The sequence below is a fragment of the Nipponia nippon genome, unplaced genomic scaffold (genome assembly GCF_047370975.1).
Source record: "Nipponia nippon isolate SJK-2023a ecotype South Korea unplaced genomic scaffold, ASM4737097v1 scaffold_6, whole genome shotgun sequence".
Classification (NCBI taxonomy): Eukaryota; Metazoa; Chordata; class Aves; order Pelecaniformes; family Threskiornithidae; genus Nipponia; species Nipponia nippon.
This window is the reverse complement of record NW_028262380.1, coordinates 75,028,435-75,172,613: the sequence shown is the minus strand read 5'-3', so window position 1 is coordinate 75,172,613 and position 144,179 is coordinate 75,028,435. Positions and strand designations below refer to the sequence as shown.

The window sequence follows — 144,179 nt, the reverse complement described above, 5'->3', positions numbered from 1 at the left end:
TACAGATTTTTCCCTTCATGATGGCAGCCAGTTTTCTTGGGGGCAGTGTTGGGGTTTTGGGCTTTTTTCGGGGGGAGAGGAAACAAATCAGATTGCTGATTTCAGGAATACTAAAAGGGAAATGTATCTGCATAAGAATGTCAACATTTTAATTGAGTCTCCCATTGCAAAATGTATATCTCTGTGATACCAAACTGATGAACAGACATATTTCAGTGTGGTAGAGCGGGGACTGCACTCAGTACAGCTGTAAATTTAAGCAGCACAACTGACATGAAGACATATACTCATTGGGTTTTAAAACACCAAAGGGCCATGCTTTTTAATATTTTGCAGAGCGGCAGAGAACGTACAACCTGAAGAGAAGGGTGCCTCCCTGTGGCAAATGAATACAGGAGAGACCAGGCAAACTTACTGACCCTTAGTTCCAGTTTCTTTTTCCAGCAGCCACAGCATTGGTTTATGAGCAAAGGGATTATGAAACATGAACACAAACTAAGACCCTCTGTTTCCAGAGCTGTTTGAGAACATAACTAAATATTTCTAGTACCATCATATGGGCTCAAGCAGCTATAGCATCAAACGTTCCTCTGAACAAGCTCTCCTTCTCTTTATGCTGTGGCAGGAAACTTCCAGAACAAAAACACAGACAAAAACAAACAAACAAACAAACAAAAAAAGAACCCTCAAAATTTTTCCTAACTCTGGGACTGTAAATTTTAAAGCTTACATTCCATTTAGCTTTTTATTTGGTTTAGTTAAATAGAATTATACCAAGCTTCACTCTTGGGGTCATCTTAACATAGATACAGGTGCATTTTTATAAAGTCAGAGATTTCACAACACAGAAAAAAAGCTATTTTGTGCTGAGCTCCAATTAACACCTAGTCTTTCTTGTTGCTCCCTTCCCATTCTCTGCTTCTTGTTCTTCCTAATCAGTTCCTCCTCTCCTGCCGAGTCTTACTCGTGTAAGGATTCCATAGTGCCTTTACTGTAAGTTCCATTTTCCTTCTTTTTCCACATCCCCTGAAGCACATTACTTTTAAAAGTAAGACTAAAGTTATCACGCAGTAATAGTTGCCCTTCTTTCATTATTTTCTTAAAATCTAATCTAGCCAGCCATATCTCTAGAAATAACTATATCGATTTTATCTGAATGAACACTGCAACAGCAACAGTAAAGTCAATTACATTACTCAAATGGAATTATCGCATACATGCTGTTCAAGTATTTTCAGATGTTTCTTCTTATTTCAAAAACAAATATACCTAAGAAAGACAATTAATTTTTTAAATTATATATATATATATATATTTTTTTTTTTTAGGCCTTGTTCACTTTAGCTTGTTCTTCAACCCCTTCCTTTCTTCAATGGTAGAGTGGAAAAATGATAGAAGGGAAAAAAATGGAAGAAAAAAATCAGACACCAGCTAAATCAAAAGTTTTGGGGCAATTACGATATTTTTTGACAAAACATACCCTTTGTGTTGGATTAATTATTACTCAGGTGGCTTATTTTTACAATTATTCACAAGCAACTCTATTTCAAGGTAACACCAAAACTGAATTTCTTTTTGGAATCTGTTTCTAGCTCAGCCTGTCAAATATTTTCAAATACAACACAAAAGACTCGGGCTTTGGAGGTGAACGACTGACCTAGAACCACCGCACTGCCTAACGCTTTATAAGCCACAGCTTCACCCACCAGAGATCACTGCAGCTGTTGCAACTGCTCCTCTAAGTGCCTTTTGCTATGGCAATACAGCACGCTTTGATCCAAAGATTGCACCTCTGCTGTCGGTCACTTAATGCTACACCATCTATTTGGATGGCCTAAGATTATACGCTCCCTTCCAGATTAATCCCCGTTTTCTAAAAATTCTGTTCATTCAACAATTAATACACACTCGTGTGCTCTTCTTCAGTGTGTGCAGGTCTTGCTCTCTTACCCTTTTCCTGAAATATTTAGCTACCACTTTTTCAACATGTTGAACAACCAAAAATTCAAAGACAAGGAATTGATCCTTTGTTTGACTGTGGACATATAAATGGACCAAGAGCAAATTTTTCATTTCTAGATGCATCTTTCCCCTCTCAAGCTCTGTCTAGTCTTATAACAACATCAGGGCATGCCCCAAACAAACTCTTTAATAGTGTTTTTTGGACCCCAGTTCTAGATAAATCATCTATTTACATGAAGCAGTAACATAAATAAGAAATAACAAAAAAAACCCCACACATCATTCTATCAAATCTAGAGGTCAACAACAGGGGGTTTCAAAATTTTTACACATTTTTACTCTTTTTACAGTGAGTTCTCATCTTCATGAATCCCTCATTTAGAAGAAAGTTGAGACTAAAATGCTTTAGCAAAACAGAATGAGAACAACGGAAGTTAAAGAAGGAAGAGATTTGCATTGAGTCATATAGTCTACCCCTGCAGATGTAGGATTGTTCCCTACAGAGCATTTTTAGTTAAAATGGAAAACTGCAACTTTCCATTTGAGTCCAAAAGGGAAATGTTCAAGGGTTCTTACAGAGGAGCTTGAGCTGCTTCGGCTTCCAACGGACATTACTTTATGTTCCAGGGAGGGTTATAAATAAAAACAAACTGCATTTCAAATGTTGGAGGAAAAAGTGCAGGCCCGTCAGGTGAAGCAGCTGCAGTTGGGTGAGAGGGAGAGGAATGCTGAGCCAGCAGGGTGTATTTTAAGCTGCTGATGGCTCAATAGGTAGCCCTCCACTGAAACCCCTTACTGCTACTTGTGTGATGGAAAGGAGGATCGGAACATGGCTCCAACTTGTCCAACCCAAGGCAGGTAGTGATGGCTGGGCAGGAGGGCATGTTTCTCCCTCGCAAGGGGGCTCGAGACTTCTTCCTTTTCCATTGGTAAAAGGCAAAATCTAGAAAATGATGATGAATGAAAACATCATTGTAAAGCGAGGCATTGGTTTAGGTTAACAAAAATTTCATCAGCTCATTTTGAAAACTGGTGCTTGCACTTTGAACTGGTATCTCCATTATTATCAGTTTGCGTATCCAAAGGCAAAAAAGTAATTTCAACCTTCCAATGTTGATTATTTTGATTCAGATACAAGTATACTTAAAAATACATGTTTTATCAGATGCTGTTTAAAACTAGCCTTTCTTTGTAAATGGTTTGGATTTCCGTGAACTGCGTTTCCCAGGGAGAAAAACAAACTTTCCTTTGGAAGTCCCCTGGGCAGTTCTAGGGCCCGTCTCTGTCAGCTCCCTGCTCTGGGCACAGGGGTGTAAGCCCGATGGGGGAAATACCCCAGTTCTCAGTTGGCATTATACCTATATTGCCAGCATAGGCAATACAGGAGCAAAGGCAGATACACGAGCTGTACACACACTGGGCCTAAGGACGGGCTCAGACACTCTCATTGCGAGCTCTCCAAAACATGCAGGGATGTGGCTGTTCTGAGAGTTATTTCTCTCAGGCATAGCCCCATAACCTTCATGAGGGAAGGCTGCTGGGAAGCGATCATAATGTTTACAGCAAGAGAGCAATACAGACATAGCCTTAGATGTTACCTCAATTGTGTTATGGTGGTGTACCCCCTAAGTTTCTTTAACTCCTGTTATTCTCAGGGCTTTAATTAGCCTTGAAGGAAGCAACAGCCAGTTCCTGAAAGACGACTTCTCTCTGTGTGCTGAGCACAAAGACAGGAAAAATCCACTCATGATGTTTAAATAGGATACGCATAACCTAAAAGAATAACAGAATACACAGAGTAAGATTAGAAATAATAATACCATTGTGTCAATGGAAGGAAGGTTTTTTATTATTTATTCTCACTGTGGTAATGCCCCAAATTCTTAATGAGAATCAGAGCTCTGCTCTATTAGGTGCTTTACAAACACAGAGAAGGACCTGGACCCAATTGTAAAATTTTAAAGTTCAGTGAAAGACATTCTCAAAGCCTGGCACTTCTCTGTCATGGTTGACATTTGTGTACTGTGTAATACTTCCACATCAGAAAAGAACGTATTCTTTTCCTTAAATTGAAATGGAAAGCATTAGAATTTTAATTAGCTGAGGGGCCAATGAGTTGATGTATACCCAAATAAAAGCTAAACTCATCAGAAATAATCCTAAATAGTACTGTTTCTTGAGCCACCTAAAACTATATTGCATGTACTTGACTTCGGATAAGTTTCTTCCCTATGTCAATCACTTGCTATTATTCTCTGATGCTTATCCTACATATTCCCTTTATCACTCTTAATTCTATCAGATAACAATGAATATTTTGTACACGATTGTACAATGTATTTGATGTATAAAATCACATATCACTGGAGCTAAATTATATAGCAGAAATGGTTTACACTTATCATTTCAGCATATATATACAAAACATCTCCCTCAGGACTTGTGTACATATCGCAATACCAGTTCTTCTCTTTGGGTAAAATGGGCATCTAAAATAGTAAGATAAAAGAAGAAAACAGCCATAGCTTAGGAAGGATAGCTTTACAACTGAAGTGCAAAATTTGGATTTAAGAGCTGTAGGATCACTGCCTGCTTGCAGAGAACCGCAGTGGGTTTTCCTGCATATTACCCTAACAGGAAATAAGACTGAAAGTTAAACAAACAATTCACTACAATAGTAAAATAAACCTTCAATATTTAATGAAAGCAATAAATAATAGATGGTAACTGTCAACCTAAAACCTCACCAATTTGAAAGGCGGAATAATACTTCTTCGAACACACTCAACTGTGCACACAGGCTAAGGGAGGGCTTTTTAGTCACAAAATACACCAAAAAAAAAAAAAAAAAATCAGATTTTTGTTCCTCTGTTCCAGAGTCCACTGTAGGCAGATGAAACCTATCATGGTTATCATTATGTTCTGAACTGGTCTAATTTGAAAATAATTTTGAAGTCAAGGTCTTATGATACTTTATGACCTCCTTTTCTCTTTCTCTGAAATATTCTTGGATTGACTTAAAAGAGTACTACACATATGGTCTACTGGATTAAACAGGGAGGTAGGAAGGCCAGATTATTACCAAAATAATTTATATTTCCTTTTGCATTGGCTGTATATTACATGAATTGTAAGCAAATGAGACTCTTCAAAATTTATAGTCAACTATACTTTGGATTAAAGAGCAGACTATGAAAAGAGATTTTAAATTAACCAGAGAATAGAAAGTATGACGAAAAACTGTAGATGAGGGGATGGAGATTAGAAAGATCCTGACGTGCAACTGCAATGCAATTCTTCCTACAGCATATACTTCACCTATTGTACTTCTTATTTAAGTTAGGATTTCAAACCCTATAAATTTGAAATTTGTAATCACACTATCAATAAAATAGATCTTTTTCTTTAGCTTCTCTCTTAAAATAGACAGTAGTGAAGATAACTACTCAGTGGTCATTATACTGTACTCCTGCACTTGAAGGCAACACTCTATTAAAGAGAAGTAGTGCTGTCCATTAGATGACATACTGATACCTCTTTAAAAAGTTTCTTGCTAAAATTTACTGGAAAGATCCTGTTACCTAGAATGGCCTATGATATATCCAGGAAGCAGAACCATTTTAAAATGTGCATGTTCTGCAATAATCCTAGCAAAGCTGAGCTTTCAAAAACAACCTATGGAGAATAAGGACATCTTTACATAGGATTCAAACAAACAAACAAACAAAAAACCCAGCAGGGACTACCTATTCTTCTGCATTCTTCAGTCATCTCTGAGAAATGAAGATTAAGAACTAGATCCTTATAGGCAAGTCATTCTGTAATTACCTACTAAAGGACTCCTTGCTCTTTCACCTTGTAATAGCCAGTTTTGTCTGGCTGGAGACAAGGTGTCAGTTTGATGCATTATTTCAGCTTCTGTGTTTTGAGGAATATTTAAAAGTTCATCCTAAGTAATCACCCTGATAAATGCAAAAAAAAAAAAAAAGCAACTGAAATTGATTCAGGAAAGGGTTTTCTTTCCTCAGTAGAAAGAAAACTTCAGGAAGTGCTTTTGTCAATCCCAGTAAGACTTTGACAGCAACACGTAACCTCCATCCTTGACCCAGCAAGTCTGAACTGCATTTAATTGGTCTGTCTGCAAAGCTATGAAAAATTTCTCTTTGTATACTGTAAAATAAAATGTATATATTTCATACAGCTGGGAAACAATACTGTTCAGAGGTGCTGGCAGCACAACAGAGGACTTTCCTTGTTAAACTCTCCGAAACCATCCCTTTTTTTCCAGCCCTGCTTTTAGGTGCACTGAAGAAGCCAAAAATATAAAAGTCAACAAGAGGAGAGCATAATCACTGGAAAACTCAAAGGATATAAATCATTCTTAGTAGAAGCAAAACATTTAGTGGAAATCCTGAGAACTTTTCAGATTTGTTGGGTTGGGTTGTGGAGCTGGAGAAGGACCGATCAGAAAAAACACTGACAAGCCTCACTGAAATGAAATCCTTGTGTATGTCCTGTCTGCTTTTTTTTCTTGACTTACAGGTCTTCCTCAGTATCGAGCTACTCCCCATAAATCCACATGACTAACAGCACATGGACTTTTATGAGGTACATCTCAGTACTACTAAGAACCTAGTTTATTTCTAAAAAACTAAGCTTTTTAATATATGATCAAATAAACACTCAAAGATGAGGAATTTACACAGGAAAAGACAGAAGCTTTCTAATCTGTAGTTCATATGCCTGTCAGTGCGAGTACTCATGACAGTTTTAACATGCTCTCAAAATGTGGCCATTTTTACTGTTGGAAAATAGAACAGGTTAAGGCATATCTACATTACAGAATAAGTCGGCCAACAAATCTATGCCAGGAGACTCCGTTGTTGAGAGACAACATGCTGGAATAGCTACACCAGTCACATAAAGATACAAACAAAGGTAACAACAGGACTTATTTCACCACTGAGATGTAGCTACCCAAGGCATTTTGCTGGCAACAAGATTTTAGTAACAGGGAGGGGGGAGGACATGATCTTCCCAGTTTCCAGTTAATATACCTAAAACTAACAAAATTTATAGCACAGGCTGAGCCCGAGCTGTGTAAAAACATAGTCACTGAAAATCTGGGAAAACTTTGTCTGGTTAAAAGGAGGAAAATAGTTATTTAAAGGATGTACATACTGATAATGAATGCAGACTTTTCATTGGTCCCATACTGATCCAACAATAAAATGTCTGATGTTGTAAACATCACCACCTTATAGGATTGAAAACAATAGCACTGACGTCTTGGCAGGTCTTTGCCAGTTGACATCTATAGCTATGGACCTACTCTCCCACAACCTCCCAATAAAACAAGCTTATGCCGCAGAACGTGTCAGGCAGCAGCAGCAGGGCTTGCCCACCGCCACTTCTGCGCGGCACGTGCAGCGCTACGACTTTCAGGGCTCCTACATTACTACGTCTACTAGCTGCATTCTGGTAAGGCAGCCCCTTTGGCCTTACCTTCCTCTTCAGCCTTTTCTGTTCTTCTCTTTATTAGGGATACTTAGAATAACACGAGTCATAAAATCAAAGATGACAGGAAGAGGACATCAAGAGAGCATTATTTGTTTCTGACTCTGTGTGTGTCACCTCTGAAGCATAAAAAACTATTCCTAAACTGACCTCAGAATTTCTTCATTCCTCAATTCCAACTTCTTCTAGGCCTCGATCTGAAACCAAATGACAAATAAACAGGCAGATTAGGGGTGTCCTGTGCAGAAAATACATTTAGAAGTGATGTACAGCACGTGTAAATGAAATCTGTTTTTATTCTTTCAAATACCTTTAGATGCAGTGATAACTAACTGGATAAAAGGGGAATTGAAAGGATGTGTATCTATGGTTGTAACACGCACTTTGTTTTTGTGTTTTATCTTCCTTTTTCTGCTTTCCTTATAAACTCTTTGAGGCAGTGGGTCTCCCACTATGTGCCTGGAACAATTCACACACATTTGGGGAGTTGGTCTTGTGGAGCTATTGTAATGCAGAAAAAATACAGAAATAATAATATTAATGTTTAAATGTATCATGAGAACTCTTCACCTGTACAACGGTGATATAAATAATTTACCAAACGCACCAGGAGCTTGTATGTGGTTTGCAGAACCTATTCTGAAAAACTCATGAAGGAAGGTAAGCGATTAGTCACTAAGACTAGTCCAGAGAGTAGTCCTGCATGCAAGTGCTGCCAAGATGCAAGACCATTTTGAATCTTTAAAATTGCTCACAATTTTAAAGACACTGGCGGTAGAAAGGCAGGAAAAAAAAAAAAAAAGTAAGAGTCTCTTACTGCTCAGTGACCTGGACAACCTTCTGACACAGGTTTCCTTATTGTCTTTAACTTAAATAAATAGAAATAAAATGGTAACAGTAATGACAAAACTACCAGGCTCATTTTTCTTTAATCCTGAGTAGAAAAAGAACATTCCCTTAAGTATTGTTTTGGTAGGCATTGAACAGGTGCTAAAATCATCCCCCCCGCATTTCTGACTGGACATTGTTTGGTGCTTCCCAGTGTTAAATGGTAAAGCACCAGTATTTATATCGTTTTATACCTGCAGATATTGGTGTGAATTGAAGTCTTTTCTTTCAGACATCTCTAACTGTATGATCGTTACAGGATGCAGAAATACACACTTCTGAACACTAATTAAAAGCAAATCCTTAAAGTACATGTTCCATTTTGCTTTGGAGCATCAATTATAAAACCAGATGTTAGAGCCAGATGTCAAAGAATTATTTTTCATAAGCCACAGCTTATAGCCATGTAGCCTCCATTTTTCATCTCAGATGGGAACACTTAATTTGACAGCAAACATTTTGGTTAATAGCCAGTTTCAACATTAGCACTTGTTTTTGAAATTTCAGGTAAAGAGATGTGCTAAAACTGTCTATAATGAAAATTCTGTTACTTCAGTTCTGTACCTCAGCATTTACAAATCATGTCTATCTGTGCATAAGCTGCAAATGTTTTATACACATGTCTGTAGGAGTATGTCTCACTTGCACAGGCATACATCTTTATACATGCAAGCGTATATGAAATATATCTACAGATAGACAGACAGATGTTGCTGCCTAGAAGCAGTGCTCCTCTTTCCAGATATTTATCTTAAGACAACTGAAAATAAAAGTTCTTTGGTCCTGTGGTTCTTGAACATTACAAATCTTTATTGATTTCAGTGGATAGCTTTGGTAAAAAAAAAAACCAAACCAACGTTGCATCCTGTTTACTTTTGCCACATGGCTTAAAGAGAAATTTAGACTTAGAACTCCCAGGACAGCCTATATTTAGCAACACAAATCCTTTCTTCATGTATGCTTCTTGCATCTCTAGGTAAAATCTACATCCAGATCTTCAGCTGCTGTTAAGCTGGCAGAGATCCATTGACCTCAACACTGTATTCAAGTTTCTTTTACGTTTATGACAGGGGAAAAAAAAAAAATATCTATCAATTCTGGACCCAGAAATAGTGAGGAAAGGGTTAATGCTGGCATACCTTACAAATCTCCCAACAGATATGAGTCTGCCCTAATTTTAGCCCTGAAGGTGGACAGTCCCACTGCAAGACTTCCTTTCAGAACTGGATAATCATATCAAATTACGTGACATATTTGTGAAAAGAGCAAATTCATTTTCATTTTGACTAAAGCCAGGATTTGATTCTCCAGATAGTGAGAAGAGACAAGTACGCTATTTCAACTATGACATTTCAGGTTTGAATTATTTTATCCAAACAGCAAAACACATTTTTTGGCTGTGGATCACACATTTTCAAATCCAGAGGTTAATTTTAGAATAAAATCCATAAGAGGAAAAATAAAGATGTTAATGTAGCCTATCACAAACACATATTATCTTGTGCTATCTATACTTGTGAAAAATTAGGGAATGGGCATTTTGAATGTTCCTATTCACAAATCAAAGAATGTAACAAACTAATACGTAAAGGGACTAAAGAGGAACGTACAGGATCATGTATCAAATAACTCCTACAAATGGGAAATGGAGATGAATCATAACACACCTGTAATTCTTCAGTGGGATGAGGCATGGCCAGATCACAGACTGTAACTGCTAATAAGAAAACCAGAGTCTCTTAACTGCAGATTAACATAGGAGTCATGGCCAACATCCTTCCTTTCATGCTGACACAGAAGAAATGTACATGCCTGCTGTACTTAGCTGCTGAAAAGGGCTTCAGAACATTTCTAAAAGAAAAGAAGTGCATCTGAAATTTTTCTTCCTAGCCTTACCTACAGGTAAGTATTCATAGTTTCATTATGAAAGAAGTTCTGAGTGGAAAAAATCACTTTTTCCCAAAAAAACTGAAATAATTAAAAAAAAAAAAGTGGGGAAATATCAGCAGCTTGCCTGGTTTCCTGCTAGTTTCCTTAGTAAGCCAGACCTCGGAATCCTTAAGCTTCTTTCAGGTTCATAACTCTAAGTCACCATCACCACTTAGAGGACCCTGGAATCATAGAGCCCAGGACTCTTGAGGTCTTCAACCTAGGAGAGCTTTGCCATACAGAATGCCTTGATGTTGGTGGCATTAGGTCATAAGAAGTCACAGATACTGTAGAGAGTCTGAAGGCCATAAGCATGCCGACTGGGGCGATGAACATTTGTGTTAGCTCTTCCACAAACTTCAGAGGCAGAAACACGGAAGCCCTGGAGGTAACCATGCTCAAAGAGCCTTTCAGATTCTGAGCTGATGAAGATGGGAGCATTAAGACTTCTGCTGGAAAATAAATGTTTTCGTTGTTTTTATGATGGTTTCAGGCTTCTTTCCCGTGACTTTTTTTCCTGTCTCGGAGACTGGAAACTCCACCTTTCAGAATTGGTGGAGCGTCAGCCTTACAAGTACTGGGCAGTATGCAAGCAAAACAAAATCGAACATATTATTTGAGAAAGTTACTAGATCAGAACTTACTCTTGGCTTTTCTTCCCAGTTCTGGAATAATACCAATATTGAAACATCAGAGTTATTCATACCCTGAAAATTCTGATTTTTCAATATCCTGTAGCAGTAAAGTCAGCACAAGGCTTTAAGGCAAGTCTCAGTTCCTTTCTTGATTTTGGATGCTTGTATCCCAATACAACGTAAAGAGACTGAATTTAGTACTGAATTTTCGATATGTACAAAATAAGGTTCTGACACAGGAAAATGCCTGTATACAGTAAATGTAACTTTTGGCTTCAGTTGTTATGGTTTGGCAAAAGGTTTTCAGTGCTCTTATATCTGCTAATGTTATAGGAGCAGTGCATTGCAATTTAATTAACATGTTAACAAATGCATACCGAACGTAGAGGCAATGAGAAAGTAATATTCTACCTTTTCACATATATTGTGCATGTTGAACAGCTCTAACATTCAGATCATTAGCCACAAGTAGTTGTTTTTCCAGTCACCAACATCCATGTTTTTACTTCAGCAGCCATAACACTCCTGATGTCTAAATGAGTTTGCTTTCCCAGAGTGTGTCTGGGAAACGGTTTTGCTAATCTCAGTCTACAAACTCATTACCAAACTGAATTCCAGCATCTTTTCTAGTGTCTAGCCAGAATATCAAGTTTCAGGCACCTTTCATTACTCCTTATTTATGTAATTCTTTATTAAACCTGCGTTTTACAGCCATTTTTTACAACTTGAGCATATTAAGTTACAAGGTTCTGGATAATTGGAAAAGATTCAGCAACAGCTCCAGAGGTACCAAAGATTTGGGATGGAAGCGTAAAATAAGTTACAGAGCAGCAATATACACAATGCTGGCAGCGGAACAATTTGATGTTGATGCAATTCACGTGGCTGCTGCTGTGCGCTTTCCATTTTACACAGGAAGGTACGTTACATTCCTTCCCATCTCATGTTAGTCTAGGAATTTATTTCTGAAAAATAGCTGTTTCAAGAGTAATATCGAATTACCACAGCAAGATGACCGACACAGCAGCTAAATAATCTGTATTTATGAAGTACTGCAGACGTTTGAAACACTGTGCAGACATTAACTCACTAAACTTTCCCCATCCTTTCCAACGCAGGCAGGCAGAAGGGAATAGAGTACAAATACAGCCATGTTGTGGCCGCCAAAGGAGCGCACCAGGGACAAGAAAACAGGGACAGACTCTTCTCAGAGACAAGAGGACAACTGACCCAAGTTGCAAGAGGGCAATGGGGAAATTACTATGAGGTACCAGGGGAAAAAAACCCACCACTTACAGAAAGGGTGATCACGCACTGGAACAAGTTGCCTTGCTATGAAATCTCCATCCTTGGAGCCATTCAAGATTCACCTGGAAGAGGCCCCAGGCAGCCTCAACTGACTTCTAACTTGCATTTAACTACAAAGTCGGCTCCGCTTTGACTGGGCTTGCACCAGACAACTTCCCGTGGTCCCTTCCAGCCTAAATTATTTGATAATTTGATCTCATTTTCCATCTGACATTCAGGATTCCACAATTTGGACACAGATAAGGGAACAGAACTAGGGCGTCAGGCTGAGCAAGGCAGAAGTAGTGCCAGCAGCACACCCAGAATTCTTTTTTTTTTTTAATGTTTGCTTTTCCTCTACTACCTTAAAGAAAGATAGCACGCAATAAAATCACAAATATTATTACTCTTATTTTGTCTCCTCAAACAATGTTTTTCTGGAAAATGCTACGACATGCTGAGCTTTTAATGGACTTCTGAAGGGCAGTCACCTCCCTGCAAACTGAAGGAAGTCTACAGCTGGAGGTATGGCTGATCCAGGAAGCCTGTCATATTCTACCCTAAGTTCATCGCAGTGGATATAGTATTAAAAAAAGTCGCTAGCTTTTGAAAATAGACTTTTGCCAATTAAATGTTTGTCCTGTGCAACAGCTTTAAGCTGAGGAGTTCTGCATTTTCTTTTTGCTCCTTCAAAATTTCTTTTTGCTATCAGTTTTTAAAGATTTCAAATTACCTACTGGAACACTAAAGAAGTGCAAGTATCCTAAAGAATACAATCTACAACAATGCAACTGATTTCAATTTTACTGTTGCAGTAAAATTAACAATTCCAATCAAGCATTCTCCCTACAGTTCACAAGAAAGCTAAAATGGCATTTAAACTGTAAAAAAGTTTTAATCTTATCAACTAATCTTACTTACTCAACTAATCTTACTAAACTAAGTACTCAAGGTGTCTATCACACCAATGTCTATTTAAGATTCACAAACAAAAAGAATTCCTAAGTATTTAAAAATGGAAATAAACACATCGCTTTTCCCTCATCCTTCTCGGCTTCTAGAAGAAACTGTACAATTAATTTCAAGATATTTTGGGTTGTTTCATTTTGGTTCTAACAGTGTTTCATGAGTTAGCCGTGCATTTGTTCAAGAGTAATTTACAGAAAGAAAATTAAATCAAATACAGTAACACAAACTGATAAGCTGTAGAGTTAAAAAAAATTTCCATAAATTCTCACTTACACACAGAGATGGAATTCCAAAAATTATTACCACTCCTAATTATCATAAGCAAACAGCTGGCACGTAAAGTTGTTAGTAAGTGACCAAATGTATACACAGATGTGTAATTTAAATTTATTTCAGCCTGGAAATGGGCTCTTGGAATGAAGCAAGCACATAACTAATTGGGCTATACACTCTAATTTGTTTATTTCAGTTAGAACATACACATTTCATACCCTGCTGAAAGACCTGGCAGTGAAACTAGCTGTGAAACGCTTGATGTTTCTTTCTTGAGTATTTTATCATTGTTCTTTTTATGATTGGCTTTTTTTCTAATGGATACATGAAATACGCAAAAATTCCTGTTGTTGTAGTACAGATATATAAACAGAGGAATTTAGCTTTTCCCTGACTCCATTGCGTAGAAAAATAAAATAAAATTTCACCTATCGTCAGAGTTATACGCGGCTGTATTTTTTCAAAACTACATTTACTACAGACTACGTATGTGAGAATTCAGGTCAAATAACATTCTGCTCATCCACTTTTCTTTCTGCCACACAGACTCCCTTTATTTTCTCCTGCCACTTCCCAAGCTTTCTTGACACTTGGAGCAGCATCACTAAGGATCTGGAGGGAATATCCCAACCTGAAACACGCTCTATCACAAAAATTGGCACCGATCTGAAAATCACTTCATGAATAATTTAAAAATATACAAGCTGCAATTTTAATCTGATTTCAAAAGCAAACAGACTGAGCAGACTACTTAACATCAGATACTGGATGAAATACTTACTCAAACCATTAGTATTTTAAAGACAAAACCTTAGTAGAGGTATATTTGTATACTGCACACATAATGTACAACAACCAGCTCTCCACATTGTGTCAAAAAACAAGCTCATTGGAAATTATTTCCTAACATTTTAGGTTGAATAGAAAAAACTTAAGAGCTTCACTTTCTTCACATTAGGAGGGCTCATTTTGCATTAATATCATTTTATTTAGTTATGTTTTATTTCATTTTTACCATGAAGATACTGTTTTAAAAACACAAAAATTGACAACAATTTGCACGTGCCATATTTTTCTTCCACTGTAAAGTAAAAAAATATATCTGAGAGACAACGTTTTCCAAAGCAAGAGGAAGCCATACCCATCCTACATAAAGCCAAGTGAAATCAGCAGAGCGATACGCAGAATGACCGCCTCTCAGTGAGTGAAGTTTTGCTATGGCATACGATCAGTATCAAACTATTCACTTCGACGGAGTTAATCCCAATTCACGTCAATGTAATTGAGAACAGATACTGGCTTGTCTGCATCTCCCTGACTTTATAAATCCATTGACCCTAATGGCATTACTTTGGCAGATTTTTTAGATTGAAACTATTTATGGATTCATCTACCACTAAAATTCTACCACTTTTATTTGCTGTTCATTAGATCACTGCTAACACATTACCTGAAGCATTACAGTTTTAAAGCCTTTTTGTATCTTTTATCTTCCTAAAACTAAGTTTTCAAAATTCCACAGATTTAGGAGCAAAACCATCAGATTTTTTCTTTCATTCTTACCTTTGTAGGCTTGGGTGAATAAAATCTGCTTTATTATATGTAATCCCAAATGTACTTCAGTCCCGCTTTCATTTTGCTAGCACTTGGAAAAACATGCCTACAGTTTGAAGCTTATACAACAAAACGTGATGGTATGCCAACATTGTTCACAATCTCACCCTGCCTCAAGGCTGGCCTCACTATCTGTCTAAAGACTAGAGAGCAAACAAACATTTCAAATTGCAATCCAACTGTAAATACAAGTCTGTCTTGGTGCAGTCTGCCAGAGCAGTTTTTGCCCTGCATGTGGGTATGTATGAACGTACATAAAACTCGAAAGGAAAAGCACTAGAAACAACACTGGGAAGTTTCAACGAGCCTAGAGAGAATCACACACATCTTTTTTTTAATGTCTTCTAAGTTCCGAAGTCCTACAAAACTATGAATTACCCCATTCAGTTTCTGCATGACCCTTGTTTCAGATTAATTTTAAAGTTAAGAGCCTAAATTAGAGTCTAATCATTAATCTGGACCTCTCAAGGAACAGTAAAGGCCCCCTCAGGTTAGAAGATGCAGACCCTGGGATGAACTGCTCCAGCAGGTTCCCGTACCCCTTTGTGGACTATTGTGACTGAACGCCAAAATCTAAGGTGGATTGCACCTATGCCACAGGCCAGAAGAGACAATCAAACCATCCAGTCTGGCCTCCTTACACCACAGATCCTGAATTTCACCCAGATACACAAACACTGAATTTAGCATCTTGTTACTAATAATAGGGAAGCTAGCGCGTTGTGTGCAATGCCGGATACTGCCAGCAAAAGAAGGAAGCTGATTAGCTAAATAGGGAATGAAAAGATTTATCTTTCAGGAAGAATACAATCCTGAATAAATACTTAAAATTAGTTCAGAAGCTTTGTTTGAGACTGTAGGTAATACTCTGATTTTCCTTTAAGGAGACTGACCCAAGCAATATACCTGATTTATCACGGTACAAGTCTTGATTTTTTTAAAAGAATAAATTAATCAATCAACTGAATTCTTAGAATTGCCTAAAGAATGTATTAGGACTGTAGTATGAGTTAACACTCAATTGCTTAATGATTTTAATAGAATGTATTAGAATGGTGCTTAAACTTTTAGATCTACAGGTTTTTATTTTTCACAAGGTACAGACAGAGCAAGTAAAATTCTGTCTTAACAAAATGCACATAAAACTCCCAAGCAGACCACAACCAAAGCAAATGTCCAGACCCAGCCTAGAGTGCCCCAGCTTTAAGAGATCGAAGGCAGAGCTCTCCCATCCTGAACCCTGCTGTTCCCACGACATTGACAGTTCAGATATCCCAAAGGAGCAAAACGAGGCACTTGAAGCTGCCAGTAACTGGTCCTCTCCCAGTCTCCAACAAAACCTTTTACAAATTGCAGCCTCGCATTATAACGGTTCTGAGCAGACATGTCATTAACCGTGACCTTTTCTGAAATTTCAGAGCAACCATAGAAAACGAGACTAATTTCTCCTTCAGTACTGGGCTTTCATCACATACCTGTGACCTGTTCTTGACATCCCTACACAGTTCGCTTATGCCTCCCTCTACATTAAGGGACCCACAGACTTTCTGCTGCGGTTGCATTTCAAACGCTGGCATGAAGAGCATGCCGGGAGCTGCTGGCTGAGAGGAGCTTGGAAGCAAACATGGAGGGAGCTGGAGGAAGCGAGTTGGGCTCACGCATGACTTTTCCACACACTTTCAAAAAAGTTTTAGGCCAGCCCAGACAGTATGGGAACTCCCAGATGACAGACGATCCATTTTCATTACCCTCACATTTCCATTGCGAATATAAATCACATTGGACTTGTTGAAAAAAAGCACCACACAAAACCAAAGACGACATAGCACATTTCAGAATACTCTTTTTTACAGCTCTAATGTTATTATAGAAGGAATTAATATAACAGGTAGCCAGCATGACATCTGCATTAATATATACATGCAGCACCTATGGATATACTCTTTAATTAAAGAACGAAACTTTGTGTCATTCATACAGAGTGAGGTAAAGGCCATTTTTCCTGCCTGTATAAGCTTTGGTACACCAGTTTCCTCCCTAAAGAGCACATAATAGCTACATTTAAGTAAATCAGGTCAACATGTCCTCCTTTATTTTATGTTAAGGTAAACTAGCTTTCCTGTCCCACTGCAGTCTAATTTTTCTTTATAGCTATTTAAAACCTATTATAGGTTAACATTAACATTCAGACTGCTTCCTGCACTGTCTGATTTTGCTAGATGATAAACTTAATAGCATTTAGTGACAGACAGCAACTGAGAAGCTGGGGGAAGGGGGAATTTCATCTCCAACAGCAGCCTACAACATTTATAGCAGTTTAATAACAACATCAATAAAAACGCAGATCTACTGTAAAATGCCTGTGGTGGCAATTACTCTAGTTTGTTTACTTTGGCTACAGCCGGCAGAGAGCAGGATCTATTCTGCTTACTAAGCACCACCTTTTCTTTTCCAGTCATTCATACCCCACATCTGGACAGGGAGAAGAATAACTTGGGGTGGAGATCAGGAAAGTACAGAGGACAGATACCATACTGCACCTGGCAGAGACCACGTTTCTTTAGCACACAGGCATTCATTCCACTGTTGTGGCAGGATGCATTAGCATTAGTATTCAATGATCTGCACGTAAAATACAACCTTGGAAAAGGCATTACCTCACAAGAAAAAAATCTTGCACTGTATTCATTTTTCAAGATTGAATTAAGCCTGTTTTGGTTAAATGTGAATATCAGTAGTTTTGAAACCCAAATCTGATGCATATGTCACTCTATATTTCCTCAGAGGCTCAACCAGTGGGTGTTTAAAATCTTTCTGCTGGTAGCAGGTAGCAAAAGTCACTAGAGAGACTTACAATGAGATTTATCAAGAGGTTTCTGATTCCCAAAGTTGGTCCATTTTGTTCTCAGGAGCAGTGTGGCTTCTAGAGACAGCAACGCTGCAGTTGTGCTCTGGGCTGCTTTGGAAACATCTTCGCTACCCAGAGGCAATATTTGTATTAAGAAAGACCATGTAAGATACTTTTACAACACTCAGTTTCTAAATACACTCACATTTAGCTGATACTTGACTCCTACATTTCAGGAAAAAAAAAAAAAAGACATGGAAAGGGAAACCTTTCTGTTAACCATGACAACTGAAAAAATGGCTGTCTTCAGCTCTTGGGCTTTCCCCTCTGTAAGATGTGCTCCTTCAATCACGCAAAAAGAACACTGGGCTATTTGGACACAGCCTAGAAGGCCCAAGCTGGGGCTATGCAACAAATCGTTTGTTATTAGGTGCAAAGGAACTTTAAACAATATTTCAGCAAACATCAGCCCAACCAAAAATCCCATTTAGACGGGCTTGATCTATACCCAGGCTTCCCATGGTTTCATGCTTTGGGCCTTAATAACAGCAACAACAAAGTCTTGTTTCGGCAAAAACTTGTCACATTTATGATTGTGTTTCATTACTATGCAAGCCCAACTACCTATGCCAGCATTTTTTCACCACATACGCCTACTACATGTGTAAATCCCATGTCCGTGCTCCTGTCTGATGCTATGCTGTATATGAACGTACGACATTATTTTGATTTCAATAGCACCTGCACAGGATAGATGCTATATTTAAGAAGGAATCCTTAAGACACCTGAAGATAGCAAGTTTAGAACTTTTCACGTAATTTGTTCCTTATTAAAAACATTTTTTAACAATGGCCAGATTGTTTTGCATTCATGAAGTTTTGGTAAAATGCAACTTGCATTCTACATTAGAAATTCACAGCTGGTTAGCCCTGTTTCTCTTGGAAGGCTAGAAGCAACTTGAGGATTACTTGATGGTGACAAGCAGTAAGTGAGCAAAACCTGATTATTTGAAAGAGGGATGAATTTTATTTTATGTTTCTTTAAGTTAGAGAGAGCTTTGGGAACATATGATATAATATGATACAATTGAAGAATATAAATGGTGCTAAGATGATTCTAAGCTAGCTGTGGGCCTTCCTGTCCTCAGGTCTATTTGGTACAGGCTCAAATGCATGGAATAAAGTGAAGAAGCTTCAACAGCGTAAGAAATTATGGACTTTGGGATTTGCTCTGGCTGACAGTTTCCATATGGACGGAAAAAAACAGGAGGATTTAATAAATGTCTACGTGCCTCCTCGGCCAGATTTAGCTACTTTGCTTGTGCATGTAGGGAGGTGTCACAGAAGATGCTGCTATCTCCTTGCCAAAGAAGCCAGCCAGGTATCAATCTGTAGTCACTAATGGAGCAGCACAAAGTAACCCAGTCCTTTCATATTTGATCATCTTCCTCCTGATTCAAACAGCTAACAAACAGCTAGGAGTATAAATTTTCCTATACTCCTCTCTGAAACAAAAACAAAAAAAAACCCAAAAACCAAAAAAAAAGAAGTCCTGTAGCTGTTTTAAAGTTGCCAAAAAGATCTCCAGCAAAATAAATGCCCATCACAATTCCAGGTATCTGTTTATCTTTGCAACATATCCTGAACATTTTTTCCATCCCAAAATATGAGACCTCAAGGTGGGCCTTGTGAGATGTGAAGGGAGGAAGCTGGGCAGCCCTGTGAAGGGAGATGCCAGGCTCTATGTCTAGCAGAGCTCCTCTGAGCGCACAGCTAGCTATACAGCTTGTCCAGCTACAACATATCTAGTTCATCTATGCCCCATGACATGAGAAAAGAATTAAAAGCACACATAACCACAGGAAAGGAGGCAGAAGTCAACTGTATGAGTTTCATTCTCAACATATGAGACTCAAAAGGTCTGAATAAAGGGTTTACAAAGGACATCAGGGAATACCAGCAGCCTAAGGGTCGTGAGAATCTATGTAATCAGCAAAGACAGGTACCACATATGCCCCTCCTGCTTCCCACCCTCAATACACACATCAGTTCCAGAATACAGCGGCATCCCAGAAGACTGCAGACACTCAGGAGTACGGCTGGGTCTCCTGCCTCTCTAATAACCCCTTGGGAAAAGGTATGGCTTATCATAAACTAGAGAAAATCTTGGAATCTAGGCTAAAGCAGGATCTAGATAAGTCCCCAGCCAATCCAAAAACATGGAGACACACAAATGTGCTGTAAAAGCACCTTTCCACTCCATCTCCCTTGAACTCAGCAAGCACTAAGTCCCAAACCTCCCAGCTGGAGGAAAACATGGTTGGTTAGAAAAGGAAGACTTAAAGTCACGTTGCAAGCCAACCCCCGAATGCTGAGCCACAGCCCAGTGCAATACCTAAAGCATGCATGCAGGTGGTACGTAGAGAAACTGTATAAAATGGCCACCGGGGCAGAAGCACGCTACCTGCCAGCTAATGCGAGGTGACTGAACGTTGGCTGAACACACAGCCACAGCTGGCTTCGCTGACTGCGACGTGCAGCCAGCATCAGCCGAGATAGTCCGGCAGGGGAAACCTGGATGGAGGACAAGGTAAAAAGGGGGCAAGTATTCTACTCCTTCCCAAAATAAGTTGCTGTTTTCTTTTCAAAGTTTCAGACTCTTGGACCTAATTAAATTTGAAGAAGGAAATGAGGAATAAGCAAAATTCTTGGACAAAGGGCTAGTTTTTTTCAGCTCTACTGGGACTGCAAGCAATGCATGAAAGGCAGTGTCAGGTGTTAAAGCAAAACAGTGTGTACTTCAACAGCCACGAGAAAAGTACAAACAAGAGAGAGGATACATCTATTTTAGGCATGTAATTGTTTTATAGAAAACACACCAACCCCAGTATTTTTCTAATCTTGTTCTTTAACACTCAGTGTTTGGCACCGTATAAATTCTTCCGATCAGGGAAATCAAAGATTTCATCTGATAGTATAAATTTTGTTCCACACAATTTTTTAGAGTTCTTAATGTTTATATAAATATCACTTACTCAACACTGGTCCTATGAAGAATCGGGGAGCTGTGCCCTTAACTACCCTGTGCAGGCCATCTGCAACAGAGCTCACAGCAGAGCAGAGGAGCTTCTGGAAGCCACGAGTTAATTACCACCTCCAATCCTTGGCAGCAGCCTTCCAGGAGCTCACCATGGAGAGACTGACCAACTGTTACTGGTCTTTAACTGAAGAGACCAACTCATCTGTAAAGTAAAATAAGCAGGCCATTTTACATTTGCAGAAATCATGCCCATCCAGGGAAAGACAGATATACAGCACCAGTTCCTCCAGGCAAACCTCTTCACTGACTCTTAGTCTGCAAGTTATTTAACAAATCACGAGAGTCAAAACAGCAGCTTCCTTCAGAAATAAACTTAAGATCTATAGTGCATGTCTTTCATATTCATGTTAAACAGAAATAAAAGGATATTTTACTACAGCCCTGTCATGGTTTCTGGCAAGAACTAATGCAAAATCATTAAAGACTTTTTCAAGTTTCCCCTCAAAACTTACTGGAATTAATTCTGCTTATCCATACATTCATTACACCACCCACTGCCCTGCTCAAGTGCCATGCACAGACTTCAGTAACTTTTTACTGGCAATAACAACAAAAAGATGCCAGTCTAGGTTCTTCCGTGAATGGTTCAAATGGCTTCCACCTATGTCATGCCAAGGACGAACTGACAAATTCACCTCCCAGGAGGAGAGCTGGGACCTGGAGCCTGTATTTTAACAACTGGAATGGAATGCAGAAAATGAGTAAAAGACGTTGTGACACCCTGAAGCAGAGGCATTGCATTTGGAAAAAGATGTTACGTGAAAGTTAAGACAGAGAGATGTACTAGGTAACCTGTAAGATTTGATGCACCACACACCCAGGACGTGGTAATGTTGAGAACTGAAACTATTTTTGATCCTCAGCAGTAGGTAAACTACGATGATGGGTCTGTCTTGTCAGAAACAACTCTCTATTTCTCAGTCTCACCACAACAAGCTCTGAGTTCCCTGAGGATCACAGCTTGGAAAGGCCTCTACACATGAAGAGTGGCATAACAGTTTTTCCTACAGTATTACCAAATACTGCTTGTGTATTCACTTGCTCAGGTACAAATGCTGAAACAATCAAACACAGAGGTCACAAATGAGCCAGATCTTCAGACATAACATATACCTTATTACTGAATATAATTACACATAATTTAGCAGTGTGTTTTCCAGGAACAGGTAAGATCTGCCGAAAAGAGTAAGTATTTATGGGCAACGACATAGTATTTTGCAAACTTTTCAAGAAGCCATTAAAAAAAAAAACAACCAACCACACAAAAAACCCAAATCCACCTCCCCCCCAAAAAAAAAACAAACAAAAAACCAAGCACAAATTAAAAAACCACCACCAAAACTAAAGCATAGCCTCACATAGCCTCATGCTCTTACCAATGAGAGTTTTATAAAAATTCTGGAGTATGCATTTCAAGAGGTTGATTGAAAAACGTTACATATGCAAAACATAAAGATACAATCTTTTCTTTGCCTCACGCTACCTTCTTCAAGAGTCCTTCATGACATTCAAGGGTCATAACTTGCCTGCTGAGATAGGCTGGTATAGGCCACCACTTAAAGTTGCTACTATACCAAGTCTGTAAAAATATCACTGCTATGTCATTTTTGCCATGGATTTTCATGTATCCACTGTCCATTGATGATAAAGCATTCACTGTCTTCTGGTACAAATGCCACTAGGCTTCCCCTAAAATCATAAACCACATTCGATCAATTATTCCTTTCATACTTTTGGTTTCAGCTCTCCATTGGGCAGAGTGCCCTGCATCAGTTCTTTCTTGTGTCAGATCTTGAGTAACACTACACTCTTACGAATACAGCATACTGTCTTGGTATCAACTCATACTAGACCGAGTATGCTGGCATTACAGAACAATAAACAACACAGATCTCTAATCGATACCCGTTAAAGCACAGCCTAAAAATGTGAAAGTCTCCTGTAACAAAGAATCCTCTTCTGAGTGCCCAAGCAAGAAATTCTTACACCTGATCCTACACTGCACTTATGAACTAGGTAGAACCAGTTCTGAAGTCTAGGCATTCAATATACAAGCACTGTCGGGAGAAAAAGAACACACACACAAATTAAAAGAGTAGAGGCCTGTGTTAAACAGCTCAAAAATACATAACTGTTAGCTGTGCCTTGATCATATATACAAGCTGATCACAATTCCAAGAAGTAGAAGAGGATTACTCACTGGAAGAAAATAGAAATTTCTTTGAAAGTAGTTTTAGAAAGCAACTACTTTGTTTATCCACAAGACCAACCATTATATTTATTCACTGACAGCTCAGAAGTAAAACTAGCGTGATATTTGACAGTATAAGAATAGCTGTATAATGTCAGATGGAAGTTCCCTCTCTAAACTCTCTGACAGTGGCCAACAGCAAACACATGGAGAAGAGAATGAGACAGAAGCAGAGTGGTACCTCCTTGATACCCTCCCAGCCCCAGCAATCCCCAATTCTCAGACTTCCTGAACTTCATGTAATTCTGTTTTTAATAGCTCCGAGTGAGATTTTCTTTCATGGTTGCTTTATTGAAGCCATGTAAACTTCTGGCATCCATATCATCTTCTAACCATAAGTTGCAGAGTTTGAATTTCTCACTGCGTGGAGAAATACCTAATTCAGTTTGTTTTAAATCTGCTGCCTGTTAACTTCATTTGATCTTGTAAAAGCCTGCCTGGGGAGAAGAACATCTATGGAATTTTTGTGGAACCTACATAAGGATCAGAGGAGATAACTGCACATTTGGATGTTACAGGGGCGCCTGCAAATAAAGCGCAACTTTCTCAGGTTATTTCACTGGTTCAGAATTCTGCCTCAGCTGATCATAGTTTAAGAATTTTATTTTCTAATGTCATTTAGTGGCCCATGTGAAAAAACCTTCTGTCCTTTGCCAAGTTTAAATTGTTAATCTGGAGATTAAAAAAATGACCAAAAGTGTAATTGTCACTTTCATTGATCACCTCAATAGAAAAACCTACAGCTGCGTGGATCTAGGGAATAAGTTATCCTTCAAAATTCTTCAATTAGAATCAATACACCACTCTGGAAAGTCACCGATAGTGACTTCAATAGTCCTCTGATAATAAAAGGGAAAATGTAACATCTCACAGGCTAAATGATTCAAACAGCTATTCTCCTTAGGTCAGCTTTAAGACAAAGGAAGCAGCATTCAAAATCAGAGTTCAGAAAGAGCCCTGAAATAAGACTAGATGTAATATGTTAATAAATCTCCTCTTTTTATTCAGCTGATTTTATTTACTAGCTTTCTATATCTCTAGCTGTTTGTATGATTTCTGTTACTGTAGTCACTTACAAATCTTAATAAAAGCCAGTTAGCTTTTTTTTTTTTTTTTTAAGGGGAACTCCTGTTTGTTTGCAAGTAAGGAATGTTTGCAAGTGAGCTGAACTTAATTGCTGGGGCAGGGGGTCTTTACTGACTAAGGAGGGAAAGATGCCACCTTCTCCATAAGCATGGGCTGCCAGAAAGGGGCCCTTGGGAGGCCATGTCTGGAGGCTGCCATGTCCCAGTGCTGCTCACTGACCCCTGGAGCCCCAGCTGCTGAGCAAAGCCCAACAGCTAGGACACACTGTGGACGTGATGACAGTTTCTGTATTTTGTTACAAAATTAGTCATTTCTCCATGTTCACTTTGTGGGAAATGGTAGGAAAAAAAAAAACAAAACACCAAACGTTTAGTCCCAGTTCAACCAGAAATGCACACTGAATAAATTCTGAATGTTGGCCAGCTCCAATTTTTATTTAATATGTTCCAATAGCCTCCTCCCCTTTCCTGGAGTGAGATGAGAGCCAATTAGTATCCGATGGCCTTTCAGGCACACAGTGATTTATCCAGGGACAAACCAGGAGATCTGAACACGCTCTCCCAAGTGCCAGAACAGTCCACTTACTATAGGACCATTTTCCCCTGTCTGCTATGAATCATTTAGGATACCACAGTTTAATATAGTATTACTGTTAAAGGAGAATAGAGTAGATTTCTAGAGCTGTCACTTTTCCTAGAAGAAGCAGGCTTTTAAGAGCCACCCACATCACAGGTGTGAAGCAGAATTAAGTGCCTTGCAGTTGTGAAAGTTCTCATCAGACTATACTCCCTTATTACTTGGACTTCATTCTCTGCTAGATCCTGGATAAGTGTTTAAAGAAGGGACATAAATGCTCCCTCCTCCTTCAATAGGCTTTTTTTTATCCCTGTCTCCCCTCAAAAATAGTTAAGAGATCCAGCAATATTCTGCTGTAAGTACCTGTAGACTTTCTAGCTCTTCTCACACACCACCTTTCAAATGTGATCTTGCAGTACAGGTATTTTAGTGCTGTTTTGCATATCCATCTGTTATAAATCACCTGAAAATGGAAAGGAATTTAAATGTGAAGTATGTCTACTTTTGGTGAAAATAAATTGGATTTGCGTGTGGTACAACAGGCACGGGTGACAGCTAACATCAGTGTATTACAGTATTTAGTAGTCAAGCAGTTTTTCAATAATTCCATTAAAAGTTGTTACTGACTAAGGCTTGGCATAGAACTGAGTAAAAGCAATAACATTTTACTTACAAAACTGATTTAAGGTTTGAAGAATTTAAATATTGTAAAGAACTAAACTAGTAAAAAAAGCTCAAAACACCAAATAAAACTCAGCATAAAGAACCTCAACAAAAGACAAATCAATCCCCATTCCCGTAAGAGCACAACGGAGATGTCTTCAGCTCTCCCATCATCCTGACTATTTCTAAAGAACAAAAGTGTAAAAATGAGATTATTACTGGATAATTTTCACACCACTGCTCAGTGGAAGCCTCATTGATCACTTCCCAAAAGCAGGCTACGACTCATCTCACATATTTGCACAAATCCTGACACAGCGTCCATAACAAAGAGCATACAAGAAGTGTTCACTTTGCAGTGAACTCAGTCTACATACAAATTCCTGGTTCTCTGGAAGCAGCGCTGTCTAAACAATCCCTTCAGAATAGGTGCAACATAGCAGCAACTTTGGTTATTGCTACATTTCTTCTCAAGCAATCGTCTCAGGACACAAATAATAATAGATAATAACAACTATGAAGACCTTGCTTGAAGACAACAAAAAGCAATATGCAACATCATATGTAACAGTGCCATCTGGTGACCACTAAAGAAGTGAACTTCCTCAGTTTCCAATTTAAAAAGTTCAAAAATTCTTCCCACACCACTTTTGGTTTCTGCAGTCCCAGTTGCCCAAGAAGTTTTATCTTTCAGAAGTTGCAAACCCATCTAGAAAGGACCCACCAGCAAAGCAGGACAAGACAAACTGCGGCAACGGCTGAGTCAGAAACTACAGTAATGGTTTCTCTTCCCAGCCTTAGATTTCCAGTGGGAAAAGGACACCCAAATGGCTCCAAGCAAAAGAGCACTCAGCTTAACTACAGCGCTCAGGCTCTGCTTAGAGGATCACATTAGGAAAGCAGCAAAACATCATTCCAGTTATAATTTGCTCTTTTGTCAAGAGATACTGCAGAAAACATGTAGACTACACTTCAAAGTGTTGCTTAGATGAAAAATTACCCCTTTTTGGAGCACGCTTTAGATACTATGATGATGAATTTCATACCGTATCATTTACTAGTCAAAACAAGAATTCATTATCAAGATTCCTGCACAATTACCTTAGCTTACAAAATTCAAGATGTTTTATGCTTTCATACACCATCACTGTCAACAGCCAGATAATAAAAACCATGTTCCAACTCCCCAGTGATGTTTTTTTCATGTGAACCATAAATAGAGAATATTAAATGGAAATAAAACAACTGAAGATATTATAAACTTAGAGAAACCTGCAGGGTAATGGGGGCAATATCTACTGTTTTGACTACAAAATCTACTAAACTACACATTGTGTAAAATCATGGAAACAGACATTAAATTAAAAAAAAAAAAAAAAAAACAACTATGAGGTTGGCGTTGGTTTTCTTTTTCCAAAGAAAGTTTCACCTCACAAAACTGAGAGAGATGTGTGATTTCTCATCCATTTCACAGGGCTTGCTTTGAGTTTTTCTATTAATTAGACAGTTTCTTTGCTTTCTGTAACTTTTCTATAACTTTCTCATCAAAAGAAGAGTTAGCTCCCTGAAACAATGATTTAAACAAGTTTGCAACCACTCAATACAGTCCACAGAAAGTACAGACATGGCTGTGTTGTCTAGGACTTCCATTTCTGCACAGCTCAGGCCCAGTTCAGAAAACAACATGCACTGAAGCCTGTCAAAGTTTAAACTGAGTGAAAGTACAATTGCAAAGTCATCAAATGTCTAAAGACATATTATAGTCACATAAGGTACACAGCTATTTAAAAATTTCTTTATTATGTGGAATATTTCTGATACATTCATTTGATCTTATTTTAAGTTGATGAATTTAAATGTAAGTTGCATCAAAATTTCAATGCACAGATTGTAGGCTATCAAGTTTATCATTGAAAGTATTTCTGAAAAACCTCTGAAATACTGAGAGTTTTATTTGATTTTAAAATAGTTTCACCAAAATGTACACTCCATCCAAACTGAACTACTTAGCTCACCACAAGAGGCAAAAGGCATAAAGCAACGGAGAACTTTAATATCACCTGTGGGCCCAAGAAACAGAAATGCAGGACAGCATCTGGAATGATGGCGATCTTGAAACTATTTGAACCTGGGGTTTGGATAAACCCCTTATCGCAAGTGAAGGCAGATGAAAACCATCGATCTAAAACCAGTTCAAATTCTGAACTTTTCTGAAACATTGTGACACTTAGAGCTGTTTTCCAGCCACATACACTTTTTAAGTTCAATAGTCTACAATAAAAAGATGATTTTACACTAAGAAAATCTACTCTTCATGACAAAAACACAAGTGTTTCATTGCTTAAATTATACACATGTATCACCATATCCTTTGGCTATGGCTGCCCATCCTTTACCTCTCCTAATGTTTGTCCTCAGCTGACTTCTACAAACTTCCCTCCCATCATCACCACCACACACACATACAGACAGCCCAGCTGTCCCCCAGTAAATATATATGTAATATATTTAAACAACACCACGAGAGAGGCCAGTCCACATGGACTGCCTCGACAGTACTGGGGCTCGTTTCCTGTTTTCTCACTTCCAGGTGAAGTTTAATATGATTATGGTTTCCATTTTTAGAGAGCAATTTTCTGAACTACTATTCAGATCTGAATCATCTGTAAATAAAGATGCCTTTAGCTTGGCATCAGCTATTTTCTCTGCAGCACTAGACTTTGTTCTTGCCCTAATGACTTCTCAGTCATAATTTTCCCCAGATTCTGATAATAGTAAATTTAGATCACAACAGATATTTTCTATTATATTCTCTGGCATCTTTGCACCAAAACCACCGCCTTATATAAGCTGCACTGAGTGCCATTCCTTTACTCCTGTAGCTGTTTTTCCAAGAGTGCTCTAACATCTAATTATGTGACCTAATACATAGTAAAAATTATTTTTTCAGATGCTCCTCTATTTATATATTCATATTGTTAAATAGATTTTATCTCCTTTCATTTACATTTTTTTTTAAAAAGTAACTGAAATCTGATCTTCTATTATTCATTTTCATACAAGGTTCATACATTTTCAAACAAATACAACAGATCTCTATTTTAGACTGGAAAATAAAAAAAAAAAAAACACAATTATTTACAAGACTTTAAGCCAAAAGTCTAGAAATCTTAGGAACTTTAATAATGCAGGATCTTTAAAAATAAATGTAAACAGGTATCAAGAAAACTTAGAACTCACCTGATATTCTCTCCTCACAGTGACTGCAGTGAGAACTTAAAACTAATTTGTCAGAGGTAGGTAGTCTCAGGAGATGAGCACCCAGCCCAAGCCTTGTCACCCTGAAGAGGTGAGAAATTCATTTAAAAGGGCCATCTTTTAAAAACAGGAGATAGGAAGGAACATTCATGTGCTGACCAGGGTAGGAAATCACCATAGAGCTGGTTAGATGGCTTCAATGAAATTAGGTAAACATAAAACATCTAAATGATTAGTAAAACAAAATTAACAAACATTTAGATTTTCCTCCAGCTGTTCTACTACAAGGTTTTTTTCTACTAGACTCCTCAACAGACACAAGGTGGACACAAGATCCATCCCACAGGTGCTGACACAAGGTTATGTGCCCTCTCCTGCTTCATACCCTGGATGGGTTTCTTTTGCATGGAACTGGCACTACGCACAGCACGCTCCCGTCCTGTCCCAAATTACATGAATGCAGAACCAATGGTCATGCACACACTACAGAAAGCACCTGCCTCACACATTAGATAAAGCTGAAATTGTACCAGCAGCATCTGGCCCTGTTTGCTTTTTAATGATTTATATATGTAATATTTTTGCAATGCTATTGCTAGATTTCCCACATGCTCTTTTATTAGCAACATCAAAGCTGATTTCCTATATGTTTCCTATAAATGCTTTGTACAGTTCATGTTCTTGGCTTTTTTCTTTATGTTTGTCTTGTGTGTTGTTCTCCTGACAGCAAGGCAAAGCAAAAACTATTTGAAGGGAGCAATAAAAACCTGGTTTTTTTTAAAGTCTGAGTATCTTGAAAATAATATGGAAATGAGAAAACTTCAGAAAACAAAAATAGTCCATATGCAAATGCAGTGACCCTCAAGAGTTTTGTCCCATGTTTTGCCCTGTATTAAATTGTTAACAAATTATCAAAAGCTTGACCAAAACATTATTTCTATCTTCTACAATTAAGTCAGATGCAAAGAGCACTGAAGTCAAGGGTTCTTTTCAATATAATTCAAAAGGCTCTGAATTAGACTATAAGTAATATCCTGCTTTGACTTGTTTTAGTTTTGTATTGCTTTGTACATTCAGGCTATTCAGCAGTAACAGTTCTTTGATAATGTCAGTTGTCCTTTTCCTCTCTTAGGAATGACTGATTTTCAGTCTTTCCTCGTAGCTTCTTTGTACTATGCCCCCAGCCAGTCTACTTGCCTTATCTCCTTACTGTCAGTAACGTCACCGATTTTACCAGCTAGCATGACCCCTGACACAGGTTTATTCTATGGTCTGTTGACCAACTTACTTTAGAAAACAGATGAAATAGTATCTTCAGATTATTCATGGATCAATAATCCTATTTGCTACGAGCTGATCCTTCACTTCTTAAAACCTCTCCTTTATATTACAACTATCATCTCATTAATGGAACAGCTCTTTAAAAATCATCAGCTGCAAGACAGTTAACTTAGCTGATCTCCCAAACCACTCATGAACATTAACTTTTAAACACCCTGTTTCTGTCAAATCTCTGAAAAAAACTGGTTTTAGCAACAATCTTAGTCTTTTTCAGTTCTAAAATAGGAAGAGTAGCACAAGGTAATAAAATAAACAACCCATCTGAGTGGGAGGAGAAGAAAAAAAGCCAGGGCCATCTCAAATTTCGCAATGATTACATTTTGTGAATTTTGTGACAGAGCTCATCTCCACTTATCTGCCCAAGATGTTGGCATCTAGAGTAAACTAGCTGTGTGGGCAGCCACTGCAGAGAGCAATGAAAGAACAGCACCTTCAGATACTGATTCGTTCCAACTCTGTACATACCTATGATGCTCTTGAAAGGTTATATTCAGGTAAGATGCATCCTCCTCTTTGTTGTGTTTTTGTAGCTGGCAGTCAATAATGGTGTGTCTGGCACTGTATAGTTATTCTTTGAAATCCAGCCTACAGTAGTAAAAGAAATCAATCATGTATCCCACTCCAATAACCCATCCTTGCCTGCACAACATTTCCTTTTCTCTACAAACGTGCCACAATCAGCATAATGGCTGCATGTTCACTCCATTTCTAAGTAAATGTTTTATTCCAGTAATTCTCAGCCCATGGAAACGCAAGTGTTTCAGAACACAACTCAATGCTTGATAGACACAATAAATCTTTCTGTCTTTTCTTTTGCCAGTATTCTCATCAGTGTGTTTTTGATCAGACCTAACTCACAGCACTTTTATGATTTTTTCCTGAACTGGTTTATTTCCGCTGTAATTAAGCTTTTTTCCTCTTTGAGGTTCTAAGACTCCCACCATTCAGTAAAATTGATGGTATCCACACTTCTTGAGACTGATACAGATCTCAAGGATTTCCATTTAATTTCCAGATGTTTTTTTATCAAATTGCTACCTAATCGGGCTATGTTTTTATATCCAACTAAATATTTTCTTTAAAGGGAGCCACTTCAACAAGAAGCATTGGCAGGTACTTTACAATTTCTATTTTTGTCTGTAATCTGTGCTGTGTTAGTCAAAATAATAAAACAATGACTCCCTTATAGCAGCAGACCTGAGGTGTCTACAAAGGCAAAAGTTTAGAAACATTCTCTTAAGAGTTTTCATTTCTTGGCAACCAGTCCATTTCACACGCTGGGCCTGACTTATATGAGATTTCAAGACTCTCAAAAAGCTGCAGGAGGACGTTATCATTTAATAGGTGTCCAAAGAACATCCTCAAGATTTGCACATAAAAAACATTACAAAATCTTCTATCTTGGCTCCTCCCCAAGGTCTATGGATCCATGCAGGGGCTAGAGTCATGGACAAGCACACAGAAGGAATATTTTAGGATACTGGTAAAGGGACCCGGTGATTTCCCTAAGTCTTATTCCATAAACTTCTACTGCAGAAGAGGATGATTAGTCTAAGGATCATATTCTCTAAACAGACTGATCGCTTTTAAAGGATAAATCAGCTGGGCCTGTGGCATAAATCTAAGAACAAAGGCAACCTCACAAAAGCAAAAGGTGTATCTTTCCCTCTTGATGAGTTCTGCTTTCCCCCTCACACCCCAAGAGCAATATTTACATCAAACAGTTTTCTTCAGACAACATTTTCAATAAACAATTTACCTATGATTGAAATGAATACTTAATCCATCATATCTTCCATCATTCCAGACTCCTTCTTTCGAAAGGCCTGGTAGAGACCTCACTAGATCTCTACAAAGAAACCTGATAAACAAACAACATGTCGTAAGGCCTTACTATGTGACTTGTAAGACTTCAGATGTCAGAGCACATTCTCTGATGTCTTCTAGCAGCTAAAGCTCTCAACTGGCGGCATTACAGCTAGCAAAACAATATTGAACAGAACAACCATTCCAGATAACCGGTCAAAATTACATTTATTTCTGTACCTTTGTCTTCTAATGTTTAAAATGTGCTGTGATCACCAGTTACCAGTTCCTGAAATCAGGCAGTTATCTGTTATCAGCAGCCCAGCATTGCTCATTCTGCACCTGTATCCCTTCCAAAAAATACTACAGTAAAAGGAATTACTTTTCAGCTTGGTCTAACCAGACAATTTATCTAAGATTTAGACTTCAAAAAATTATGTAACACTGAACCAATGTCAAATTCTGTTAAGATGGGAGGCTGAAGAACAAACAAAGACTTCAGACTCGCCAAGTCCTCCTGGGTCTTAGGGGGGGCGATCACCACTGATGACCTACAAGACACAAGCCTACTTCAACCACATCAACCCTTCATTTTATTGCTGTCTGTGGGGCTAAAACCTACTGGTAGGCCCAATGAAGTATTTGCCCCTCCAAGGATTGTTTAAGCTCAGCTTTGACTACAGGAAGGTGAAGGATTACAACTCATCATCTGCAATTGTGACATTTTCCAGTGTGGCACAAACCCCTGGGGCCAGGAGTTCTCCCTCAGATCCAATCTCTTCTCAAATTCCTGCCATGGCTGCCCACCCCAATCCTGATTCTTCCCCTGTCTCAGTGACCAGACATGCTATCTTGCCTAAATCCTGCCACGTTCCCATATCACTTTGCTTCTCATGCTCTCATTTTTTTCCCCTCAATACCTTTTGTCACGTTGCCTTTAGCCACACTGGTTTGGCCTTCAGGGAACCCTTCAGTCAGAACAGAATTTACCAGTTTTGTGAACATTAACAAGGAAAAATTTGACCCTGGAATATTTGCACACAAAAGGGCCTGCTCTACAGCATTAAGGTTTATGAGCTTTCTTCTGACTCCTGTATCAGTTCACATCAAAATGCACAATCTTATTTGTCATCAAACAACTATCTTTCTGGAATCCAGTATCTTAACCATGAACACACATAGGGAAAAACCTAAATTTCAGTGTTATCCCAATTACTTGCGATTATTAATCACAAATCAGCTTTTGAGCTTCAGCCTTGCTGAGAGCTACAGACAAGCCTTCATCTGAATCTGACTGAGCAGCTGAGAGAAGAGCTGGGTGAGAGGCAGCTAAAATGGCTGCCGCCTTGCTCATCGCTCAGCCTGAGAAAGCGGCACAGTCCTTTGATGCTTTCTGGCAAGTATCATGTTGGACAGCTTAAAAACTCTAGTTAAAAACTTTATTTAGTAGTACTTTTACTACCTTAAAACTGGCACAACCTGTTATTAACCTGGTGTGATGTTTACAAGACTGTTCTAGCAGATTAGTTAACAGTATGGAGGTACGTTACAGCAGTATTTTCCCAAGTATTTCTTATTTTATACCTTAGGCTATAATTCTAGTTTTATTATTAAGAGCTATTCCCCTTCAAAATAAAAAAAATCAAAATCTGTATATCAACGTTTAAGTTGTTCCGACACTTAAACCACAGAGCTGAACTGAAAGACAAATGTAATCGTAATAAAGCTGACTCCTTCACACAACGAAACATGATCTATGGGATAACAGGAATTAGAAGTGACCCATTGTGCAAGAAGAGATGATGTATTTTAAATGAGGACGGCCCTCACGTTTCTGCATCCAAAGCTGCTTTTAAATAGTGTGAACAGGAAGCTGTCATCTTGTTCAAACCACCTTCAGAGACTTGAAACAGTTTTCTAGTCACCAAACTGAACTCTTTCAGGTGTTACTGAAAGCAGGACTCTGTACTCTAATCAGACACGGGTCCTGAGAGCAACGGCAGAGGGGCTTAGACCCAAGCTCAACCCTCAGTCTCTCAGGTTATAACAGAGTTCCCTAACTTCAGGCCTATGGGCTTTTATAGCAGTTTCTTCTCCAGCTGCACTTCCACTTTTACATACCTGAGTAAATGATCAGGAACTGAAATTTGTGTCTACCAAACCCCCAAACTGGACTGTAGTGTCAGATTCTGGATTTGACCAGGAACTGCACCCTGGAGCCAAGAAACTTTTCCAGCTGTAAGTTTTGTTGAAATTGGTACACTTCCATCAAAAGTTTTAAGTTTCAACAAATTGGCAGTTTTTTGATACTAAAGTGACTTTGTCAGAAAAATCCCCAATAAGCTCGAGCTCTAATTCTGAATAATACAGCCAAGCTTTCTAAAAGACCACAAGGATTCTTCTGCTTAATCAACTGCTAATTGCTACTTAAAAGGAGCAATACGTGTTTAAAATCAAGAACTTGATGGAAATATCAGAACAGTGTAGATGATGCTAATATGCGTCAAAATTATGAGATCTTGAAAATTGTCTCAACACAGGGATAAGAAAGACTAGATTAAATCACTAGAGACTCAACTGGGACAAGAAAAAAACTGAAAGAAACTTTTTCAATGGCATGGACATCTGAATATTTTGAAAGTATGCTAATTCTCTGTGCCCACGAAAAATAAAATGACAAATGCATGATATACTGCTTTTAACTGTTTTCAGATACCTCAAGAGGAGAGAAAATGGCAAGGGTAATGTGACAAAGCTGCAGCCTAACATAAGTTTTCACGGCCTAGAGAGCCATGAAAGAGGGGCAAATACTAGATAATAATTTGGTTAACTGAAAGAGCTCATTATCTTTTCATTTTGCTAATCATAATCTCCCTGATCTCTAATAAATTATAAGGGAGGGCATATAAAATGCCTGTACTATACCATACATGACTACTGGTAGATTCTTAAAGCAATCTCTAGGCACCTCAAAGGGGCTCGATTTTTATGGGTACTGCACACCTCACATTAGTCACCCTGTGAGGTGTAGGTTCTCAGCTATAGTAAAGCCCTGTTCATTATTTTACCTACTGTGTTTCCCAGGATCAAAACCTCATCTATGCAGACCTCAATACTCTCCCCCTGGTATGTCATCAAGAATGTGTTGTATTTTCCTCTGAAACACCTCAGGTGCCAAGCACAACCTAAATGGCAGTTTGAGGAAACTCTCTCAGAGGGGATGTTGAATGTGTGCAAACATGTGCTCTGTTTTTGTAAGGGCACCAGCCAGATCCCTGCTGATGCATCAAGTGCAGGAGAATATTTGGCACCAGCCACTAGCCCGAGAATTTATCCCCTTGTAGGTAGTGGAAAAACATTCCAGTTTTAGCTATTCGATTATATTGGGCCTATACATAAATGAAGTATTCTGTCTGTCTTTCTGTGCAAAGACCAGCAAGTCTATCCACTTGGCTGATGCTTCTGGGTAGGCAAGGCCCAGAGGCCTGCACTTTTCCTACTTATATTTTAGCCCCTATTTAAACTGAGCAGTATTTGCCTATGAGAACAAATCTCAGGACAGGTGGGGGTCTCTGCATTTCAAGTGCAGGCCCTGATCGTTGCTCTGACAACAAACCCAGCCCGCTCTCTGCAGCTCCTCAGCAGTCTCCTACAGTTGCAGCGAGTTTCAACTATGGCGGTGTTGTTTTCAAGTGTCCATTCTGTAACTTAACACATCTCTCATTTTATCCTTAAAAATTTTTATTATTTGGGAATCACTCGGAAGCAAAGTACCCGACAAAAGTTTAGTTAACTAGTTTTATGCAACAGAGGCCTTACTACTAGAGAGTCATTTCCACTCGTTTAAGTACTTTCTGAAAGGTACAGTTTGTCTCAAGGAGACACTCAAACGCCTTAATCTTAGTCCTCAGACCAAACAGCATGGACAACTTACTGGACTGTGCAGTGGCTCCCACAATGGAAATGGAAACATAGTGGGGAAAGGACGGTGAATGACTGAATTTTGTCTTGACATGGAAGCAGAATAAAGTCATGGGAGCTGGGAAGCACACCAGGTTCATTAACATAAGAGATGAGTAGGAAGAAGTTTGTTCTAATGGGGGTGGGGTGGGGGGGGCAGTCGCTCAGAAATGTGTGAAACTGAAGGATGAAGGAAATAAAAACCCAGAATCAAAGACAGCAGAGAGTACCATGAGAGAAGTAATGAGGCCCTCAAGGCAGACAAAAGAAAGAAAAAGTACAGACTGAAAGAATGAGTTTCCTACAAAAGAGAGAGGCAAGAGCACAGTTCAGTCAAAGCTAACAGGAAAGACTAAGAGTGCTCAGACCGGATTAAGAGCCAGAGAGGTTAAAGGAAGAAATGTGCCATGCCCAGACCTCACCGTTCAATTCCAGCTTTAACACTCACGCTGGTATCTTTGGCAGCATTGGCAATTATATTTTAGTCGTGCCTAGAGGCTCCAACCATCCTGAAGCCCTTCTACACTCGTCTAATACATTTTAGGAAAATGTTTATACATATATTTGTACTTTAAAACTTGAATCTTATTAGACTAAACATGTTTTATTTAACTCATTTCCAGTAAAAACAAAATATATGTGTCTCAATACATTGGGGTTTTTCCTAAGTGCCAAGAATCTTCTAGCATTCAGACATCTCTATAATGAACTTTAATAAAAGATTAAAAGGCTACTTTGTAAATGCTTGGAATAAATATAAGCAGAGGGGAGACAATTTCCTTTTTCTTTTAAACAACGCAGCAAAGCATGAGGCCCTCCAAATAATAAAAGAATGTTTATGGCCTCCCTTCTTCTTCCCGTAACAATCTTGATGTTAAGTACAAAAACCTTTAGCTCATCACAGGCACATTTCTCTTCAGTATCTCATGCTGAAGAGCCACAGAAATATAGAAGTACTGACTTGTTAGGGGCCTTCTGACAAAAAGGTTGAAACAGCTGTTGTATTGGATAACACAGAGAAGCAAGATTTAGGATATCTGGAAATGTATTGTGATGTAAATAACAAAGTACATAAGAATTAGGAAACCAAAAAATTGACTTTGCTCAGCTCCCTCCAAGTCACGCTGAACTGAGGAAGAACATGTTTTCACTCGCACAGAATGAGCTACTCCAGCAGACGCAACCCCGAGCAGGTTTCCATTGAAAACAATGACTTAATAGAAGATGAAAAAACATGGAGAGTGGAAGCGTCCCCCCCTTTCCAGATATCATCTAGGTTTATAGTGCACAGAGTGGCCATCATGGGTTCGTAGCATCAGAACAGCAGAAAGCTTCTGATTAAAGAGGCAAACTGAAAGAGGTACCTTTCCTTCACTTACCCTCTATAGAGCAAAGAGGATCACATGCTCAAAATCTGGCTTTTGCCCATCTCCACAACATAATGCAGGTCATCTGTAGCATTCAAAGAAAACCAAATTAATTATGATGAATGAGGCCAGATGATAATTTAAAAAAAAAAAAAGAGCTGGAATTAAGTATCTCCTCTCTTCAATCTTAAATCTTCCTAAAAATTGAGACACATTAATGAGCAGATCATTATTTTGGCAAAATTATTCTAAATTATCATCCCATGCTTATTAAGGGTAACTCTGGGCATGCCTGAACTACAGATAACAATTTAAGGTTTGCAGTCAACTGAGTAGGCCTTACCACAAGCCTGCACTAGGAAGATTAGAATAACTTACCTCTTCTGCTTAAGCACCCTTAACCTTTTTAGTGTGAACTCTGCCCAAAAAGAGTAGAATACATAGTGGTAAAATTATCTGCGATTCATTACTACGCTATGGTTTTCAGTCCTGTTGCCCCACAGCATTACACTTTTGCTCACAGGATGTGATCTGCACGTTCATTTTCGCTGACAGAAATGAAGCTCTAACTGATGAAGAAATGAAGACAGTATGAGTGACCTTCTCATTAAGACACATTTTCAGGAGTAAATGCATGGATCTACGGAAAAACGCAGCCTTCCTTCACAGTGGATGTGGCTAGTCAGCTGTACTGCAATTTTTATCATCTTTCTCTTACTTCATCTAGTACCTCCCCCCCACCCCAGATTAAATTGCAAAGTTTAAAAAAATCAGTTGCCAAACCACCCCTTCTCTCACTTTCATTTCTGTGTACAAGGTCATATATCCATGTTCAAATGAAATTATTTGGTAGCAGTCTAACTGAGGAACAAACCATGGCAGTGTTTTCCCCTGTTTTCAGCTAGTGTAGCTAGCAGCTTTATTAAGCAGTTTCTAATGTATTTTATCAATTAAAAAAAAAAAAATCAAAAAATACAAATGACATCAAGGAATGGAAACAGAATATGGATAAGGTTCGGCCTCTGTGATGTATTTTAGATTAAAAATCACCATGCATATGTCATTTAAACGTGACTGGCACTCTTTAGGTTGGAAACAAGTTTCCCTAGGAATAGCCAATGGGAGAGGGGAAAAAATGAACTGTCGCCAACAAAAAATTGGCTTTCTTAAGAACTATTAATAAGAAATCTGATGAGAAGGGCATTTGTCTGCCCGACTGGGTAAATATGAAGTATTTCCACTGTTAATTTTTTTCATACAGTAAATCACTAAAACATAAAGCAGTATCAGAAAAATACTCCAGAGCCAACACCTCTCATCCAAAATCAGTTGGTAAAAATAACTTAATAATTATACTTCTTACAAATATGTTTATGTTCTAGTTCAGAACTATTTTTAAAATGCTCTAGAAAGGCAAACAGCCATACAAACAGTTTGTTGCATGAAGTGCCAACTGAAACAAGCATGTAACAACGTTGTGAAATTACACTATCTGACACATTCAAAAGCTTATTCAGGTGCTTATTTAAGCCTATAAAACCTGTAGGGAAATAAAGACAGGACGACATTTCAGTCAGCTTAGCATAACATTTTTCTAGTGAAATTGCACAGCAACATATTAATGCTGAAAAAAATGTCAGCAGTAAAAACAAATGCCAATAAGCTAAATGCTTCTGTGAAAAAAAAAAAAATGCAGCTACTAATAAGGTAACATCAGCATACTACAAAGGCATGACAGTCTTAAAAGCAGTTTACAGCATCAAATGTATGCAGTCAAAATATCATAAAGCGTCTTAACTGCACTCTAAAATGAGAAAACAAGGCAGTTTATACCACATGCTGTGTGAAATCTGTGTCTCAGATCATTCTGCCAACACATACAATTTGGAGGAAACCACTGAACTTTTCATTATTCTTTGAACAAGCAGACAACAAGAATATCTCAGTGTCAGAGCTTTTTCACAGACAATATAAATATTCCTCAACACATCTTAACTTCGTCATCAATTCACACACTGGAATGAGACACGCCATTCTGTCCAGCATGATTTCTGGTCTGAAAAACAAGGCAGAAAGCAAGAATTGGTTGCTAAAAAAGGTCTTGTTCATACCTACCTGAAATTCATTCACTGACAGAAATATCATGACAAAGTATCTCTTTCACCATGACCCAATTCATCTGCAAGTTAATTCAGATCAGACTACATGTGGAAAGGGATGCTTAAGGTGAGATCAGACAGGTGATCAGAGAGGGAGGCCTGTAGGAGTATGCTTGTGTGAATTTAAATGAAAAAAATGTGATGATTCTTAACATCACAAGGGGAACAGAAAAGACAATGCTATTCAAAATGCATAAAGTACCAAATCATGAAGTTTTAGTCATCTGTTTTCCATAGCTTAGTAACAGTCATCCATATATTCTTTTCACACCCAAAAGTGCCACTGAAGTTACACCAAGAGGATTGTCAGATCAAGATCTAGATGCTAAATGATCCACAGTTGGAAAAATACGACTACAATAAGCACTTAACCATCTGAAATTTTATTCTTCTATGCTCTTTCAAACACGCAACACACTTTTCCAAATCTACTTCCCAAACCATTCTTTACCCATTATACTATTTCCCAGGAGAAGCATTTGTTGCCTTGACTAAGAAAAAAAATAAGACTGCAAAGAAACCAACAAGAGATTAAAGTTAACCATCTTCGATGGTGACGTCTCTGGACACATATGAATAGCAACATGATCTCCTTGATGCAGTTGTTCTCTCCATGGTCTTTGTAGTCACCTTTAGTTCATTTTTATATCTCACTCGTATTATGTTTCAGCAGTGTCTGCTCCTTAAACTCAGCAAAAATGGATTAGCACCACTTATGTGGAGCTCACAGCACTACTGATGTCTTAGGTTGCAGGTTGCCTAGCTCTAAAGAAAACACTTTACCTGAAAAACTTAGCCCATTTCTGAATACACAATCGTAATGTTTTCATCTAAACTATCCCTTCAAGAGAGGCATGCGATACAACCATACTAGCAAAAATCATTTACATACATTCTTATAAACACCTGTTTGTTCTTAATCCAGAGTTTCAAATATTTCCCTTTTAGAGCAAAAGAGTATTTTACTCATTAACAACAAAGGGAACACAGTGTGTAGGAAGTATTTTATTTTCATTGCCCTAATCAATTATCACAAGCAATGGTGCATAAAGTACAAGACTAGAAGACGAATTTTGACTCTCACAAACTGAGTATATTTGGAGGAAACAGAAGAAACAAATTTTCCTCATTCACACACAGAAAAAGACAAACACGAGCTGCTCACTAGAGTTTAACCAGACGTCACAACAAAATCCGCTTCAGAAATTCCTGTCCACATCTGTTCACTCCCAGCCAGATATTGCAGGTAGTTACATCAACTGTGCCAGTTTAGACTGGTGAAATCTGTCCTGAAACTAACATTTTGAATAAAGCCACAGAAGGAATATTTCACCTGGTTAACAGGGCAGGCCCAGAGGGCAGCTGAAGAGGCACATCCAATGAGACAGCAAACTGCTACACAGGAATGTACATGTGGCTGAGGGTAAAGGCAGGGAAAAGAAACTCTTAAACCAGTGTCACAGATACAGTTATATGTATATATATGATATATATATACAAATACATACATATTTGCTTTCCGGCTTGTTATTTCACTAACAACCTATAAGAGCCACAATCTCCAAAAAAACACGTCCATAAAAAAAAAAAACAACACACTCCTTCTTGTAGTGGATGAATTACACAAGGAAATGCACACTCACCTCTGTCAAGGACTGTGTTATTGATTATTTAACAGTACAGTCACTCTGGACCTGCTGATTGAAGAAAGTCTATACATGACACTGTAAACCCTAAACAAACCAAAACACTAAAAACAGAAGCTGAAGTCCATCTTTGCATGATTGCATTAATACAAGTCATGTACTAAATCACTCTCTCCAAGTGGCATTTGTTGTGGGCTTGAAGGCCCACAAGTCAGTTTGAATCCTCTCTGGATCTAAACCTGTCCCCATGGAAGGCAGAGGGCAACAGACTGAACGGAGATAGCCTTCAGGTCAAAACACAGGAGTCGGTGAGTCCCCATCCAGCACCATTAGTCTTGCCTTGGCCGTGATACAGTAGAGATTACTTGAGACAGGAATGAGGAGAACAGAGGAAAGAGGATATTTGAACAAAGAATAAAGAAGAAAAAAAAAAAGAACAAAAGAACTTCCTGCTCTGGAGGGATACAGAGAAAAATTTGCCTTTGGATATGAACGGTGACAATGAAATAGGTAACTGTGGTAGTTATACTATTAGACAAAACCAGAAATGTCTCATACAGATAGCAGAGCTAAGTCCCAAACGTTCTGTTTATAATACTTCTAAGGACCTAAAGGTCTTAATTACAATACACCTGAAATGATATGCAACCCCTAGAGAAAAAGTCACACCTCTTAATGGAAAAAACCACTTTGCTTTCTGCCAGCCCTCATGACATCAGTGCTAAAGTGAACAAGTACCAGCCTGTGCCACCTCTCCTTGGCAGCCATTTATGTTCTCACACTCCCTCAGATAGAAGTGATGACATGACGACTAAATCTGAATTATGGGGCAATTCAACAAGGATACCGGGTTCTTTGAAAAAACACATGTAATGTGGCAAGTAGATCCTGATTTTTTTCAAGCCCCCATCTCAAGCTCACTAGCTTTGGTTAACCTTAATTCCAATGAATAAAAACTCTGAAAATGGAGAAATTCAGTATAGAGCTCCAAAGGATTTCCATTTCGTATTATTTTTCTAAAGTGAACATTCAACATGTCTGTCTTCGGAAGGAAAACAGAGGATTTAAATGCTATACAAAAATCATACCTTGTGAAAACATTTAATGCTCAATAGAGTGTTGCTTACTCTTGTATCTTTCAAAAGACATCAATAATGAATGAATGTGATGATTCACCATCTCAAAATCTGCTCTGACTACTAATAAATCTCTGAACGGCCATGACCATTCCCTATTCAAGGGAACTTTAGCAAACAGACTGTAGAATTCTATAAAAATTCAAATAAAATATTAATTGTAAATTTAAGAAGCTCTTTAGTTAAAAAGAGAACAGATGTATAGCTAAATGGAATTACAGATCTAGTAGTGGCAAAAATAGCTTATCTCTCATCCACTTCTCTACCCACATAAAAACGTATCATGTTTGCAGAGGAAAAAAATCACAGATATTATCAGACCTCTTTTTTTTGTTGTTTTGTTTTGGGGTTTTTTTGTTGGCTTTGGTTTTTTTGGGGGTTTTGGCGTTTTTTTTGTTTTTTTTTTTTTTTTTAAACTTGTAAAGAAGGAGTGCAAGCCTGCATCTGTGTTATTGATTTGGCTTGCACCAGTATCATGGTTTGCAAGTGAATCCCCTTATAATCAACACTTACATGCTTTGGTTCATTATTTTTTTTTTTAGAGTACTTTTGGTGAGCTTGAGCTAGCTTCCCTTCTAATGAAACCAAACTGGAAGCCCCACTCTGGAAGCAGTACCGCACACATGCCCGACAGAACTAGGGACACAAGGGTACAAACCGAAGACTTGTTCTTTGGGAAGCTTCAGACCACAAGAGGGCTAAGGAAGTGTTTTCTTGGGGACAAAGCCAAACCCTCAAAATCACACATCAGCTAAATGCAGAGGCCTCAGCATCCAGTCCTTCAATGAACTTAACCATTCCTCTTGCATCAAATTACTTGGCTAACGTAGACATGGCTGGACCCAGCCATACCTGCGGAAAGCCAGCTAGGGTATGAAGCTTCCTGACTTCTGACAGTAGACCCCACAAACAACAAAAGAGTTATCAGATCTGCTGCCTGTTTATCAGAGCTTTTAATGGAGGATAAGAGGGAGCTAGCAAAGGAAGGGAAGAAAAAAACAAAACCTAAAATGATTGTACCATTTGAACTGAATGCATGATTAGATGTTGCAAATTAATGTTCTACCTCTACCTCAGGAAAGTGTCCAGTTAGGACACAGGAAGCACTAGAAAAAGATTGATTTCTATACACTCACTGTTTCACACAGCTTCTTTGGGAAATTATTTAGCACAGTTTATAGATGGACTAAATCCCCGCTAGAGCAGTAAGGCTGTTTCAAGGTGCAAATAACGTTTCTTTCCTAGCAAAGTGAAAATAAAATATGTACATATGTATCGAACTTTCACGTTATTTGGCTGTCATATGGCTTCATGACAGTTGCAGACCACATGAACCATGTCAAGTCTCAGTTCTTTGCGGAATACATAGCAATGAAAGTGGAAACTTGTTTTCTTTTCTTCCGATCATACAGCCAACATTTGTCTTTTACAAAAGTAAACTTTTTTAATTGCTAAATACCATTTTCAAGAGTCATTTCAGTACTTGAGAGTTTATGCGATAGCACTAATGACTTCACTTAGAATTTCCCACGAGCGATTCAAACACAATTTACCCTCAGGAAACCAAAGGGGGAAAACAGTAATTAAATGTCAAGCACCAGAAATAAATATTTGCTGAAGTCAAGGAAAACCAATTCCATGGTAACAAAATTTCTTACATACAAGTTCAATGAAGGCTTTGGCGGTACCCTTATTTGAAGAAAACTTTTCTCCTAACAGAAAGCCACCAGATTGAGTAGAATTCTCTCAGAGTAATTCATTGCTCAAACTACACCAGGATCAAAATCTGATAAAAGTAACGCAGAGAATTACACTAAGTCTCAGTCCCACACTGGTGACACACAAAGCAGACAGCTAATCACATACCTTTTTCTCAGTGATTTCAGTTCTACTCTTTCCCCAGAAGGATCACAATTCCAGCCGGAAGCTGTGTCTGAATCTATAATCAAGATTACTGGACTGTAGCTAAAAGCTGGAAACACAAAACTCATGGAAGCAATCTCTCAGAGGTTTTCTAAGAGAACACACCCAGTATTTTAATTATAAGAAACAATAAAAGGCAAAAACTGACATGTCCGCTATCCTCTTATTCCCATAGCCTTGTCAAAGCATCTAACCAGAACATGCCTATGTAAAGCTTTAAGCTATGGTAAAACTCCCAGTAAAATTTCCATTATTCTCTAGAGTATATAAGTATCCCATTTATAGACTCCAATTTCTCATTTAACAAATTAATTTCCCTTCTACAGGTATGAAGACTACCTAGAACAAGCTTAGTTATAGCATTCCAGTGGTAGATATATTAAAACCTTCAAAACTTGTGCCAAAAGCCAACTGGCAGAGAAACGTCAGATGAAAACATTTACCCCACATCATAATCTGAAAAAAGTAACACCGTGCACTCTTTGAAGCATTATTTTAGATCAAATCTATGGTAAACTAGGACTTAAGGAGATTTGTTCATAGCACACTTATGCATAATGTCCTAATCTTATTTATTCCAGAACCTGGAACTTTCAGTAAAATACCAATTTTTTCCAGTTGTACTTTCTTTGGTTTTCTTCTGAAGATTCTTGCTGCTGCATATGTTTTTGCTGTTACTTTTCAGACATGAGGACATTTACCATGATTTAAGGGCGATTCCCCCTCTCATTTTTTTCTCCGCCTACAATTTCAGATTAAAGTTTTAGCTGTTTCACCCTCTTGCCACTGAGCGTACATTTACAGAGACCCAGATGCTTTAAAGACAACTGGACCGTTTGTGCATTAGCATAAAAACATACGAAACCAAGGCCAGCCTTCATTCTCTTTGAAACGTATATTCTAAAATCCAGTGTTTTTAACAACAAAATTTATCACTCATAAAAAAACATGGCATAATATCACAGACATTTAAATTCCAATGTTGCTATGTAGAGGAAATTTTCAGTGTTTTCCTATTATATTTCCAGTCATAGAAAACCTACATTTTAATTCCAAGCTGACTAAGAACCCAAAACAAACTCAGACTGGTAATAAGCCTTTTTCTCTTAGCCAACAATATCTTAACTAAACTTTCCATTTCCTTTGTTTACAAAGTTCCTTCTAACTCCCATGTTACGTTCAGCACAGATTCTGCGAGCACCATTCATCTGTAAAATTACGGCTAAATGGGATAGAAAAATGTTATGACGTGCAACAGCGTTGTCACTGACCACAGGTCCCCATGCATTCTTCTGTATTGTACGTACACAAGTGACAGAATTTATTTTGAAGAGATATGGGTCTGCAAACCCACCACATTTTGATCTTTTCTTTGTTGCTTTTCTCCACAAACACCTAAATTTTGTCCTCCTTCAGGCAAGCTAGAAAATAGTCTTAAAAAAAACCTAATGCAAAATAACGTGTGTTTGTGAGAAGTGCTAGAACAGTGAAAATGCCAAAAGACAACAAGAGTTTATCCCCAGAGAAGGTTCTGCAGTAAAGCCTCAACTGCCCATAAATCTCAGTCCTTATCTGAAGGAACTGCCTTGGAGGCACAAGTGGATAGTTGTCTCCATGCCCATTCATTCCTTATTAAAGCTGCCAATTTTGCGTCTTTACACAAAGGACCACAAGTCCAGTATTTGCTAGGTTTTTTTAGTTCAGCTATGCAGCTCAGCTATGCAAAACAGCAGAAAAATTCAGTACACATTCCAGATTAAAAGCGCAAAACCAAAACCTAAATTCAAACCAGTTTCTTTTTACAGAGTACAGAATACATATGGTCTATTTTTATTCTTACCACTCCAAACAATACACACTGCAAGATACCTACCAGTGATCACTGGATGTGCTGGGGAGCTTCCTGCTCTCTCCCAGTCTGCAGGACTGCTACCCAGGGAACACCATAACCACTATTAAAGCCGTCTGTATCAAGTCTTAGGACAATTATAGAGGTAAATCACGTAGCCTGGATCTGCTAGCCATGGCTTTTACACAGATGTCCAATCTGCCTATTTGTAACAAGCACAAACCATTAAAAAGTGAAACAAATTCCACAGAACTACTTGGCTTCTTGTGCACTGCAACAGACATACCAGATTTCAAGTATAAAACTTGTTGTTTGGAAGATTTTTTTAATTGCCAAAATGCTACCATCTGTTCTAGGTTTACTGAGAAAGATGGGAAGGGCTGTTGCAGCCAACAATTTCAGTTTATTTAAGAAATCAGTGGGAAAATTTTAATTGTACATCTGAGACCTTTCCAACCTGCCCTAGCTTTGGTCCCCTGGCCCGTATGTTTGAACATTGGTGCTGTGTCCAAAGATGACACTGCTTCTGAAACTCGGTCTCAAGTTTCTTCTCGGCGCAAGGAAGCATCACTTCTCACATTGTCTACGGGGCTTCTTGCAGGTTTGAAACCTACTGCAAGAAATTTTGTTTTTGTTAGAAATGATTAGAAATTGAAAGCTGGAAGGAAAAAAAATTGCCCTACATCCCTGGCCTGGTCACGTAACTAGAAGTCCTAAGAAAATCAAGGTCATGACTGTTATCCTTTTAGGAGAGACTAGCAGCACACCACCAGCCTGAACTTAAAATACTCCAGGCCAGCCCTACAGAAAATGGAAACGAAGTTAATCAGCTCCATGTGAAAGAGCAACAGGAAAAGCTGTGGGTGTCCCAGGGAGGCAATGCCTCCTCAAGCTTAGAAACACTTCTTGACACATTTTGACCCGCTGTATCCTATTTTGGAGCTATGGCACAAGGTACAATCTAACCTTGAGTGGGAGAAGGATAAATGTGGTTATAAAAATCAGACAGGGTGAGAGCTAAGTGAGGGGTCAGAGTATGCCACAGCTGAATATAACCAAATACTTGCACTTTGAATAGTTGAGGCCGGTAGTTGTCAAAAATGAGATACCGAAAGAGATGGAATTAGCTCACCATCATGGCAGTCCTGACTTTCTTATATTTCTAAAAGGAAAGGCATGTTGTATTTCTTTCTATAAATCCTAAATGCCATTTCAAATATTAGGCCTTTCCCTGTAGATAAGAGAGTAAGTGTTAAAAAGTGTAGCTGTCTCTAAATAAAAAGCTAAAAATTGAAGGAAATATCTTTGCCAAAATATAATAGCAGCCTCTGAACTCTTTCTTTAATTTCATATCTGGCTTCTGTTTAATCAAAACAATCTCTTCCCCCCATTAAAAGCCACTTTGGCTTAGATCTCTAGAAAACCCAAAGTGCAAGGTCAGAGCTAGAGCTGTTACTTGAAAAAAGTGCCATTTCACGAACATAGGGGCTACACTGTCACCACAGTATGGCATTCGTCATATTAAATGTCATTAATCTGTGAGGTAATAAAACTCTGTATGCTGCCTTTTGCTCAGGAATTAAGAGTCTTCATGCCAAACCATAGAGCTTTTTCTGCCTTTCAAGAAGTAGTAACCCAGCAGCATGATTATCTCTTTGCTATAAGCAACAAACTAATATGGTTTATGGCTCTAACTGCAACCTATTTTCAAAGTTTTTTCACAGAGGCACAGATTTTTGTAGAGGTATTGGTTAGCGATGATTTAGGGTGGGATTAACGAGTAATCACTCACTCACCAAAAGCAAGATGTAAGGTGGTGTTTTAATTCCTTCCACACAGGCAATACTCACACCCAGAGCAAGATTCTGTGGTTCTGTCAATGGGATCAGCTTGTTCCCATTTTTCACGAGTGTTTTGGTGGGCTGGAGGGGGAAACCTTTAAAGCGATCACAGGAAGAAAGAGGAAGGCATATACATAGTGCAGGGGTAGGCACTGCCAACATCCAGAAACACTTCAGATTTCATTAGCACTGCTTGGTGTTCCTATGGTGTCAGGGCTTCACGCCCGAGCGAAACAGACACATGGCGTTCTCTAATGCCTAGACAAAAGAAAAAGCATTACTATAGTATATAATTTTACCTACAGAGAAATGCCAGATTTTCATAACTTTTTCATACCAGATTTTCATGCTTTTGTTTAGGGTTACAGTGAATAAACATTTCTGACTTTGAAGGGATTTCACCCTGAACAAAGTTCCCCATATTTTTAAAGGATATCACTAAGAAACTTATCCTGGGATCTGCACTACGTAAGCAAGGAGCTTCAATTTAGCTTCACTAAAATTCAGAGGGTTTAGTGAAGTTCCCTGAAGCAGCTGCAGTCTGCCCCTGCTTTGTAAGCTGAAGGACCTATAATTTATAACTTGAAACATTTCACTTCTTATGGGTTCACTCACTCTAGAATGTCAAATGCATATTTTCCATGAACACTCCAATGGTGGAGCACTGAGCTGAGTTACACTGTGGTTTAAGGTTACAATAATCTTTTGCCTTGATAGGATCAGTAACCAAAACTAAATATTAAACACTGTGCATGAAAAATAAGTGTCCATTTCCGGAGTCATTTTTACAGCCCAAGGCAATATTTCAACGTATTTGTATTCTGCTCTAGAACTTCTTATTCTGTTTCAGTTTTTCTTTCTTTTGTTCCATTCATGGAGCAAAATTCCATGTGGATGTACTCTGCTCTTTCTTGAGGGAAGTAAATGTATTTTTAATTAATTTAGCAAATTATTCACATTGCTGAGGCAGAAATAACCTCTATACTAATACCAAGTTCAGTAGCCCTTTCACGGCAGCTGTTAACACCTCTTCTCACTGCCAGAAACTTCCGGATGGCAACTTGGAACAGAGTCTTTCCATTTCACAGCAAGATAAGCAGTTCTAATTCTTTCTCTGTTGGAGCAAGACAACAGTATTTTAGCCCAGGGAAAGGAAAAAAAAAAAAAAAAAAAAGAAAAAAGCAAATATCAAAATTATGAAGTGAAAAACTCTTAACTGAAAACCAATACATTCCTTTTCTAAAACCAAGGAAGAAAATTAGGTTGAATGAGAGCCCACAGAATAAAAGGAAACAGACAAAACCATGGGAGAAAAACAGGGTGGAGAAGAAGCAAGAGTGTGAGCAAGCACCAGGAGCTGAGGGAATCAATAAGAAGGTTATGATCTAGGGGGAGAGATATAAATCTATAACAAATCATATGCCATAATTCAGCTCCAGCTCCAGATGGACAGAAATGAAAGACAGGACAATATCATAGTGGAAAGAAGAAGGGGGAGAGAGAGAAAGAGAACCACAGATTATTTTACTTTAAACATCATATAGTTTATTAGAAAAACTAAATGCGAGTCTGCAGCTAAAGAACTGTCAGCTGCAAAGTTCATCTGCTATGGCTCACTTTGCCCTTGTGTATTTTAGCAATTTTAATTATAATCTTACATAATTCTAAGTAATTTTTGCTAATATGTTTCTGCTCCAATTTCAGGCAATGAAACATGGTCTTACTCAGACCTCTAAAACAATCAGTAAGTTCCATAAAGCGTGTACTGTCAAAAGGCCAAAGCCATAAAACTCACGATTCTCTTATACAATGTGAACAGAGCACTAGAAAATATACCATAGGGAATAATCCGGTGTTGGCGAAGAGATAGACAAGATGACTTAACGGGCCTTTTCTATCAATTTCTATGATGTTATCAGTGCAGTACTTGACCTTTTCTTATCAATCACGTCTGCTGTCACATGGGTAGTTTAAAGAGCTTTCAATGTTTTTAAATACCCAAGGAGGTAAAAGATGGCTGTATCATTAGACCATCTGACCTTAAGCCTTGCCGCAGGACAACAAGGTTCTCCTCCCATTCTTTCCACGCTTACAAAATTAAAAATAAAAATTAATTCCCAGATCATCTACATCTCCATGCTCAACCATATAGGACTTGACTCACCTCTACAAAGGGCTGCAAGAAGCTGGGTCAAATCATTCCCTTGTCCCAGTCAGCACTGGCTTCTTGAGCTGAGGAGCCACAGCAAACCTAGCTGGTTGTTCCTGCGCAAAGGAAAACAGGACATGTTGGTAGAATGTGGCACACGTAAGGCTTAGGGGATGCCTCTCCTCTCCAGTCCATTGAATTATTTCACACATTTATGCAAGCCAGAAGGATACTTTCTCAAGACTATTAGTCCTGTACAATTCTAACATCTACAAGCAATGACTTATTTATAGTATTTGCTACATTTAGACTTTTCTGTGCACGTGTACCTCTGCTGTTGCCCGAACATCTGCAGGAAGTGAAAGATGAACAGTTGTACAGATACTCATGGGACAGTTCTGATCAAAGGGGCTCCCGTGGATGTCTTGATTTCTCTCTTGCTTCTGTCACACTGAATCAGCAGAGAATGCGACTTCCAATTAACATGAACCACAAACCAGAAATACCAAACAGTGAACAGTTGAGCTTATTTATTGCTGATGGAATTTCTTCAGGTGGAAACATTTCACTGTTGAGATCATGTTCACCTGTCCGTAGCATATAGCTAGACTGAACCCAAGAGAATGAAACACACAAGTCTCTTCACTGGGATCGCACAAATGGAGCAAAGAAAATATGTCAAATTATCATCTTTGATAGTTCACCTAGAGCCATAACCACTCACTTCTCCATTCTGTTTGGAATTGTCTCCTTCCATTAAGACAAATTTTCCCTAATAGCCTCTATCATGGAATTCTTTTGCCCTCACACTCCATGATTCAACTCCCCCACATCCTGAAAGGAAAACAGCTGTCTACGCCCAAACTGCTTTACCAATCCAGCAGAACTACTGTAAGCAGGTCCGAAATTCTTGTTGTTTTATTTGGAGACTTAAGGAAGATTATGGAGTAAAGCATCCTCAACGTGAGTCTCCAGGGGCACGATATTGATTCCTTCTAACCACAGCAAGTTACAAAACATCTGACATGTGCAGATCTTGGTGGATCAGCTGCCTTGCCAAGTAAGCAAAGAGGAGATTAAATTAAATAATAGAACTCAAAATATGAAATATCGTCCACTGCTCCAGGATCTTTTTCCTCACTGGTTGCAAGTGAAGGCAGAAAGATGATCCCCACCACAGCATGCGCTTTGAGGGCTGGGTATGCAGCTGGCAGGTACTCAAGCCTATATTTAAAAGCATAGTGGGGGTGGGGGAGAACAGAGACGAGGGGGAAAGGGAGAGTTGCTGAGAAGAGTGGGCTATTTTGGGCCACAAAATGACTTTGTAATCTAGAAAGAGTGGGTTTTTTCCTGGGGAAATAGGAGGTGGGGGAGAGGGATGGAAGAAGGGAAAGGTTTTACAGTTCCTTCAAAGTAGTTAGAAAAATTTTAAAAAACCCAAACTTAAAATATGTGAAACCTAAAGACAAGAAATCTTTTAAAAACCTAAGTTCTGATAGTCTCTCCCTCAGCAGTGCATGGACAAGCTCTGTCATTGCAAACATAAACACTGTTGTGAACAGAAAGGACAGGAGTAAAATGGTTTTCCTCCTTGGAAAAACGTATCTGCTCAGTATGCATTTTGAACATGTCCACCACAGATTTATTGAGGGTCTGCAAGTGGTCTGACAAGTTAGCTAATTAGAACAAAAATAATTCTACATAAAAGAGCATCCTTATCAGTCTTCTAGGACCTGATAAGTCCCTAGCAAATATGTTAATTAAAAAGGACTAGGCCAGCTGAAAGTGAGGATGGTATTTCACTTCTCAATATATTGCTAGGGTAGGAATTTTTCTTCTTTGTAACTGAAGTTCATTGTAGATGCCTTCTTACTTATGTGATATATTAAAAAATGTACTTTATTTCCTGCCTTTATTAAAGATTATTCCTCTGACAATACCATTTTTTTCACTTGTTTAACCTCCTTTTTGGAAAGTTACTTAAAAGTGCATAAAGATTACTTAAAATATGGTTCAGGAGATATCTCTCTCATAACTGTTACTGTATTTCCCCAAGAGACAGATGAGGGGAATATTAAACTTAATGTAGTATATTGTATGATAAAATGAACACCATAATAATTAAGAAAGCCTTTACATTGTAAGAGAATCTTAAAATGGTCTCAAAAGGACTGGAAGAATGCCAGAAACCCTTCTAGTAAACAAGGTTGTCTTTAATAAAAAGTTGTCTAAAATTTGCCAAATTAGTCACAAGCCCATTCCTGCTTCTTTTAAACCAAATGAGAATTAAAAACTAGGAAAGAAAAATTACATTTAGGAGCAAAGATTCAGAACCACTTTTAAACATGAGAAATACGTTACAGTTACCTGCTTGCCAGGCAGATCTGCATATACCAGTGGCCTTTATTCCCAACTGTACCGTCTTTCTGAACCATTTGCTTCACTTTCCGTCCTTTCATTTCTCATCTGTAAATAACATCACTGAATTATTCTACCTCCTTGACAGGGTGTTGTTAAGATTAATTAGTTAATGTCTGGAAAGTGTTAGAAAGACAAAAAGCATTATAAAAGCACCGGCTTGCATTGGAGAGCTACAGAAAGGCAAGAGACCCTTATTATCATCGATCCAAGAGTAAGAACAGTAATATTATAAAAACCAACATGTTGGAATTTCAAGAAAAAGAATGAGCAAGAACAGAGGAGGGGAACCCTGCAAAGGATCCATTCTTAGTTTACAGAGACTCTGGACATTGGCTTGCATTCTCATTAAAGCTAGAAGAATCAGAAGTTCTGCCAGATACATAATGTAATATAAAAACTATTTTAAAATAGAAGTCTTGCTTTCCACAAAATGCATTTTCCAAACCTCTTATTGTGCTCTTCTCACTTACTCATTACAGCTCTCTGTTCTGCTTGCTTATAAAAACGTACTCTCACTGGTTTTCTTTTTACCTTTCTTCTTAGTCCGGCCTTCACAATTCACTCTCGTCTATCTCTTGTATTACTATGTCCCATATCAAGATTAAATCCAGATGAGATTTCCTGCCAAAACAGAAATAAATTCCTTCATGAATTGGACCCGTCTGCCCAGAGATGTAATGGGATTAAAAACAATAACCCTATAATTTCACTATTGCTCTAGAAAATACACTCCTTCCCTTCAAGATTTTTTTTTCATCTTCAAATTCCAAAACCACAGCACTTGAAGGGGAGAGAATCTCAAAGATAAAGACGACTGAAGGGCAGTTTCCATGCACAGTAAGTGGGAGGCTAAGTTTCAGTAGCAGGACAGGGGTGTGAAAAAGACTATAACAATGCAATAGTAGGACAGATGCTCCAGGGGCTCTCTCTTTCAGTGATCCAGTGGCAGACACACACACGCATACACAGACATGCGCACAGCATTGCAAATTTTGCAAGTTCCTGGCCAGTCTTGCTGCTTTAGATGTTTTCCTTAATCCTCCAAACTGCTGTTAAGTCACATGAGTTTTATATCAGACAGTGAAATTTCTCACTCATGCCAATATGGTCAACGATTTTGAAATGTGAATTCCAGCCAACCAAAAAGAGTAAAGGAACTAAGTTTAGCATCTTTAATGCAGTGTTTTTCCTGGTTATATATACACAGACACACATGCACAAACCTGCACATAAACAAATCAGTCTCACACAGGCAAAGGAGATTTTATTTTTCTTTCTTCCCCAAGTACATCAGGACAAAAGAACAGCCAAGAATCATCTGCCACTTTTTCACTGCAGCCTGAGTGTAATTTAATGAAACACAGAAACTTCCGATACTCTCAGACTGCATATCTTTTTAGTAATCAGTAGGCAGATGCATTTCAGGACAATGAAGAAAAGGAGAGCTAGAAATCAATCTCATAAAAATCAGCCAGTGTATTTGGATGCTTTGCCACTTCATCAAGGAAGAAGGGTTATGGGTATTTTATGTAAAGAAATGAAAAAGCAGTAGGAAAATTCTGGGAAAGTTGTCCCAGAAATACCCTAAACAAGGCATATTGTTTTGGTTTTCTCTTTTTACTAATGCCATAAGGAGAAAACAGCTGGCCTTCATGGCTATATAGTCAGATTTCAAACAGCAAATAGGCACCGGGAAATGAAAAGCATCTTTTGCACAACTTGATCATTAAAAACTTTTAAGGGGTATCCTTTGATTTTTCCCACTAGTGTAAGAGTACAAGCAAAAATAAAGTGAGTACTCCTGTCTACACATATATATGAATTTTACTCAAGCACACTTTAAATCCACATAAAATATACAGCGTTTATTGTATACTGGTGATGGATTAAACAAAATTTGGTGTATTACTAAACTCAGAACTTTATCAGCATCTAAATATATTATTATAATAGGATACTTTTGCCAGCAAAACGTCCAATCTGACAAAAACTAGACTTCTTTAAAAAGATTTAGTTGCCCTGAGCTCATTGGCATCAGTTATGCTCCTACTCCTCCCTTTTTTTCCTTTTCTAAAAACACCCCACAGTTCTTGTCAGCCTTTCCCTGACTTTACATGATGTGTATTTAACCAAGCTACGGTCAACCAAATCACCACGCCTGCTTCCATTATATATTGATAAATTCAATTTGTATAATTTCTGCAGACTTCTCTATGTTCCTAGATTTGTAACAAATATCCACATATCAAAGGCTGAAAGAATTCAAAATGTCTTGCTAAGACACGTGCCCGTGATCTGCCCTTGAAAAGGCTGGACAGTACTATGTAATGTTACCAGCTTCCGCACTGGCATCAAATACACGCCTGCATCGTGTTCTTGGTGGGAAGCGGCCCATTCAGGACTTCCCCAAATATAGAGCAGAAATTCACTGAATGTTTTTCTTTTTCATAACAGCTAATTCTATTTGTTGCGTTTAGTAGTCAGCCACTGCCATTTCTCCTTTAAATGAAAAAGGCCTCACTGGATGCGATCTTTAGCTTGGGTTAATCAGCACAGCTTCACTGAATTAAAACAGCGTACTTCAGAACATAGCTCGTCTCATTCAGAAAAGATGAGTTATTCCACCTCCTAAGCAAACCAGTAGTACTCACTAGGAGTCCTTTCAGCACAAGCTTTAAAGCAAATCAATATACTGACAGCGTAGCACAAAAGAATATATTCTGGGGAAAATGCGTGCTCACTTGTGCAGATAGATGTACTAGATGTAGCTACAGGGATGTTCTGTTGTTTTCCCACCAGTGTATCTGTGGTAGAAGTAAAGAAAGAGCTGTGATCTTCAAGGCGAAAGCAACAAACATGACCAAGTGACAGCCTTCCAGCATTAGGTCCAGAGGCACAATTATCCCAGAGGGGAAAAATCTGGAATTCATAAAAAGCATTAGCTACCAAATATGTGACCACAGAAATTGCCAACACCAACTATTTGACCACAGAATCCAGGATACTTTAACCACAGCCGTTCCCAATTTAAAGCCAGAAATATTAATGTAATATATCTCAAATAGTCCAATATATCACATGGCAAATCCCAGCAAGGAAAGGACTGCTGCGCTTGCCTTCCCCCACCTGGGAGCGGGTGCGCTGGGTAAGGCGCTGGCCGCCAGCGCATTCCTGGGGACTGGCAGCACGGGCTGTCTCGCTGGGACTGAGCTCCGGCCAGCTGGCAGGAACCGCAGCCCACTTTCCGCTTCCCTCTCTTCTGAGTTCCTTTAGCTTTTTAGGAAATTATTCCCAAGTCCTTCCCACCGCCCAGATTAGTCCCTGGCAGCCAGGAAAAAAAAAAAAAATACACCGGAAGGACTACTCTTATGACATGGCATTTTTAAACATTTACGGCAAGAGACTGAGAAATCTGCCTTCACGGAACAATCAGACATCAGCTGTCAAAATCTATTTCATCTTATATAATGGTTGAGGTAATGGGACAAACCTATTTCCTTTTAAATTCCATAGAGCAGCATATTAAGGCCAGTTATCTCATTGTTCTTAAACACATATGCATTTTTTAATAAAATGGAAAAGAACCACCTGCATCAGACCAGCCATCTTCAACCACAGGCAACCACGTAAGAGTCCAGAGAAGCCTGATCACCTACTCACTCCCCACCTCTGCCTCCCTCCCCTCAAGACATGCTAGAAGCCAGAGGCAGGAGCACACAGTGTGCACAACAGATGAAATATGTGAGACACCGACATCAAGTGCCATGGGAGGATGAAAAACAACGAGGAACAGTGAGCACTCTAGGGTTGGGCTAGTCTGGGGGCAAAATTCAGCTATGTCTGGCTTTCAAAGGGCACCTGCTAGAGTTGCTGATCCATCTTATTAATCAGGGAATAACCCAAGCCAAGGAATCGCCACCAGGCTGTCAGGACAGTCCCAGCATCCCTGTTCTCCCAAGGCCTTCGTGCTACCAGCTGGGGCATCGCACTCCCAAACTTTTCTACTAAGCTCCAGCATTAGCATGCATTGGAGGAAGCAGACGGAACTCGCAGTGAGCACTATCAGCATGGTCCAGCTTTAATCCCAGGTTAAAATTAATTAATTCTGGTATATGAATCTTTATACTTTAGTACAAACAGTTTTTTTTTTTTTTTTTAAGTAAAGCAAGTCTTTCTACATAGCAGCTGTAGATAAATTATTCCAGCTGAGAAAGTCCAAGAGGTAAGACAAGCTTTACTGATCACAGTTCAATACCTACAAATAATGCCAGCCTTGTCTCCATCACCTTGTGGCAATTTAATTTCCCGAAAATATCTATCTGCCCATGCAGTTTAACCGCATGTGTAAGAATATCTGCAAAAGCAGCACTCACTGACTCCCAATGCATTTGCAGGAGCTGTCTTTGACATTCTGCTATTTTCCAGCTATGCAGTGAATTAGTTGCTTTCATATTCCTGTCTTGACAGGCAAAACAGATTTCTTTTTAAGATGTGTTAGTTCAATTTAGTTAATATAAAATACCTGAAAAACGCCATTAGGATGCTGACACACGTGTATCTCCCTTTACTGGCTGCCACCATTGAAATGAATGAACAAGTACCTGTTTTTTAATGCAGTCCTGTTGAAAACTGAAAATACAGAATCACTTTTTCTGGTGTTTTTTATGTTGACTGCAGGGATGAGATACATACTGATTCTTTACCCCCGTATCAGTAGTGAATGAGTAGTTTATACACGTAACGTATGTTATCTTTTTTCTCTTCAACGGCCACTTGTCAGTGGCCTCATCTGAGAAGAGCATCACGGGAAACTGTCAGAAGGTGTCTGACAGTAGTGTACATTGAAGCACTTGAGACTTGGGGGAGGTTTTAGTTCATTCAGGCAGAGGAAGCTGACTGTGAAATGGCAACACAGGAATCCGACGAGAAATGCACTCCATGCAAAAAAATTAAATGTAAAAGACGTACATTTTTCAACAGAGTACAGTGAGAAGGCAATAATGCAGAACTGTGTGCTGCCAGTGTAAGTCTGCAGAGACAAGCACGTAACAACTGGCTCTGGTAACGGCCCAGGCATCACAGCTGGGATCACAACACTCCAGCAGACACTATTCAATGACCCAGAGCTAACCCTTGACAAGGCACGTGGAACTTGGCGTGCAAAATAAGCTGGTCTCTGGAAGAGGGATGGTCCTCTGCCATTACTAAAAATCTAAAATGCTCTAAAATCAAATGAGGTAAAAAGACATAGAGATTTCAACGTCAGAATTACAAAAAAATATGCTGTAGCCAACACCATCAACTGTGAAAGTGCTCAGAATTCAGGGAAAAAGATGCAAGAACTATAAAGAGTTTCACCACTTGGCTACAAAGTTAGCGAGGGCCAGCTTAACATCCACAGAGTTGACAAACGTGACAACACCCACCGCTATCTCAAAATAATTATTCAGAGAAGATAATTATTCAGAGAAGACAGGATCTCAGAGAAAGATTAATGAACTATCGGTTAGAAAACAATACAGGCAATTTTTCCTTTTTATATTGGAAACAATCGTAGAAGCTAACATGATGGTATAAAAAATGCTCTTCTTTCTCTAAGAAAAATTGCAAGCAGTACAAGATGAACGGGTAAAGACTCAGGACTCCCGTTAAGGAAGAGTATGGGTATCAGTCAACAAGAAATTGCAAAGATGTAACGTAGCCATCTCAAAGACAGAAGTAGCAACTGCTGCACTGAAACGGGTGCTACCTCTTATCAACAAGACAAACTTACTGGAAAAGAGAGACAGCAAAGCAATTCAGGAAAAAGCTGGCTACTTTTTTAAGGACTCAGGAAGTCCTTGGAATGCAAAATACAGTTCAGAAAGTCTTCCCTGTTCACCCCAGAGTGATCCTGATCTTAAGAAAAAGGTGGGCACATTATTCTGAGAATCCCATACAGAGCAGAGGTCTCAACAGAACGGGTATATTTGCAGGTGACTGTTGCAAAAAAACAGGCATTTTGTTTCGGGAAAAAACCCAGAAGTATCAAATAAAAATGTACATGAATTTACATTTCCTAACAGGGAAGCATCTTCAAGATAAGGCTGGTATAGAATTATTTTTATAAAATTAACACATCTGCAAGTTTTTATTGCAAAACTCAAAACTTGTCATCATCTCCTTAGGAGAACCTCTTTCCTGGACTGCCACTTGGGTTCTGTACAGCTTCCACATTGCTTCACCAGGAAATACAACAGCTGCAAAGGGAAATAATTTCTACACAGAACACAGTCACGATTTGAGAAAAAACGATGCAAAGGTACAAGTAAAAGTTGTATCAACACTCTGAGTCCCCGCTCCTTCCAGCGTCACCTTCCTTCGAGCTCCCCTACTTCTTCCTTACCACTGCAACTCTTCTCCCTTACAGTTACTAACAAGTTTGGGCTAAGTGAAAAATCCCCATCACCAGGATTGCTCAAAAGTGAGTAATGAAATTGAATGCAGCAAAGGGATACAGGCTGGCAATAGCAAACCTGAGGAGATTACCAGTATACCTGCTCCAGACAGTCAAGGAAAAGATATGTATGTTCCTTGAAGCAGCAAACTACAGGGGGATTTTTTTTTTTTCCTCCTAATCCAGATCCAAATCTAGCAAGAATTAGATTTGCAGTTTGGAGGAAAGGCCAGGTTCTGGTAGACTGTACTAGAACTAGTCACACAGTAAAATTTTCTGCAGTGCAAATAAAGGTATCACAGTTCGTCTTCAAATTCTGCTCTTTGTTAAATACTTGCAGCCAGAGAGCTGAGCATGCTTTCACTTACATACTAGAAGAAATATATAGCTCAGCTGTTCTAATAGAGGAGTTGGAGGAGGTGAAATTCTCTGGTACCTCTGAAACATAGCAGTTGTCCTAACTAACAAAGGTTAATAAAAGCAAATTGCTTTTAAATATAAAAGCTTTAGATTTATTGTCTTCGTGCCGTGTGCCAGCTAACTTTATCATGCAGTCATGTAAGTATAAAATAAGGATTTGCAGTTGCACCTTCTCAGATGATGAGGCAAAGGATCATGGCAAGGAACACAAGCAACTTTTGCAGAAAACAGAGACTCTACCTAATTGGCAAAGGATGAGCAAAACCTTTATAACGGAGTCGTCCAAACAAAAACTCTCAGCCTTTAAAACAATATGACAATGTAATAGCTTTTCCTCTCACAGCATTCCTATCAAAAAAATCCCAAAAACTTGATTACTGAATAATAATTAATCCCAGGATCCCACCCGATGAGAGCGCCAAAATCGCTTGAACTTTTCCTATCCAAAATTAACTGCAGAACAAGCAGTGCTGAAGTCCAGTTGTCCAGGATTTTTTATTGTTAAAACATACTGTAAGTATTGTTTAATTCTCCAACTTTCTGAATAGCTGGCTAAGGCAATGGAAATCCCCCGTCATGTTTATCTATTCCTGGATCCCTGTTATTAGTCCTTGTAAATGCAAACCAGCATTATCACATTCTAAACACCTAAGCAAACTAGCAGTGTCCCAGGAAAGCAACACATATGCTACAGTCTACTGTGAAAAAAAATGATCGTAATAGAAAAGGCATGAGCCATTTTTTTTTTTAATTAGTTTTTTTCCAACTATTCACTTTTAACAGAGTCCTATGGAAAAGGATTTTGGAATATCAATTAGAAAAAAAAAAGTAACTTTGCTGAGCTGACATTTGGTTTCTGCGCAGCTGGAGAGAGGAACACACTCACCTGTGCACAGTCAAAAAAATAAAGACCATATGTGTTTTAGTATTTTTATGTTTAGAAGGGGAGTTCAAGGAGAGGTGGGCTTAGAAAGAGAGTACATTTAAAGAACGAAAGCAAGGAAGAGCAGTGGGTCTGGAACAGGAAAATTTCTCTTTTCTTAGAAGAAAGAGACAATTCCCCATGACTGCATATTACACATATTCAGACTAAGTAGTGGATTCTGCAAGGTGTTAAGTGTTCTGGCTTGGGTCCAACAAACCACTTAATCACGTCCTTAACTTTAACTACATCCACAGTCCTGTAGGACATCAATTAAGCTGATCCTAAAAAGACTACTTGAAAATGCTTGAAGTCACATGCTTGGAACTCCTACTGGATTGGAGCAAATCAACAGCCTTTAAAGCCTCCTGTTATTTGACGGGTAAAAGCAAAAGCTGTTAGAGCTAGAGCTGAGGGAAACTTGATTTGAAAACGGTCTGCCTTCAAAACCTGGTTTCATGAAACTTTTGTACTTCTCATTAAGATTAAAAATTCCAAAAGCATTGGTCCATCCTGTTCTCCTGTTACAAAGCACAACAGGAAAAAATAATAGCTCCCACTCTCTCTTCCCCCCTCAATTCTCAATTTTCCTTTTCTTCTTTTTTCGTTCTATAATTTTGGCTTTTATTCCTCAGTTTTGAGGAATTACAAAGTGGCAAGAAGAAAAAGCAATGGGACAAAACTTTGTTAATTCTATGGTAGGAAAGAAGGAAAAAAAATGAGGAAGGCATTAAACTGTCTATGCATTATATACAAAGTCTGAAATAAAAAAATTTGTAGCCTAAATGAAATATTTTTGCTTTAGGAGTGAGCATGTGTGAGACTGTAATTTTCTGATTTTTTTGAGGCCATCTTTGTAATCAAAGTTGGCGCTAGTTTAAAATAAAATAGCACTCAGGTACCAAAGGTCCAAAATAAACATCAGTAGCACAAGAATTGCAAATGCACGTGCAACAAGGGAGCCAAGTTTATCTGACTCTCAGCCCAGAGAATCCTGCTTCCCGCTAACCAGTGCCCTTTTTCTCCTATAACTGTGCTTTATATTGCTGCAAGACAGCTGGCACAGAAACCACCCCCTAAAAGTCAATATGCTGGCTCTTCAACTTGTGTTGCTACATCTAGATGAAGCAGGGGGGCCTGCATAGCTGTGATCCCACCACACGGTGCACACGCCATGCCAGCCAATGCTCCGGGGGCAACAGAGTCCTCCATCTCCTGAACATGTTTCCCACGCCAGGCAAAAGGTCTGCTGGGTCTATGGGTGAATTTTGAACATTGTGCTATTAACAATTCAGAGTCTAACAAAAAGACAAAGAATGAGTAGAGCTGGAGGTCAGTTGGAGCTCAATCATTTAAAAGCTTTACCTATAGGAAGTAGAACAGGAGAAAAAAAAATTCTTTTCACTCCATTCTATTTCTCACAGTTTCCACTTCCAGGCATTTTTCTTCCTCACGAGTTGTGTGCTATCAGCTGTTTTAATATGGGGACACGCTATTTACCATGGACTACATCCTGGAGAACTCCGCGTGGCTTTTCCCCTTGTAAGCAGTGTCATGAATAAAACACCGCAACAACACAGAGAGTAACTGGACGCAGACCACAGATGACTTTCTCAATTACAACGAAAGGGGAAAACCTAACTCCAGTGCTTTCACAGTCACAAACTACGCTAGATGGAAAGGTCTAGCAGATGATGGTGTGTGACGTTACAATCCCAATGCAGAATTTAACTAACACAGCAACTATTTCTATCAATGCAGCTTCAACCTCCCTGAGAAGCCCGGTGTTAGCCCCAGACACTGCTTGCTCCTGATGTCGGATCAGGAAGACACAGGAGTCACTTCCCAGAACATGGAGCTGTCCTCCCCCAACCCCTCACAGTATTTTTGTCAGTGCCAACGTTTCTTTGGAAATTCAGGAAGCCTCTGCACATCTGTGGTAAAAGCACTGGATTCAGCTTTATGTATACAAAAAAAAAAAAAATCAGTCTAAATAATATTATGTGGCTCTGGAGCACAATGAATAGACAGTATTTAATCAGAAAGACATGAAAAAACAAGATATTGTTTTAATGCAAACAAGCATGATTAAGCTAAGCTAAAATAATTTGAGTACAATGCGAAATAGTGTAGCTTTATACATTGGGGAATAGTTGAATCTTTTTCACCTCAGCTTAGCTTCTTGGCATATACAACCAATATAACTTGGCATATACAACCGTATAAAAGTTGTATAAACTATCCTGAAGAAACAAAAACTTGTAGTTGCTTCTTCCTAAGCTGCTTCCCTGAGCCACCTATTTCCAGGAGAAATTCTGTGTCAGATGCAAAAGAAAATAGCTTTAGGGTCCTGTGTGAAGCAAAAGCATTTTATATCCACTCTCACCTTATTGTCTGCAAACGTTTTCCAGTTGAAGCATTCTGTCAAGAAACATTTTGGGTAGACAGACCCAGCCATGTAATATGACAGAAAATGTTTGCGTACTGAAGATATTTAAATTAAGTTTATGCACTTTCCACTACTTTGAAACAGTTTTTTTTTTGAAACCTATTCTTAATTACAGCTGTGCTGTTTCCTCATATTGGTACCAAGTTTCAAGATGACAACCTCAAAGTAATACAAACCTCTGCTTCATTTTTTTGCTTATCTTTTTAATATCAATCCCTGATGTTAAATTATTACCTGTTCTTACTATTTAAAAAAGTAATTAAAATCCAACCTTCCTAATTGCAGATGAAAACTTAAAAATATAATGTGATTGCCAACTAAAAGTGTTAAATCATACCAGGGAAGACAAGGGAGACAAACTAGTAACAAAAAAAAAATCTAATTTGAAGCCAGCCTTCCGACTCCTGGGACAAAACTTTTTTTTTTTTTAAAACTTTATAGGATTCACAATTCTGAGCTACATCAATAGATAAATTACAAAAGGATCTGTTCTAAAACTAGCATTACCTTTACTGTCTTGCCAGCTCTTTTTAAATCGGTGATTACATAAAACCATTTATATTGGTGCAGTGTATCAAAGCAGAAGAGAATGAAACAATCTTTCTTGTGTATTTTAAGTCTATGCTGATTTTTGATTTTCCATCAGCCAGCTACAAAGTTTGATTGTTTCCTCCAGTCCCATGTAACTTACTAAGCTTGTTCTTTGTTTTGTTTTTCTAAAATCTTCTCAATACTAATTTCAACACAGGCAGCTGATAAAGAACAAAGTTTCAGGGGCAAAAAAAGGAGGGTAAGAGCTAGCCTTGGCTATTTTCCACAACTACATTGGCACGTGAATTCCTGCATCTGCACTCTACCACCTTATTTTCTGACTCAATTATCAAAAAACATATTGCGTGCAATTCAAAGCAGCCGGATTTTTTCTGCCTAACAGAGGATGGTCACAGAGAAGCTGAAGGACCGTGCCTTGGACTTTCAGTATTTGTTGCTATCGCAGATCTAGCCATGATGCACATTCACTTCAGCCACAGCAGAAGTGCTGAAGCTTTTCAGGAGTACCTTTCATCCATCTGTAAAGCCCCCCACAGTATCATCTAAGTGACGAAACGTTTTGATTGCAAGGGTAAAAGCCAACAGTTTTATCTTATACTTCAGCCATTTCATAGTAGAAAGGTTAAATATCAGTGCAAAGATTTAGATCATCACACTGCTTTCTTTCTGACACCCATTTAGAAACGTCACCCCTTCTCCCACTGCTTGGTTGTTAATCAATGTTCAGAAATGCAAAAGCAAGGCTAGAATATTTTCTGGAATATTGCCCTTTTTTCGAATTAGCTTACATCATTTATATGTTTAATCTCTTCCTGGCCGGAAGATAGAGTTTATAGCTCTGTCTCAAACTATGAATATGCTACACCCCTGCCATGGTATCTGCTCATTAGCTCACTAAAACCAAGTTCCTCAACCTGGGGAACATTCCCAGCAACAGACCGGGGGTGTCTGGAAGGAGCAAGCCCCCTCGTTCCCCAGCCTGCGGGCTGATGGCAACGCAGCATCATGGCAGCCAGCACGGCAGTCCTGAGGGCCGCAGCACCCGCTGCTTCCCACTGTGAGGGTTGTGGAGTAGCCAGAAAACACACATCGTCAGGGGTCTGCTGGCACAATCCTGGCTCCTCCTTGACTGACACCTACGCTGGCCCCCTGGCTGTCTTGAACAATTTAATATAGGTAAACCCTGCAGAGAAATATATCGGTGCATGCAGAGGATTACTGAACCTGTGTACAGATCAGGGAGTAGCTCCTGCATAACACCGTATAAGACAGGCTGTAGTCAAAGTCTTTCAAGCCTGAGTAAGTACATTTATATGAATTCATACATGAAAAAAGTTTAAAAGGATGTATCCAGCAGCAAAATGGAAGCAACTACTGGACTTTCCCCTGTGCCTTCCTATCCATCTAGACTATAAACATGTATTGAACTATCCACTGTCTTCTTTCAAATACTTTATGTCTCCACAAGAAAGGTGAAGCTCGTACTCTTCTACAAAGCTCATGCATTATCTTTCTTGAATGATCCAGTTATGGCAACACTACCGTTTTTACGATTCATTCCTTGTGTTCATTTCTTGTTCTGTCAGATAGTTTTACCAGCTGACTACTTGACTTGGTTAAGTGATCCGTGCTTATTTAGGATGCAAAAGCCATTCCTCTATCATAAATTAAAATGGCTGCCAAGATTATTTCTGACACTATCAGTTCTTCATCAGAACGTACAAACGGCCCTATTTAATTTCCTCCACTATGACAGAACGACAGTTTTGATAACAGTGTGTTGACCAGTCAAATCCCCAGCCGTAAGAGCCGCACCGAACACATACCCATTCGCCTACACTTGCACAGGGAAGTCAGGCACAGCGCTTCCAGTAAGCTCATTATCTAGGCTCAGGAGGCAAACGTCAGCTCCAAATCCCAGACAATGTGCTAATAAAATACGACCTATACCACAACAGTTTTCCAAGGACTCTTAAACCCACCCTCCTCCCCATAGCGGTCTGAGAAAGGCTAGTGTGCAGCACAAATAAACATCACTCAGCTCTGGAATTACTGCCACAGAGCGCTCTGCATGGCTGGCATATTTTCTGTGTTGCTTGCAAAGCAGCAGGCATCTCCCTTTGTTGCCGATGCAGATTGTTTCCAATCTCTCAGCATGTCTTTCTCAGCCACTTGCTCCTGAAACTTAAAAGGAAAACAGTGCACACTTAATTTGAAAAATGTTTTGCAGATTTCGTAGCACAAGGGGTTGGGTAGGTTGGAGGGGGTAAAAGAAACTGTTTCACAGTGTTATTGAGGCCATGTGTGACGGGCTAAACGAAACCTTCAGGCAATTCTGTCACAAGTTATTTTCACTTCTTACAATTTGCACAACCAAGTGGGTGGCCATATGTCTATCCCTTCTCCTTGTTTTTCAACAAATGAAATGAGGAGGATTTTAATTTTTTTAATAGTTTAGCTCATAGCAGTTATGCCTTTATTGTTTTCAGATTGACTATGTGCAGCTGAACAAGTTTCCTCATTAAAATTAAACACAAAAGCAGATGATGATCGTGCTGATGAGGCTCCTTGTAGTAGTGGCTTACTTCTGTGTATCAGGCTATATTTATCTTTCATTCTGCTGAGAAAAAGGTCATGCACTGTCTTACACACATGATGGAACCAGAGTGTAAACGCAGAGCCAAAACACCAGCCTTTGTCTAGGATATTCAAGCAAAAATAAACAGAATCTGAACAAAGTTGACAGTAAAAATAATAAGCAAGTCTCATTCCTCTTTCCTTTTCACACTCAAGTAAAGGTCAATCTTGAGATAAACATAAATAGGGTTTTTTTGCCATACTTGAAGCATAGGACAGGGCAAGGCTAGGGCTGTCTTCGCAGTCTATGCAGACTAAGTGCAAAGGTTACCCAACAAACCTGTTGGTCTTGATGGCATACGCAGTGATGGGACTGTACTCCAAATAGGAGATTTGGGAAAAAGAGCCTCAGGGAGACATAAAAGAGCTTCACGTCTCCAGTCTGTCTCACAGCTCAGTCTGTTAAAATGGGTTTTTCCTTCTGCCTGCTGATTAACAGTATTATCTTTTTCGGTTTGAGCACATTAAAGGTGCAGAAACATGTGTTTAACTCAGCAATCAAGCTCTCCCTGAGAAGCAGGAGTGGACCTTTGTAATATTACGATTTCATTGCTTTACTCATCTTCTCTGATTTAAGCTACTCAGCATTTTTGAGTGACTAGAGGACACCATTTTTCCTCGTTCTGAAGCGTCTAGCCTACACAGAAAAGTAGTTGTTTGGGAGTAAAGCAATAAATTCCTATACATTTTTAATATCTGCTATAAAGAATTTCCAACAATGGAAAGCGGAAAGACAGTTCTTTCAAACTGTTCAGCATATCTACGAGATATTAAATTGGAGGTCTGGTAAAACAGTCACTTATCCTATTCCCCATTTAACTGAAAGCTAGTCAAGCTGTACTCTGGGATAAGTAGTGAGAATACCATTCTTCAGAAAGGGGTCAATTCATGCAACACAGTTCAGTGCCAGCATATTAGAAAGGTTTTAGATTGTAGTGTTACTCCCAGGGAGACTGCCTCCTGGAAATTGATATTCCAGCATGGCGATTGTTTTACCTCAGAAAATGCAAAGTCTTTACTGAGTGAGCAATAAATATATATACATGTCAGGGAACAAAGAAGGAAGTCGGGTTGTTTGCTTCTCTTTCTGTAACCCGGTTCTACATTTTCCATCCATTTATCCAAATTCCAGTCTCTTTTCATGCTTCTCAGTCCCCATCTCTCTAAGTTTTTTACCAAGGCAATGCCACTCTCCCCTCCAGAATACAACTCCCACTCCAAGCACCCATCCTGCACAGGATTCCTTTTTGTGTCCCGGTCTTGTTCCTCACCTTGGCATAATGTCTTCAACTCCCTACACATCCTTCATTTAATCTTTATTTCCTAAATGCTAACCCATTCTATCATCTCTACCTGTAACTGAATTTCCTAAACCATTCCAAAACCATAGTCCTTTGTAGTTCTTAAAATACCATAACCAGCCTCTAACAGTGATTTTTTTTCCCCCCAGTGCAAACCTTGTTTTCCAAGATTTCCCACTATTTAAAATAGGTTATGCTCTTTTAAATCAGTGTGTTACACTGAAAACGTATAGCTGTTCTCTGAAGTCATTACCGGTTAAATCATCTCAAGCCCACAATGCAAAAATCAAGTCACACAATTTTGCCTTTTACCTGCTTTTGACTGCTTTCACATTCTCTTAATTTGCCATTAGCCTCTACAACATATTTTTGATATAATATTGCTGCCTCCCTCAGAGAGAAGAAAAGGTATATATTTGCATATAATTATACATATATATGTTCAAATATGTAAAATAAAAAACAAACAAACTCCATGTTGTCAGTAATTCTTTCTAAAATTAAAGGCACGAAAAAACAGTTCGTCATTCATTTCCTAGTCAAACTCCTGATCCACAATTTTGATCTGAGAGGTACTTAATTAGAAAAGCTGAGACCCAAGAGGTGGTTTCACTATACATCTATGTATCAGAGAAGAGAAATTAATTTGTTTTCATAATCGACTAGACAGTGATGAATAAAATACCCTCACTTTTTCATCCTCAAGCTCTTGGATAATCAGGTAGTCCTTTGTGTTCAGTAAATACGTCCGATTGTGTTCTGATTTTTAGCAACACTAAAGTTAAACGGCAACACAGCAGTACCTCCACTGTGTTTCACGAAACTCAGATCTGATGTGAAAGGTGCAGGCCAGGGCTACCAGGACTATCAGGAGAACAGAGAACTTATTCTTAATGCTGGGATAAAAAGAATTTAGTTTGGTTGGCCTTTTCCAAAAAAGGCTGAGATAACGTTACATAGGAATACCATCACAGAGTAAATATAAACAAGGGCAGAGAACTGCTGAAGCCACAGATCAATGTTGATGTAAAAGCAAATACAGGCAGGCTATGAACACGTTTGGCTGGAAATGAGACTACACCATTTGAGAACAGTTGATGGGGAAGTGCCTGTTACTGCCACAAAACGTCCCAGAGCCTGCAGCCTGCTCCTCAGCCCCCCATCCCTCCTTCACCCGGACTACATAACCCCCAGCATGCATCCCCGCTCCTGCTCTGACCATAAAATGCTGTTTTCATCCAAGTAGAGAGGAGCACATGGCAAGCTCTTGCCACAGCTTGCCCTCAGGGCATGGCCAGAGCACACACAGCAGGAGCGGGACCATCAGGCACGCACTGCTCACTGCAGCTACCCAGAGTCAGGACAACAGAAGCGCTTTCAAATCATCTGCAGGGAATCATGTGCCTCTCATGTCAAGGACTGGATTTGATGGGCTGAAGGGGTGTCTTCCCATCCTCCAACCGCTCTGTGTTTTGTCAAATCTCTCCTTTATCTTTCTTATTAAAATAAGAAAAAACTGCCAATATTCAGGAACATTCTCTGGTTCAAATACAACTTGGCGAGGCTCATGAAGGATGATGATTGATGTTTCTGAACAATCACCTTGAAATTTTACGAGTTCAGCTAGGATGTTAGTGAGACCAGGTGCATTTCCTATTCTGAAATTTTAACTGGTTAAGTTTTACTACTACCAATAAAGTTAAAGATTCATATAAGCATAATTCTAAGAAGAACTAATACTTCTGATTTCAAAAATGTCCTCAGAATTTGTCCGACTCCTTGGCATAGCTGGAATCTATCAAATTTTTAAACTTGAAATCTCAGCTGATTTTATGAAGACTTCAGAAGTTTGGTATTTGTGTTTGGTTTGTATTTGGTTATTATCAGTATGAAGCAGTTGTGGACCCTCTCTGTCTGAAGCATCACGGTTACCGTTACTTTAAATTAGGAATATTTTTTTTTTAAAGTATATCTCTCTTACTTAGGTGTATGAAATAGACCTGTTTGGAGATAATCATTGTTTATGGAGCACAATTCTTACAGTAAAATTTGTATTTTACTGTTACATTTATCATTTTAAATCTGATCCTGTTTTCTAAGAGAGTGCTGTGAGAACAGGTGAGGATCACAAAGGATGCTAAGTTTACCGAAAATTAGCAGTTCTTGTATAAATTAATAGTACTTACTTATATCATAATGAGTAGTGCCATTTGCAAAAACCTCACCCAAAAACACTGAAGAGGAACATACCCTAAATTACCCTTACCTGCTACCTATTAAAAAGAACTGATGTACTGCTAATGCCCAATACTTCGAAGGAAGAATTATTCTTGTCTTGATATGTTGATTGGTTGCATGTGCTTACCTATCTTCTCCCAACTCCTGGATAGTTCCCATTGTCCCAGGTCTGCATTTAGCGAAGCCAACAGTACTTCTGCCACTGCTTTCAGGAAGACCCAAATGGAGCCTTTATATTTCAACATAACCAGATGATGTCTGCTTAGCATGAAATGTAGTTACTATCCAAGATCTTTATGTTCCAAGCAATTTCTTAGCATAATAGATTTTAAATCCATTGGTTTTAAGTGTTTGGAAATTATCTGCTAGCATATATAGCAAGTTCATTACATTCATATTTTCATTATCTACGTAGAGTTAAGGAATTCCATTTGTGAAAGGTTCTATTCTATAAGCTTGTTAAAAGTTAATACCCACCAAAACACCGTCTCTCTATTTCACTAGCTCTTTACAATCGTTTACCAAAGAAAATAAGTACCAGGCTTTTTAAGAGAGATACACTTACTTACATAAGACTCAATCTTGCTCCCTCTGAAACACTCACACAGGTCTGAGTGACAACCAGAGATGTAAACAGAAATGAGATCAACAACAACAAAATGGATTTGCTTTGACCAAGTCTCCAGTTTCCATACTTTGGATTTATCACATCCTAAAACGGGTGCCCAAACTGAGTAGAATGAATTTCCCTACAGAAACACTTATCAAAAGGAAGGGATACATGGCTAACTTTTCAATGGATAAGGTAAAAGGAAATTATTTCCTCCTCTGAGACAGTTCACTTATCATTGTACAGGGCTTTATAGTAGAAAATGCATTGGCAAAGTTGGATGCTACTCAAAGCAGGTATAATTTGACCTGTAGTCTATTTTTTCTTCTTTCTTCAATGGACAGCAAATTAATAAAACAATGACATCATATATAAAGTGGCAGCTTTTATTTAAACACGTACCGAGAAAGACACAACTCAGGATTCACAGGAAGCCTACCTACGAGCAAATATGTTTATATAAACCCCTTTCATCCTTCAGACTCAGTCCCTACAGCATGCATTCAAGCCTACAAGAGACAAACTGCATGGCACCATGGCTGTACACCTCATTCTGTATTTTATGTAGAAATTATTCTCCTGTTTGCCTTTTGTCCTCTACATGTAGCAACCTCCTGCCTCTTCCTTTCCTTAATAACCCCAAACCAACATAGCATAAGAGAAAGAAACAATTTCCCAAAGCAGATAATGATGACATATTAGTCGTCCGTGATTTAAGACTTAACTCCTCCCAGGAAATTAGCAAGCAGTAGATGATGATCATAAGGATCTGGGTAACAACACCACCTTCTCAAGAAGTCCTTTAAGCAAGTACATTGCTCATCACTTCCATTCTGCTTTGACTTAATGAACCAACTATTCCTGGCAAGGAGCAAGGAGAGGATCTAATTTAAACATCACAATCCTTTTACATTTTACTTGATCATTATATCAGAACAGGCATTTTACTTTTGCTTCACATTACCCCAGTAGACCATGGCACAAAGAAAAATAAAGTCACATGAGAAATAAACAGTATAAATTTATATACCAGCAAATCACACCATATTTCAACAAACGTATGAGACAGGAGTTTCCTTCACGCTGAGCAGCTCTAACTATAAAAGAGCAATGATGCAACATTCATTAATAAAACTTTCTTAGGAACCTCTTCTTGTGGACAGATTCAGCATCTGCAAGAGACACCCATGACCTACACATTTTGAATGGAAAAAAGGGAAGCACAGCACATTCGACATATACTGAAAATATGGTATTGAATAGGTATGAATACACCATGCTTCCAAACTCTAAGTAAAACATACATATACGTATGTTATAAACAATCAAATATAATACAGTAAATTATGGCATAGATACTGCAGCAAAGAAAATTCATTACATTATACCTCTCCTCTGGAGAGCTCAGGTTAAAAGTAACTTGGGAAACAACAAATAATTGGCCAGGACTTTCAACAGTGATGTGAAGGAATATCTCATTGCCCCATTTACAGTATCTGCGGCAAGAAATAGTAGTGGGTCCTCTTTAAGGACCCCCCAGCATTTTAAGCGGTGTTCAGTGTAGCATATAAATTTAAACTGAGCAATTTGCTATGGGCAACAATTCATCTGGCCAGTTCACACTTCAGATAAATATCTGTAAAAATTGAGACCAACATAATACGCCAAGGGGCGGCGAGATAGCCAAAAGCCAAAATGTTAAAGAAAATGAGGAAAGGACACAGCGTTCCTCAGCCTGGCTAACCTAGATAACATCTTTCAGACATTAGCATGAAATTAAACAGAGAGAGAGGCTGAATTACTTCCAGTGTACAGATATTGCCCTGGTGAAATGTGACAGGTGACCTACAACATAAAAAATGCACTTAACTGTAAAAACTAGAAAGTGAAGCTAAAAATGAGAAAAATAAAGGCTGTTCTTGGATATGTAGTAAAAGACACACTGACATAATAAATGGGAGGAGAAGGAACAGAAAAGCACCCACCCCATCCAAAAGCTGCACCATTAAGATACAAAGAAATCAACTTTTTTTTTTTTTTATGGGGGAAAAACAAACCAAACATGAATGAGATCAGTACCATTCAAAACAATATTATTTATTAGAAAATCATCTGCCACAGTGCCTGAAGCAAACTTTTGCAGTTTATTCCATCATTCCTCCAAACTCAGGGCCTTGACTACATTAGTGAGAACTTATTTTTAAAAATTACTTCCTTGCCTTAGAGTCCTTCAGCTCCACCAATGCCAAAGTTTGCTGCCACAGTCAGTACATTCAGCACTGTGGTGTTATCATTCACTCTGCAGGAGAGCTCGAGATGATGAGGAATGAGTAGTGGCAGTTGCCTGATGTCCAAGAAGGATGTTCTCAGCTGAGTGAGTGGCACAAACTCTGCCTTTGTTCAAACAGGAATGAAGAGGAAAACAGCAGAAATTAATAATAGGGGGTGACGAGAAGAAATGTTAGGCTGTGCACTCATTCAATCCAAGCAACCGCAACTATAGGAGTGGTTTAAAATTTGCCTTTACTCTTTAACAAAGGGTATGCACTGTATTTATGGCTCTCAACAAATTCTGTGTCCAAAAGGTGCACATTAGACGATTAAAAATTAGTTGGATTTTTTTCCTTCTCCTGTAGCAGTGCCAGTAGGAGAGATAATAAAGGCAGTTCCCTAGCCTTCAGGCATTGCACAGAAATGGGATACATACTCATGCAGTCAAACTTCAGTTATTTAATTCAGGGCCTAAGATATGAAGCCAGGCTGCTTTTAATAAAACATGGAGAGAGATGAGCTCTTAACATTCGTATTGAACTCCTCCCTCTTCCTACTGAGCACATAGACAGTCTGGACAACATGAACATCCTCCATAATACAGATTCAGGACTCGAGTATAAAAACCACACGAAGAAGTCATAGTACCAACTACCTTTCATTTTTTGCATCACGCCAGCAGGAATAAAAAGTAAAACCTATTTCATTTATCATTATAGGTGAAAACCCCTATAAGTACACAGGAAGAGCAGTTGTATTTTGTAACGCTGTTCTCCATTTAGAAGTAAAACAGAGGCTGGTGTAAGGCAAACAAGGGAAACAGAAAATGCAGAAAATAAATTGAGGAATCTGAAGCCAAATTTTCAGCTGTTAAATACAATCATACCACTCAGTGACATTTTACAGAACAGCAGTCACATGCTGAAATGCAACTGCACATGAGCTGTGCAATATGTAACTGCCCAACAGATTAGCTGTTACAGCCAATTACGCTCATACTCTTAGCCCAAAATACGTTACAACTCCAACTGAATGGCACTGTAAACCAGAAGAGCATTGACTTTTTTTTTTTTTGGCAAGTTTACAGTTCTCAGACATAAGAACTCATGTAGCTCTTTTCATTATCATTTTTGCTATTTTCACTACTACCCATAAAGTTTACTATAGTAGCCATCCAAGAACCCAGGATTACTACCATATTAATTATAGAGAATGTGGCTCTAAGAGTGCATTGTACTGGACAAGGTAGCAACAGAGAACCAAAGATGAACCTCTTCCTCCCAGAAAAGGTAACAGACAAAAAGTGTAAAAATACTTTTTTTTAAATGTCTGAAATATGTTTAAGTAAGTTTAAATATGTTGTAATGTATTCAGAACGCACATACAATACAACATACTACAGTTAGGACTGATCTAGTTTTACTACATACTCCTTACCCATATGTTTGTAACTGTGCTTAAATTGGAAAGAGAGGAAATTAGAGAGTAAAACTAGGAATAAAGAAATAGTAATAGAACAGGGCAGAGAAAGAAAACAGAGCATGAACAAACCCAGTTCACCTGAGGACAAAAGGCAAGGACAAAAGGACAAAGTTTTTTTCCAAACTGGATATACGTTTACTGCTCCACTGATAGCCTTCCAAAATGGGCATACCAATTTGCAAAGAGAAGTCAGTCCACATGATCATTTTGTTTATAAAATCCAAAATTAAAAATCTGCTTGAGAGTACATCTCATTCTTTGGTTAAGGAGACTTCATGCCAACAAGAAAACAATCATGTAAATTCCACACCAGAAATGAAGAAGACAGTATAAACTTTTTATAAGATCAATTTATCCTTAGGAACTTACATAATCATGGAAAAGTATGGGGGGTTTTTTATTTAGAAAAATCAATTCAGGACACTACTTTCTGTGCTACTAATAAATTCAATTCTTCTGCCTTGATACCAACCTCCTGAGAAAAATCAAAAAGGAAATAAAAATCATGCAGGAAAAACTAGTGTTGGATGTAATCTATTTATGCAGACAACATACAAATGTCTGATTTATTCTCTTGATTTATTGTCTTAAGGAGAATGGATTGATTAGTCTTCCACTCAAAAGACTACAGCATTAATCCTGTTGAGTTGAACCAGAGAAAATTCAAGCTCTCCATGAGTTCCAACTCCATTTACTTTTCTTGTAGTATTCTGTTTCAGGGACAAGTAAAAAGAAAAGTGTCAGATATACAAGCTCCTCCACATGTTTTTAATTTGGCACAAAATGGTGTATTTCACTAAGAGAAAATTTCACTTCTACATATATGAATTTAATACTCTTTCTTCACTGCACTGAAATCAAAGTCAGTGATTCTAACCACTGTTAAATGTGCTGGAATAGAGATAGAGGGACTCTTGTGGAGTGAAGTAATCGCATAAAACATTTGGTGCTCTCCTCCACTTCTAAAGCTAGAAGCCCTTTGGAAGAAGTCCTAAGGAAGCCTGAATCCTGAGGTTTGTTTATTTAAACAAGAGGCTGCTCTAAACCACCTTTTAATTTGTATCAGAATTGTCTCTAGGGTTTTAGAGACGCTCAAAATACAGAAACTATACAATACATAAAAAATACTTCTTTTTTGTTGTAAAGAAATGAAGAAGGAAGACAACCCAGACAATGGGACTTGAAGCTGCAGCTACTACGCACATGCCTTAGAACCCGAATAAGGAACCTTTAGTCTTATCAGAAGACTATTTTCCCAACTGTGTGAGCACAAGGAAATACGACCCCTGGCACAGCTAGTCAAAACGAGTTCCTGTACACTGTAGTTTTGCCAAGTGTCCCTCTCAAGATCAGTGACCGTCCACATTACACCTGCATAAACAGTGGTGCTTTGGCAATTCTTGTGTATCGGAGCTATAAAAGTCTCTTCCAGATCTGGGATGATGGGATTTCTCTAGTCCTCACTCCATGAGCAAAGTCCACACACATACACCCCCCTCCATGGTTCTCTATTACAAGAAGATGGAAGATGACAAAAACAACTTATTTTTATTAAGGAACTCCCTTTCTCACTTGCCTAGTATCAAGGCCAAAGGGGATTTTCCTCCTTCAATGAGAATATTCAATGTTCCATAATATTAAAAGCTTTTGGGCAGATTGAGATAGATTTGAAAATGTATAGCTCAGAGCTTACCTCGATATACTTTGAGGGAAAAAAAAAAAAAAAAATACTTTTCAGTGGTGAGCATTGAAGTAGTGAAGAAGCCATTTATGAATAGGACACGTAAAACCCAGGATAAGCATCTACACAGAAAAACACTGCCTCATCCACCCTTTTTGAAAAGCAAAAGTAATCTACAGATGGAAAAAAAAAAATTGCATTGTTTTTAAAAGATGTTTTTGAAAGTATACCACACATCTGTCAGTGACTGAAGAACCAATACATAGAAAGTGCTCCTACACGGCTCTTGCAGAAGGAGCACTCTGGAAAACAGCTGGGGAAGACATATAGGAGTGATATGAAAGTATATTTCATTTACTTTATTTTTTCCAGATGACCCAGTAGCAGAACCTCAGCATGTACCAGTCTGAGAATTTTGGAATGGTTTAGATGGTAACAGATCAGTGAATATAGCTGACAGTAAATGTTGATGGGGTGCACTGCTTTTGCTGCTATGTCTGAAAGAGGAAGGACTTCACACTGTAATAAAAGAAGAATGGGAATCTTAAATAATCAAAGGTACAGAAGAGGCTGACTTGGCTGTATGTTTTGTGGCAGCCCATTTCTGAACTGTTTGAGCAGGCAGATCTAAGGTTGTTTTACTGACATTCTTGAGTGCTTATTATGTCACTCAAACAGCTGTTATCTCTTAGCACAACTCTATTAACCTTAGTTTGTTGACACTGATTTTAACGTTATGGTTAGGTCAATGAAATAGGCTTGGGAATTCCTCCTCCTTTACCATACAATTATCTTGCTTTGTTCTTCTGTGTCTCCAAGCTTCAGTCTGCACGTTTCTCAATCCTAATCTCTGTCCGCCTTATCCATATGGAACCATTAACTCATGGTGGAGTCAGGAGTCTCAATCTGACCTCACATGGCGTTACACAACTGCACACCCATCAAGGCTTGTTAAGTAATTTACCAAGTTATTCCTAATTTACACAAATAAAAGTGAAAATAGGATCGGGTCAAAGATGACAGTAAATCTTTATATTATACAATAATTTGAAAAGTTAAATAAAAACATCAAATTAAAAAGCTGCCTCACTTAGAATCAGGGTAAAACTCTTCTCCTATGGACATAAACACTTATAGAGAAACAGGAGAAACATCCACCTTTACTATATCTAGATTAATCCCAGCATGCTTGCAAATACACTGGTGAACAGTATTACAGGAGCATAGTGTCTGCTCTATCCGTGCTCCTCCTTGCAGAGAAGTAAAAATAATCTCAATTTAAGAATAAATGTTTTTGGTAAAAACGTTAAAATTCTGCCATTTCAGTTGGCAAATTCCGAAAAAAGATGATAAAGTTTATAAATGAAAACTTAGCACAGCACTTTCAAACTTCGATGTTTGAGGGAAGACATATAATAAGATATCTAATAGAGGTGTTAGTATCTCTCCGAGTTACTTAAACTTAGGAATTTGGGTCGCAATTCTGCACACTAAGAGACTGAAATTTTTGTACATAATACCTAAGTCACTGACAACAAATAGAAAAGGAATGCAGAAATATACCAGAGCTAGAGCACCTCTATGATATTAAGGAGAAAATGCAGCTTTCTTAGCTTCGGCACATTTTTCCAGTGCTGCAATAGCAAATGATCTGCTTCAGGTTTTGATTAGCCACAGCACATTCTCCCTTGAACAACTAGCAAACATACTGATACTTCAAGCCTTCATGACTATGGTTCTAAATTTCCATAAATATTTTGCATGACCTTTTACTGAAGCAGTGCCCCTCTCCATTCACTGAAATGTTACACTCCTCCTATTATCTATACATATCTAGGGTCATCTATGTATATTACATAGCATAATATAACTTTGTGTAAATATATTTGTTTTGTTAGGGTTAGAGGAGGCCCCCAAGCAAGTTAACTGGGACAGTCACAGCTGAAAGAGCAGCAGGCAGTATCTTATATAGTTGACATCCTAAGGTATTATCCAAAAGCTCATCTCATATTCTCAATACCTACTGATTAAAGGAAGATCTGGAGAAGCTCAGCACTTCCTGAGGTCAAGATCTTTCTCCCAGAGTTGCCCTAAATGTCAATGACCTTCTGCCAATTTATTAATACGGATTCCTATAAAAACGCTGCCTGCATGTCAGCAGCCCATGGATATATATGGGTCCTGCAGAAAGAAAGACTGAAGAACACGTTCATTTCTTGAAAACATTTTCTTGTAAGGAACACCAACAAATATACACGAAACATAACTTGAAAATAAGGCTCCTGGAGATTGCATGTACCTTACCCACACAAAGAAAATGCCTTGCTTTAAACCAGAGGTGTAAAAGCACAAATACTTCTTTTGGTTTAACATCAGATCTGCTTCAATTGGCAACAGGTTTTAGCTGAATCAGATCAAGGACATGGACAAACGTATACTTTAGGCCCTAGCTTTATAAATTCTTCACTTCCAGCTCCTCCTTACCACCCTCAGCTGCATGTTATCAGCCTCCTCCCCGGGATGGTAATGGACCCTCTGAGTCTCAGTGAAAAGTGAGGCAGAGTACTTTAAACCGACAGGTGATAAAGCTGATAAATTAACCCATTTTACTCTGCACTGAAGCAAATGAGGAATGTTTACACATGCAATTCCAAAATCTCAAGTTATAAGTCCCAGATGAGGGGCAATGATAAACAGCTGGATAGCATTTTAAAGTTAGATTGTCCTCACGCCATACCTTTACAGTATTCACCAAAAAGTTTACATTTGTAAATCACTAAATCACATTAAACTTCAATTTATGTTAACTCAATGGGTTTAGGTTTTGGGGTGGTTTTTTCCCTTACATAACCTATATTAAGTGTAATATGCTTAATGGCTGAATGTGATATCCACCTTGTCTTGTGTGGAAAGAAGAGAAATAGAAGTAGATTTTTCTCGGACATTTGAACAGATTTCTCACAAGGACAGTCTCCTGAAAGGCTTTCTTCAATGGATTTTTTTAAGGTACTTTCTGATATCTAACACAGATTTTGAAATCCATAAATAAAGAGAGAGAGTATTCATCCAAAACTTAATGATAAGGTACTTTCTCCAGAGAGAGAAGACGAATTCTCTACAGAGAAATTACTCACTTCAAAGTCAAAAAACAATCCCAATTGTTTTGTGCAACTAGGAGGGAAGGGGCTTTCAGGAGTCCCCTGCAGCATACCACGTAAAAATAACGGTGGGAGCCACTGCCTGTAAGACAGCCTGAGTGCAAAAATCAATCATCTGCAAAGCACAGGCTTAGATATTCTCTGGGTTTATTACTCTGACTTTGGCTGGAAGGTTGATAAAGATTCTGGAAACTGCAAACGCAAATCTATTTTTTATTAAAAGTTTTGGCAGCAGGATGGGTGTGTGCTTTACAATAAGAGAAGGGTGGGGGGAACAGAGTGCTGAAAAACCTCCAGTCACAGCACAGAGTTCCAGCACATCTGCTGGAGCAGCAAGCGCTGTGATTTCTGAGAGCCTTGTGGTTAACCTCATGGCACGGAATGAATTATTCCCCAATTCCGTCCTTCATTAAACCACCCATTCTCTGAAATGCGTCGACGAAGCCGACACATGGCCAGCTACTAATCAGCAAGATGACGGTTCATCCCCAAGATGCTCTCATTTTGGCCAGAACAAAACAGAGCTGTTCATCCCATATAATTTTAAGTTGTTTATATTGTGTGCTGCCTAGAGGTATGAACAACTATCATGATTTAATTTAAACGGTCTGTATATACACATATTAATATTGGATGTCATGCAACATGCCTTGTAAGTGCAAACAGTTTTCAGGCCCTCACAACTGCAATTACAAATATAAATCAGATACAAAGACTAAGATGCGTTGTTTAAAACGTCCTAAATTTTGAAGGTTAAGGACAGCTCTCAGTAAATTTGCAAAACAAAACAACAGGCTTAATATACCATGTAGGCACCCCTTAAGAAACTTCTACAAGAAAGCAGACGTGATTGGGAGGCTGAAATATATGCATATAAAGGCTTTTATGCCTCCTGCGTGGTTCATCCCTCCTGTGGCTTATCACTCCTGTGTGGTTCACTCATGACATTAGTGATCAAAAGTAATTGCTATTATATGACACTTTAAATGGCAGGGAGAGAGAGAGAGAGAGAGAGAGAATAAACATCATCGGAATTTTGTTAAACTATATTTAACAAATAAAAATGGTATGTGATGTTGGGCTACCATTTAAAGTAAGCTTTTCCCAGACGGTCAGTTATTAGATTTCTCCTGCTTTTAAAGTGTACGCATTGAGAGGTCTGATTTGCTGGAGCACAGTGTTAATAATTGCAACAGGTATTAAAAGGAGCTGGGCTCTGAACAAACAAAGGCAGTGCTATAAACCACTAAGCTCTGTGAGAAATCATACTATAGGCAACTAATTAGGCACCTAACATCAGCCACTTCAGGCACTAGAATCTTCATGCCTCCTTTCCTTACAGGAGATAACATCATTGTATTATCTCACGGGGAGAATAGAATAGGAATAGAAACACCGTAGTCATGAGGGAGCTGGAAAACCCCACAAGGAAACTGCTAAAACTATACTCAGAGCAAGGCTTGAATGGTATAAAATAAAGAAGGCATGGGAATTAAAAGGAATAAAGTTTGATTAGCAGCATATTCAGTGAGCACAGACTATCCTTGCAGTATATTTGGAAACTGAGCTAACACTTTAAAATCAAATAGGGTAACCCTATCACCAGTAGGCTGGCTCCAGGCACTTACTGGATGCAGACCTATTTCAATTATGGTTTAATCATTTTATGAATTCAGCTAAGTGCTCTTTCTCTTCTCATGCATCGTAATTTTATTTGAGTCTGAATAAAGTAGTGCTGTGTTGCTGCTGATTTGAGGAAAAGAATTACTATTGTCCGAAGGTGCGGGGGTAACCTGCTCTGAGGATCACAAAAACAACAGAAAACTGGCAATGGAGAAGGAATTTTAAAAGAAAAAAGAGCAAAGATAAAATAGCTATCTGTGGCAGCAGTTTCCAATTCAACAAGAGAGAGGAAGATTTTGCAAAATGCATTAAGACACTCAGTCAATACCTTTATACAAGAAGCTCATATTGATGGCAGGGGGGAATTGAACACATTTGCAGAACTTAAAGATTTATGCTTCGTACAACAAGTGGGTGAGATGAAATACAAAGGTGTAATAGCCTCTAAATAAAAAAAAAAAAATTATGTGCCTACCTCACATTTTATAAACAGAGCAACAGAAGTTTCATTCATCTCAGAAGCCAACTGAAAAGTATCTCTGAATTTTTGGCAGGACCAACAAGCCATTACTTGCTATGTACAGACTGGCAGGGAGCAGTGGTTCTTATAAGCAAGATTCTCACTTTTTTTTTTTTTTCGTTTTCTCCCCCCCGCCCCCCAATAAAACATCCAAAGGCTGAGAAAAGCCCTTCAATGTTGTACGCTAAGAATGTGTGACACTAGAGGGAGCTACTACGAGCTGGCAAAATTTAAATCTGAAGCCAGTTTATTACAAAAGGAAGTTCCAAGCAACCTTAAATTACACATAAGCAACATTCAGGTCATCTGTCACAAGGAAGAGGGTGTTACTCCTACAGCACAGCTTGGCCGAGCTCTCATTCGAGCGTTCCTCTGGCCTCCTCCTTTATGCCTTCTTCCCAGGCTTTTTATATAAAAACGTGAGCCTAAATTACTGTAATATAACTAATGGGCTTGGTTTCCTCACTTTTTCCAGTGTTCAACCTAATGCATTATAAATGGAGTGAAGAGGTGTTTCAAAGGGACTAAACACTATTCTGAAACTTAGGCCTCTTCACCTTTTTTTAATTTTGTATCAAAAAAAAAAAAAAAACCAAACGTACACATATATCACTGCTCACATTTAAAATTTTGTCCTGCATGCCCTATATCACCGTTGCCTATTGTCGTGGCTTTAAGTGCCCCTTGGTATCACTCCTTCTCTCAGCCAAGAAATGCAATATATTTCACAGTCTCTGCCAGTCCTGCATTGCCTCCCTGCTCTATCTCGAATTTCAGGTTGCCAAGAAGTTGTTGCTTCCACTACCTTCACAAATACTAATCCTCACTAATCAAATCTCCTCTTCACCTGCTTTACATTTATTACACAAGTCACTGGGGTAAAGGAGAGGCTGGTCAGGAAAAAATGGGGTGGCGTTACATTTAAATAGAGCAGTAATAAAACCAAGACGTGCGCCTAAATGAACCTGAATGTCATTATTATTGTAACCCTGACCCTTCCTTTCCCTGCTCTTTCCTGCCCCCCGCACATAGGCACATACGCTTTTCCTCTCATTCATTGACTCCTGTCTGAAATAAGATCTTTTGCTCCTAAGGACTGGGCCGTTTCTTTTACGTAGCCTGTAAAATGCTCAGTGCAAGTACCATACAAGTAAAGAACAAATGTCACAGCCATTCAGATACCTGGATAAAATTAGTCTAATTCCCAGTAGGCAGGTATGCTCCTTAGCTAACACTTCTGTGAACATGGCCAAAAGCTTTTTCTTACCTTATATTTTGAGATGATCTTTCAAATAGAGACAGAGGTAAAGGAAACAGCCTGATGAAGTGTGAATAAAATTGTAATATTGCTTCTGCTCATTACATATCCATTTTATAATGTACATATTATAAATTATAATTCATAATCTACAATATGCTAAAGCTGTCAGCTTTCATAAGCACTACAACACATGAAGAAAACCTCTTCCTTATTTGACTACTCTAAGACATGTCAAAATCATCCACTCATTTTTAAGACAATAAATAAATGATATTAGCAAATAAACATGTTATTGTTGGCAGACATTTCACAAAAAGAAAAGAAAGTCGGTTCTCACAATCCAGTTGGCTCTGTATAGTTTAAAATCCTCAGTGAATTAACAAGTCCAAATAATAAAAAAACAAAATCACACATTAAAATTTGTTTTGTGTATTATGAAATACATCATCCCTATACTCACGTTGTTACTCAGAACACAATGCAGAACCATGCAGGGATGCCTTCGCTAGAAATAAATAAGCTACTGAACTAAAACAGACACCAAGTCATACAGTTCCCCTAGAAAAAACACAACAAATTTCAGCACACAGTTTTTCAGTGGGGTTATTTAGCTTGAGCAGAGCTCTGTGTTGATGTACATGTATCTGGTCCTCTGAGAACTAGTTCAGGTCTCCCTGAAAACCACTGCACTGCACCCAGTAAACACAGCTTTCTTTCCTTCCATTTCCTTTAATATTAATTTTTCAGCAGTTACTTTTCTTTTTTTCATAAGTTGCATCAAAAGAAGGACTTCAGTTTCATAGTGTTTCTTTGGTGGAATCTTCGCAAACATTTGCAAAACAAAAGTATTCATACACGTTTTGCTTTATAACAGAATGACTTTATGAGCTGAAGCTTTGCTGTGTTAGAGCGGTATCGCTGCGTTTCCTTCAGCAGGATTAAACTGACTGGGATGAGAGAGGGAAAGAGTGCAGATACAAAACAGTGGCCACCGAAGGATGATCTGGAATTGTCATCTTTGTATCTTTGCATTGCATTCAGTAACCGAAAGGGAGACCCCACTCAGCTAGAAACGGTGCTAACAGGGAAAGAGAAGAGTAAGTGTGGAGAGGAATATATTACATCAGACTTTCCACCGCACACAGAAATAGATGCTTTGGGCCCAAACTGTAACACGTTTCACTGTTGTAGCGGGAGTTTCTTCAGGGAAATCTCACACCCACCCACCACATCTCACCAAAGACTAAAACAATAACCTACTCCTTTCTGTAGCCTCCATCACTCACATATATGCGTATTGACAATTCATTTGCGAAACGGTGACAAAGGGTGCATCCAATCTGTTTGTTTGCACACTATTTGGCAGTATTTGTTCCGTGTGCTAAACGGATACATCAGGGGAAAAGATCACCTGTGGCAGGCTGGAAGTCCCTCAGAGGCAAGGGAGCATCTTCAGATGGAAGATGTTTCTGGAGGGCAAGATGAGGCAATAGCCTATAGCATATGGGTGGTGACCAGGGCACTTCTGCAAAGAGCAGGGAGCTGAAATCCAGGCCCTGGGGAAGAGAGAAATTCAAGCTTTTTTCTTAACATCTTAGAGCGGACCGATTAGAGTTCATTATAACTCAGCCATGAAAAATTGCTGGACTGAGAGCAAGGAGAGAACAATTCCCCTGCCAGAATACAGTGGGCAGGGAGATCTGTTTTCAGTCTTTTTTACCCTTATTTTGCCCTACCTTGTAGACCCAAAGTTTTCAATTTCTGAAGTTTGTTGTTCTAGCTTTCTAGAACCCAGAGATTCAAAGTCCAGCTGGTAGGTTTGTCTCTGGGAAAAGGCACAAGGTTTTTCACATACCCTCCTTCTGCATGGTAACCTGCAGAGCAGCTGAGGAGCCAAGACAGTGCTTAGATACTAAGTCCAACCCCATCAGACATCGTAAGGCAAAGAGTCTTGAGTAGCTGCCACTATCAACAAATTCAGTAACCGTAAATGATCCCAAATAGTTAGCATTATTTTTGGTATCCAAAATATAGTAAGATAATCAATCCCTGGTATTGATTGACCCATGTTTTGACCCATAACAGAGATCCGGACAAAAAATTACATAATATTGCTTTGAAGAAAAAAATAATAAATATTTTACAAAAAGGCCGGCAATACGGGGGGGGGCTCTTCATTAACTTCATTTAAAACCAAACTAGAGATTACCCTTACCTTGAGTTCTGACTTTCAGATACATCCTTTACCATGAGGATCCACAAACTTTTCCAAAAAATTTGTCAGTATTCAAAACATCTTACAGTATTTTCTGAGACCTCATAAAAAGAAGTGGACTAAGTTATGTCTGACCAATGCACGTATTGTCCATTTCATAAGGAGAAAAAAAAAAAAAAAAAAAAGACGTTTATCACTTACACATGCATTAAAATATACAAAACGTGTATCTTTTCAAGGGACAAATGGCTTCATTTCAGTGATGACATGAAATGTCTGTATTTGTGGAGGGCCAAGACATACATCATGAGGAGAGCAGTGCTGCAACAGCCTAATGAAAATTAAGTACAAATACAGGTGGCTACAACAAATGTACATTCACGGTCTGTAGCTCACTCGTGTAGCAACATTGGACGGTACACCACAAGAGCTGGGCAGTATCAACACTGATATCATCACATCAAAACACAGAGACAGTCAAACTATGGTTATTCTTCACAATGCAGAAGAAGATTTCAGGGTTCCAATATCCTGGCACAGACCTTCAGAGTAGACAGAATCTGGAGAAACTCCAGTCTGAGGAGAGCATTTCCACTTCTTCTCTATTTAAAGCACGGTGTGCTAAGAAGCTTTAGTAAACCCTAGAAATGAATAGTATCCAAATGTCCTGCATTTCCAATGACTCACATCGGTCCAAACACATGCAGAAGTGTTAAATTCCACCCAACAGTGTGGCTCATCATACTTCATTCCCTGAAATACCAGCTTTAGAAGAGGATAATTCTAGGTAAAGTGGTAGAAGCCAAAGCCCTTAAAACAAAAACAAAAAAAAAAGGGGGGGGGGAGAAAATTGCAACATTAATTTTTTCAAGTAAACACTTTCCAATCTGTCTTTAATACTCAAATCTGCCAATGTATCCTGCTAACTGACTGCCTCTTCTGCAGCATTACTGCCTAATTACCTCTCCTAGCTACACCATTGTATTTATATACTTCTCTCGAAATGAGATTGTCAGCTTGGTGTCCCTCTTGTTCTTGAAAGTTTGTGAACCTGTAAGAAGCTGCTATGAAATAAAATACTAAGGGTTAATGGATATATCAACAATAGGTGCAATCTGGTCACTAAGATAAAACGATCATGGATAGGACTGTAAGCGGAGGGAAAAAAAAAACAACAAGAAAACATGCACTTAAAGCAGGAGTTTCCAAACATGGTGCAGGCACCACGGATTACGCATATAAATTTTTTGCGAACAAAAGGTACATCTTTGAAAGAGAAAAAAGACTATACCAGCACAGCTTGCTTATTTCCACACCTTTGTTGTATGGCAGCAAACACAGCAGGGGTTGGAGCATTCCCACACCAGATCATATTTCCAAGCCATTAGTCAGAGTGACACAACTGCTGGCCAATACTGGGTTCCGAGAGATGTAAAAAATTACAAAGCTCTGCTCTGGAACAGAAAGGGTTTTCCCAATGGACTGATATGAGACAGAGAAAGCATAAAAAATGGGACCAGAAATAGCTGGACCCTCCTTGCTCCAGCCAGTAGTAGCCTCTGGACAAAGCTGGCATGCATACAAACAGGCTTGACCAAACATACTCTGCTCCTGAGTTTAATGACATTTTCTGACTAAAGTGACTTTAAAATCTTAGGTGTTTTGTAATCAAAGGCAGCAAATAAGACAAACCAAAGCAGTCTGCAGTCACCTGATAAATGCCTCGAGCATTCTGCTAGAGCAGTTCTGCATTGCTATGTCCAATGCACCAACTAATCGGTCCCAGAGCCCAGCTATATCTTCAGGTAGGTGGAACATTATTACCACATCCAACTATTCCCAGCCCAGCCATATGCCCCAGCTCTTTCTTTTTACAAAACCTTCTCCTCCTTTTCTCTTCCCCACTGTAATTTTTTGCCCCTGTAGTTGTAGTAGAACAAATGTCAGAGAGATTGCTGGAACTGTATCGAAGTGCAAGGAAAAAAAAAATATTTGCAGGAGCATTTTTACATGGGAGCAGTTCTTTTCTCTGGCTCACAAAACGGTTCCACAGTTTTGCTTCCACAGCTAAGGAAACTGGGTGCTGCAAAGCAAAGGTAGCATAAAAATGCATTGAGCTAGTACTGTCATTGATTTTTATACACAAATCCACAGCCAACTGCAAAAGGTCAGTGAAATGGGAACATCAACAGGCAGTTAGTAAACTCTACGGAATTTACCAAGCAGGGTGGGGAGCAGACAGTGAGTTTAGGACTATAGTGCCTGTCACAAGATTGTTTTTCTAATGATTTTTGACAACTCCCTGTTTAGTGCTGCCAGACCTTTCAACAATGAGTGAAGAATTAATTTTTATCATCCTCTACTTATCCATGGGTGGGCTAATTTTCAACTGATAGCAATAAATAATTTCCATTGTACAGAGTCTCTGCGGGTTCCTTTTCACTGCTGGAGTAGCCATTTGACAAATTAGGAAGAGGAATTGAGTACTGATAGGATAAAGGGTCTTGTGGCAGTAGCAGGGAGTCAGAAGAAATTCAGGAGATGGGTGTCAGAACAAAGTCCTTACACTAAACAGTTCTTGGATAGCTCACTCATACGTATTTACACTACAGCTGGACTCAGGGTAGGATTCATAAAGCTGCTCCTAAACCAGGCTGGACAGGGACAAAGGGGACTTAAAGGCTGTGCTGGTTGTCAGGCTACAATTGACTTCAACTACCCTTGGAGGTTCGTTACTTGTTATGCTTTGTTCTCACATAGTTAACGTTCTTCTCAAGAAGTGACAGGAACAAGCACTGATGCCTTATATAGTCAGAGCAACAAGTCAGATGCTACATCAAGAATCTGTTTACAGTTCCAGAATCCACTTTCACCAGATTTCAATTAAAAAAAAAAAAAAAAAACAAACCAAAAAAAACCTCATTCTACTCTGATTAAATTCCACTCCGTGGTACAAGAGGCTACAAGGAAATAACATATGAACATCAGCCAATTGCTTTGTTTAGTCGAAACCTCTTTCCTAAAGTGAGAAGATGAAATACACATATAATAGCTTCTGAATTACTTGCTAGGTTACAAATGCTGCATAGCTATCTCTTTCTCTATGGTGCTAATTGTTCCACATTTAGGAAAGAAAAAAAAAAAAAAAGAAGATTACCTTCAGCCCCACTAAGGGCACCAAAATATGAGAAGTGCATTTCTAACCCACACACTTGACATATTTTATCTACAAGAAAGATGAAGAGTTAATTGCTTGCGGAAGTTACTGAAACCTACCTACATATTCAGTATCCAAAATAGTGGGCAGATCTTACGTTCACTTTGAGGAGAATAAACTGGAGTGGGAGGTCTTTTTCTAAAACAAACTTCAGTTTACTTCTTGCCTAGGTTGCAATTCACTGAAGCAACTACATCTAAATGAGTATCTCCCAGTACTTGTATTCTGAGATTAATAGGGAGTGGGTCACAGGATTACAGCTTTTTGAGATGCATCAACTACTAACCCAATAAGTAGTACATCAACCCAAAGTTGACACAGGGATATAAACAAAAGGTGAACTTATCATTTACACGCATTTAGTAATTAGTACACATGGAGAAAGAGTCATACAGTAAATAAGCTCCTTTTTACCAAGTTAAGTTTCCTCCTCTTTTGACATGTGGTCCTACAGCTAAGTAGATGAAGTATTGCCATTGGTAGAACAGTCGTACTGACTTTGCAAGGCCTCGGGACTGAGGCTTGTCTTGGCCTGCCTGGAACTAAGTATTAGCTTGTTTAGCTGTCACAGCAATTCTTCCAATGACCAGGCGCCTATATCTAATTTTCATATGGTATAAATAATTTTATATGTGCATATACACATATGCACATACACCGTGTATGAACATATTTATATATATATACATATTCACACTGTGTATATACATATGTTGGAAAATACACACACACATCCCCACCCACACACACCCCCACCCACACGGTGCAGTATAGAGGAATACCCAGCATGAGAAAGCAATCAAAAGGGGCATGGGCTGACACTGGGGACTGTAGACAACTTGCTCCTGCCCAGATAAACAACTCAACCAGTCAGTTAAAGAAATACAGAGCCGGGAAAAACTAGCTTTAGGGGGTAATAAATGAATTTTAAGGGTTTTTGTTTTTTGTTTTTAAAGTCTGACACATGAAAAACACACTATTCACAGTAAAATCTAAAGAAACATGGAATTACAACCAATAAAGAAAATCCAAGGTGTCAAAGCATGTTAGAAACCATACAAAATTAGTGACAAGCAGATCCTAGAGCAAGGAAAAAGCAACTCCATGATTCCTATCCCATTTCCTAGTCAAGAACTTGGGATACTGATGACTTGCTGCAGCCCCTCCCACCCTCCCCCAACTTCTGCTTAAGGAAGACGCAGGACCAGAAGGGCAATGGAAGTGTGAATGAAACAGCAGAGAAAAGGGGTAAATACAAGGAAGTGTGCGTATAATAGTTTTAACTATGTTACTGCTAAGAATATCTTTTCTGCAATAGCATTTTTTTTTCCATAATTATTAAGTATGGAATAAAGAGTCTCTGATTAGACTGCTCAGATTTCAACTACAGCAAAATTCCCGGCTTTTTGTCATACAGGGTTTGTTTCCTTTTCTTTCCCCTATAACAAAATTTGGAGTGTAACACACATACACCATATAACACTGGATTAATTTAGGTGTTGTTTGGGGGAGAGTGTGGTTTTGTTTTGTTTCTGTTTTTATACTGAGGCCACAGAGACAGGCCAAAGAATAACTCGTCTGATCCAGAGAACCTTGGAGAGCTCCACACAGATTCCTCCTTGACCCCAGAAGATATTTTAGGGTACTCCTACCAGATGCTCCAAAGCTATAGAAATATGCCAAAGGCTTGGGTTGAACTTCTTACTCATTTTCCTAGTCCCTGGCTCTGTGCACAAAAAAAGCAATTAATTGTAGAACACTTTCACGGTTTTAACCTCACTTGTTCCAGGCACACCGTGGCTATTGTAACGCATTTGTGTGTGTCTGCGTGGATTCCCACAATTCTTGGTCTCCTCTTGGCTTCTCAACTCAGAAGGCTGTGTCATTTGGATTTAACTTACAAACACCAAGGTAAATCCAGAAACAGTGAAGTCTGCCACCATCTAATTCATTTTTACAGATTATTCTATGTTATATGCACATGCATCCGTATGTTTGTATGTATGTATGTGTATATAGACGTGCTGAGTTCTAGCTAACAGTAATTTTTAAATTATTATACCCACGCAAAATACGGCAGTGAAACCTTCTGACATCTGTAGTAACACTGAAGATAATACTACATTAAAAATGTTACTCTGACTTTTTTTTTCTTTCCAGATTGGAAGTGCTATAAAGAAACTCAAAAGGGAAACATTCTGTATTCCTTTAGGAGACCCTTCTGCTTCAATTCCAGTCTCTTTCTAGGCTGTGTCTTTAAACACCATGCTCTCATGAGCTGGCTATGGCCACTGTCTTCACATAATGTCTGGAAGAAATAATTGCATCAAATTCTATTCTCTAAAGCTAGCCTTCTCTCACTTTAAAGGCAAAAATGTTTCAATAACAACTCTAAACACCAACAGCAACTTTACTTCTCTGTGAACCAGGAAACTGAACCTGGTTACACACAGGTTACCCAACAGGCCCATTCATCGAATCAGAGTAACTTAAGATGGAAGGGGCCAATGGAGGTCATCTAGTCCAACTCCCAGCTCAAAGCACAGCTTCAATGGTGCCTCAGGTCACTTAGGATTTACTACATACTCTGTACCAAGCTTGAAATCAAGGACTTCATTTTGTCTAAGATGCTATTGCTGGAAATGGTGCAGAGGAGAAAACAACATATTAGAAATGCAGAGAAAACAACATGTGAGAAATGCAGAGAACCAAGAGTAAAAGCAGACTAAGCACTTGTGTGCAGAGCTACTGAGATATAGTAATCAGCTCTGCCTATACAATTTGTCGTACACCACCGACAGCTAACGTGGGGTGATAATTTCACAGAGACTAATTACAGTTTAAGCAAAATTTACTTCAGAAACTACAGCATCAATACTGAGTAATAATTCATATAATTTAATTCACAGCACAATGTCTTATTTTCGCAGTTCAGTGAGCTGTAAACTTGAACGCAGCCCCATCAAAATAAATGTTAGGAAGCCTACTATATGGCAGTGGACAGAAATATAAATGATCTGCATTCTGTTCTTGGTAAAAGTAACAAATTCTGCTATTAGAATTCAGCAGCACTAAGATCACCTAGTCATGCTTTATATTGATAACATCAGGGCTACATATCATGCTCTTGTTGCACTGGATTTCCTCTGGGATTTGCTTTGAGAATTTGTTTGTTGACTCAACCCAGATAATAAGAACTGCACTATTCTTTTCAGTTGACTGCACGACACGTTTTTTGATTCCATACTTCTGTTTACCTCCATAAAAAGACATGAAAATTAGTTGTAGGCCTAACAAAAAATCACAATCTATAAGAACCGATCATAGGGTAAAGAGGAGAATTCCCTTTTTTTAATTTCTATCTAGCTGTTACTAATATACATCAAGACAGTATCACTACTTCTAGCTAAAGATGACTGAGAAATAAAATTGAAACTCACGCTTCCCGTGGAGGTTGGATCTGTATTCCACTCCCTTCATTTCAGCTCTGCAACAAAATAGGAGCAAAAATAGAACATATCAACCAGTAATAGGGAAGAGAGTTCAGTAAGAAAAAGAGATAAATACAGGAGAGTCATCCATTTGGAAATAAAATATATTTCATGCTTACAGTGAATTACCCTGTCTTTTACATGATGTCAGGCACAGTAAAACTGAGCAGATGTTTATACAAGAATATCAAGTGGTACTCCCTCAGACCAGGCCAGCTTGAAATATTCTGATTATTTCTTTTCCTTGGTGTTTTAATTTTAATATTATCTATGCACATTCTTCGGGGCAGAGGGGGAGGATAAAGGAGAAAGATTTGTCCCTCTGTCTGTCTGGAGAGGATGGATTTTTTGTTTGTTTGTTTGTTTTAATCCAATTCCTCATGCACTGTGAAGTCTTCCCTCTCTCAAACACAGCTCCTGCTGAGCTATTAAACCAAGGTGTAGCAAAGGTCACAATCCCCTTAACTGTGATTTCTCTCTGAATTAAGAAGTTTGCTGAAGGATACCGATAAAAGTAATAGAATAAACAACACATCAGAAATTTTAAGCTAGGATATGAAGTCAAGAAGAGGAAAAGATTAATTAATTCAACTTATTTTAATTAATTCAAATAAGACTGCCCTCTTTGACCCAAACTCAAACTGAATCTGTATCAAAATTCTTTAGAAAGAATCTATCAGTATTTGACTCACCGTTACTCATAGCAACTGACTCTATTTATGCCTATATGTATACCTACACATTAGACTGCCAAGAAAGCTCCGAGATTTAAAATAACACTGATATACAGAACCAACTTAATATTACAATGTATTTGTTTTCCTTTTACTTGGCTATTGAGATTTCTTTCCAATGATGAGTGACTGGAATTACAATACTTCACATCAGTTTTCTGTGCAAGTGGAACACTTGGCAAACATAAAAAACCATTGAAAAGTATACATGGAAGGCCCAAGGCTGGCATAAGACCAAACCTCAATGTGCCATCTGGTAAACAGTTTTTTTATTTTCTTCTGCTACATAAGATGAGTAAGTGGGTGTGTAGGAATTTGCTGTATTTTTTTCCATCTTTGGTTTGTGTTTTTGGTGGGGTATTTTGTTTTTGTTTTATTTTTTTTTTTTCTCTCTCTCATTTGTTTTGTGGTGTCGACATGACAACATTACATATTCATCATGTATGGCATCTGATCCAGCCCTGTGATTCTTCTCTTTCACTTAGGACCCTCTGCTGCTCTTTACATCCCTCCACCCTTTGGAAGTACCAGATAGCCGGAGCAGGGTAAGGCTTGTAAGGGCCATCATCAGCCACACAAGAATTTTTGTTATGAAAAGATGAAAAAACAATGCTTGGTACGTGTCAGGTTTAATTTGTACTTGTCATGACTATGAATTTGTGATTTGCTTGATAATTCATGGGGTAACTTTCACCTAGTTGGCATTTTGTCTCACCTATAAATAATGAACAGAAGCAAGCTGGAGTTTTCTCCACTTGCATATCTGTTTTAAGTCATTCCCTTCGTGGATATTTTACTTCCAGAAGATCAGACTCATCTTTTCACATAATTTTTTGCAGATGAAATCAAAAATTCCTTGGGAATAAGGACAAGTTTCTGCATAGTGGGTTACTGGAGGCCAGCTACCGTGTTTGCATCATTTTTTCCAAATATTTCTAAACACAGTGTAATTAATAGACAGACATCCCCTTGTATATGGTGACTTCTAGCACAAGCAGTAGTACTTTATTTTAATGGCCAAAAAAAAAGATTCCTAGATATTAAAGACCCAGAGACATTTTTGAAAAGTAAGTATATTAACCTCTGTCATTCTGACCTAATGTATGACACCATTCTAATTCCCTCACCAGTTTTATTTCCACATAAACTACACTTCCAGTCTTAAATTATTGCACATACAGATATAGCTACCAATTCTCAGTCAACAAAAATCCACAACACTTTCATAGGCAAAGTGATCCTTCTATTTACCAAATGAAATTTGCGTAGCGTTTTGCCATGAAAGCATGCACTTGTGTGTATATATTTGGTTTAAATACATAATGAAAGAAATATGTATATTTTTAGAAGGGCCACTGTAGTATCGTGTACGTATGCTCCATGAAGTTAAGTTTCTACGCGCATTGTCAATGCCGCATGCTGCACACGGTTTCCATTCTGCTCCCTTCAATGCTTTTGGAATCAATTGAAGTCAAAACATCCTGGAAGAAAAGTTCAGTTTTTGCACCCCTGGTTTCAATTATTTTTAAATCTGACGCACAAACACAGCTTTTTAAGACATGTGAGTGGAGTGCCAAATAAGGATCTTTTGATTTTTTGAAATACATGTGGTTGAAATCTGAGACCTGCCTGCTGCCAAGCCACAGTATTTGGAATCAAGTACTGGCACAAGAAAATAAGCCATTGTTCAGAGCATGATTTTAAGAGGAACTATCCTGCAAAAAGGAAAACGTAAATTCCCATACTTTAGCTCATGATTATAAGACAATCCCATAATCCTTTGTTAAATACTTGAAAGTTGAAATATATAGATTCTCGCAATGTTTATCCAAGCTCTCAGAAGTAATCTTTTGATAAAAACTACACTAGAGCCTTCTTAATTTTTTCTACGTTATAAAAAGAATCAAAATTGTGAGACGAAATAGTCCGTCTCATCAATGTTATTTCTAGTCCTGTGCTGTATGTGTTAATGTTGTCTGGTGTTACATACAGCTCTTTCAGTATTTTTGCCATTGACTGTAGCAGCAAAAATAATAACAGGCTCCTACTGAGATAAAAGTACCTTGAGGGCATACTGTATTGTTAGGTAAGGTTGAGCAATTTCACATCCCTGGTTTCAGATGCCAAAAGAGCACACTTGCTCTATGTATAAACACTTAAACATTTATTCGCAGTCACTGTAAGGGAGCCAGATCTCCAGCCAGTGCCATTCCCAGCTTTGAGTAAAAAAATTACAAAACAAAAATTGTTTCCTATGTTAACAAGCACTCAAATTAATTTTATTACACGTAGCTCTTCCTGGGATGACGGATGAGCAGGAGAGACATGGACATGACAAAATATAAGAATAGAAAGAGAAATCGGCTATTTAGCTTTTGCGGGGGCTAAGATTACATTAGAAAGCACACAGTTACATACCATAGATGTTCACATACAAAAAGGATCAAAGTTGAAAGATTAAACTAAAAAGACAAGGCTGTCCTCCTGAAGATAAAACTGAGTAACTTATTCTAATCTCAGGTAGTGAAACAAAGGAAAAATACCAAGAAAAGGAAGCAAATCATCTTTCAGTTCATCAAACAGAAAATTGTACAGTAGGAGATTTGCTGACAAATGGTTTCTTCTGCTGAGACAACTAATACAGTAAATGACAAAAAGCATAACAGCAAATCTAGTAACATCTCCACTAGTCTGGAATTTTGACAACGAACGTGCTCCTTCCAGCACTCAATGCCAGAGTGACGCACCAAGGCACAATGTTTAAATTGGGCTTAGAGGAAAAAAAAAAAAATAAAAAAATATTAGTCTTAATCTCATACTCAAGACTCAAGTTTCAGTTTTCTCACTCTGTCCTTTATGAATACACATGCTAGCTCCAAGTCTTTTTCATCAGTTTGCCACCCAGGTTTCACTAGAGAGTCAGAACCTAGTTAGACCCAGATCTACCTTTGACTAGAAGCACCATTTTTAGGGATCATACTGTTTTATTTTTCTCAGAGAAGAGCAATGACATCACTGAATTTTAAGGTGTGTACATTAAGAGAACATGCCTGCTTGAACAACCCAAGAAAGAAACTCCCAAGAAACCTTAGGAAATTGGTCACTGTAGTTAACCATGGGGACGTTTCACTTTGACAGCTGTTACTGGCCAATGGGACAAACTGGTGTCTTGAGTCCAGATTACGAAACAAGCATCACATTAAGTATTACTGAGTTGCCCTGGCAGAATCCCTAGCTGAGCATCCACAAAAACCAGGCCAAAACTGCAGTTTCAGCCTCTATCAGCCATCTAGATTAAGGTTACCACCAAAGAAATCTCCATTTCATTGCACATCTTCTGGGTGCTCCTTGACAACATTAAGAATCCAGCCTGCTCATGCTCTGATCTGTGTTATCTTAGCTAAAAGAACCCCATATACCGTGTATTAGTCTCTTGTGCTTTAGACAGGGAGATGTGAACTGAAAGGCCTTCTGAAATACTAGGCAGGCAAATAGTTCAAAGTTACGTTGTTTCTTTGAAAAAAACATTCTTAAGAGAAAAAAGTACAAATAGTGCCTTCGATATACAAGGGGCCAACAGTTTACTTCTGTGCATCAGAAAGCAAGAGTACGGACAGAAACAAAGAGCCTGCTCCAGCAAAGGCTGAGGCATGGGAGACATCGCCCTGGAATGAAAAAAGTACTTTCTGAAGAGTCTGTGGGCCAACCTGCACAGGGAAAGCAGCCTCCCTGCATGGAGCTCAGGCTGGTGTGTAAAGCACGGGCAAGTACCGAAAAAACATCTCTGAACATTAGAGTACTCGTACACCTGCACCATTGACGTTTTGGTCCAAGTTTGCTGTCTGTGTTAAAGAAATAAAGAAAATATTTTAAAGAAAGAAAGAAATATTTAAAGAAAATATTTTTTGAGTTTGCCTTACGGTCAGGACACTGATTCACAAACACCAACATACTCCTCCCTGTCCATGGCATAGATCAATTTTACTTAGCTTCACAAACTGCCGTAAGGCATTTACATAAATGGAAACTGCTCCAACATTTATGCTGTCCGCAAAAGGTTTTCCTCAGATTGCTTTGTTTCATAAATAATCGACTCTTCCTTTATCTGCTCATCTTCTATTTGGATTAACACTCAGTACGTGATATGTCATGTTTAGAGTGATGTAGTGTCAGTATGTACTGACATAGTGTGGACAAAGCCCACCCCAGATCATCATTAGCAAAACGGGGGATGTGTTATGCCTCTGTGTGCATATGTGCATTTGTTTGCACTGAAAAGAAACAGAGTTAAACTTATGGCCATGCCCGTCATCTGGCTTCAAGCCTTTGTTATGTCAATACTCTGAAATAATCTCAACCAAAATATTTTCTTTTGATGCAACAGAAGCATTAATGCATGATAGATACATTTGGAAGTTATTTATCACTCATTAAGGATTCTCTAAATAGAAATGATGTGAAACACAGACTACATGCAAGGACTACAAGCTGACTTCCTTGGTCTCTGAGGTACTGAAAAATCTCACGACATTCTCAGAGCAAAAAACGCTCAAGAAGCAGTCGATGAAAAGGTACAAAGAGTACGCGGTGTTGAAGCAGAACCTTCAGACATGCATTTGTTCAGAATTACCTTCATCCAGGCACTCCACTCATTGTGCCTGCTTGGTCTCTTAACTAGAAGGTTTTCTCTCAACGTGGGGTATATGGAGCAACCGAATAAAATAAAGCTGGGAAAGCTAAGGGGGACACTAACATGAGCCACCAGGCAGCTGGGCCAGGAGAGGATGTGAACTAATAGAAAGGTACCGACACAAACAGCTGATGATTGCTTCCACCATTCTTCAAGCAATACTAAGAGAGGTACAGTGATCCTGCATCATCTGGAGGCCTTCAATTAGCCACCTTTAATTAGCATCCTCATTACATTTTCTAAAATGTGTAACTTAACATTTCAGGGAAGTCAATATGCAAATGGTTTAAAGCAGCTAAGCAGGCATCTGATGCTACTCACAATGAAAAGTGATCTCTTCAACAGGTGCGTAGTTTCTGTCCATGTGGCTTTTGTTTATTGACTCCATTTTATTATTGGAAACATGCAGATTTAGGTCAATTTGGGTTGTCCTCTTTAATTATGGAAAGTGTCAATCATACAGCAAAAGAAGCAGGTGGGTCTGTGCTTAGCTTGCCCACCCTCTTCACCCAGAGTCCATCTTGACACAAAGCTTCTACTGCCTGGAAGTAAATATCCCACTTCTCAACATATTGTTCATGAAAGAGATTTAAATTCTTTGAGAACTCTTAAATAAAATTGCTTTCTCATGATGGATGAGCTCCACTGTGTAAACTCCAGGAAGAAAGGCTGTTCCTAGCAAGATTCCCGTGAAAAAACTAGGAATCTGTTTCCGTTTCAGATATAATCACAGTGGTGCTCACAAACTGGATTTATGAGGTTAAGTACATCTATTAGCATCAGTACGATTAAACATGAAACTGAACAAGATTCTGACTAGAAACTTTATGACCACCGGCCAAATACAGTAATATTTTGACATCTTATAAATAGAAAAATCAAATTTAAAAAATCCAGCTGGCAAAAAATCCATTATTCAAGATACAGTAGTATATGAGCAAAAAAAGGTATCCTTATGGTACAGTTTTCTTCACTGAAATTGCTGTACTTCTTTTTTAGCTACAATTAAACCATCACCAACAAATTCATGGGACATGGTGCAATCAAACTGAGGCCCAATGTGCTCAATTGTTCCGGTTTGCACTGTTAATAAATGCATTTACAAAATAACGCTTTCCATCTCTCCACTGAAATGTTTTCCATGTGGTGAGAACGTTCAGGTCTGACTCTGAACTCGCATGCTGTAATACAAGGCAAATTTAAAACGAATAAGGCCATTCTGTGGATTAAAAAGTCAAGGATGACCTGTCAGTTCTGTTGACAAGGGATTTGTGGTTTCCTGCAGAAATAAACAGGCATTCCCCACTTGATAGGCAGCTAGATCCCAGTGATACCTACCTCCCCCAGTACTTCATCTGCTCCTTTCCTCTACTGAAGGCCATCTATACTGATACGGTTTTGTTATATTTAAACATTACTACTAGAATCAGATTAAATATACGTTGGCTCAATAAGGGCTGGCTATGTAGCAGCATCCAGTAACACCACACACTTCTAAATAGCACTTGGTACTGAAGAGTTCCAGAGTAATTTATAATTTGCGAGTTAAGCTTCACATCGTTCTAATCATAGTGAATGTTATCACTCCTGCGTTACGGACTGGGAAACGGGGACACGTATCATACGTGAAATGTCCGACATCACAAACCGCTTTGCTGACAAAGCTGGAAAGAGAACTTGACTTTAAAGAGTTTAAGCTACTAGATGAGGGAGATAGTTTGCCAGCCTCCCATACACACATAAATGGAGTCTTGCTGTTGATCTATTCAGTTATTTGGCACTGAAAATACTCGCAAACTTAACAGCTACGGCCATAACTTCATTAAACAAAACATTTCACAAGTATGACAATTTCTTTATAAGGAAACCTACTTTCCCGGTAACCCGACCCGCTGCCCTGACACCAGTGATGTAATCCAGGGCAGAGGCTCCGAGTAGCATCTGGTAAAACATGATGATTCAGTGGAATCTGGTAAAACAAGAACTGGAAGGGCCAAATATATATCTTTGAAGGAATTCCACTGAAGCTTGAAAAGGAGGGAAGCCAGCACAATGATGCCAACAAGATTACGTCAGGGATTAATCTAGCCTGAGATCGACTTCACCTTCCCCTCTAACTACTCCACTTAGATCCATTAACTGGCTCCACAGCACCATTCCTCTCAAATTAGAACAGCCTCCCCGACTTTAAGGTTTCGCTCACCTCTGCTCCTGACAACTTCATCTCAATTCCCATGACTGTCTGGCTCCAACATTGCGCTAGCTCCCCTCCCCTTTGCTTCCTTCTCCCTCCTGTCTTGTACAGCTACAATTTCACAGTTGCAGGCCGCAAGCCACCTGCACAAACCGTACACCAAGGAGCCAGTTGCTCTTTCTTCATGCTCAACTTTCTCTTCCCACGCACAGGCTGCGCTAATGAGCTTGGTAACCCATCACATCACCCTGGTTCTCCCCAGGTAAGCCTCTACAAGAAGATTTGAAAAACTTCTTCCCAGTGATCTCTGCTCACATCTCTTCTGTCCCTTACTGCAGGGAGAAATAGAGAGGTTAACTGAAACTCTTTCCACTGAAAGTTCTCTACAGTTTAAAAAAAAAAAAAAAAAAAAAAAAGGAAAAAAGGGAAAAACGTTCAATTTACTGAGCATTTTCATAGCCAGTCTCTGCATTTCTTGATCAAAAAATGCTCAAAGTTTTGTAGTGGGTTTTATTGTGGGGAGGAGGTTTGGGGGTGTTTTTTGTTCCTAAAACAATCATGTGTATGCAACCATAATTAGGTGTGTTTGTTTCCTTGTTTGTGTTTTGGGTTTTTTTTTGTCTGTTTGGGTTTTTGGTTGTTTTTTGTTTGTTTTTATTATTATTATTATTATTTATTTTAAGGGAAAACCTTAAAACTTCATAGGGAGAAAGGAAAGGATTCCAACCTAGTTCTAATAAAAGACACCAATTCTTTCCTCCCCCCGGCCTCCATCCCTCCCCTGCCAGCACTGGGCAAAGCGTTTGCTTGGAAGCCAGAGAAGAATCAAAAAAAGCCATAAAAACATTGAGCTAAAATCTTCCCAATAAAACTTCCAGATAAAAGAATACAAAAGTCATTCAATAAAACAGAGTACAAATCTAGAATAACTGGTACACTGGGCATGAGATATGATGTGCCTTTTTTTGTTTGGGGTTAACGTCATCTTTATTTCTTCACTGCATGATCCAAAAGAGACTGAATGGATATTTGGGAGGGATAATGAGATCAAACAATCATGTTAAATTGATGTTTTGAGCTTGCAATTCTAAAATATCCTGCACTTATGGTTTCAGAGAAAACCCTCAAAATTCCTTCCATTGAGTCTACAGACAGCCTGGAGCTAGTAATCAAAGAGTGAGTTACCTTCCCTTTCCCCTATGGGACTTGAATTAAAACAATTACCAGGCTTAGCAACAAATTGTGCCAATGAAAATCACAGAACTTTTGTGCTGCCATAAGAGAACTGAATTTTTTCATAGCCTGGATTATGTCTTTATTCAAGCTAGGGTCTTCATAAGTACCTGACCTGTCAGTCAACATTATCTGATCTCACTCCCATGAAACATAAAGGAAAGGGGAATTGAAGGGAAAACTCCTCCCATTCCTGGATAGTATTCCCTAAAACTCTTAATCCAGCAGGAGATAAGGAAAGATGATCTTCTCTTGGAGACCTTGTTTCACTACAGTTCCCCCCTCAGTCACAGATGCTCACGCACTTGCACACACATATTCCCCATGACAAGTGGCAATTATAGCAACTGCTGGCTTGGAAAGTAAATGGGGAAATGTTTAGTCTATTTTTAGCAGTCTTTAATGCACTTTAGCAGCTGCAAACAAACAGAGCGAGCCAGCAACATACAAGCAGCCTTCTGGAGACCACAGTTTGGGAACCTCTGCGCTACTGGATCACATCTAGCACATGCACCCTGTGGCTGTGCTTCTATTCAGGGACCGCGGTCTCAGTGTGAGAGCAGGAAAGACAAACGAATGAAAAGAATACCTACATACTGGCAAGGAAGAGACCTAGAGATCTCCAGGATCGGGCAGAAAAGTACCAAGATGACAGAAGAAACTGCAAAGAGTAGACCTATAGACTTGGATGCTCTGTGCCTACTTACTGCAGTAACTCCTCTTTTCCCCTTTCCCACACCGGCGTGCCCCCCAGCACATCCCCAGCATCTCCCCCGAGCTCTGCCTGGATGCTGGGTCAGGAGGCAACACGTGCCTGGTTGCTTCCAAGGGGCCTTACAGTCCAGCAAGGATTTGTACCAAGGGACCAGAAAAAGCGCAGAGAGAAAAGACAAGTACAAAGTTACACGGTAACCTTTGTGCAAGCGCAAAAAGGGGGCTACCAGGTGGGCTTTTTCACCTTGCCCAAGCACTGGTTTCTGCAATACCAGTAGGAATACCTGCCTTTGACCTCCACCTGCATCAACAGATTAAAAATATATTGGCAGAAAACTACCACAAAAGCAGGCACAGCACAACCACATCAACATCACTTCCTAGGAAAGATGGCTAAGAGGCAAAGGAAAGATGGCAAAGAGGGAAGAAGAGGTAGAGTTAAGACACTATCAAGAAAAACAGCAATAAAAACAGAAATAATATTTATTTGCAATCAGCTATCTCTCAAGGGGCTGCCAAAGGAGATGGCCTGTCCCATACTCTACACTGTCTTTGTAAGGAAGGCAGTTATTTGAAATACTTCTCCCCAAGAAACAAGTTAGCGAACAAGCAAGCCCTGTAAGAAGATCAATCCTAAAATAAAATATCTATTTGGAATCCCAGTCACATTTCACATAAATCTATGGTACAAGAGCCACAAGGAGGTATCCAAGTGATCACGATTTGCCCCTTGGAAGGAGGAAAACGGGGGGGGGGGGGAACGATGGACAGACCCTGAATGTTTCCAAGGCATTACTGATGCATACTGCTTTTCTCAAAGAGCCACTACAGAGAATAATAATAAAAAAAAAAACGCTGTTTGAGAAATAATCTCTGTGGTCAAGTAAAACTAAACTCTCTCCTGGTACAAACTAGGAAAATTCCAGGGAACGAAGGCGCTTTCTTTTATGCTGGCAGAAACGTGTGTCAATTGAACTGCCAGAAGCTGAAGTAGCTCATCACAGTATACAACAAAAAGGATACTGCAGTAAGAGTAAAATAATTTCCTTTAAAAATATTAAAAGAAAATAAAATTCAGTTTTACTCTGGGCTTATGCATGCTTGATTTCAAAAAACTGGCCAAAATTTGCCTGTTTGGCATTAAAAATACAAACTTTTCCTTTAATATTTGAATGACAATGTGTTTCACTACTGCCAGATGCATCAAATTATGCTTGCTCAGTGTCCTGCACTGAAAAGACTGGATCCACTGGTGTTTATTTTAATAGCACCACTACCAGGTCAAAAAGGCTTTTTGCTGTAAAGCACTGTGCTAGTGATGTGGCCAAGCTCAAAAATTCTCAGCAAAATTGCAAATTTAGGTGTTATCAGTACAAACTTAAATCCCTTTCCTTATCACAGATCAAAGCATTAGTTGTATGAAGCTGTTAATTAAGGACAGACATCACACCTACACCATGTTCTTATTTGTTGATGTTATTCCAGCGAAGACAGTCTTCCTAAAATTGCAGAAGACACTGACAAATATAGCAGTAACTCTTAGGGCACAACTCAAAAGCATTTGTTAGTGTAATACAACAACTTCTATTCCCTTCCTCTCAGCACCTAAGGCCCGCGCTGGCTATCTAGCAGGCAAGAAAAGAGACATCTGTGAAATGGGCTCAGGGCGTTCAGTTGCCGCAGAAGTGGCAACGTGTTACTGCAACATCTCAGCTTCTTGGATTAGAAACACCGCTGCTGATGCTGCGGGTACCACAGGTAGCAGCACCAGTGACGCTTCCAGCGCTATCGCTCTTCCAGGCCTCTTGCAAGAGCATTCCTCGCGTTAAAAAAAAACAGTGTTTTGTCATTCCTCCAAATTGCCTTATTCATTCCTAATGATTTTAAAGTACTTTGCACTTTCTTTAACATGACATTTTCTGAATTAAGAAAATTTCAAAACAGATGCTTGGGTTAAAAACATCTGATATTAAAACCATAGCTTTTTCTTTTTTTTTTCCTTCAGCCCTAGACTGCTCTCTTGTGGGAAGCGAGTTTATATCTATCATCTGGTTGCAGAATGTTGTTTCAGAGCTGGAGCACTGGAAGCATTTAGCATTTTTTTTTTTTCCCCAGTCTCTGCACTAGAAAACCTCAAGAGAATTCCAGGACTTCAGAGCTTTATGGATGTCAGCAAAAGTTATCAGAAATATGTAATATGCAAAAGTCCTCACTAAAACTATCCAAGCTATTTGCTATAATGCAAACATCTTTATAAAAATCTATTCTGTAACGTATAGTGGTTATTCTGAACTGCCCATAAATGCTGCCGCTTTTAGGACAGACCCTGACTGGACCTTCCTTTTATTGCCTTACAGTATCACAAATTGCCTTTTTGGTATTAAATGCAAAATTGTTTTCCCTCTATTACAGGCTTCAGTTGTTGGCAGTTACGCTACTGTATTTTCTTCACAGAATAAACAAAGGAGTTGTGACTTGTGTTTGTAAATAGTTGCACATATACTTTTAGAGGTCAGTTAAAAGTTCAGAATCATACCCCTCAAATTTCATAAGCAATGTAAGCAACAAAATTAATTCTGCTAATTAGCCATTAAATGTATCTGAGTGCCTGAAAAATAGAGAGATTAAAAAAAAAAAAACACACAAGACTTCTATGCTCCAGAAAATGTAATATAACTGGAAATGTCAAGATTATTAGGGAACTAATGGAAGCACCAATAAAAACATTCATAGGCCACAGTACCATTATGCTCAACTTTAAAATCCAATGTCAAAAGGTCAATAATTCATATCTTTTTTCCAGTATTATTGCCTTTAACTTAAACCACATTTTCTCGCCTGATTGGAAGTAGTGCCAGAGTCCATTCCTGTGAGCTGATCGCTAAAAATCCAGTTTGGGACTCATGCAGAGCACCTAGGTCTGCTGTTTGCAAAATGTGTCAGATCACTCCATAAAAAGAAACAGACTGAAGAGTTCTGGTAACTGCCTGACACATTAATTTATAAGATTTATGACTTTTATATAAAGGTAGGATTAGCACAATGTATAAAAATTCCGATTGCTGACAGAACATTTACAAAAGAAAAAAACTAATGTTTTCAATAATTTGGAAAAAAAAATTCTAACATTTCCCCCACCCTATATATTTTTTTTCCCTTGAAATGCTCCATATCTTTCATCACAGCACCTTTACAAGCAAAGGCTGCTCTCCTGTCTATTACATACCTTCACTCTCCAGGGGAAAACTATTCCAGAACTAGGTCTCGTAACTAATGTGGTCCAAGTTCAAATGTGAAACCAAAAATCACATTCCGATTTCCCAGCCTTCCATTTACTTGCTAGTCCTTAGTTAGTCCCCAGTTCTCATGCAAGGTCAGCTGTTTGCACTAATTACAAAATATTTTTTAAAGAAAAGCTCAGTAAGAATTCAACGCTACTGATATAAACTAATTTGGTCTGATAGATATGAACACATTACAGATCTAAGTGTAAGTAATCACAGATTCCAAATATAATACGCCCCGTTCTTCTACTTACTAGTTCTCCCATGATTTTAATTAGAAATAGGTTCACATTCTCAGATGCAGACCAAGCAAAGCCTTGAGGCAGTCATACGCTTAAAGACAAGAACATAGGTGCAGGCTTTGGTGAATGCAGATTTCGTTATTCTGCATTTCTTATTACCAAAGATCTCCCAAAGCTGGGTCAAAGGAAAGCACAAGCCCACTACACCTTCACCCCAATACGACACTAACAGAAATCCATGGCAACTTCTGGTAGCCATACAAAGGTCATTCTAATGAATTTACAACTGGCCTATAATTCCCATGATAAAATCTAAATTATAAAAGAATCAAATAGATAATGTGAGTGAACACTGGACAAAGCATAGATTGAAAATAGTCATCTGAGTGTGAAACAGACTTTCATTAGAATTGGCCATGTTTTCATGTTTATTTTCCACAATTAATGAGTCATATTAATTTGTTATTGTAAATTCACTAAAAGAAAACTTAATTATAAATAGCTTTGACTATCAAATTGCATATGTAATTACAATGGACACTACTCCATTTTGCAGCACAGCTTATCCAATCAAGAAATGAAAACAGTTCTGTGACTGCAGTGAACAAAGAACCATTTTCCAACGGTCCCTACTGCTGTAGCTCAAATCCAGGGCTATTACAATATTGGCAATCTTCACATAGGAAAATCATTGGTATTTTAAGCACTTTCTCATTTAGATCTGCCCTGAATAGTTAGCTGATATTGTGGTGAACAGAGCAGTGGCCCTTAATAGTCTGTCGATGCTATGGCATGCTATATAAAAAAAAAAAAAAAAAAGGAGGGGGGGGAATAAACAAAAAACCAAACACACAGCTTAAAATGGAGTTAATAGAAGTGTAACATTTATGCAAAAACTCTCCTACTGTAGAGAAGTCCGTACACACAATTACAGAAACTAGCAAATGAGACATTGTTTGCCAAAGGAATTTCACAGGTATTTTCAAAACATGAAGGTATGCGAGATACTTTGGCTTTTGTTCAAAAGCCACAAAGTACAGTGAAATTACTTGAACATTCATTACAAATTATCTTTTTTCTACTTCACACAGCATGACCAGCACTTTGAATTATATTAGGAAGAAAGCAGATGGCTGCAATGCCCTGGAAAGCTCAATTTACTCGTGATCACCTTCTGTGATGGTTCAAGTTTTGCATTCCTTCTCAAGGTTACTCCTTACAGACTACAACTGCAATCAGCCGAAATCACCGCAGCCTGTTCCCAGTAAGCACAGACGCTTCGCCAACAGCTCGGATGAAGAACGCCGAATAGCAGCTCACGTATACATGCACACTTAACTGCAGGGGACCACGACCTCTCACCACCAACCAAATTTCAGCAAAGCTAATTCACTCTGTTTTCCAGATACTTGAAAGTGTAAGTGGCTTATATACCCATGTATGAAAATAAGGCAAGGATTCTGGACAGCAGCGTTGTCTTTAAGTGTAGGCAACTGCCTATGGCTCCAGGCTGTTCAGGAAGCGAAACTCCCTCCTACAACTGTTCGTCGATATTACTTGCGATCCAAGACCGACGGAATATTTCTCTCCACTAATGAAACCCATTGTGCTACCCACAGCAAGGGCAGCAAGCAGGAACACAAAACTACTTTCAAACTTAAAGTACCATATTTCTTTCTAAAAGTGTCTAGAAAGCATCCTTAGAAGAGTAATGGCCTCCAGTTATTACAATCTTGGAAGTCCCATCTCTAAACCATTTTATACTACAATTGTCATTTTTTTCCCCCACTAAAAGAAACCACTGTCAGGAAAGCTCTCATTTATGACAGACAGCATGCTTTTTTAAGTGGATGAGAACTTTGGGGGGGTTGATGCACAGAAATTAGTGAACTAGTGAATGAAAAGGTTTTTACAGATTTTAGGTACTATAATATCAGTCCTGAAATCATCACCTCGGACCAAAAGCAGCACAACTGTCATGCATGAAATGAATTTCTCTGTGGAATAGCCAATACAGTGCTGAAAGCAGCTAGAGTTACATCCTCCATTTGAAATCTTTGCTACCTTACTTCGAAGCCGCATTTTCCACTCCATAAGATTACAGGTCACCAATTTCTTTCTAGACGTACTCTGCTGCCCTAACCACACATTACTGTAAACTCATGCCAATAGGAAAAGAAACGTAGCATATTACACTGACACTGGGTCTGGGTGTTCTGGTTGGAAACGTTTTAGTCTTTGTCACATACCATGACACAGAGGTCAAGGGAATGGACAGGGAGAATTCCCTTCTCTTGGTATTACTATTCTTAGAGCAAAAATAAAACAGAGGGATGGGTTTTTTATTTATAGCAAGTTAAAACACATACTGAACAGCAATTGTATTGAAAGCTGCATACACTAATGAAAACAGATGAAAACATAGAAAAATCTCATCTGCCATCCAGACAGCCAAGATGAGAAAGATCCTTACATTTTCTAATGTATGTTCTAATGTAATGATGTGCATAAACCACGCAAATGTTAGAATACTTGAGAACTAAGCACATTTGGAAAAATTTGGCTGAGCAAGTTATCTAGGCACTTGTAGGATCTCAAAAAGGTCTTTTTTTTAATTAGGAAATTTTACAGGAAATTAAATAAAAATGTGTTTTTCTAACTAACTGGATATGCATAGCATAAAAAAGAAAAACAGAATCTATAATTTAACATTAATATGCGCCTGCTGTCCTTATGTCCTACCAGTTCATAAAACTAAGAGCTGTTCTGCATTCAAAATGTGCAAACCAGCAATCCATAAAAGCATAATATCTAGATGAAAACCAAACTTAAAACCTCAGTGCCACTCATCCCAGCCACCCACTCTTTTTTTGAGTATGCTGGCAAAGACGATGTTATTGCTGCCACAGACCTGTCGCTCAGTCGCCCCCTCACCACCCAAGAAGTCCAAGATCCCTTTTCCAAAATCCTACTTGAGGCATTGTGATGTATCATGAGATGTCAGGTAGCCAGTCCGAACTGAAGTACAACACCTTGGGACAGACTGTAGACTCCCTGGGTAAATATCATAGCTACTCAGAAAATCTCATGTCATCACTTCAGCAGTCCAGCTTAAGCTAAACACTTGGCAAGGCACCAAGAGTTATGTCACTGGAGCAGAAGACATGGTTTGCAGATCTGGAAGAGCAAAGTGATGGACAAGGTGGTGAAGAAAGGGAGATTAAATCCCCTGTTACAAAACGCAAGGTTAAAGAGAAGAAGGTGTTTGTGGATAGAAGAATGGTGAGGGAGAGAGAGGAATTCTCCTTATGATAAAGACGAATTCCAGTAATTGACAGGATTTCCTAAGGGTTATATGAATGCAGACAACAATCATAAATCTTTACTGCTGCACACTTACACACAGTAACAGCTCTTCCCTTGTTTTAGCTGTTCACTAGAAGACTGAGAGCTTAGACCAAAGCAGGCATGCGGGCAATAAAGCAAGCACAGGGACCCAGAAAGATGCTTAGTGGACTTCAGCTTGAAAGAGAAAAGTAGACAATATGGCATCAAAAATGCTTCATCGACAATGTTGATAAAGTAAGAGGACAGAAAACAGGAAAGCAAATTTAAGTCCAGTTAAGTCACAGACGAGTTTCAATTTGGAAACCACCAACTAGCAGATTTTATATTCTCATTTCAGAGAAACTTAATTCTAAACTATGTGATTATTATTGAAACTTAGCTAGATGGCAGATATAGGCAAGTTCCAGACACCTCATTATATTAAACCTCTGTAGTTATACTTTGGTAATTGGCATACACAAATACTCCTGTAATTAAGTCTTAAAAGATATCTATCCAGTTACATTACTTCTGTGTTGTTTAAATACCATATAATTATAACAAACAAATGTAGCTAATATGTTTACTTGTACCCACTAGTCCACAATTAAAACTAAAGAAACGTGCTTGCAATAAACTTTCATATTTAGCATAGGGGAACCACGTTAGTAGGTCTGAATTAAATCCTGATTTGTTAAATTCTCATAAGTGAAAGACAAAGTGCTACAACTATCAGAGCCACACCCAATGAAACGCAGTAAATCCCTAAGTTACCTAACTACAAAGGATGACGCTAAAACCATGAGAAACAACATATTTTTCTTCTATACTTTCTGTGAAAAATGCCTTCCACTGTTCTTAACGCTTTTTCCCCCCTAAGCATCCAGGTGGTAATTCATTTCTCATTTATGCTTTGCACAAGCCACTACAGCACAGAACATGACAACAGTTTCCTTTCCTTTCCATGGAGCTCCGATACGCTCACCTGGTTGGGCTCCCATGAATTAAAAGGCACCCAGGAAGCCAGGCATTTCCAGGAGCCAGGTGCTCCTGGCGCAGCCTGCGATCCTGGGGCTGGCACATCCCAGCCATCAGCTGTCCGCAGGCTCCAGGAGCGTGAGCAGCGCGCTCAGTGCTGGGAAACGTCGGCAGGACGGAAATGCCACGAGAAAGCCTTCTCCAAATAAACTCCTCTTGGGCATAATGTTGCCTCACTGGTTAAGGATGAATTACCAGATTTAAAGATGACATCAGGAGGGAATGGAAAAGACTTGAAAAATACCATTTAATATGCTTAACTTTCTGCACTTGCAGCCAAGAAAAACTAATTTTACGTGCTCACAGAAGAGCTTTGATCAGATGTTGGATTCCCAGGTGTTTCAGTGCTGTGCTCTACCCCTTGCCCTCTTTTTTAATCCAGTTGAGAGGGGAAAAATCATTTTCCAAAGCATCAGATATGTGCACCTCTAAATTACCTGGCAGGTGACATACTGGGCAAACATGCCAGAAGGTAGTTACCTACCAATTAGCAAGCCCGATTATAACATGCAGACATTGTCGCTGTTCTTCTGTTGTCTGTAGTTCCTTCTGTGTGGAGAAGTTATTTGTTGAGTGGCTTGTGAAACAGTAGCACAAAACTACACTGCTGAGCAAAGAGAGTCTTCTGATTAATATTATACTTTATCTTACTGCAACTGAGCCTGTTACCTCTTCTGCTATGGTAAGCATACTACATACTAACAGCCAATTCCAACCCTGGATTTTCTTAATCATTACAGTAACTGAGTTTGATAGTTTTCCCCTATTACTTTTTAATTGTTGACATGCCAAATAATGTCACTGCAGTTTTATACCATGTTCATTCTACTTAAGACAATATATTAACTCATTCAGCAATGCACAGGGAGCCCAAATGAATAAATAAATTTCAAATGCCATAGACAAGATTAATTGGGAAGATGGCTCTGAGACTCGAGAGCAATTTGATTAATCCAACACAAACTCCTTAAAATAGGCCACATGAAATGACTTATGTCAAGCACATTTTGCAGGAAGCTGAGAGAAGTCCTTGCTCCACAGATGCTATCATTTAAGATCTCAGTTTGTAAAGCACTCGGAGATAGCTGAAGCATGTGCATAAGACCTTTGCCTAACTGGGGACTAAATTAACAAAACCAGAATGACATAAAAATCTACAAATCTACATAAATAAAAATCTACCTTGATCTACAAAGGGTTGTAAGTGATACAGTGCTCAGTATCACAACTTCTAAGCTGTAATTACCTGGCCGCCAGCAGAGACAGCACCCCATGCTTCCCCAGCCTTTAGGCAACCTGACTTCGCAGGATGCCTCTCACTGCTCAAGTTTCACAACTTTGAACTCTGTCTTAAGGCCTTTACTTACAAAGCCACACATAGCCTATGGTCCTTTATTTGTTTGGATTTTTATCCTGGATTGGGGGAAGGGAAGGTTGTTTCTTAACATAAAACACATGTCAGTAGCATCATTCGTTGTACAACAGAAGTCATTGGAGCATGCATTAGCCACCTGCTAAGCCAACCGAACCTGGGCTCACACCTTTCAGGTAATGTCCCCAACAACCAGGCACAGGCTAAACTGGAATATAATCTCCCTCTATACTGAAATTGTTTCACTTTGCATAGAGTATTTGGGGCAAGAAAGAAATTCATAAAGTAGGATGTGCACACATGAAGAGAGCGGGAGATTTTACTTCAGTTGTCAGGGGACTCATCGCTAAGGAAACAGTCGGAGTAAGAGCTGAAGTTGAAAGCCACATGAAACGCCCTAATATGTTTTTCTTTCAGAGAAAAAAAAATATTCATCTTTCTTTTTTCTTTACTAACATTAGCAGATTAACCAGGCTGGCAAAGTAAGCACCTACAGGAAACCAAAACAAACCAAACAAAAACAAACAAACAAAAACCCCATACAAGGCAAGGTAAAAGGAAAACAGAAGCCTAAATGACTTTTAGCCACTACTGTGGGTAAAGAAATAGTCATAATTTGAATTTGAAATTACTTTGGAGAGGAAGAGAAAGAAATGGGCAAGTTGTTTGAATCCCAGCGGGAAAAGAGCAGAAGCTGTGTTTAGGAAATCAGACTAATACCATTTGTGCAGCTTAAGATGAGAGACAAATAGAAATCTTTTAGCCAAAACAAAGGAAAAGCAGATATTGATTTTAGCAATCATGTAGCATAATAAAAAAGGGATGAGATTCCCTGGACAATGACCCAAACAGCTGAAACATGACAAAGTTGCTTTCCTCACGACACTCCCCTGACTGCCAGGGAATGAATCGGAAGAGGAAAAAGTCATACTTCCACACATTGGAACGCTCCCTTCTGGATAACCATCTTTGAACAAACCCATTTATTTTGTAGCTTGGTTTCTTTCTCGTGTGCAATACTAAAATGACACAATTTACCTTTAAAAATAAAATTCCTCATATATTATCTACATACAATTTGAGAATTTATTTGCCAACTAGTAAACTGAATTCCTCGTATTATCTTCAATTTCATATATACTTGAGATAAACTATGGCTTATTAATAGTATGTGATATGTATACAAAAATAAAAACTTTAAAATAATGTAGAATGGGAAACAAGATGAAAGACACAATGGTATTCTATTTTCCTTTGGAAATAGCCACTTGAAATGAAAATACCTTAACCACTTTACTTCAATAATTCAGTTTCCATGAAAATATTTCAATGTTATGTTAAGGTCTCAAATCCATTATTAGTGTATTCTTTTCATATCACAAAACCACAGATTTGGGCCTCATGGACAATGAAAGCACTGCCTAGGACTGTACGTTTGAGTACAAATGATATCATGGGAATTACTATTTATTAAACAAACCAGAAAATAGGTTGTTAAATTTTTCAACCTCTGAATAAGCACAATATAAATATTCCACAATATTGCTAACAAGGATTTCAAGAGGCTTTCAACCAACAACTTTCAAAAGAAATCCAAGACGACAATTTAGTCAAAACTAATGAGACACATGCAGTTTTGCATCAAAACTACACAGAACTATGCTGATTAATGGGAAACTTTATACTGTCCCAAGTTTTTCTCAAAAGGAAGCCAACATCCACAATTATGGTTTTGTTGTTTGTTTTAAATCTATGCTAATCTTTTCCTTTTGTTTTTAAAGAAAGATGGTCTGAAGTTCATGAGCTGAGCCATATCTGAATATAGCAGCGTCAAGATACAGTTGTGACAAGGAAAAAAAAAAAAAACAACAAAAAAAACCCCACAAAAACCTCGTTTGCAACATTGTCAGCCCCTGTCACAGCCCTGCCTTCTCCCTTTTCTAAGCTGCTGGACCAACACAAATTGAGGAAAACTCCATGCTGGGCTGGCTGCCCAACAGCCCTCTGAGGCTGCCATACCACAGCAATGGCCTGGCCCTGCCTTGTTTTGGCCCAGCTTGAACTACACCTGGACCCATAGCAGGCTTTTAGCATTACCCACACCTTGCTATTCTCCCTGGGGATTCTCTGCACCCACAGCAGGGAAAATCTTTAATTACCTGATTAAGGTGGCTTCTGACTGCTTTGTATTGGCAGAGCTGGGGTGAAGCCAGGGAAACGGGGCCAGCTATGGAACGTGGACCTATATGCATACTGAAAACAAATACCCATATCAGAAGAGTCTGAAAAAATTGGAAAAATATTCTTCTCTGACTTCTCCCCAAAGATTTGCCACAAGCACTTTTGCAGAGGAGAAGTACAATTAGTTACGAAGCATCAGAGACTGCTGGTAATTGGCTATTCTCAAGGTAAAGTAATGGAGCCTCTCAGAAAGGGTTAACAACATTTCACATATGTTTGCATTATGTTTGTTCATTCATGCAAATGAAATAGTCATTAATTGCATTCTTCTGTATTGCCATAAAGAAAAATCCATTGCTTGACTTGCTATCGTTATAACACATTACCAGTTTCCACTAAGAAACCCACAGTTGGATCAGTTTTCCAATATGAAACACAAAAGGCTACAGATCACCACTAGAAGTTTCTCAAACAGCTTTTCTCAAAAAATACAAATAATTACACTGTGACATAATGTTTCTTTATCAGATGGTAGCCATTTGTAAAGACCTTGTGCTTGTTAACACTTCAAGTATATAGCCACATAAGGTTTATACATTCTCTTCCTAAAATTCTTCTATGATTTAAATGTAGAACAGAATGAACAAGGAGATACCAAGAGAAACAAAAGTGTAGACTATAAAATTGTAACAGTAGGTTGGATGTATATTGCCATCAATTTCTACTAAACGGTGAAACTGTCAAAGGGGAAGAATTCATATCAAAGGTCATGCTTTATTTCTGTTCTTAGGTTTTTTTTTCCTCATGCTTTCAATAAATTGCTTAGCTTTAGCAAAAAAAAAAAAGTGGCTGTGTTAATGTAACAGCCATATGTCACACTGTTAAAGAGGTTAGCCCAGCTTTCACAGATTCTTGAGTTCAGCTACAGCTTGCTTGCATCTGGTCTTTGTCTAGATTTATTAATAGCATGGCAAGAAATCCAAATTATGCAGCAGTGTCACAGAGATCATGCAGCATGCGTTCATTCCAAACTAAAGTACAATATTCGGGAGTTTAAACATTTTAATGGGCTTCTTTAAAATAAAACTGGACAACGCACCAGAAAATACATTTGAGAACAATCCTGCTTTGAAAGGCTGATAAATTAGATGATCTAACCAGTACTTTCCAGTTATATTTTCCATGATCCATTTCATTTTCTGTTATCTCATTGTTCCAGTTCAGTATCCAGACACTACTCAGAGATTCTCTCTTAGCTTCAACAGCCCCGAGGTTTGACGTGCTGCCTCCCGCCGGTTCAAAAAGCCATTTGGGACATGGAGAGCATCCCCCTCTTTGCCCTTCCCGCCACTGCACCTGCAGGGCTCAGGCAGTGGGGAGTTGCAGGCTCTGCAGAAGCCCTCCTCTGTGCAAGCACAGCCCTGCCCACATTCAGGTGCTGCTAAGTGAGACACGAAGATTTCCAACCCTCTTTTCCTTTTCTCTCTAGGGCTTATGAGCACAGGAGAAGATGCTTCCTTTCCCATCCCTTAGGACATTTTCTGCAGTAACAAATGAATAAGGGCTGGCAGCACAGCCCGTGATACGTAATATGGCTACAGGGATGTCTCAGCCCCAGTGGCCTGATGGCTCTCACACTCTCTCCTTGTTCCCCCAAAGATCAGCTGTCCTGTTAAGGGAAACCACGGTTAAAAACATTCTTGGTGGACCACAACAGACACCCCATGAGGCCAGCAGGCTACACTTTGGGATCCCACGTCATGTTCAAAGCTCTGTTTCACACACAGAAGGACTTAATAGCTATGTCCCCTAAGTCTGCTGAAAAGCAGCCTCAGGCATGCCACTTGTGACTTCATGCGCCCTGCCCACGCTGGCAATCAAAAGCCTGGTTGTACCTCTGACTTAAAGCATCTAAACTGTGCTTGGAAAAAGGCAAACTTAGGCTATCTGTTGGTAGCCTGTACCGTAACCATTCATCCAGACCTGATGATCAAGAGACTGGATCCATTTTGGCTTCTTTAAAACGCTCAGCCTGCACCCAGAGCAACAAACACAAAAATAAGGAGCATGGAAGGTGAGCCTGCATTTAGGAGTGGGCTTGGACTTGCATTTCACTGGCAGCAAAGACATTCTTCATTGCTCCCAGCAACAGTAGCTAACAGACACTTGCATCAAAAGCTTCATCACAGCTTTGTATTACATCAACTTAGCAGCATCAAGTAATCCCTACAAAGGCAGAGCCCTAACACCAAAGTTAAGGAGAAAACAAACCTAGCATAAGCAGCCCATTTCCAAGCTTGTAAGAAGCAGAGGTGGCCTATACACAAAGGCTCATATTTTTCTTTTCATCATGTTTGATGCTTCAGCCAAGATGCCTGGAAAGTACTTAGACCACAAGTAAAAAGGGAGAGGTGAGAGTTTTCAGAATCAGTAATCTAGATACTACAGCTATGGGAGTGCCACCAGAACCTTTTTCATAAGAAAAAAAAAAAAATAAATTTAAAAGAAAATAGAATCTCTTAAGCCGTCATAAGTCATTTGTTACAGTGCCATCATGGAACAGACATGCAAAAGCAACGCAGACAGTGTCAGATATTATGTTACTGGTTTTTTTTCTCCATGTGTATTATACATAGCTCTTGTATACAGGTAAAAATCAAGATTAAACAATCTGGATTTTACATTACTTGAATTCAAGATGAGAGAAAAATCCAGCATTTTCCAAAGTTCTGTGGGGCACGGGGGGGATGCTTTTATGGGAGAAGGAAGTAGGACAGCCTTCCTTCCAGCTGTAGGGCAGGAACGTGCACAGTGTGGGGCAGAGGAGCAATGGTGCAGGGCCAAATACCAGAGAAAATGAAATACCAAAAAACCAGCTGAGTTGGCATGCAATCTAGTCTCTTCTGTGAAGTACCTAGAAGAGTTTCATGCCAATATCCTGTGTTCATCCTGATATATTTACTGTACATGTCATCTTCAAAGAAGTTTCAGTTGGAAAACACCGTGGAAATCATCAAAAGCCAGCCAAATGCTTGTCTCTGATTTTCCCCTCTAATTCCCAATGGTAACAGTTACCCTATTTTCATTTTTGATGATTGCTTCAGACTTGATGGAACTGCAATAGGTACAAGTATAATAAGTTTACACTGAGTGTTAGTTGTCAGTCAAGAGAATCAGTCTGTAATTACAATCACACTCTGCTAGAACCAAACGGGAGGTGTTCTTTAGTTCAGATACCAGATGCACACGAAAATAGGGATAATCAACTGACAAGCCACACTCACAGAAAGGTGAACGGTTTGTCTGACTGCACTGGAAGAATTTACTCTTCTCTGTTTACAGAGGTCCATGTTCTACCATTTGATCTTCCAACAACAAAAGCAAACTGTGGCTGCATATTTTCCTTTAAATGCAGAGATCATTAACATAAGCAACTTCAGGCAAAACAAAAGCAAACCTTAACAAAACATAAGAGATGGGTGGTGGCTTCCCCCCCCCCAAAAAAAAAAAAAACAAAAACAACTGTATCTTCAAACTTCATTAATGTCAGCAAGTTAAATGAAATCACAATCCTGGAAATATTTTTATTATAGAGTTTCAAAGTGAAACATGCAAGAAAAAAGTTGATGCTTCATCATCCTGAGAATTCACATAAAAACAAAGACAGTATCTTGATGCAAAGCTAATGTGGAAAAAGCAGCAATGACTTCTTAATCTTACATGCCTTGCTCAGAAAACAGAAGATGGCAAACTAAAGACATGGTAAAGAAGGGGAATCATGACAAAGCCACCTCCACAACTGGAGACCCTTTCCCTATTCCTTTCTTTCATAAGTAGGAGACAGATGGCTCCCTATTTCAAGTGTCATAATCTCTTAGAGGAAAAAGTTTGACATCCCAGAAATCTCAGATAAATCAGGCCTGGGATTCTTCCAGTGTGAAGGTGTCGGTGCAGGAAGAAAGCAGTTACAGGAGAGGACACATGTATGCAGCATTTGCCCATAATATGTTATTGTGCCTCTGTCTGATAGGTGATGAGGTACGGCACCACAGAAATTCTGTAAATGAAGCCGTAAAGTTATTTTTCAATAATAGTATTCTCTCAAGTTCCCAATAAAAGAGAACAAAGATCTAAATAAAATAAATATATGTATAATTAAATCCACCTCCATTGACAGTAAATTCCATATGCATATAGCTAATTACAGTGGCTATAAGATGACCATAGCGGGGGAGGGGGGGGGATCAGCAACTACCCACATATGCAACAAGTGTATTGAAGCATATTCTGTCAGCTCCCTACAGGTCTTCTGTATACAGATCAACAGCAAAAACTGGGTGCATCTCTAATACATTTGTTTTATTTGTGAAGGCTCATCGATTTTGTTACTTCAATGAAAAAGCACGTGCTTTGGGTCAGGGAAAATCTCCACTTGACGTTCTGAAAGCCTTTCCAAGAAGATGGCATGAACTTACCCATGAATCAATCTTTGACCCAGCATTGCTGCCACGTGCTCATCTGATTTCACCCAGTGTCATTTCCATGGGGTCATCCCTGGAGGGTAAGGAGACGTCCAAGCCTGAAGAATTGCTCTCAGAAGATCGGGAGGAACATTATCAACTACTTACAAATATTAAATAAACCTAATAAACTTCTCAAAAAAATAATGGTAGCCAGGTATAGAATTTCAGGAATTCCCTCTCAGACACTGCACATTTAACTAATATAATTTAAATTTGGCATTCTCCATCTCAGCATGGGAACAGGCTTACAGCCCTAATTCCTAGAAACTATTAAATCTACAGAATTCAGGAATGCATTTTAAATTATATAACGCCATTAATATTATTGGAAAACAGCCTTTAACTACCACTGATCCACTCTGCAGCAACAACAACAAAAAAATCAGGTATTAGATGAGAGCACCACATAAGAGCTATTTATTTTCTCCCTCATCCCAAACTGTTAAAGACTGACTGATCTTCTGTAGTTCTTCGATTTTTTTTTTTTTCCCTCTCTCTCTCTCTCTCTCTCTGCTTTCCTAAGAGACAACTTTCTCTGTTGTGGACCTTTCCAATGGTGCCTTCCAGGATGACTTCCCACAGTTATTCCCAGATCCTGTTTCAATGGCAAACCAATTCACATAGAATAGGGTACTTCTGCACAGCATATTAATAGCAATTGTTAGGGAGTTTTGTCTGTTCTGGTTCCCTCTGATGTTTAACAACATCCTGTCTTTCCCAAGACTTATATAGGTAAGAAATAGCAACAATCCTTTTCTATCATCCTAGACCCAGAGTACTTTTGGCATGCTAGTTCCTTGCCCCTAACCAAACATAAAACTTTGTTACACCTATTTTAAGGGCCCTGACTGAGATAGCAAATGAAATCTGCCTCGTTCTGAAATTCAGAAAGCAGTGCCTAAGCCCTCTAGAGAAGGCTTAGCTGCTAACTAAGCAGAGACTGACATCATACGCCTCTGCTGGGACATTTTACCTACCCTCATCAGACTATCAGCTGCTGAACAGCTTTCAGCCTTATTGGAAAGAACAGCCCACCCTTCATTGCTTTGTAGCTTAAATAGTCATGCAGCCAGCAAAATGCTCGCTCAGGTTTATCTTCCTCTTGCACAAAGCTGGTATTTTGCTTTTCATGTTCTCGACTACTTGAAATACTCTCTGCTGAGCTGTGGCAATAGGGAGGTGGGGAGAGGGTCTCGGGGTTTTGAACCACTGTCTCCCTTAGTCACAGTGTAATGCCTTTCCTCTTTTGATCCCGCCCCTTGACTTCAGTTGTTTTCTCCTTGTTCAAGTTCATGCCAAAATCTCGTGTGTGTGTATATATATATATAGCATTATACTCACTTAGCAACATTTTCCTCTCTGGCTCTTTTCCACATGTACCTTAGTGAAAGCTAGCTTTCTGGCACCATCTTTCAGAGGCAAGCAGCGCCACTGTTATTTCAGTGTCTCAGTGCTTCATTCATGCTGGAGTCAATTATCCTGTAAGCATCCTTGTGATATCTCCCTTTACAGGGGAAACAAAACTAGGGCACCAAGGGCATAGAGGGTAAGATTTTTAAGAAGGAATTAGATGCCAAAATCACCTAAGACTTCAATACATGCTGCTTCTTTGAAGAACCCACTTTAATAAATTTACACCAACAATGTACAGAGCCAAAGTGGGAATTAAACCACGAGCCTGGCTTCCCCTAGCAATACAACACCCTCATTCCCTGATTGCTTGGAGAGTAACACAAATTCACGAAACACGCAAAGCCTTTGGTCTCATTAGAAGACAGTGACTTTCAGAGCAAGCTATGTATTAAACCACATTTTAACACTTCACTGAGGTGTTTTCTTCTCAGAGACCCCAATGACAGAAAGGTCTCTGAACCACAATTTCCTACACTTGAAAAACCCAGACAGCACTCTGCACTTTTAGCTAAAACATACTGGGAAGGTATGGTAAAAAGTACACCAGTGTGACCTCATACAAGTAAATGAATTTTCAACAGCTCTAACACACCAAGATATTATTTCAAAATACTTCTACTGGGAGTTAACAACCGTGTCCTAAACATTGCATTTATCTCCAACTCTTACTCCTTACTAGATAGATTTATCCAGGGTGTTTGGTAGAGCAAATTGAGGATACCTGAAAACATTTATTTCTAAGCACTAATGCATACTCGAGAATCATAATTTTAAGTCTTCTATTTGCCCTGGTCTTCATAGTACTAATTTAACTTTTTTCCCCTCAAGAGTTTCAGCCCTCCTGTCCTGTGTTTAACTATTTTTGCCCTGAATTTCTAAATGCTGACATACATTTTTAATGTCAAGCAAGCGCAAAGGAGCCTACTCATTTAACAGTTACATGAACAAAACTGCACACGACTTTGCAGAGTGAAGCTATTATAATTTTTTTTAATGTAATGGTTGGTTCTAAGCACTGGGGAAAAAAAGTTAAAAGGAGGCAGATGGCAAATAACACCAACTGACAAAGTTCACTTTTCAAAACAGACCTTCTCCAGTTTACTATTCCCAGATTTACTTCGCAAACTACTTCGAAAAGGCAATAAGTTCTATCACCATTTTCATAAACAAAAGAAACATGAAACAAAAAAAAACCCAAGCAAAATTAAGTAATTATCAGACCTAACGAAGTCACTTTACAGCAAAGACTGATGATGTGCAAAGACACAACTTGTAAGACCAAAGTCAATAGAGAGACAGATGAAAAAGGAGCCCAGATCAAAATCAATTAGTCACACTTGAAGCAGGGCCACTGGAAGTTTTGGTAAAGTTCTCTTTCTTTGCTCAAAACTGGCAAATACCTCAAGCGAACAGCCAGCCACATTAATTTTCCCCCATTAGGGTCCACCCAGAACACATTCAAATATCAGGCCTCTTCTAAATTTAGACCTTATTCCGAGTAAATTCAAATCTCCCTCTTTTCCCATGGAAAAGTTGATAAAGCTAAGTTACTCCTTTTGGAGCACATGTTTATGAGTAACATTCTTTTAACATCCGAAAGAATACCTATGCTCTGAAATATCTGTCTATGTTTTTCCCCACCACCCAAATTTTTCACATTTTAAAAATCTGCAGTAATATTTTTTCATGTCAGTATACACCGGGAGCTCTCCACTCCAGCTACGCAAAACCTGGGCAAGAAAAGCAAGATGTGAGGGCACCCATCTGGCGGGATGCCTGAACCTGGGAGTAGAGTGAGACAGGGTTAAATTAAGTAGGTCTGCCTGAGGCAAAGTAACTCATGCTTATGTTCTTCTCCCTGTATTACTGCAGTTCTATAAATCCCACTGGTGAAGTACAAGGAGTTTAATGGAGAGCTCGGGAGACCTTCTTTGGTTTGCTTTTGATGTGTTCGGACAGTTTGTATAAAGGTTGTTCTTGTTTGATTGGTTTATTTTCTCTGCTTAGCCTTCTTTGAAAGCATTATTCTAGTTCTTCTGTAGCAATTCTCAGGCTTTTGAATCGGAGAAGGCAATATAAATTGAAATCTTCAATTCTTACAGGTATCACGCTTGCATATCTGTAAACAACCAATTAGCCATCTCACTGAGATCAGCAGAGTTATTCTCAACTTGCATCAGTATAACTTTATAGATAAAATGCAGTGAACGTCCCCCTCTTCAGGAAAAAGCCATCTTACTGAGATCTCTGTTACAAGTACTTATAAAAAAACCTTCCCATCTCAGTAACCAGCTATGCTGGCAGTATATCAAGTCAAAAGTGCTAAAGAGAAGAAAACAATTAAGTTAAGAATATTAGACATTTACTTGTATTAAAATATTTTGCTGGTGGGAATTTCAGAAGCCTGATGTCAATTTACCTTACGTGTTTATGCTACTACTTCATCTCTGGGATAGTTTATTATTGAGGATAAATGTTTGTAGGACAGAGCTTTTTCCAAAGTAACAAATTACAGTTCTTCTGGTTGTTTACACTGGAAGGCCAAGACCGAACCCTCTGTTTGGAAACAGAGACATGCTAACGATGACTATGTTCCTGAAGTACCTACATTTTTGGCAGTCCATTCATATCTTGGGAGGTAATCCCCAGCAAACATCACATTAAGTAATCCCTATGCCTCCTCCACCCAATACTTGAAAAATATCCTGTTGAACAAAAAAAAGCCCAATGAGTTGGTGATGATGCAAATATAAACACTGCAAAAGACAGAAATGAATCATGAGAGAGAATAGACGTGCCACTAACATCAGCGTAGACCTACATTTTAAAAAAATCCACAAACACTGAAGACATCAACTTATCCTATAACTTGGGTCATCGAGTCCAGTCTAGACAACCTCACGCAACTCAAACTAAGCACACACAGCCTAACCTAAAACTAATAGTTTTGACAGAAAAATCTCTGTGATGATTAAAATCTTCTAATTTCCAATTTTAATTTATTTATGGACAAAACAACTTGTTTTCTTATAGAAAAAAAAATATTTTTAGCTTCAATACCAAGAATTCATGTTTGTTTTCAGCCACTGCTTGCCATGGCAAACAAATCAAGCCCTCTAGTCATCGAAAATTGACTTTCTATTTCCCTTAATATTCCTCTTGCCTTTTCCTGCATGTCTTTTAATTCACAGCCACAGGTGACTAGAATTGTATGTGGTATTGCACTATGCACAGTCTTGCACATCAGGACTCATGTATTTGGGGGGGTTAAAATTACTCTATATTTCTACTGGAAATACTGTGCTTCAGAATTTAGGATGCTGTTTACTCTTTCCATAACTTAATCACATAAATGACTTAAAACTTTCAGAAACAGTCTCTGCATCCATGATATGCCATCAGTATTACTGGGTCTCTAAAGAGTCTAGTCGTCAAGACCACCCAGGTCTTTCTACGTGGTATTTTGTTCTTCCTTCACATTTTCAGTCCCTCCAAGTTTTAAAAAGAAATATGCCCCAAAACTGACTGCGGGAAGAGCTCTAACAATGAATTTCCCTCCAATCTTGCACTTCGTTTCCTACAGTCCGACATTTGCCAGTTTATTATCTGTCATTGCAAATACACAAGATCTAAAATACTGTCTATGAAATACAGAGCATTTCAAAGTACTGTCTCATGAAAAACAGAAAAAAAATTAGTTTTCCACGGCTACCCACAAGAAGACACAAAGGCTTCCTTTCTGCTCAAAATCAACTTTTGAAGGGGGGTGGAAGAGTATAGCAGTGCCTACTATTGAGAGCAGAGTAATACTTGAATAACTATTTTGACTTTCTTTAGGCCAGACGCTGGAGTTGTAACTGATGAGTTACATGAACCCTTTCAATTTGTGAGATTTATGAAAAATTCTGGGAACCCAGACCTGAGACGTCCCTTACCTGAGACTCCTTCACCATCCTGGGTGAAAGATGTTCAGCCCTCACCTCTCTGAGCTCTGTGTTTTGCCTCCACCTTCATTATGACAGCAACTTTTTAATAAAGTTTGCTAGTTGTTATCCTCTCATTAAGCTACAACAACTTTCTTACTAGGAACTGAGACAATATTTCTATGTATGCATTTTTAATCACACTCTGGTCAAACTCTGTTCCATTGGCTCTTCATACTTATTCTATTTATCCTCTGGATATCGCTACACTTATACAGCTAAACAATATTTTGCAAATTATTCCATTTTCCTTCTCAAGATCTGAAACAGCCTAGCTTCTGGCAATTCTTTGCCATGCAGATGGTCATAGGATTTGAAGAACTTTCTGGGTCTTCTAATACAGCAGGCAATAGTTTCATACCATCCCATTAATAAATCTACCCAGCACCCAAGATTTAGCTTTTCTAAACTCATTAATCCCTTTGTTAACTTCTTGTGGACTCTTGAGTTACTAATACCTTTATTGAAATGTTTAGTCACCAATCCTAATAGTGCTGTTCTCCCTACTTGGTATTAACTTTTGGGTCCCTAAGCTCTTCAACCAGTTGAGAAGCCTTTAAAAAAAAATAAGTCTTTCTTTTACTTAAACTAATTACTCATCTGTTTCAGTGAATCCTTACACCAAAATCAAACTGAATCACCTATGAACGACAGTCATCTTCCATCATCAGCTCTTCCCTGCTGTCCTCTCCACTTAAAATAATCGACTACAGCTTTTGACTCAGTGACTATCTATCGAAGGAATGTTTAAAACTTGGCTTTGAAAATAGTTTTGTGGAGATGCAGAAACCTGGGGGACGGCAATATCTCTTGACTAAATGTAACTATGAAACACACTTTTTTCTCCTCAAAATTCTTTCACTACTGCTTAGTAGGCATCCAGAGGTCAGGCTGGAAATGCTGATGCTTCAAGTCCAGAATACTTTTGATTTCATCCATAGAAGAGCAGAAACTGGAAAGCTATATGAAATGTATGCTTTTAATGTTTAAATGCTGCAGTAAGTTTCTCAAAATATTTAAACAAGTAGGGAAATAAATCTCTGAAGCGGAAAGCTAATAAACATTCACATATGCATTTTGCTCATCTCTGAATGTGGTGGTCATGTAGTTATTCCCTTATTTATGCAGTGGGACAAAGATCAGGAAAGATCATCAGTGAAAACTATTTGGCTGTCTGTTAACTTTCTTTACTCCTAGTTGTTTAACATTTATTTTTAAAGTTATAACAAACGGTTCTTTTCTGTTTGGTAGGAAAGTAGGATGACAGATTGTGGGAAGGAAAGTGTGAGCTGTATGGAAAGAGAACAAGAGCAAGAAAAGGACGATGACTGATCCAACAAACCTGTTAATAGCAAGTGGAGAGCAGAAAATGAAAAATGCCCTTTGCTAGCCCACCCCACCACGTCACAGTGGTGAAGTCCTATACAGAACTTAATTTTGAGAAAGTATTACAACACCAGTGACTCTCCCCACCACAGGAGAGGAAATGAATTTATAAGAAATTGTTACAACAATTCATAACATTGATATAATATGAATGAAACATCAAAGATTGATCTAGAAGGAGAAAATGAGCTATCTCTCCTGAAGCTAAGTATAAGAATACTGCAGGAATCATAGAATCATTTAGGTTGGAAAAGACCTTTAAGACCCTCAAGTCCGACCATTAACCTAGCACTGCCAAGTCCACCACTAAACCACGTCCCTAAGCACCACATCTACATGGCTTTTAAATACCTCCAGGGATGGGGACTCAACCACTTCCCTGGGCAGCCTGGTCCAATGCCTGACCACCCTTTCAGTGAAGAAATTTTTCCTAATTTCCAATCTAAGCGTCCCCTGATGCAACTTGGGGCCATTTCCTCTCGTCCTATCGCTTGGTTACTTGGGAGAAGAGACCGACCCCCACCTCGCTACAACCTCCTTTCAGGTAATTGTAGAGAGCAATAAGGTCTCCCCTCAGCCTCCTCTTCTCCAGGCCAAACAATCCCAGCTCCCTCAGCTGCTCCTCATAAGACTTGTGCTCTAGACCCTTCACCAGCCTCCTTGCCTTTCTCTGAACACGCTCCAGCACCTCAATGTCTTTTATATAGTGAGAGGCCCAAAACTGAACACAGGATTTGAGGTGCGGCCTCACCAGTGCTGAGTCCAGGGGGAGACGATCACTTCCCTGGTCCTGCTGGCCACACTATTCCTGACAGAAGCCAGGATGCCACTGGCCTTCTTGGCCACCTGGGCACACTGCTGGCTCATATTCAGCCGGCTGTCAACCAACACCCCCAGGTTGTTTTCTGCTGGGCAGCTCTCCAGCCACTCTTCCCCAAGCCTGTAGCATTGCATGGGGTTGTTGTGAATCAAAGCAAGACTCTCAGGATATGCCATAACAGAACAAGTAGTAATCTACCTGGCCCTTTTATCATCACCAACACTCAAGGAGAAGGCATATAACCCCTGTTGAAAAATAACTACAGCAAACCTTATGCATTTCAAAGAACCACCACGCTGAAGTAAGAGCAAAAACATGAAGCAATCTTTTGGGAAAATTATTTAAACAGTTTCGGTCTGTCTGTGTCTGTTCATCACTGATTTTTTCCTTCATTTCTTACCAGAGAAGATTTGAAATGCCAGGTTATAGAGCAGTAATTCCTCTCAGATTTTAAAAACAGCGCAGCATCTCTTTACCCCTTTCTCTTTTACCCAGTCCTTTAAACTTCCTGCTGCCTTCAACTCCTTCAAAGACTGGAGGAACTGAAAGCTTTTTAGATGTAATATGTCAGTAAAATTACAAAGTAGCAATAAAATTACAACTGTAAACAGCCAGTGGAGTGGTTATAGCTAAAAAGGACAGAGAAGGAATAAACCTATAAATGCATAAGTGCATAAGCCTGGCTTCAACAGTATGCAAGATTTAAAAAAAAAAAAAAAAAATCAAGGAAAGAATACCCTCAAAACAGAAAAGTAGTTGAAAAATTTCATCAAATACAACATGGGTCTAATAAAAACAGGCAGTATAAAACAGATCTTCTTTGGTAAGCTAACTGATCCTCCAGATTATGAGAGCGCACCACAGGACAAGTTCGTAGCTGAAAAACAGGGAAGATTACATAAATTGAAAAGTACATCAAGAAATGGCTAAAATGGAGATGTCACTTAGCTGTACTGATAAACAATCTTGGTTTGAACAAGAGCTGAAAACGAAATTTCTCAAGGTCTGAGATATCTATTTCATATTTATTGTTGTTTATCAGCTTGTTACAAAACCAGAACTTCCTAATGACTGAAAACTGGAAAGAATTATCAGTCGGTAGGTCAGTACGAAAGAGGAGAAAAGACCAGTCCAAGACTCTGACACTATGATGCTAGAAATGGGATGAAAGTAACTGGCACTAACTGTCAGGTCAGTCATTTAGGGAAAATATATGAAAAAAAATATTCAGTAGGCTGGGAGTCAGCCATCGGGAAACAGAGGAAGAAGTTACCTGGATGCAGTTAGGGCAGGACACGGACAAGGTAAAAAGGATGGTTTGAGACCCTGCAGTTCTGTTGGAATAAGGAAGCCAAAATTAAGATGACTGCATGCCAGTCAAGATAGTGGCTCCCAAATTATACCGGAAAAGGTGTCCTCACAAAAACCATCTGATCTGAATAAGCCACCACGGTGTTCTATAATCACTAAAAGCAGGGAAGGAAACTAACAAAAAAAAAAAAAGAAATGGTCAATTATGCTTTACCAAAGAGGAGAGACTGACACTGCAACCACAGTTAATATGACAAACACCTTTATTCTCTCCTTTCAGAGTCTGGTTGCCTCATAAGCAGCTTACAGCTTCTTATCAGCATTTAAAATTTAATAAAGCCAGACATTTAAGAGCTTGAAGGTCAGGATCGGAAGCTGTTCCTGCATTATACCCAAGTATTTCTGCAACGCTGCTGAGTTCACCTCGTGCAAGGATGGGTGTTGGTGCCAATTCCATCCTCACACATAACACCTTCTCCCTATCAAGCCTAACATAGTGAAATAGGAATGTGCTTACCTAGCAAACAAATCACAGTACTTTCTTCCTCTGCAACTAAAATTAAATAGACTTTTAAATGCATTTTTCCCCACTTGAAGTTCCTTACTTCTTGCCTGCATTTACCGCTCAGTGCTTAAAAATGACTGGCGTGGTTTTTAGATTAGATACCCAGTACCTATCCATGCTAAGCCAAATCCTGTCCTGATTTAAACCCCAGGCAACTCTAAATGAAAAAATACACCGAGTCCCTTTAAAATTGCTCCAAGACATACCTTGCTCTATGGTTAGTGGCCCTTGCCCCAAAACCCAAAGTATACTATACGATAACTGTGAAAATGTTTGCCTGGCACATCCCCAGAATATACTACACCATTTTCTGTTTTTCTCCCAACAGCCTATTTCCTTCAGACGATATTTGCTCCCACCCATTGAACACCACTATCTGATACCACATTTGCTATTTTACTGTTCTGCAACTTTCATTTGATCTGAAAAGAGATGAGGTGAAACGTTTGCTACTAAAAGATTTCACTTAGAGTAAAATCATATGTTTCCCCTCGTTGCTCATATTCATGTATGGTGCATTAAAATTGAGTCCCATAAGTCTTCGTTATTCAGGCATTTAATCATATGGAAAATGTGGTAATTTAATTAAAACAAGCAACATAGGTTAGATATCCCAAGGGATACAGACTGAGGAAAAATGATCTAATTCATTGAGTTTCCATTTTGAAAATGTATTAATATTAGACCACAGCAAAAAAAAAAGGAAAAAAAAAAGCTGCTCATTTGCAAAGCAGTAATCTGACGCTGAGACAATTTCAACTTAGAAAGCCAAAACTTACACTGCTCTGTCTCGTGTCTGCAGCGAGTGTTTGTCAGAACATAACGCAACCAGCAATCACTTGCTGTACTGCAGCAAAGCCGGGAATTTTCTTTTTTTTTTTTTTTTTTTTACATGAAACAGGGAAGGTATAAAGTGTTATTAATGTAGACATCACTACTAAAGATGGCACTTGTCAGACATTCATGAAAAGCCTTCACTCTTCCTTACTGTTAAGTGCAATATTTAATTCTTCTCAAAACTTATGTCATGTACCTGGCACTTGACTTCAAAATGATTTATCAGCCTGGTATTGGGAGGGGGGGTGTGGAGGAGGCAGATTCATACACACAGATGGTTCCTATTCTCTCTAAAGTCCACGATACACCCACTAAGCCAACCTTTTGTTTTTACATATTATTAAATAGTTGCTTTTCGCTGACTGAGTAGTCTTTTCCTTTCCCTCCCTCTCTCAAATCCCTCAAACCACAACCCTAATTCCAAAACCTTTATTAATAGATGTTGTCCAAAACATCCTTCAGGAAAAATTCCATCAGATATCAGCATCCTAGAAGGCCTCAGAGATATATATGAAGAAGGACTATTAGATTTCTTTCCCAGATTTAGTTTATGTAATAAAAGCAGTTACTACATGCATTGTCGACACCTATTTACAGCACCTATGTAGCCATTTTCTACGCCGTAATTCTGCATTCTTTTTTTTTAAATGGGCTCTATCCTACACTTTCTCTTTCTCTCCAAAACTCCCACAAAAATTAGCAAAAGATACAAGCCCGTGCATTATAGAGGGCGAGTTCAGTAAGAGTCGCATTTTTCTATACGTGATAGAAAAGACAGGAAAGTATAGGCACGCCACTCAGCTGGCCTATGTCTGCATAGTTTCAGTGACATTCCCATAGTTTATATGTGGCATTGTAAAATACATCAACACACTATATACAAAAATACTCAGCTTCCCACGCATTTTCTATAAACATTAAGCAATATTTTATCCTCATTTTAAATGTCTTTTCAATACTTTGCATCTCTTCCTTTCCAGCATATTCACATTTTCCAATCTTTTATGTTTGTGCGTAACATTTGAAGAAAAGATACAAGATAGGCATCAAAAAAATAAAGATTTCACAATATGTTCTGCATTTAAAAACAAAAACATTACAGCGTATTCTTTGCGCCAGTGCTGCTGCTCTGTTCTTTCATACCTTAACCATCAATAATTGCTTCACTTGTTAACGCAAGATTGCACATCTCAGTTTGCTGAGAAAAAGCATATAATCCAACTCTACCTTTCAGCATTTACAAGGAAGACAGACAGCCAGAGTCCCAGGAGCCTTGCCAGAGTGCTCTTGCAGCCCACACAGAAGCTCAAAATGTCTAACCAGCCACAGGTAAAAAGAGTTAGAGAGGGTAAGCAAGTCTGCACACCTGAAGCTTGTCAGGTAGTTGGGTTTTAAGGTTTAACTGAGTTAGAGAGCATAATCAAGTCTGCACACCTGAAGCTTGTCAGGTAATTGGGTTTTAAGATTTTCAGCTTTAATTTAACAAGAATAAGGAAGAATGGGAACATTTCTAAAACCCATTTTGCACTTGATGCTGTCCTTTTAACAATCTGCTTATCCTTTACATGAGCTACATAGTGCTGTGGTTTTAGGGTCTTTCGCAACACCACAATCAAGGGAAAACAGTTAACGAACAATGAATGTATATGAGCAACACCACGCTTACAGATATCTAGTACAGCTAATACTGAAATAAATCTAAAAAGCATATTTTCCCCTCTTTCCTTCTTTGGAAGAAAAAAAAAAAAAAGCAGCTTTTATTATTCATTACTCATTGCTGTGTGAAAAGCTAAATCAAAACAGCACTTCACACCTAATTCTGTTCAAGTGAGAGAGCTCTGCAGAAATATGCCACTTGCAGAAAAATCCCTAACTCCAGCTCTCACACACCGCCCTCTGCATTTAGCACCGGGAGAACCCAGCAAAGGCTGCGGGATAATAGGCTGCAAGCAGCCTATTCACAATTATATATGTTTATTTTTTCAGAGCATTTATCGGCAGACATATGGCACTAGACAGATGTGTTTTGCCTACCAGTAATCTTTAACTTAACATACTGTGAATTATTTTGGCAAGTATTCAATCCATCAAGATAGCAAACTTCTATCAGCTGGCCACAAGAGTGGAATTCACCTGACCTGGTGGTCATGGCTTAGAGGAGCATTACATGGTATAAATGACCATGTAACACAGGCTAATACTTATTTATGTCGAGGGACTGGTGCAGAATTTTGCCAAGTTTAAGCTATGTAAGTTTGAGCTATGTATATCCCTCTGCCTATTTTGATTCTTATGACTTCTGGTTTAGGGGGGGGGTTTCCCCCTCCAGGTCTTCAGAATTTATACAATGGAAAATGCTACCCTATTTATATACTCCTTTATATTGCAAAATTCCCAACCAGTGGATCATCCTCAGAGAGCTGTTACTCATCACTGACAACTCATACAATCAGTTCAGCGTGATTTGCTTTAAAGATATGCTAAGCTTGTTGTGTGTTCATCTGGAACACTTTTTAAGATAACAAACACAGATAAATTCTCACTTTTTTCATCAAGAATACAACATGTTTTGTCGAGGCAAACTGCTACTCAGTAGTCAGCCAGAGGAATGCCACACACCATAAAAGTTTTATGTGTTAAGTCCTGAAAACTGCTTATGCTCAAGAGTGTTGAAGATGCAGCAAAGGAGGTAAATAGTACCACAAATGACAATATATCGTTTAAAGCATCCTATTTCCCAAACATTACCAAACACTATTAAGCTCATCTATCAACAGGTATTTTTTTTTATCTGCTAAATAGTAGATATTGCAATTACTAATTGTCCCTCTGGTTTCACAAGAAAGCTCTTTAAGGATTGCGTCTGTAGAAGGAAACCATCCAGCTTTATCTCTTTTGAGAAAGGTTCCCATTTTCATTAATTGCTCACGTTCCAGGGAGCTTTCTGCAGGAAGCTTCAGACACAGATGAGAAGGCAGCACCTAATCAAGCGGATTCCTATAACAAGAAGACAATACAGCGACGCTATTTAACTACACTGTAAAACAATAGCAGAAAATCATTTGTACAGGAGTCACTGTAAAATTTGCATTTCTAATATACCTTCAGTCATTCTTACCAGCATTTCAGCAGTCACATCACAAATCTGTGTTACACTAAACTGCAGTTACCATACAACTGGCTAGAGAGAATCATTTCAGAGTCTGGCCCACAGCGATTTTCAGGCCAAGTTCAAAATATTTCAAGTAGGGGCAGGTAATGAAAGTTGAAAGTTTTCAAGGGGAAAAAAAAAAGGATTTCCTTAGCATTTGAGAGGACTTATGATATCGGCTATTCAGAATTTTTATTGTTAAATTGCTAAATAAGCAGTAAGCAGATTACACTCTCTTACACCTTTCAGACTACATCACAATCTGTCTTGTCCCAGCACTAGGGAGGTAGAAGAGGAATTTTTCATTCTCCAGTGCTGGCAGAATCAAAGCTGCCGGCAGTATGGCCCTTTTCCCAGCTGACAAAAAAAAAAAAAAAAAAAAAAAAGAGAGAAAATAAACACAAAAGGGAAGGGTAGCATACGGCGTAATGCAGGGGCAAAGACCGATCACAAGGTTACAAAAACATGAAAGTTATGATGCAGCAATCAACCATAAAACACTTCAGAAATGCAGAATATTTTTGGAAGAACTGTATTTTCACGGGATTACATCAAGCGCCCAGTAAAAACATTTTATAGAAAACCTATCACATGTCGTGGCATAAAAATAACAATGAGAAAAAGAAGTTCTCTCCTTCCTTCTCTCTTCCACACACACGTGTGCACACACACAACGTCTTCAAAGCTCAGATTCCCTTCCTTTCTGGAAAGGCACATTTGTCATGAAGTCCTCTTTCTTCTCCAAGCCTAAGGCTAGACTTGCAGGTTTCCGCTCCGGAGTCTGCAGTGCCGGTACTGAGCTGCTACCAGCTCTCATCTGATTGCACCAGTGCACAGCAGCTGAACATCTGGCCCATGCCCTCTTTCTTTCCCATCCCTCAGTGTACTCCTCCGGACCCTTTTGCCTACTTCTCCCTTGCATCTACACACAATGCGCACACTGTGTACATACAGAAGGAGGAAATCTGCACCGTAAACACAAAGGCACTGTTTATACTGTTCAATCATTTAAACGACTACTGCCAACGGGCTCTGCTGAGCATTCCTTTCATTCTTCCCTATCGATTTTACAGGAACATGAAGTGGCCATCTTGCATTTAAAGTCATTTTTTCAAATAATCTCATCTATGCCTACCAATCCTGAGAGTGTCTTGAACATTGTTATTGGAAGCACTTTTAAAATGTCATGTCTTTCATACGGAAATTTTCTTCCTGGAAGGGGGGTAATTGCTGGTTTGTTTAGCATCAAGCTGTTTTGCAAGAGAACTCATGGATTTAAAAAACACCGTGAAGTTACAGGCTGTAACAAAATTACAGTGTACTTTCATGTAACTAATGTAGTCTTAAGATGCAATTAAATGTATTCTTAAGATGCCATTTAATTTAAAATAAGCAAAAAACTTTGCCTCAGAACATTAGGCTGAAATGAAAATTTCCATTTCCAGATTGAACAATTTTCAAAACTCTTCATCACTGAAGAATTTTTGCTGAAGTCCAGCATGCTGCTTGGGATGTGAAGTGATTTAACTTCAGAGTTACGGTGCCAATTCAGGTATTATGCATCTACCTTCAGCTATTACTTATCTTTATACTGCAATAAGAAAGTAATCAACCCTTTGCAATGCTCTTCCTCACTGAAAGCTTTGTTAGAAAAGGGCATCCAGGCACGAGTTAGAATTCTGGAAAATATAGACATGATACTATTTCGAAGGAGAGGGAAGCGAGTTACCTTCAGATGCTCTAACAAGAGCATTTCAAAGGTAAACTAGTGGAATTAGTAAGGGGTAACTGGGAACCAAATTGTTATCTGTAACTTTCAAAATCAGTCCTAAAGGGATCAGCTTAGAATGCTTGATAGGGAAGATGTGCACAGATGCACGTGCGCGCACACAGTGTACATCGCTACCTCTTCTTTATATTCACTCACATTTTCCAGTAGTTTTAGACTCCCGCTGAGGTTTTCCCTTACTGACTTATGCCTAGAGGTGGATCATGTGAAAAACTCAGCTATTACTGAGCTCTAACATGTTAAATGAAAAGTATTCTGATTATTAAATAAACAATATGTATTCCTTTAACATAGAATATTCTAACCTCAGCTGTTTACACATAGCTATAACATGAGGGAAAGAATGTGAAGGTTAAATATAGCACTAAATGAATTCCCAATGAAGTATGCTTTCTTTGCTGGAACTGTAGAAATCTAAGAGAAATAAAGATAAAATGACAATGACCTGGAAGGTCCGTTCTGAATACCAACAAAATCTTCCTGTCAGTATTGCTTTAGATAATAAATCTACACAATCTTGTTGGGGACAGTCAGGAATCGATCCCAAAGAAGCCATAACAATACTTGCTAATCTCCAAGAAGGTTTTAGCCCCGCTGTGACATCCTCAGGGCAGTTTTCTCGGTGCTCCTTGGCAGGCAAAGGAGGTAATGATCTCCAAAAGGCATACAGCACACCTAGTTCAGAGACTCAAGTACTACAAGGGTTCCTGCAATAACTTTTCTGAACAAAGCAGTAGACCATGGTCTGCATAAAGGAGAGCTTAAAATGCAATCAGACTTAGCAAAATGAGAAATAATAAAGATAATAAGCTACCAGCATAATTCATCATACTGTATTACCTAAGCTTGCTGAGAGAAAATGCAACCCAACAGCACAGAAGAGAAAAATTGTTGTCCAAAATCACTGCTGACCTACACCTTTAACTGGCCTGTCAACCACGGGGGATTATGTGGGGTGGGGATCAACATAAAAACTGGCTGTCTCTGCCTACATGCTTTTCCATGAGTTGGCTTCATCTCGTCTGGAACACTTGGGATACAGTCTGGAAAGCAAAGGCAGCTACATTTCACTTGTCAAAGCAGGAGCCATAAAGAGGAATGAATAGCAGTCAAGCACGCAAAGGCTCTAGGTACAAAGTCCCTCGTCACCTTTATTTTAGCCCAATCCATTGCATAGCTTTATTATCTGGACAAAAACTGTGAGAAATCAGCAGTGCAAACTAAATATTTTTAATGCCTTTATCATATCAAAATATTTCCACAAAAGTTAACTCTCCCTACAGAAAGCAACAAACAGACTTCAGAAAGGGCTTGGAGACTGGAAACGATTCATCATTTTCCTGCCTGTGATTCTCACAATTTTATAAAGAGATTATATGGACTGACTGACATATTCAGCTCTTCATAAGCCCCTGGTATTTAATTACTCAAATTAAAACAGACGGGTTCCGAGTCTTCTCAGTGTATTCAGTCACAGTATCCACAACCTGCAAAACTATCTCCATATACCAATAAACTTTTTCAAATAGCATCATAACAAAGTCATATGGTTCAGGTAACTAAAACAAATTACTTTTACAAAATAAACTTCAGTTGCCTAAAAGATTTTGTGGTAACAGTCTGCTTTGCTTCTCCCAAATACATCAAGGCCAGTCCCCTTGTTTCCAAGTCAAATGGACTATTTAGCAATAATCATGTGACTCAGGTACCAATTCACCAATGACCACCACATTTGATGAGGAATTAATTCATAAATATGAAAATTTATGTTTAGATGAGATTCAAGAAGTTATTTTTCCTTTACTGCAAAAAATCTGCTGAATAGGTGATCTGAGAGTTAATCAGGTAAGAAAAGGAAACCTAGCATAAACCCAGACTCAGGGGGTACTCTCTTCATTCACCCCTTTTTCCTTGCCCCAAGTATAGTATCATCGTACAAATACCTCGTGTTCTGCAGATACTATATTATTTTTTTTTAAAGAAGCTAGTGTTTGGAGACAGGTAGATTCTTTCCCAATAAGATCTGCTACGAGTTAAATCACAGCTGGTAGTTTTGACCTTGATTTCCAGCTGGCATTTACTAAGAAAGGCAACACAGCTTAGACAGACAGATAAGAATGAAAAAATTAATCCTTTATAATAAACACATCTTGTAAACGCAAACACACATATACTATGTCCGAGCCACTCAGATCAATGAAGTACACTAGCTTCTTCAGCAAAAAAAACACTGTACTTCACACACTAACCTACTTCAAGCCTACGGTGTCACTAAGGATTGTATCTTTCTGTTTAGACAACCTAACTACATGCCAGCCCCATGGGAGTCTCCCAAGTACAGAGCGCCAGCACACTTTGTTGAACAGTTTAAATGTTTCTGCTTTGGGGCTGTATATCATTTGCAAGAGTGAAAATCGTTGGTATTGGACCAATAGGAAAAAGTCTCAATAAATTCAGCTGGCCCTGCAACAGAGCACTGTTTTGCAGCTATGTGAGCTAGATTTTTAAAATAATTAAGAACCGTAGTTTTAAGGCTAGACATACAACAGTACAAACATTCGAAAAATCAGAAGTGGAAGGAAGGAAGGAAGGAAGGTAAAGACATCTATCTTGACTTCATTTCCCTACGATTGCTCACATTTCATCTGCTGTCCCAATACTGACTTTTCAACATAAAGGACACGACTTCCTTTATTACACTTGCACAGGATCTATATTTTCCACTTGCTGCAACAACTCCCTCTGGCAGTTCTTGTCGAACCATACATCTGATAACATCAAATAGCTTTCCTCGGTTCTCTGTGCTTTTAATACTGACTGAGACACCACTTTCTACTCCAAAGTCCATCTACTCAAGCAAGTGTGTAATATCAGAATGCATATGATTTCATACCTTGAGTATCATTCAGCCCAAATCTGTAAAGCAAGGCAAATAGAAGGTAGGTGAGCAATTCTCAAAGGCAACAAAAGAAATACAGACCTTTAAAAAGATTCTCTTTAAAACCTATTCAAGGGACTTCACATTTTTGGTGTCCATTATTTGATACACTTTAAAAACACTCAAAGATGTTCCTGAAGCCCAGGAGGAGAAAGCAAGCATTCTGAAAACCCAGACTGTTAGTGTATGGAGAGGTATCAAGACAGGCTGACATTTGCCAAAATAGAAGCTTTTTTAAAAAAATCTCACTGTGAGGGAGTCATTCGAAGACAAATAGCAAGGTGAGAGCGTTACCCGGACACACGTACCAGATGCCCTATGCACTTCATTACTTACAGGACTGAAGGCCCAAAACCAAATAAGTAATTTATGCAGCAACGTAAAAAAAGACTGAAAAATTTTGTCATGCAATTTTGCATTACCTGTTTTAGAGATGTGTTTATTCTAGTTATTGCCAACGTATTTAGTTTTTTTAAAAAAACAAAAAGGAGGGAGGCAACGTGGTTCAGGTAGCTCTGCATACAGCCACTATTTACAACCTGCACATATAGTGTTCTTCCATAAGAACAATTTTCCAGTTAGCCCTTGAATACTGCATTCCTCCGACTGTGCATTATCTTTCTATAAGGAGTTACAGATCTTTTGACTCCAGATTTCTGCAAAATAGATTTGTGTGCCTCTCTAGTGTACGGTACAAAGCCCAAAGCACCTTTCTTTTTCAACAGAGGGAAAAAAATGACTACTGCTTGCAAGTAGTTTAACACTTCGTTTTATCTTGCACATCTGAAACAGGTCACGCTTTTGTTTCAGAGGCATAAACACATTTGTGTTGATGTTCTTCTATTAGACAAGGCTGCACCTGCAATATGTTTGATGTCCTCCTGTGCCTGGAATACTGCCGTGATCATTAACAGAAGAATTAAAAAGGTCAGTATGAAATGATAATATACATATGCACACACCCACATGCATGACCTGCACAAAGTATGAGATATAATTTTAATAATAAATTATGCAATAAATTTAATATATACAGGTAACAATGAAGGTGCTTAGCATGAAATAAAACATTTTGGGACTGAAGGAAGGGTTTATGGCTACTCGAATTTTCTTTTGATGTTATTTATAAGCCACTAAATTTAACAGTTCCTTTTATCTGATTATTCCAATGGAGACAGAAAGCTATAGTACCCCATACAGTAAATCAAACAGGCCTCCTGACACGAGTTATTATTTTATGTATGATACATGGAGAGTTTCACATTTACTGTTTGTGGGTCGTGCATCTTTTCAGCCTTTCTCACTTTCTGAAGTTGACCTCTTTCCAAAAAATTTGCACATTAAAAATCATTGCGGATGTCAAGTTAAAAAAAACTAACAGTAAAAAAAGACGTTTGTTTGCCCATATCATTCAAAATCATACCCTATAAGAAGATTTCATTCTATCAAGCCTATTCAATGCAGACTCTGAAGAAAACTGCACTGAAGATTCCCTAGTACTCAGTGCTTACTCTGTTGTGAATGAAGAGTCATTACACCTATTCTGCTCATAGTTGCAGCAATTGTCCATATTAGGATACTCTAATGAAGCCTGTCATTAGCATGCTGAGCCACTTCAGTAGCTTAGCACTTCTTTTTGTTTTCATTTTGGTTTTTTGGCACATAATTTGCATTTCTATAAACCTCTAGGAGCTAACCCTGCTGGGCTAGCAAGTCTCTGCTCTGCTCCCGGGGCAAACTCCGGGGTATACTGCAGCTCTCACTGTCACCTTTCAGATTAGGTACTCCAAACGTTTTTCCCATTTATGAGAAGTGATACAAGCAAAAAGTTTATCTTTGAGTTTTAGTAGTTAAGAGAACAGCTTTTCAAGACCAGTTTAGCAGTCTATGGGGGAATGTAATGCTTGCTGACCAAAGCCCTTCATTCTGAATTCCTAGAGAACGTTCACTTTTCTCTTGATTCACCCCAACTGAGCCTCACAGGATTGATTTCATATGTTGTACGTGACCATTTCAGTGGTGACAGACTAGTGCTACAGAGGGAAAAAAAGACAAAGCCCCGTATTTTACATTAGTTATAGTATTCCAAAGGCTGTTAAAAAGTGTTCGCTTTGGGGTAACAAAAGCATGGCTGGTCATGATTTTTGTTCTACATTGGCATTTCTGCATATAGCACGTGCCGCCTCCCACCCCACACATGTACCCTTCCCCCGGACCTCAGCACACAGTAGTCCCGTGAGACAAATGAAGGCAATGGCCACGACCTTTCCATTCAGACCAAACAAATGCCAATATTCAGATCACTTCTGGAACTCATTTGAAGGAGCTGCACCTACATCTTATGGGCTATGTGTGGGCACATTTGTCCTCTCCTGGGTAAATACAGCATTGTGTTCCAACTTTGGCTTTATTTTATGCCCACGCATTATCACGTGTGTCCCACACCTTAGTACCTCTCTCTCCAGTAAGACAAATAAAGCCAAGCTATTTATTTTAAAAAGTACCTTCTTCTTACAGAAGAACACAGAATCACGTTTCAGATCTTTTCTGCCATTTTGAAGTAGAAAACTGTCCTTTAAATAGAATTAGGTAACCAATCATTTCAGAAAAGATCTGAAAAAGACAATCTTTAATGCATGGCTTACTGCAGAATACTATCTAACCTTTTACCTCCTCAGCTGCTATCACCTATTCAGCATGGCGACGGAAGGTCAGCATGGCTACGGAAGGGGAGAAAAGTTTAAGGAACATCAAGACCAGACAATGACACTGCTATTTTGAGATGCAATTGCTTTTCTTCTGAAATCATTTGAATGACAGCTTTGAGTTCATGTGGATTTACATAATTACAAATGCATCTAAGATTTAGTCCTGTTAATCTAAGTAGAAAGAACGTCCAAACATATCCTGTGAACTGCCAGCTGGGCTTGTTTAACTTGTATTTTATTAAAAGATGCTGAACACACAGAAATGACACTTGAAGGACACTGTGCTCTTGATTTTGGATTTAAAATCCAAGAAGAGCAAGCTAAGAATATGTTAAAGCAAACATGTTTATGAACTAGTGTTCATACACAAGCTAAAGATGTGCCTATGAGACAGCATATGAAATCCTGCATATGTTGACTATTTGAGGATTAGCATAGATGATGAATAGAAGACAGCATACACGGAAATTAAAGCAACTTTGATTTAAAACAGATGTCTGGAAGGTTTCTCCCTACCCCTTTATTTTAAAAAATATATCATGAGAGCAACCAGCACACCACTCAGGTAAAAACAACAGGGCTATTCAAAACAAACAGTAACAAGAGATGGAATACAGTATGAAACGTTAATGGGTTTTACTGGGAGACATCTCTGTTTTCCGACTGATGGCACATATTTATGTATAAACACCACACCTATATATACACACAGAAACCTTGTGCATTATTCTGAAAGCTGTTCAAAACAACCACAAATCGAATAGCAATGTTGCAAGTACCAAAAGGCTAGCATACCACAAATAAAACACAACTTAAAAAGCATCACCTTCAGCTCTTTCCATATATTCTGAAACTGATTTTGAAATTTTCATGTTATTTGGAATCACATTTCCTCAGTGCTAGGACAAATGACCAGGACAGACTCAGAAAGTGCTCGGTCGTGAAATGCAAATCAATCCTAGGCCAAAATACTTTGGTTTTCATAGATCCTGTAAAAGTAATTAAGACAGCTTACACTCAAATGGTTTACGCACCATATCCCTGAAAACTCTATGTATCAAAACTGCTTTTTGCTCCTCTGTTGGAAAGGTACCATACTGAAAAGCTAAAGGACATGTACGTGTCTGTATGCAGAAAAACAAATCATATCCACAAAATTCTTGCAAGTACACATGGAAAATGGCATAACTAGGTAACAACATTAATTTTATTATGCACCTTTGACCAGCATTTTGTTTGCCCACTAATTTGGCTATTGGGATTACTTTTAACTTTCCAACTGCTGAAGTAACACTGAACTGCAGCCATTTGGTTCTTACATCAGATTCCGAAATGATTCTTCAGTCTCCCCTCACTTTTGGAGTTTCCATTAGGATAGCACCTGTCCATGATCCAGAGAGGAAAAGTTGTCCTAGCCAGCATTTATTTCTTGTCAAGGTTGTTGTGTTTTATGGTTCATTATTATTTGTATGAGTGTCTTTCTAAAACCCAGGTAAGTGTCTTGTTCTGCTGGATGCTTCATCAGTATCTTTTTTAAAAGTTTATGAAGCAGAAGTAATTACAGGTGAAGGAAAAGTTCTGGAGGTATTGCAGGGAGGGCAGCCACCTCCAGCAATGACCTATCCATACCCGCATTAATCACAAGCCTCATGTTTTGCTGTGAATTGGATGCTCACAAGAAGCCGCTAGAAGGCTGCTTCCGAGGAGGGACTTGCAGACGCTGCAATACCATCTGCGCTCTTCCGTACCGCAGCATGTGTTGATTCAAATAGAGAGAGAACATTTCCCCAAAACCGCAACTGAAAGGGACAAGTGGTTTTGTTTTTCTGGAGTAGCTGGGATAGGAGTAATATAGTTCAACTCCCTTCAACAAACTCTCTGCGTACTGATTACCAGATATATAAATGATAACATGAGCAGTGAAGAGCCTCGGTCTCTCAATGGTGCATGAGAACAAGATGCTGCTGGGCTGCTGAAGGCCAAGAGAGTCCCAGGAGCCAGTCCCAGCCAGTTTCCAACCCAGAAAATAATTATACTTGATGCACAGGAAAAATTTCATACCTTTAAAACTGTCTGTGAAGGCGGGTCTTTATTTTAAGTTAATTTAAAAACCCAACCATAGTACAGGGAGCTCTGAATGTTCCTAGATGACAGCCTTTCAATTGCAAGAATATATTTACAAATGGCTACAACAGTGAGAGCATGCAACACAGTCCAAACACTGTTTTCTTTATTTTAAACTAACTTTTCAGCAAATGTCAGTTCAGGAGACTTTAAAACCTGAAGAGCATCCTCACAATTGCAAGTAACTGCCATGCCAAAATTTTAAGCATAATCTTTTTAAGCCCATAGAATAAAGTATAGGAGGCAAAAACCCAGCGCTAATAATTTACTTTAGGATCAGAATACAGACCAGAAGGGCAGCTGAATTGCTATTTGGCCACTTTCAGACAAAAAGTGATTAACAAGGAAAAAAAAAAAAAACAGCCACACAGAAAAGCAACCAGAAGCCCAAAACTGCATGACTTTATCCTTCCCAAAACCTCCTGGAGCCCAGGGAACATTCGAGTCCAAATCTGTACTAAAATTTCAGAGGCCAGCTTGATTCTAATTGATATATATCACATTTACAGCACCCAAAGTGCTTGGCAAAAATACAGGCAACTACACAAGCAACTTTACCATCTAAATTAAATATGAGCACGGTTACATTCAAATAAAGTAAGGGCAGGAAAAGGACAGGAAAAGTTGACAATTAAAGCAGTGTAAGTAAAGTTTCCTATTCCGGAAAATTTAGACAACACAGGCTCACAGCTCTTTTGATCTTTAAACCGCTACTTAAAAGGAAATGCTGAATTACAAGTGTATTAAGTGTCTGAGTCTCTAATTTCACATGGAAACAGTCCACAAGAAAAATCAAGATATGAATCACAGTAGCTCAGAAGTTCTGAGGGAAGAACTACAGAGTGAAATGTAACTGTGCAATGTTATCATTTATTGAATTTACAAGTTAAAAACCTATTTGTTCTAACCAGGAATTGATTTGTACTAGAGCTGTCATACATGCCAAAATGCACTTTATATATACTTTTACAATAGGCATAAAATGGGGGTTCCCAGTGAGAGCAACACATAAAAAAAGCCAACATCTAGCCTTCCAATTCCATGCTTAGCTTTCAAGGCTGATTTGGCAAAACCAAGTTTTTGCTCACAAATGAACAGATTTTAGCTAGAAATCATTAAACACAACTCTACGATGCAAATTATCGAGAGACACTGCTAGCAGCGGAACAAGAAATGCATGTTGAGACAGTGCAAAGCACTGCAAGTGTTTTATTGACTTATTTCTGAACTGGCAGAAGGAAGACATTTTGACTATTCCAATGTTTAATGGTGCCAAAAGGACAGACCATAGCTTGCCATAAGACTAGCCTAAAAAAGCAAAAAGCACTGTGTGCATGAGGACTCCCATCTTCTCACCATCCCTTGAGACAAATCATTATATATATTGCAGGGAAGAAAGAGAGGAGAGAAGGAAAAAAGCAAAGAGAAGCAGGCATCATGGGGTTGTTATACTCCTACTTAGGTAGTCAAAGGCTTGGATGGATCCTTAATTTCACCCACCCTCAAACACAATCAACATATGCCACTACATATTAAACCATAGAAGCTTATCACCCAGCATGAGGGACAGAACCCGAGGTATTTTTGTGACATCTGAAATTGTAGTCTCCCTCCTGGGGGGCTTGGAGACAATTCAAACTACACTTGGCAAGGCTGCAAACTGACGATTAACTCTACAATAGAGCTGCTCAAAATATCCATGAATTCAATGGATAAACACTTCTAACAAGTTCACTGCAACTTGAAGCGTTTCAGTCAAACTTATGGTCACTAGTGCAGGCTACAGATTTCAGTTCACATTTAAATAGGTTTCAACGTTCAAACCAAGCAGAAGTCTAAGCAATTACACTGAACTGCTCTGGAGTAAAGCCAACGTGGCCCAGAAGGTCACACCGCAAGACAGCCCCATTACAGTGTGACATTAGCCAAGGCACCATCTGCCTCTCCGAGTACAAGCGCCGGCTCTGTAAGCGCCAAGGGCTGCCAGCACACCTCACACCTTGTTTATCTGACAACCATCAGATGGAACTGAGCAGCTACAAAACCAGTAGTAAGCAGGTACGACAGACACGCAGACACACAATTTAACTACTTGGCAGAGATCTTCAAAACTAGCAGGAACGGAGGAAATACCAGCGCAAGCTCCGAACCAGAACCTTATCATCATTCAGTAGTTCCAGGGAGCAGAAAACCTGCACACAAAGGCCGTTTGCTCTATTTCTGTAACAGAGAGACATAAACAAAACGTCAAACAATAAGAGAGGAAACTGGATATTTGTGGCTGGACCGCCAGAACAAAGCATGAAAGCTTAACTTTCAGCTCCATCTCGACAGAGGAAGTTCCCTGAAGGATAAAAGAACGGCTTAACAAAGTGAGATGCTGAACCCAGCAGCCCCACTTTGTCACTCTCATCCCTGCAGCTCACAGAAAAGTAGGGACTTCCGCGCCAGCCCTTGGCATGGCAACGGGGAACCCGGAGCAAAGGACTTGGGCAGGCTGAGGACAAAAGTGGGAGCCTTTAAAGGCAGCAGCCAGCTCCGCAGAAACAAAGCAGCTGGCAGGAGACAGTGACATGGAAGAAGCCTGCGTCTGTCTGCTTGAGCCGAATGGCAACAGCCTCATCGTAAACTGCAAAAGATAAGAAGAGGGATAGTTGTACACCAAGGCGAAGAAAACACTCCTATTACTGCTTTCGACAGCCCTATTAATTCTCAGAAGCACTCCCGACAAGACGTCTATTCAATTTTCACTCCATGTGTTCCATCTAATGGGAGCTGTATTATGTTTCACACTGAGGGTAATTACCTCTTGAAAATTTTGTGTACAAGGGGAGTAAAGGCTTTAATTTTCTGCAGGTGTCTTGGACACATTCCTTACAAATGCCTTGACCTAAAATGAGGTGCACATTCCTGTTTTACAGGGCTGCTCTCAAATTAGGATGGTTTATATTCGCAGGCCAAGCTGAAGCCATTTATCCCTTCCATTAAATGGAGACACATATAATACATTCTACCATCGCCACAACATAAACAATAACTGCTCCAGTGAAACTGAATTAATACCGAAAACCTTCTATTGCTAGTTACCAGAGAATCAGAAGAGTAAAAGTGAGAAAACTCATGGGCTGAGATAAAGACAGTTTAATAGGTAAAGCAAAAGCCGCGCACACAAGCGAAGCAAAACAAGGAATTCATTCACTACATCCCGTAGGAAAGCAGGCCTCCATCACGCAATTCCTAGAGAGATCACTGCCCAAGGAAGTGTGAAGAACTTGGACCTGTATGACTGCAAGATGGTTTGGTCTTCCCAAATATTAATCATTCTGTGCTTCCTTAGGACGAGTGGCATAGAACGGGACAGATCTGAAAGAAGAGGGTGCCTCAGTCACAGTACAAGTAAATTACTGGTAGATAAAATGCTGTGGAATTGTGTTTCTCAATGTGAAAGATATATAAGCACGTTAAATGCAGAGATCCAAGTCTAGCAAATGCCAAATCTTTCTTCGCTAAGCAGTAGTTTGAGAACTTCTGTTTCACAGAGAAGTGAAATGCGTCATCAAGATTATTTTGACTTTCTTTTTCAAAGGCATTTCTGGATGCCTGTCTGCCTCTGTGATATGCTCATTTTTTTCCCTTTTCTGGGGTGAACAAGTAACAGTAGCGAATTATGGTTTCGTTCAGTTTTCCCTCCAAACTACAAATGAACTGCTTCAGGTGAACCTGGTTAAATGTCAGTGATCTGCTGTGCTAATTGCAAGGGGGTTTAAGTATTCAATTGCTAATCTTTACAGGCTCTAAAATCCTAATTCATTACTCACAATTTCAGAATCATAGAGTCTTTGCAATTCCAAAAACTTAAGAAAATTGTTTCTGGTGTGAATGGCAGATTATTCATGAAAAAAAGATGAGAAGTAAGTTTTTCTGGGTGACTTTCAGCTACAGTTTAATTGTTGGAAATTCTTTCAATTATAAACATATGAAAGATTAATTTTTACAGAGAGCTTGAGAGTTCCTTGTTAATTTTGTGCTTTGTGTGCAAAAAGAAACTTTCCCAGAAACTTTGAAGCTAACATTACATATGGTAATTCTGTGAAGAACTGTTGCCACTTAGTTCAATCCTTTGCAGCGTGACTTTGAAGTGATTGATTGGGCCACATTCATCCCCACTAGAAAACTTACTGAGGCCATTAAATGAGGAATATGGCCCCTAGCTCTTCTGTAGGTTTGCTAAGGAACTGTGCCATATGGGAGAGTGTGCTACCAATACGGTTTAAAAAGCAGCTGAGCCAGAGTATGGAAAATAAAAATTCTTACAGTTGCAAACTGTGACTGTAAATGTTGTTGATGTTTACCGGTCTACTAGACGTAGATTTGAAAAGAATCCATTGTATTCCCTGCTCCTTATTAGTTCTCTTAAACTGTCTAAATCCTTTCTTATCCTTTTGATCTGAGATAGAATAAACCTGATCTAAGTTAAAGCTATTTGTCTCTAGAATAAAAAAAAAAAAATGTCATTCTTTCTGTAGAGAGGGCTGAGGGTTTAGGTTTGAAAGCTTTTGGTTTTTCATATGGTCCAGATTTTGTGATTTTGAATTTGCAATAACTTAACTTTTTTTTTCCCTCTCCCCCTCCCCCCCCCCCCCCCCCCCTTTTTCTTCTCTCGTAGGACCTTCTTTTAGGCTGC

At 38.8% G+C, this 144,179-nt stretch overlaps 1 long non-coding RNA gene across 1 annotated transcript; it reads right to left on the bottom strand.

Annotated features, from left to right (window-relative positions):
* Positions 1–30,661: 30,661 nt before the first annotated feature.
* LOC148051575 (uncharacterized) lies at positions 30,662–128,078 on the bottom strand. The gene is made up of 9 exons (XR_015700164.1): positions 128,013–128,078; positions 90,888–90,934; positions 52,986–53,075; positions 52,401–52,499; positions 50,049–50,149; positions 48,876–48,998; positions 47,840–48,142; positions 37,343–37,415; positions 30,662–30,782 (listed from the first exon to the last, which is right to left on the bottom strand). It is a non-coding gene; the product is annotated as an uncharacterized LOC148051575 (long non-coding RNA).
* Between the last annotated feature and the right edge of the window lie 16,101 nt (positions 128,079–144,179).